This window comes from Talpa occidentalis, unplaced genomic scaffold, assembly GCF_014898055.3.
Source record: "Talpa occidentalis isolate TD23 unplaced genomic scaffold, MPIMG_talOcc4v2.1 talOcc4.10, whole genome shotgun sequence".
Taxonomy (NCBI): domain Eukaryota; kingdom Metazoa; phylum Chordata; class Mammalia; order Eulipotyphla; family Talpidae; genus Talpa; species Talpa occidentalis.
In genome coordinates, this window is record NW_023600993.1 from 19,943 (window position 1) to 159,443 (window position 139,501).

Sequence of the window (139,501 nt, forward strand, 5' to 3'; positions counted from 1 at the left end):
AAAGATCTACAAAGAGCTTACATGACTCAACAAAAACAAACAACCCAGGGCCTCCCCGGTGGCGCAGCGGTTGAGCGCTGGGTTACGAAGCTGCCCGCGGCCTCTGCGGCGCCGGTTCGATCCCCGGCTGCTCCCCGGCCACCAGAGGAGGGTCCCACATGGCGCGCAGACCTCTCCTGCCGCCCGCTGCTCCCCTCAGCAGTGTACTTCGGTCCTTCTGCCTGCTCTGCTCCCCGCTCTGGCTCTGGTGAATTCTCTCGCCCTCCCGCGCTTCTGACTGTACCCAGTGCATGTGTAAACAGAACAAACAAACAAAACAAAGAAAGAAATAAACATGCCTCTATAAAAAAAATATATATATATTTAAAAAAAAAAAAAACCAAACAACCCAGTCAAAAAAAATGCCAGAAGTGAAAAAGACACTTTGCCAAAGAAGAAATGCAAATGGCCAGCAGGCATAGAAAAGACGTTCAGCATCACTGATATCAGGGAAATGCAAATCAAAACTATAATGAGCTACAACCTCGGTCCACTGAGAAGCCTCCACATTAAAAAAGAAAAACTGGAAACAGCAAATGCTGGAGAAGCAGCAGAGAAAAAGGAGCCTCTGACACCACCAGTGGGCGCGCAAACTGGTCCAGCCACTATGGGCAGCTGTGTGGAGGGTCCACAGAACACTGAAAACGGGTCTACACATGATCCGGTGTTCCACTCCTAGGAATCTACCTAAGGGACAAAAACAAAAACAAAACAGGAAACCTGAACTCCAGTGTTTATTGCAGCACTATTTACATTAGCCATGACATGGAAACAACTCAAATGCCAGAAAATAGATGAATGGATCAAAACGTTGTGGTATAATTATACCACGGAATGTTACTCTGCAATCAAAAAAGACACATTCATGCCACTTGTGGTGATATGGATGGAGCTGGAAGGGATGATGCTAGCCACAATAAGGCAGGAGAAAGATAAACATCTGATGGTTTCCCTTACACGTGAAATATAGAGAAACAGAACAAAAGGTAAAGAAAAAGACAACCCTAGCAGGCTGACCAAGACCTGAGGCATTCAGCAGGGAGAGGGAGGGAGGGGGTGAACAGAGGGGAGGGAAAAGCACAACGTGATGGGTCATGGGTGCAATGATGGTGGGAGAACTAGGGGGACCACCCCTGAGGGGAGAAACCAATAACTAGACAGAAATGAACAACTATGTAAGAAAAGAACAAAAGGGCCTCCTGGTGGTGCAGGCGGCTGAGCGCAGCGCTGTGAAGCTGTCCGCAGCCTCTGCAGTGCTGGTTCCATCCCCACTGGCCACAGAGATGCTCACATGGCGCAGCAGACCTCTCCTGTCTCCCCCCCTGCTCCACTCAGCAGTGTATTTCAGTCAATCTACCTGCTCTGCTCCCCACTCTGTCTCAGGTGACTCCTCTCACCCTCCCGCGCATCTGGCCTGTACCCCAGTTCTTGTATAAATAAATAAATACATAAATAAATAAATAAATCTTTAAAAAAAAAAGAAAAGAAGAAAAAAAGAGATGGTCTTTAAGAAAAGGGAAGACCCTAAGAAAATATAAATAAATAAATGCTCCTAAAAGGGGTCTCATCCTGAACAATGTTGCAGGCACTGCCTACGCATCCCTTCCTCATCAGTTGTTCTAGATCTCCAGGAATTTTCTCTGGTAGGTGCAGCAGTTAAGCCTGCTGTGTGGGAATCATTAGAAAAAGGCTGTTTTTAACTGCAGTCTCTTACGAGTAGCAATCCTGTTTGGGATGAGAGCCATTCTAAAACTATGGAGTCATTCATGTTCAATATTAATGTCAGCATCTTCATGTGGGGGCAATGCAACGTGAAAGTTTTGTTCTGTCTTGTTTTAGGCCAAAGCTCCTTCCTTATGGAGGACACCCAGCACCCAAGGACCTGTTCTGAGGATGGGTGGGGGCGCCTACACGCCTTCCCTCCCCCTGGCCTCCAAGAGGGTTACAATTTACCCTCATTTTAAAACCTGCGGTTCAGGACAAAATACAAAGATTTGGGAGTCCAAATATATCTGGCCTTGTGCTTATTTTTTGATCTCAGAGAAGTCACAGATCCCTTTTGGGCCTCAGGGTCCACGACTACGGGGTAGGAATAGTATCTCTATAGCGTCATTAATGGAGATCACGTAACTAAAGCGATGAACTTGTTGCTCCAGCAGGTGCTCAATAAATGCTGATTCCTTTCTCCTTTGCAGAGAAATTCAACTTCTCTCCAAAGCGAGCATAACAGAGGGATTGGCAAGGAAGGAGGTAACATCAGTTTAACACATTAAAAGGCAAAGTGCAGCCTCCCCCTGCCCAGTGGCCTAGGGGTTAAATCTCAGTGCTGTCACCACAATGGTCTGAGTTCAAGCCTGGCTGGGGAGCTACCCACATGGTGCAGCAGACCTCTCCTGTCTCGCCTGATGCTCCCCCAGCAGTGTATCTCAGTAGATCTGCCTGTTCTACTCCCTACTCTGTCTCTGGTGAATCCTCTCACCCTCCCACACCCCTGGCCTGCACCCCAGTTCTTCTATGAAAAAATAAACAAAAACTTTTTTGAAAAAAGATAAAATGGAGTATCTCCAAAATGTCCAGTTCCCACATGAGTCACTGTGGTTTACACAATCCCTGAAATAGGAGGAATCCTCTCAGCACCATCTATAGAGAAAAGATCTCAAGAGCTTGGAAAAGGGCCCTTCAGCGTCTCACATACACCCCATGAAGAAACTTTCCACCCCGATGGGTGACGGTGCCCAGCTGTCACTGCTGTGGGGTTTCTCGGATGCAGAGAGGGCCACTGCTTTCAATACACTGAATCGGTTAATAATAACCCACATTAGAAAACCAAAGCCTTGTAGCCAGAGTGTGGCAGGCCGTGTGGCTCCTGGTCACTCAAGGCTCAGGAAAGCCTGGATTCTATTCAAGGGTTATTGTAAAGTCGCCTCAGGAGGCAGTTTCCAGAGTCAAACCCCCTTCAAGGCTCTGAATGGCCACATCACCTGCACGACAGGTAGTGACGCCTCGGCCCCCAGACGCGGGCCCAGGCCCAGCACGGCCGGCATCTCAGGCCCCGTGAGAAATGCGGAGCCCCAGGCGCCATGCAACCCCCGGGTCAGAACCTGCACCCCGGGAGACTGGGACTCGACTCTGCCGTCCTGCCTGCTAGACCTGGCGTGGGCGGGGGGGATGTTAGCCCCAGAAAAGTGTACAATACATCCCCCAAATTATATCCTAAGTCCACAGAAGTAAAACACACAGGTCGATGGAACAGAGCGGAGAGCCCAGAAAACCCACCCGGGGGGGGGGGTGATCGGTGCAGCTGGGAGGCGCCGGGAGCAAACACGGGGAATGCGCTTTCATTCAGGGGCGCTGGGCACCCACCGGGTCACACTCGGGAACGTCCTGACCCCCAAGTTCCTCCAGGACCCAAAGTGACCCGGCAGAGCTCTCCACAGCCAGCCAGCCCCGCCCTGGGCCCCCTGACTCACCGCTCTGACGGCAGCCACGGGCGGGAGACGTCCTCGCCCTCCACTCCCTCCGGGGCGGCTCCCGAAGAAACCGGGTTCCCGCAGGCAAGGACTTCACCCCGAGTCCGGAGAAGCAAGTGCCGAGGCGAGCCCGGCCGCTGGGGAGGCGGGAGCCAGTGTTGGGGTGGGAGGGGCTGCAGGGGAGGGGCGGGGCGGCAGGTGGGCGGGGCCAGCGGGGGGCGGGGACGGCAGGAGGGGGGCGGCGGGGGGGGTTCGGCGGGGGGGGGGATGGCAGGCGGGGGAGGGGGACGGCGGGGGGGGGCAGGGGCGGGGAGGTGGGCAGGGGCGGGGAGGGGGACGGCACGAGGCGTGGGCGGCAGGGGCGGGTGTAGGGGGCTCCAGGGCCGGGGCAGGCGGGAAGGCCCCGGGGCGCTCACGGGGGCGCCCCCGCCGTCCCGCCGCGGCTGAAGTGGAGAAAACCCAGCGGAAACGAGGCGAAGCGCCCCGTCTCTGAAGGTCTGTGACCCTGAAATTCCCGCAGCCATGAAAACAGCAGGTCGCGTCCTCGTGCATCAGAAACACGCGGAAACACTGACCCGCGGCAACAGGGGGCCCCCAAACCCGCTGCCCCCCACAGTGAGAGCAGGGGCGTCCCGCCCCGCCCCGCCCGCCCCGGCGCCGCCTCCTCAGGAGTCCCCGCGAGGCCGCACTTCCCCGCCTCGCCACCAGGCGGCGCGCGCTCCCCTCACGCCTGCGCGCTGCCCCCGGGGCTTCTCCTTCCTCGGCCCGCGGGCCCGCTCCGCCGGGGCGGGCGCTCCCGGCTTCCGTCTCTGCCACTTCCGCCCCCACCGCCGCTTCACGTCCGCGCGCAGGGGCGTGACGTCAACACGCAGGGGGCGGGGCGAAGTCGAGGAAGGAGAGGCTCGCGGGGGAAACCAGGGCCGCAGCAGCGGCGCGCGCCGCCTGGTGGCGCGGAGGGGCGGGGGCGGCGGGAGGCGCGGGGGGAGGGAGCCGCGGCCCAGGGGCGGGTCAGCCGGGCGAGGGGGGACGCAGCCGGGAGATTCGTGGGGGCCCGCGCAGAGGGGGAGCAGGAAGTGGGAGTGTGTGACGTCAGAGCCCTGAAGATGGGGAGACGGAATGACGTGGAGGCAGGAACCCGCTGAGACAGGGGTCCTTGCGCATTCGGGGCAGAGAACAAGTTGGCGTCGCCTTCCGCGTGGGCTCGGGATTTGGACTGTTAGAGTTTGGAATATTATATGTGTGCGTGCGTGCATGTAATAAAAGAAATAGTAATTCAGGGCCTCCCCAGTGGCGCAGCGGTTGAGCGCTGGGTTGCGAAGCTGCCCGCAGTCTCTGTGACGCCGGTTCGATCCCCGGCTGCTCCCCGGCCACCTGAGGAGGGTCCCGCATGGCGCGCAGACCTCTCCTGCCGCCCGCTGCTCCCCTCAGCAGTGTACTTCGGTCCTTCTGCCTGCTCTGCTCCCCGCTCTGGCTTTGGTGAATTCTCTCACCCTCCCGCGCTTCTGACTGTACCCAGTGCTTGTATGAATAAATAAATAAATCTTTAAAAAAAAAAAAAAAAAAAAAAAGAAATAGTAATTCAGTTTTTGAGAAGTGACCTAAGGAAAGGCTTTGAAGAGAAATACAAAGCTATATGTATAAAAATGCTAACCAGCACTTTCTTATACTAACAAATACTTGGAAACAATCTAAATCAAAACTCCAGGAGAGGGCCTCCCTGCTGGCGCAGGGCTTAAACACACGCTATCAAGCTATCACCAGCCGCTGCAGCACGAGTTCCAGCCCTAGCTGGCCAGGGAGAAGCCCACAGGGCGCCGCAGACCCCTCCTGCCTCGCCCGCTGCTCCCCTCAGCAAGGGATTTCAGTGGATCTGCCTGTTCTGCACCCCACTCTGTCTCTGGTGGGTCCTCTCACCACTCCCCACCTCTGGATTACACCCCATTTCTTTTTTTAAAAAATATTTATTCATACAAGGACTGGGGTACAGGCCAGAGGTGTGGGAGGTGAGAGGATTCACCAGAGAGAGTGAGGAGTGGAACAGGTGTACCCACTGAAACACTGCTGAGGGGAGCAGCGGGTGAGACAGGAGAGGTCTGCTCTGCCATGTGGTCAGCTCACTGGCCGGGGATCAAACTCGTGCTGCAGTGGCTGGGGACAGCTTCATAGGTTGCATCTTAACCCCTTGCGCCACCAGGGAGGCCCTATACCCCATTTCTTGTATGCATAAATAAATAAATCTTAAAAAAAAACTCCAGGAGATTGTCAATTGTATGACAACAAATGTTGCAGTTATGTACAATAATTTCTGCATAGTTTTTAATGACTTTAAAAATATCTATTTTATAATGTTAAATGAAGGAAGAAAGATAGTGTTGTAAAGACAGTGTTATTCCAGCATGGAGATAAAATATTAAAGAAATAATATACTGTGCATGTATAATAGAAGGGAGACATTACTTTGCATTAAGTGGAATACTATACAACAGTGAAAATACTGTGACTCTGGCTAAATCCAATATGTGGATCATCTTGCCTACATGTTGGGGAGTGAAAAAATCAAGATATAAAATGAATATAATATGACTGATTTAAATTTTAAATATCAGACAAAATCAAAATCATATGTTAAGTATATAGTTAGTGATACACACTTAGGTGATGAATTGTCATGAAGGGCAAGGGAAATACTTATAGTGACAGTCACATATTTGTGCTTACTCAGAGAGGAAGATTATGATAGTGTGGTGCGGCAGCCCCTGTCGCGAGCCAGCCGCAGCAGTCTGGGTGTCAGGGGTTCCTGAAGGATGGGAAGGCGTCGGCGCAATTGTAGAGAAAAATAGTAAGGGAAGGGGGAGAGGGAATGAGGAGACTCAGACACTTGATCAGGGTGCTGACATCATCCTACTGAGGGTCTCAGCAGTCCTTTATTTATACTAAGCAAATCGTGAGTACACAAGCATAAGGTAGGAAGATAACAATTATCACATATCCTTTTTCAGGAGCCGCCAAGGGTCTGTTTGCCTTCTGGCAGAGGTGTAACATTTATTATTCTTTGTCTTAAAGAAGGCACAGTTGCTAAACAAATGTTTTCAAAATAGTTATTTACTTTAAACAATCTAACAGTTATTTTATTACTAGCAAAAATTGTATGTGTCTACAATTAACATTTCTAAGTTTGCCATGGTGAACGATTAACTATGGGCTGAGGGAAACAAAGGGCAGGAAGTTACCTAGGGGAAGGGAGACAAAGGAATTTTTTCTAACTAACCTACAAAGTTTAGACCAACATATAACTAAGTAAAAAACAGAAGGTTTTTATTTAGAAGTCATCATCTATATTGTTCTAATATTGATTTGATATTTAAAGAACTAAGGGCCTGGAGGACGTTAATACCAGGCAGGCTGCACTGACTCTTCCCCAGCCCCCAGCTCTCAATTAAGGGGGGAATTTTCCTAATTTAACAAAAGGGTTTTGTGCCTACTACTCCCCTACTTATCTAGTCAGCCTAGTTTTTGTATCCAACTTTAAGATCAAGGGAAAATTTCTTTTTGTCTGTAAGATTGTTGATTGTTGTTTTAGGGATTTACAAATATTTCATCAGGGGCAGGGTTGGAGATGGTTACAGCTTTTGATTCTCAGAATGGTTAACATGTGACATAACAGTTGTAACATTGACTATTTCCAAGTGCATTATTTGTGCTGCCATGGTTATTAGCTCGACCAGTCATAAGATTGCTATTGACTTATTCTTGAATGCATACTCTAACAGCTACCATACCAATTGTCACCTCCAGGGAATCAGCCCTAAACAAACAGGAAGAATTTAGCAGGAGTTAGCTATGGCGCCTCCTGGCTCATCAGAAATTTTCTTACACTTGGAGAATGGATCGAGTCTGCCACCCAACTGCTATCTTTAAAGTAATGGAATTTCCTTCTCCAATTAGCTCTTGCCTCAAAGGACCACATCTCCATATTAAAGACTTGGCCAAGGGATGTTTACAGCCTTTTGTTCCCAAAAGTTTTTTCACTTGTTAATGTAAGGCCAAATGTTGACTGCCTTTTGGCAGAGAAAGACTAATTTTATAAAAAATGTAATAATTGTATTATGCAGTGCCATTTGCCATCAAATTGGTTATTCAGTAATTGATCAGTATTTGCAGTTTTACTTTTAAATGCATATTTTTAGCAATGGTAGAAACTAGCCATAAACAAATGAGGAGAATCTTGGAGTCAGCTAACGAGATTCCTGATTTTTCAGAAATCTGCCCCATGCCCAGACTTTTGTCAGACGACATGAGTAGCGCGGCTCCCATTAAGCCCCTGCCACTGAACGCCAGTGAACATACTGGAAAGAGGGAGGCTTTCACTCGGACACATAGTAAATCCGAGTGAATAAGACCCCCTTCCCCTGTGCGCTGGACTGGACAGTCAATGACGGGTAAGGTCGGGGGCAGACTAAAGAAGGCACTGGCCAGCCTCATGTCTGTGACTCCTGACGACCTAAGACAGGCACAGTCCCCGAGGGGCTTCATCATGAAAATCTTTGGCGTTCAATTCAGGCAAATGTCTAAATGGCTGTAAGCCCAATCTAGGCAATAAGCCCGCAGTAAAAAACCCCTCCTTTGCTTGTAAACAAGGCTGCTAAGAGCGTTGCCTACAAACAAGCCTGATGGAATTACCAACAAAGCAGTTTTAACCATTAACCAGTTAGTCATTGTTTCTGAATAAGAAGCAACTTAGCAACCTGTCTGTAATTATACTATTTTCTTACCTACCTGACTTTTTCTATGTATGTAAAAAATCAGTTTCAGGAAATGTGTTGTAACCACATATGCTTAGCAACTTGTAAATCATTAGCTAGAAAATTGTATTCTATGCCTAGGTAACAAGAAACATTGTTATGCTGGGAAAATAAATTTTGTGTGACCTAATGCCTTTTGAAAATGTATAAATATGTGTAATGATTTGAGTAAATTACATTCAGATCTTCACTCTTGAAGTGTGTCTGTCTGTCATTTATGTGCCGAATCCTTGACCATCCTGCACGAGTTTCACATCCCTGGGACGGCCTTGCCAGTCTACCGCTGCGCTGGTCCGCGGTAGTGTGGTCTTATGTTTCTTTACCCAGTTAATGGAGTTCATTTGGTAATTCTATAATTTCACGTTTATACTGTCTGCATTTGCACACAGGTGTTTCAACAGTGAGTCTTCCCTTAACCAAGGAATGGAAGCTCATCTCTTATATTACTCCCATTACCTCAATTTTCTGAGTGACTCTCAGCCACCAGTGCCATCCTGATTAATGTGCTATTTACCCAGTTGCACGCAACAGAGACAGCACCCAGAGCAAACCTGGAAACTATGTCCCCTTCTTCACTGACATCCAAACACGTGCCCCTGTCCTATGGGAATCTTGTGATCACCCCATAGGAATAGAGGATATTACCACGTATGACATAGACACCCACGAATAGGGATGCCACAGATACACTGAAAGAGACAGAGAGTCTGTTATTATCTTACTGGAATCAGGTTATATTCAAGTGTGTGATGGTTATAGATCGTTTCTGGTGATTTCTTTTTTCCTAAACACACTCTAAAAATATTATTTAAGAAAAGAGAGAGCTGTATTTTGGAGTTGATTTTGTTTAAAAATTGTTGTTTTATTTATCCTTTCTGCTGAGCTATAATTTATATAGTCTTTTTTAAAGATTTATTTTATTTATTTATGCTACAAGAACTTAGATGTAGGCCAGAGTTACAGGGGAAGATGAGACAGGGCAAGGTGAGAAGATTCACCAGAGACAGAGTGGGGAGCAGAACAGGCAGACTGACTGAAATACCTGCTGAGGGGAGCAGCGGGAGAGTCAGGAGAGGTCTGCAGCGCCATGTGGGTAGCTCCCTGGCCAGGGATTGAACTCATGCTGCAGTGGCTGCGGATAACTTCATAGTGCTGAGACTTAACCCCTGCGTCACTGGGGCGGGGGGGCCCTATAATTTGTAATCTTAAGAAATTTGAACATATATTAATGATTCTTTTTTCTTTTTCTGAAATTACACAAAGGAACAAACAAGTATATGTGTGGGGAATATTTGTATATACAGAGATACACAGGAACAAGGATTGATTCCAATTTCCACTTGCAAAGCCACTGTCTCCACTCAAAAGGGGAAGAGCCTACACTTTTTAAAAAAAACATTTATGTATTTATGCATAGAAGAACTGGGGTACAGGCCAGAGGTGTGGGAGTGAGAGGATGCTGCAGAGACAGAGTGGGAAGCAAAACAGGAAGGTTGACTGAAATGCACTGCTGAGGGGAGCAGCGGGGAGACAGGAGAGGTCTGCTGCGCCGGGTGGGTCACCTCCCTGGCTGGGGATTGAACTCGTGCTGTAGTAGCTGCGGATTGCTTCTTAGTGTTGACGCTTAAACCCTGTGCCCCCAGGGAAGCCCCGAGCATACATTTTTTAAATTGATTGGGAAATCAAAAAGTAATTTTTTCCAGATCTAGCCTGATGGTTTTGTCACACCTCCCAGGGTGTCAGTCCTCAGCCCTGATCAGAGGTAAGTGGGGAATTACTGATGTTGCTGGAGCCTCCACGTGTGCATGGGAACCAGGGATGAGGGTCACTTGGGCCATATTGGGACAAAGGGACAGCAGGGCCTGATCCGCAGGGAGGACACGCACCTGAGCTGGGGTGCCTGCCAGTCCATGGTATGTTAAGGTGCAAATCTACTCGGGAGAAAACATAGTTTATTTGCATCGAAGGCTCCTGTTTTCCCAAGTTCTGTGATCGACTGTCTGGCTCTTCAGTGAGTGCTTAGTGAGCAGCTGCTCCTGCTCGTTAGTTTTCACAATCCTGGGAATCCAGGCGCTCCAGCTTGCTGTCCAGTGTGTACCCCCACCCTGCTGCACAGAGCAGAGGCTCCCCCAAGGAAATCTAAAGCTACTCTCACCTGAGCGCCGCCCGCCCAACCCGAATCCGGCCCGATGCCCCGCGGGGCGTCCCAGGGAGTGCTCCCCAGTGAAGGTCATTCACTCTGACCTTCTCAGGCCTCGGCCTCTCCAGAACGGGGGAGGGGCTGTATTTCATGAAGAGAATATAAAGTTTACACACAGACGCGCATTTGCTATTTTTAAAAAAGCTCAGTGAAAACTCGGACGGGAATGAAAGACCACACGTGACACTGTGGATGGACCTGGAGACGCGGACACTGTCCACGCGCAGGGCAGCCGCCCGCGGAGAGGCGGACGGGGGCAGGGACAGGTCTCTCCCGGCGCCCCCCAGAGGAGCACCCCATCTCTTGCCTCTGACAAGTCTGCCTCCCGCACTCCAGGCGGAGAGAGAACGTTCCTGGGACGACACGGGATCCCCAGGGCGTCAGGACGGGGTCGGCCCGCGCCCGCTGCTCGCGGACTCTCGGCCCCGCCGCAGGGCCCCCGGGGACGGGCCAGAGACCCCGCGCGACCCGGCCTCGGGGTCCGGCCCGCCGTGTCCGCGACGGTCCGAGGAGTCCGGGGGGCCCGGGGCGCCCGATGTGGGGTCCCCGGGGTCCTGAGCAGCGACCGCAGCGGCTGCGGCGCACGGGGACGGTCTCGGGCGGAGCGTCCGCCGCCTGCGGCCGTCCCGGGGCCTCTCCGAGGCGGCCCCGCGCCCCGCGCCCGCAGGGTCCATCCCCTCCCGGTGCCCGCGCCGCACCCGCCCTCGCCGCGGCGCCCGAGCCCCAGCCCCGCCCTCCGTCCCGGGGCGGGCGCCGAGGGGCCCGGCCTCGGCGCGGGGTCCATGGGGCGCCCCTGCCGTCCTCGGGCCGCGTCCCTCGTGGGAACCTCCCTTCCCCGAGCGCCGGCCTGGAGCCCTGGCGGGGCGGGCGTGGCGGGCGGGGGCGGGGTCGTGGCGGGGGGCGCGGGGGGCGGGGGAGGGGGGGACGGCGGGCGGCGGGGCGGGGCGGGGCGGGGCGGGGCGGGGCGGGGCGGGGCGGGGTGCAGCGGGGCCGGCTTCGCGGGCCCGGCCGGGCGAGCTTCCCCGGGCAGCGCCCCGCGCAAGGACAGCGCCCCCGCCCGGCCTCGGCGCGCGGCCGGCCCGACGCCCCTCGCCCCCGCGGCCCCTCGGAGCAGCGCGCGCCCGCCCGCGGCCTCCCCGGCGCCCCGGGCCTCCCTCCCCCGCCCGGGCGGCGCGCAAGCCCCGGGGGGCGGCGTGGCCTCGGGCCGGGCGGAGCGAGCGGCCGGGGGTCCCCAGCCACGCGATCTCCACGGCGCCCGCGCCCCCCACCGCACCCCACGCCCAAGCGGCCGGGGCGGCCTCGGCCAGGCCCCCGGGACCCCGCCCTGGCTCTGCCCCGCGGGCCGGGACGCCCCCGCGTCTCCCACCCCGCGCCCCGCCCCGCGAGCCCGCGCCCCGCCGCCCCCGGCCGGAGGGTCGCCCCAGCCCCGGCGGCCCCGCGGGTTCCCGCCGCCTCGGGGGCGCGGCCTGCAGTGCGCGCGGCGGCCGCCAGGGGGAGCGCCGCGCCCGCAGACCCGCAGACCCGCCGCCTGGGGGCCGCCCGCGCCCGTGACGGCGGCTGCGGGGCCGGGGGCGCCGGGCGCGGGCGCGGGGGGCCGGGGTCGCGCTGGGCGTCGCGGGCCCCGCCGGCCTCCGGGGACCCTGCCCGTGGGGCTCCCCCTGCCCGCCGGCCGCCCGCACGGCCCCGCCCGGCCGTCGCCGCCGAGCCTCGAGCGGGACGGGACGGGACGGGGCAGCGCGGCCCCGCCCGCCGGGTCGCGGCCTGACAGGCCCGGCCGGGCCCCCGCACCGCCCGCGGCTCCCCGAACCCCGCGGCGCCCCAGGACCTCGGGGGCGGAAGCGCGTCTCCGAGCCCCGCCGCAGGCTTCCCGCAGCCCCCGCGCCTGGCAGCGTCCTCGGGAGCCGAGCGCCCGCCGGGGGACTGTCCAGGCCGAGGGGCCCCTGCCCGGCCGGCGGGGCGTGGACAGCGCAGCTGGGGGGCGGCCTCCACCTGGGCGGGGCACCGGGGGGAAACGGGGTCCGGGATCTGGGGTTCTAACGGCTCTTTAGTAGTTTCCCAGCTGCTGAGGCGTGAGAGCGACACGCGGAGCAAACGTGTAGATTCTTTCTTCCCCCGCGAGGACTGATAGAGCAAGGGCCTTCCTCTCTCAAGGAAATAACTAAAGAATTTACGACAGTATTTACCGTGACGGCATTCCGCGGCTGTGCTCTCAGGAGCAGCTGGCGCCCGGCAGGCCTCGCAGCCACAGGCGGGTGCAGGGGCCTGCGCGCAAGGAGGCCCGGCCTCGTCAAGATCCAGATCTGCTCCGGCCTCAGGCATCTCCTGGCCCGGGTTTGCTCTTCCACAGTGGCCTGTGCTGAGAGGGCCGGGGGCGGACACAGGCACGTCTGCTCCATGCGCGCCCCTGCCCCTGGGGTGCCGCGGTCGCAGACGCTACCAGGAGTCCAGCGTGGAGCTCCCCAAGACTGGCGCATGGAATCCGGGGTCCCCTCGCCCAGAGATGCCCTTGGAAATGCCCCACATGGGCCGGGCTTGGCATCGCAGGAAGGAGAAATCTGGGGAGAGACGGAACATCAAGGCAGCCGAGGAGGCCAAGCCCCGGGTGGCTTGTCTCAATAACCTAATTTTGACATTGCTGTTATTCAAAAATATTTTCATGATACATGATTTTGTAAAACAAAATAATAATAACAGAGAAAAATGATCTGTCTCCTGCTTCCAGAATTTGCCTTAGAGATTTCCTCCTGACTCCTTAATTTGTAAAACAATCATTTGAGAAGCAAAATTTAAGCCATTTCAGAACTGCAGACATACAAAGTCTTCATGAGAACATTTGACCTCATTTGTTTTACTAATTAACACAGAAGCCTCCCCTGAATGGCATGTTTCAGCCGACAGCACATTTTTAATCAAGGCATAACTGTGGAAACAGGTTTCCCAGAGAACTACAAGTGCCACCTCCAGCGGGGCGGCGGGCAGCCTGGGGCGGGCAGCCTGGGGCGGCCTGTCTTCTGAGGGTCTGAGGACCCTGGAGTCCCGGCTTCCAAGACAGCAGAAGCCCTTAAAGGCCAACTAAAGCACCCACACAGCCCAGACATCAGCCCTGAGGCTGGGAAGTCTGCAACTTTGTTTTTTTTTTTTTTTTTTAAATAGAGGCATGTTTTATTTATTTTATTTATTCATTTGTTTGTTTTTTTGTTTATACATGCACTGGGTACAGTCAGAAGCGCGGGAGGGTGAGAGAATTCACCAGAGCCAGAGCGGGGAGCAGAGCAGGCAGAAGGACCGAAGGACACTGCTGAGGGGAGCAGCGGGCGGCAGGAGAGGTCTGCGTGCAATGTGGGACCCTCCTCCGGTGGCTGGGGAGCAGCCGGGGATCGAACCGGCGCTGCAGAGGCTGCTGGCAGCTTCGCAACCCAGCGCTCAACCGCTGTGCCACCGGGGAGGCCCGGAAGTCTGCAACTTTGGATGAAAGCAAATAGGTTGTCTTTGTAGTATTTGTGAGTGGCCCCAAATCGCCCTCTTTCCTGTCTTCTCCATGACTTTGCTAATTAAAAGGAATCATCTACCAGAAGCATAAGCAACAAAAGAAAAATTAAATAAAGTGAACGTCATCAAAACTAAAATAACTATGGTTCAAAAGTCCTCAAGAAATTAAAAGACAATCCATAGCTAGGAGAAAATATTTGCAAATCACGTCTCTGACAAGGCACTGGTATCCAGAATATGCAAAGGATTATTAGAATTCAGCTGGAAGGACAAATAACCCAATAAATAGTTGGGCAAAATTTTTGACTTGATATTTCTCTGAAAGACATATAAATGTCCAGTAAGTACACGAAAGATGCTTAAATCAAAACCACAGTAAGTTACTACTCCACACCCACTAAGATGACTATAATAAAAAAGACCAGCAAGAATGTGGGAAGTTGACGCTCCTGTGCCCTGCTAGTGGGAATGAAAAATGATGCAGACACATTAAATATTCAAAAAGCCAGACATATGGTCAGCTGACGCTGAGGCAGAAGCCGTGATGCCTGAAACATGCACAGATAAAAATGGGTCTGTGAATTTATGTAGAAGCAATGAAACCCAAACTCCCGTCAAGTGGCGGGAGGGCAGACCGGGGGCAGCGTGGCTGCAAAGGGAGCACTATGCAGCCCTCCAAAGGGCCAAGTGCTGATGCTTGCTACAACAGGCTGAGCCTGAACATGTTCTGCTCTGTGAAGGGAGTCTGACACAACAGGCTGCAAATCCTATGATTCCAGCTGAGGAAATGCCCAGAACAGCAAACCCTCAGAGACAGGATGCAGACGGCTGGTGCCAAGGGCTGGTGGGGTTAGGCTCCCGTGATATCAGCATCGTTGGTCTCAAACACAGACAGGGTGTGCTTGGAGAAAAAACAACAGAAGAAATAGGCAGACTTTATGGTGAGCCTTGGACATCCCCTCCTCCTCGTTCTCTTTGTCTGTACAACCTCAGAAAGCTGCCCCCCCCCCCCATTCCAGACGAGAAGGAAACAGTGGGAGATGCTAAGTGTGTGGGTCCTGCACGGGCACGGAGTCTTTACTCCCTTCCCTCACCTCATTTAAACAAGCTCTGAATCTGAATATTTTTGCCCCTATCTTTCACCTGCCTCTGAGCTCCTGTCCTGCTCCAGGCTTTCCAGGCCCCTCGGTCCTTGGGTATGGACACCGCCCCCTCGATTCGGCCACCAAGCAGGACTGGGCAACGCGCGGGCGTCTGGCTGCCTTATGAGGCGAGTGCCCCGCACAGCGCTCTGGCCAGCAGCTTCATGGTCCTGATGATGCTCTAAGCCTTGCAGACAGCAGCACAAGCGCGAAGCTACTGGAGGAACCCAAGGACTCAGGAGTGAGTAGACACATGAACGAGGTCCACGAGAGTCTCCACACAGAGACGTTTCGACCAGGGCTGCAGATACTTTCAAGCGCCTCAGCCTGTCTCATGGATGAGCCATCAGAACAAGTAAACTGTCTTGGCATCTTTGAGTAGATTCAGGAAGGAAATTAATTTGCAGTCCACAGGGATTTTGCTTCTCATGCTCCCCAAACATGTCATGTCAAACAGTCAATAAGATGAATGTTCTCAACATGAGCATCCCCACGTCATCCTCCAGAGCGCAGGGGCCGTTTTCATTTCCTAAAGAGGTGGACAGTGAGGTCAGGGCAGCCCGGGACCTCCTCCAGACAGGCCAAAGTGAACCTTGGTCCAGCCAAGCCCCCACCCCCGCAACTCTAAGGGTCCAGACTCCACAGCACGAGGCAGTGAGGCGGTCACTGCCCCGAGCCCACCTCCGGTTGGAGGCACGAGACACTCTGTCCCTGCGCTGCCCATGAGGGCTGGCAAGGCCCAGCCCTCCCAGGAGACACAGGTGGGCACCAGAGAACCCACAGCCTAACCCCACAGTCTCACAAGGACAGGTGGCAAAAGTCTCTGTGAGCCCACACAGGACTGAAAACCTAAGCAGACACACTTTGAAGGAAGGAGATAGGTAAATTAGTGCTAGGACTTTATATTGATCCAGGAGATCTCAGAACTTAATCTCAGCACGTAGCTGCGGCTGTCCTCAGGGGAGTGGCCAGCACCGTGGCCTGCCGTACCCTGTAACCCCAAGAACGGGCCTGAGAAAAACCCAGCTGACACCTGCTATGGCTGCAGCAATGACATTTCAGGCTGCAAGGGAGGAACCTGCACTGTTCTTATCTTCCACCCGTCCCCCTCCCCCCAGGGGAGGGATCTCCCCACGGTGCACAGCAGTTCTCTGTGGCAAGCTCTGGCTGCAAATAAATACCCAGCAAGCGTCACACCAGCACCACGAGAGGGAGGCCGTGCGGGAAAATTACAAAGCCTTCACTTCCAGTGTCAGTCAATAAAGCCCCCTGGAGTCAAAGGCATTTTTCTCTCTGAAAGAAATAGAAAATGCGGCTGCCTAGCCGGGTGGAGCCTGCACTGCCCCAGGACACAGGCGGGGCTTTATTAATCCTGAGATTAATATCTGGTCACCTTGTAAAGAAGCAGCTGCCCTGGGCCTCTTGAGCAGACTTATTTGATCTTTAAGGAAAGAAATATTTTAAGTTATCAGCAAATATCTAAACCAACAAACAAAAATGCCCCAAGCCCAAAGCCCAGCCGTTCACGGACACCCTTACTGCCCTGCTCCTGCTCAGATCACACCAAAGTCAACAGTAACAGCCACCGCAGGAGAGCAGAGAGGGTGGCTCAGGGCAGGGGTGCCCCGCTGGCCCCCAGAGCCACCCTTCTCCGCACTGGGAGGCGGCTGTCAGGACACCCCCATTCCTGCCCAGGACACAGAGCTCCCAGCAGTGACAGACGCCCCAGCCACAGCTGCTGAGTAAAGGCGGGGGTGGGGGGAGCCAAGGGGAGGGGCACCAAAGGCCCCAACAGAAGAAAACACTCTCTGAAAGGAGCCTGCACCCCATTTACGCAGCGCTGTTCACCACAGACACGATATGGGAGCAGCCCACAGACACCAAACGACGGACAAACTGGGAAGCTACGGTCTGTCCACAGTGGAAAGTCACACGGCCACCCAAAGGGCCAGACTTGGCCACGTGGACGGAGCTGGGAGGGGCAGTGCTCAGTGAGTAAGTCAGAAGGAGAAAGAGAAATACTGGCTGGTCTTGCTCACATGCGGAGGGCAGAGAACACAGACAGAAGGGTGAGGAAAAGTCAAAACCAGCAGCTGACCAGAGACCTGAGGCCTCCCGTGACGGCGGGGCAGGCGGGGGCAGAGTGCAGGGACCGCCCACGGCTGGCATGTGGCAGGGGATCTGCGGGGACACACAACATAGGAGAAAATGAATGAATTAATAAAAAGAATGGCTGGAAGAGCAAACCGAGGCTGGGGAACTCCCTCTCCTCTGTGAGGACACGCCGCACTTTGTCCACCTGCTTGCCGAGAAACACACGCCTCGTTGCAGGAAATACTTTCCCATCTGGATAACTCGGTGTTCATGAAAACGGTGCATTTTCTCATCTCACTACACATTAAAAACATTATAGAAAATTTAACTGGGATTCCTGGGATCGATGTCCGTGGTGACAGGCCACGGCAGAGGCGCCGCCCAGAAGCCAGGGCCAGTGCCGCGCAGCTGCGGGGTGCTCTGGGCCAGCAGACAGGCGGCCCCCTCCCCTGCTGTGTGTCAGGGCCACTTATGAGGGCTTTCCTCATGATTCTTTTTCCTTTTTATCCCCCGGCAGCTCTTGGGCCACCAGGGCCCACCCAGGACACTCACTGGGAACAGAAAGGGGTCAGCCTGGATCTGCAAGGCCCACAGGACGTGAGGAGAGGGCACAGCTAGGCCTCATGTGGGGCGACAGCTTCAGGATGGGCCTGTGTTCCCAGAAGACCTAGCCATGGAGCACACTGGGGCCCTGGGGCTCCGAGAACGCCTTGGGCGGGGGCCGTACACAGGGCAGGAAGGGAGTCTGTGACCCCTGGCCAGGCCAGCCCAGCCATGCGACGCCGGCCTCCGCTCTGTCCCGAGCTCAGCGCTGACCCGGAAGCCCTAGAGGGCCACAGAGAGGATAAAGGAGGAAGGAGAGACTTGGAGCTGACTTGAGAGACTGCGTTCATGAAGGACAAGATGCTTCAGCAGAGCCAGCGCCTCTGCTTGGTGTCCCCTCGTCCCAGGGGAACAGGGTGACCTGGGTCGGTCGTCCCACGACAGAACCCACCGGTCAGCAGTGCACGCTGCAGCCGCCCAAGCATGAGTGTGTCCCCCGCCGTGGATGCGACCCTGTCACTACACTTTGTCCCAGAAGACGGAAACGGAAGGGTTGGGTGAGATCCTCACAAGGTCACCGTAAAAGTCCACGAGCAGAGGGCGCCCCTTTCCTCCAGCTGCCATCTGAGCCTGGAGGGACACCCGGGCCCAGCAGCGCTTCTCAATCATGTGTCCATGGCCACACTCATGGAGAACAAACGCTGGAAGCGCCAGGGCCCTGGTCATGTTGCCACTGTGCCAGCAGCTCGGACACCCCTTCCGGGCTCCCTTCCCACCAGAGAAACAACCTTGTCTCCTTAGTCTGTCCTGTCCCCACCCCCCTCCCCGGGGCTCGTGCTGAGACTCCCACACAGGGCTCCGTCCTCGGGTGACAGCAGAGGAGGAGCTACACCTCACACCCCAGGAGCACCCCTGCCACACGCGCCTTCCCTGGTCTCTGTGGCAAGTTGAAAGCAGTTACTTTGATAGAGACATGGGAGGGGCCAAAGTCTGCTTTAAAAATAACTACTAACAAATATCAAAACAAGTCAATTTACACATTTTAGGGGAAACTGACTTCCTATTATTGTCTCAATAGGATGCCAGACAAATGGCGCCAATAGAACAGAACATGATTGGATTTCAACAACTTTGAAAGTTTGTGGCCCTCCCACAGGAATCTGGGGAGTCTGGTCCTTTTGCTTCCCTCCCCTAAAGGGGCCTCAGACAAAATACTAAAGCTGAAGATGAAGGTGTGAAGGGGGTTCCCGGGACTTCCCTTGCCACACCCCCCCCCACCCGCCAACGCCCTGAGCTCCCCCCAGGCCCGGGAGCAGATGTCTGGGTAGAAAGAGCTCAGCAGTCAGCAAACAGGGCTTTCTCCCCCTGGGCTATCAAATCAAAAGGCGCTCAGGGTGTTGCCGGCTATTTGGAATTATTTATGTGTCTGTGAGAATAAAGAGTCTAGGGTGTGGGGCCCTCATGTCGATGATGAATGTGGATGGGCCAGGCTGCCTGTTAGCCGGCGTGGATGGTCACATCAGAGACGCAAGTACATTTCAGAAGCTAAAGAACACGATGTAGAAAATTGTCTGTGTTCGTGGTGCCATTTACCAAAGACTTCCGTAATGTTAGATTCACGTGTGTGCTCTTATGTTCAGAATTCACACTAAGCTAAAATGAAACATTATTCTCCTTTTAGAGAAAAAAAATCACAAATTGCTGCTAGCCCCTTAGGAGGGAGTATAAAGGGCTGGGTCCAGGCCTTCATCGCTTAGCAGCTCACAAGGGCATCAGACTCTCATCGTGGGCCCAATAAGGGAGAGGGAGGGGGGCAAAATTAACTGATTGACTTGAAAAATGCTGAGCAGCTTTTTCATGAATTTGTGTTATAAATACATATGCTTCTGAGTCTAAGCCTCACTCCAGCTTCCACCCAAAAGCACAAAGCGTGTTTCTGAAGCCAGTCTCAGTGCCCAGCATTCACGTCAGTCACCGTCAGCAGCCAGGAGCAGCAGCCAGAACAGTGACCGCAGGGAACAGGTGCCCCTGTGCCTCTGCCCGGGGCTGGGCAACTGTGCTGGCTGGGGTAGGGGGATGGGGGGGTAGAGCAAAGCCCGACGCCAACCTCTGTGCGCTCTCCCTCGCTGGTGACTCACACAGCACCCAGAACAGCAGCGTGAGCCATCGCGGGGACTCCAAACATGGCTCCTGGACAAACAAAGACATGGAGGGACCCAGGAGACACTTTGCCAGCACTCAGCACAGGTGGCATGGGCGTCTCGGCAGTCCCAGCCATGCTCTGGGGCAAGTTATCTATCGCCCATTGCTCTCCAGCTCCAGCTGTGGCACTGAGTGCTTCAGGCGCCAACCCTGCAAGTGGGTCAACTGCAGAGGAAAACTCTGGAATGCACATCCACCACTCAGTGCCGACTCTCTCACATGTTGCTGCTGTCCCCAAGGGACAGGAGCAGTATCTCAAGGTCTCCTGTTGTGACAGATGGGGGCGGCTAGTGGGTAAGGGTGCTGCTGAGCACTCTGTGTGGCTTGGGGTGGTCACCATCATAGCAGCACCCACCTGGAAGACACTGGTACTGGCTGGGAAACCCTGACTTAGCCCTGTGCCTGATCAGAGGAAAGATTCTGTGGTGCTTAATGCATTTAAGTGAGGGATGACCAGAATGGGCAAGGAAGAAGAAATTAGTCCATTTGCAAATTAACTGCTTGTTTCCTGAACGCGGTGCTGGTCAAATCCCAACAACCACATGTAACACAGCAATTGCTCAGCTCCGTGGGAATGGACCCACACTGAGGTCCATGCTGCAGTAACCCCATGGCCTTTTGTCAAGGCGATGAGAGCAACATGACTTCATTAGGAAAAGCAAAATAAGGATAAGGGGCATCCCAGAATGTGAAGAGACAAGGGAACAAAGAGCTTATTCAAAGAAATGATAGCTGAGGGCCTCCCCGGTAGCGCAGCGGTTGAGCGCTGGGTTGCGAAGCTGCCCGCAGCCTCTGCAGTGCTGGTTCGATCCCCGGCTGCTCCCCGGCCACCGGAGGAGGGTCCCACATGGCGCGCAGACCTCTCCTGCCGCCCGCTGCTCCCCTCAGCAGTGTACTTCGGACCTTCTGCCTGCTCTGCTCCCTGCTCTGGCTCCGGTGAGTTCTCTCGCTGTCCTGCGCTTCTGACTGTACCCAGTGCTTGTGTAAATAAATAAATAAATAAATCTTTAAGGAAAAAAAAAAAGAAAAAGAAATGGTATCTGAAACCTTCCCAAACCTGAGGATTAACTAAATGCACAAGTCCATGAAACTAACAGGACACCTGGTTATCTGAATTCAAGACCCAAACCAAGATATATAGGAGTGAATCTATCAAGGACAAAACAAAGAAACTTTGAAGTTAGCCAAGGACACAGAGGTCTCCCACTAGGCTTGCATCAGACTTCTCAGCAGAAGCTCTACAGACAAGGAGGGAGTAGGGTGATCCCTCAAAATAATTCAGTTAACTCAGTTACTGACAGTTAAGAGCACTCTAACTTGCAAGGCTCAGATATGAGGGAGAAATACAGGTTCTTTTCCAAAAAAAAAAAAAGATGAAGGGGTGAACAAGATTTCCCTTACTAGAAAAGTTGAAAGGAGATCTATCTAGGTTAAAAGAGAAAGAAATTAAACACAAAATTGAACTTGGCAATAAACAGAGCCAGAAGAGGACAGTGCAGCCACAAAGTCCCACACCTCAATAACCGTCCTGACTGAAAATGGACCGAATCCACAAATCACACCAGAGCATCAGGATGACTCAAGAGCAAAACCAACCCCGTATGCTCACAGAGACTCATTCAGGCTGTAAAGCCAAACACAGACTTCAAGGGGAGGGAAGTGTTACTTTTAGCCACCAGAAAATGTAAGGAGGCAGGAAATGCTATACTGCCATTCAACAGATATCCATCCCCAAACGGGCTTCTATGGTGTCACCCTAATGAGCCTGTGGACAGGACACAAGATGCCACACATGCCCAGTGAGTCCTGTCCATCCCTGCTGTCCATCCAGCGCTGCTCCCGAGGCCTCAGTGTGGAGGACGCCTCTGTGGGGCTTACCCTGAAAGCTGGCCCTGCACCTGACTGCAGCCAGCAGGACAGCTGGCCCTGGTCATGGCTCAAGGGGCTCTCCTGGCCCCACAAATGCACTGGTGGGCAGCTGTAGCCAAGCCCACCAAGCCGTGGAGCCCACATGCTCCTGGAGAGCGTTCAGCAGAGACAGACAGACAAGCCCAGATGCACCCCATCTCTGCCCATCCGGCCTCACCTCACCTCCGGGTCTGGGACTCGTCTCACACAAGGAATCCAAAATCACCCAGGGACCAGGGTGCGTCCCGGCTGGTCCCCAGGAGGCGGTAGGGCCGGCGCTGTGAACAAAAGCAGACTCTGCCCGACATGCCCATGATTTAGCGCCTGCGGGTGACTTTTATTCTGAATCTTAATTTACTGCCCACTGGTGACCCTTGTGTAAAAATCAGGACAGGGAGATTTGATGGCGCATGTGCTTTATGTTTTGTCTGCCAGCAGATTTATGGCTGGCCACGGGCCCGTCCGCGAGGGCCGCCACTTAATGGCCGGGTGTCGTCGCCGCACATCAGAGCCCCGGTGTCCCGGAGGGCGCGCGGGGCCATTAGAGGAATCATGCAAATGCGCCAGGATTGCTTCTCCTCCGAGGCCCAGGCTTCTCCCCTGGGCCTCCCATCCTGCATGCAGGTGCTCCGCTGCGCCCCAGAATTCAGGCCTGCATTCCCCTCATTTCTGGCGGCTCATTCCCCCGCACTGCTCCTCCATGAAGCTTCTCATTTCAAAGCTGCCACCTCCCTACCTGGGTCAGGTGCTCCTGCTAGACATAGCCTCTTCCCTCACACCCAAGTCCGTGGAATCGGTGCCCCGAGGGTCTCCCCTCTGCGCCCCTGAAAAAGGGGCCTCCAGCGCGCTACACATGGCTGGCTCAGCACAGCTCTCACAGGCGTCCAGGTGCCTGCTGAGCCCTGACTTGCAAGGTTTTAAAAAGGAGACGCGTGTTCCCAGGAACAAGGACAAATCTCATGCTCACAGGCCTCGGCGCCAGTGTGCCAAGCTTGCCGCCCTCCCAGACTGTGCGAGTGGGGTGCGGGGACAGGAGTGGGGGTGCTGGGGGTGGTGAGTGGGGGTGGGGGTCCTGGGGGCAGGGGATAGGGTGCTGGAGTGGTGAGCAGGGGTGGGGGTGCTGGGGGTGGGGGAGGGGGTGCTGGGGGCAGTGAGGGGGTGCTGGGGGCAGTGAGGGGGGTGCTGGGGTGGTGAGTGGGGGTAGGGGGGTGCTGAGATGGTGAGCAAGAAGGAGCTGGCTCAGGTCTCAGCCTCCTGGCCAGTGGTCCCAGGCAGGGAGCAGCTGGCGGCACCCTCTGTGGTCCTCCCACAGCTCCTTCTGCTCTTCAGACATCCCTCTTCCTTCAGCCCAGGCCTCTCACTCACTGCACCTCTCACCAAGTTTCTTCCATCTGCCTGAGGCTGACCGGCGTGGGGTCAGCGCCATCCTGCATCCTCGCTGCAGCAGAGCCCTGTCCCTCTCCCTCTAGACCAGTGGGCTGGATCCCAGACATTTGGGGATTTTCACTGAAGAGCTGCTCACATGCGCGTTCATTTATCAGATGTTCACCAACCACGCCAAGCACCTGCGGCGTCCTTTCCAGCCTCAGGACAGAGCAGGAAAGATCCTCTAGAGTGTCCGGGAAGGGGGAGGTGCCTGGGGGGCAAGCAGGTCTGTGGCCACCCTCATCTGTGGCCCCTGACACCAGAGTGGCGTCTGGGGGGCCAAGTGCCAGGCCGGGGCCGGGGCCAGGTTGGCCAGCAAGGGCAGCCCCATTTGTCTCCCTGCGCAGCCACCAGCACTTGGGCCTGGCCTGCTCTGGGAGTGACCCCCCAGCCCTGCTGAGCTTTGAGTGGCCGGACAGGAACAGCTCCAGGAGCAGCAGCGGCCCCTCCCACCAGCCCCAGGACTAACCTGCACTCAGGGGTTGACTTGAGGTGTGGCTACAACTTATCTACATGAAACCTCTCAAGAAATGACTCCTTGGTCCCCTCTGGGGACAAACCTTCAAACTGGAAAGAAAAGCCCCTTGTCTGGGATCAGGGTCGCTGACTACCGCCCACCTGAGTCTATTGCTTTCCTTCCTGTGCGGCTGGACGCTGGCCGCAGCCCATCTGCTTGTCCGCACGTGGGCTGGCAGGCCAGGGCCTGTGCATGAGCACGCAAAGGCGAAGGCCCGGTGGGCTGACTGCACATGTGGAGCTGCACATGCAGAGCCACACATGCAGAGCCACACACGCAGAGCACACGCAGAGCCGCATCCATAGACCCTCACACATGGAGCTGCAGCACGGCCAGCAGCTCCGCGTCAGGGGCCTACGGGCAGAGTGGACCAGATGCCTCCTGCTCGTCCCTGTCGCCTGCAGAGATATCCCCTGGCTTTTGTCTCCTCCTGACTTACTCCCTTGGCATCGCCCCTCCAGTTCAGCCTCCATGCTGCCAGGGGGCAACTGCATCTCTTCTCACCACTGAGCAGGGGCCACAACGTGCCAGCCACATCCAGACCTTGCCCTCCCCAGCACGCAGGCTGTTCCTGGGGCTCGGCTGTGTTCTGGTGCTCTGGGTGGGCAGCGCCGGTGCGTCCACCGTGCCTTGGGGCAGGCGCTGGGCGTGGGGCCTGGGGCCGCTCTGCGTCTGACACCCTGAGAAAGCCCTGGCCAATCCCATCCCCACCAGCAGGAGGGGAGCTTTTTCTCCACTGATGTGAGGAATATAAAGACACAGAACAAAGGAGTGGACGCGAGCTCACGCGGACTGAGGCTTGCAGAGGGAGCGGGCGGCTGGGCCGGGTCGGGCACTGCTGCTGCGGAGAGGGCCTGCACCTGCGCACAGACCGGCCTGATCCCAACAGGGACAACAGGATCCCACCGCACACTGCCGGCGTGGGAGGAAGGACGCCATGCAGGTGAGAGTAAGGCCGCTCGGCCCACCACCCAGCTCACCTTCTGGGCGCACACACAGGCGCCACGTGCACAAGTCCCTGCTCTTCAATTTGTGGAATCAAAACCCACGATTGGGTCGAAGGCAGGTGGAGGCGCGATCACCAGGCCCGCGAGCACCCACCTGAGGGTGCAGGCAGCCGGGGCCTCTCCTTGCTGCCCACCCTTGGGGCTCTGCCGAGAGAGTCCATTTGTATACAGATGAGATTACCCACAGGGGTGGGGCCTCCAGTCATTGAATCACTGGAAGATGGAGTGACACTAATTTCCCTGCTGATGTGGTCAGGAGGCCGGAGGGCACCCCGCGGCTGCCCAGGGCCGCCTGGCAGCTGTTTCCCAGCAGCTTGGCCTCATCTGACTGGGCCCCACGTCAGGCTGAGCAGATGGAGCCACACTTGGCCGAGGGCCGGCCCGGTCAGGAGGAGGGCGCTGGGCCCACGGGACTAGCACTAATCAGGGCCCGGGACAGTGATGGATGAGGCGTGCAGAGCGCAGGAGGCGTCAGAAAGGGGCCGGGCGCAGAGCCACAGAGTGGAACCACCTTGTGCCGCCCTCAACAGGCCCAGGAGGCCGAGGACCCGTTAACAGTAGTCTCTGGACCACAGAGTTACTCTCACCTCCCTGAGGACGGCACTGCCAACAGGGGCAGGCACTGGCCGCCATGTCCTGCATCCACACAGTGTCCACAGGCCCCACGGGCATGGCCCATCTCCCAGCCAGGCCCAGGCTGCCCGGTCACAGACTTTGGGATGAGAGCCCCAGGGAGATGCCAGTGTCCGGCCTCAGCTGTGAGTGTGGGCCCAGGAGCAGTGCTGAGTCAGTGCCAAGCCTGCCTGAAGACGCCTGCGGGCAGCCAGCGGAGTCATGGAAAAGCCAGAATCAGAGGATGCTGGTAGCTCACACGCTGGGGACAAGATCCACACACAAGGGTGTCACAGAGAGTCACGTCGGGTGCTGCACCTGCCCCTCCAGACCCTCGGTTCTAGGGACCGTCCCCCACCCAGAGACCCAGCTCAGGGCCAAGGAGGACGCCAGCAAGGGCCCAGCCTCCTGGGTGTGTCACAGTGAAGTCCTGGTTTGTCCGGCAGGGCGGTGCTGGGGCAGTCACTGCAGCATGTCCCTGCCTGTCCAGGCTGCCCTCTGCAGGGGAGGGGCCACCTCCTTCCTGGGCCCGCCCCCATCTGACGGCACCCCGCCCAGCCCCTCAGCTCCACCAGCCTAGGGGAGCCCCAGCCCTCTCCAAAACAACAGCAGTCAGCGCTGTTACTCTTGACCCTCTCCACAGTGTTTTATGCTGAAGATGTTGAGCAAAAGCAGTTTCTCACATTTCCATCTGTCAAACCAAGGACACATTTGCTCAGTCACTCAGGTGGGTCCAGGAGCCAGGCCCAGCCCGAGAGAAACGCCGCCTCAACTCCTTACTCTCTGGATCGTGCCTTACGTTTTCTTCAAAATCAACTCATGCTTTTCAGCCTGAGTGTATCTGTGTAGGAGGCATTTTCTCACTAGCCAAAGCAACACGCAGGTGTCAGCCGAGACCCTCAGCTGGGCGAGAGATGTTTTTGCACAACCAACATGCAGGCCTTCAATGTTCTCGCTGTGGCCTTGGCAATTCTGCTGAGTATCCTGCAGTTCAAGGATAATTATTCGAGATGCACAATTTTCTTGCCCTTTGCTTTACATAGAAATGTGGGCTCTGTGTCATTCTGTATGAACAGAAGAAAACATTGCAATGATATCAATTATGAGAAAGTTATTTATGCTTAAGGGAAAACACAACTTCAAAAAAACCCGGCTTGCTGTGACCCAAGCCCCGGCCTCCCAGCCCCGCTCTCTCCTGCACCACTTCTCTGCTCTCGGCCTCCTTCCCTACATGCAGCTGAAGCTGCTCTTGGCTTTTAAACTCCCTGGAGGACTCTGCCCCAGCCCTGCTGACGGTGCCCTTCACTCGAGGCCGACGTGACCGCCACCATGCTAATAGCTCTCCACGCAGACGGCCGCCTGCCTGATCCCACCACTCGCCAGGAACAATTAATTGAGATTAGCCTATAAACCATCCATATAAAGCAGGCCACTGTTGGTTACTGACACCTCCACGGCTCCGTGGCCCGCCCCCTGCTGTGAAGGACACCGGGCCCCTCAATCACCAGTCACATTCCCTGTCAGGCACACATTGGGCACCCAGCCCGCTCTCCTGGACCGGCACCGGCCAGGGAAGTCAGGGAGAAGTCCGCTCAGAAGGTCAAGGCGGTGGCCTCAGCGTGGCCACATACCACAGTTTGTCTGCACCCCAGTGCCTACAGGATGGGTCAGAGGACAGAGTGGGTGCCGGGCCTGTAATTCGGGGGGTGCATTTACTTATTAATGGCTTCACTCAGCACACCTCGCACTTCCTGCCCGGCAGGCACAGGGGCAGCGTTGAGCGCAGGGCAGTCTCTGCCCTTGGGGAGACGGTTTATCCAGGAGAGACACGGGCCTTCAGGTGGATGTAAGAGACAAGACTGGGTCAGGCTGTGGGCACCAGGCCCCACCTCTGGGCTCCTGGTCACCTGCCAGGAAGGCCTCACAGCTTGAACACATAGGTCTGCGGGCACCGGCCACAGGCCGATGGCAGGAGGGACCCTGAGCGGAGGCTGGAGTGGAGGGGCAGCAGCCCTGAGAACCACGCGGACAGGGAGCATTTAGGGTGTGGGTCTTGGGGCACAGCTGGCCTTCAATTAGACCAGCCCTCAGGGTGTGGGCCTTGGGGCTGGGGGGCGTCTGGCATGCACCGGGGCACAGACAGGGCACAACTTCATCTGGGCACATACAGCAGCAATGAGGGGTTTTTCTGAAGTCAGCCCTGCAACTGCGCGGGGCATGCTGCAGGGAGCAGGGCTCAGACCAAGCCACCTTGGCTGCGCCGGCGTCACAGGGCTCTCCAAACACTGACCCGTTCCGAGTTGTGGGGTGAGACCGGGCCTTGGCCTTCCTACTCCTGGGTGATTCTCAGGGCAACTGTGAGCATGACCCTCTGCCTGGGGGACATTCTAGAACAAGCCTGCACCATGCTCTCCAGGTGTGTCGGCACTACCTGGAGCGATCGATACCTGTACCCACCCACACCTCCTGTCAAGGTCTGTCTGAACCAGCCCTCCTGGATTCTGAAACCACAGTGTTTGAGGACCGCTGGTCTAGAAGACACCTCCTGCAGAGCCGAGCCTGGCCCCTGCACCTGCTCAGCCTTAGCCCCAGCCCCAGACCAGTCCCTGTGTCATTGGTGGCTGCCCAGACCCCAAGGGCACTGCTCTGTGCTGGGCACAGCAAAAGTAACTGCAACTACAGAATCTGGTGGGGTCAGGTTTCGCCCCGCCAGCTTGAAGAAAGGGGATGGGGAGGGCCAGTTGCAGCGTGAGCCGAGGCGGCTGGGGTGAAACCCGAGGCCTCGGGATGTAAAGAAAACCATGTCTGGCGTCTTCCACCAGAGGCTCGGCCTCTTGCCCAGGAGGGGTGGCCTCTCTGGAAGGCTGCTCTGCTGGCCTCTGCGGGGGACTGAGGGCGCAAACCCCGACAGGCTGGATGAAGGCCGGGTGCAGCCTGCGAGCGGGAGAGGAGGGATGGTGGGCAGGTCCCGGCAGCGCAGGGCCTCGGCGCTGGCCCTGCCGGGCTGACTGTGGACCTGACGCCCCACATCTGCTGCGGGGCAGCATCCACCCGCTGTCCAGGTGCTGCTTGTGCCCACGGGTGGGGCGGGGCGGTGGGGCAGCAGTTTGCAGGACCCGGGCCCCTCGGGGAGGCCACCAGCGGCTGCGGGGTTGGGGTGCGAGTGGCCGGCGGTGGCGGAGGTGGAATGCCCCGGCCCCCCTCAGACTCCCCAGGTGTTGCACCCGCTCAGGCCGGCGCAGCCCGAAGCTTGGGGCGGGGTGGGGGGGGCGGTTCTCCATGTTGCTTTGCAACTTTTCGGTAAACCTACAATGAAGTCACAAAAACATGTTTTTAAAACGGCAGACTGACTTCCGCGGGCTCAGGCGCGTGGGGCCCACGGCACCCCCACTGCAACCCCGGCCGGGAGCGCGGCTGCGCCTCCGGGACGCCCCCAGGCAGGCGGGGCGGGGCGGGCGCGGCTCCTGCCCCAGGGCCTCCCGCACCAGCCCCGGCGCCCAGTCCCCGCCTCCCCAGGGCCGCGGTGCTGGGGCTGGAGGGGCGGGGCCAGTCGGCCAGGAGCCCCCAGGCTCATGCGCGGCCCCCGGGCTCGCGCGATGGCCCCGCCCCCCGCGCCCTGCCGTGCGGTGGGTCCCCGCGGCCTCCCGGCAGCCGCGGGCGGGGCTCGGGCTGGGGGGGGGGGGCCGCGCTCGAGGGCAGCAGCAGGCGCGGGCGCAGAGGGCGCCCCTGGGAGCCGGCCACGTCCAGCGGGTCCTGCCCGCGCCGCGCCCGCGGACGGTCCCGAGCCAGCCAGACCCGCGCGCGGCGGCCGAGGGGGGTGCCGGGCCCTGCCCGGGGTGTGTCCACGTCGGTGTCCGACGCGCGGGGCCCGGAGCCGCGGTCAGTGGGTCGCCGCGAGCCCCCTTGGCCACCTCCCGCCCGCGGCCTTCCCGCCCGCCGCGCCCGGGACAGCGCGCGCCCCGCGGAGGCCCCGACGCGCTCCAGCCCCGGGACGCCGCGCGCAAGCCCCTGGGTGTGAGGGGTGCAGAGCCGGCGGCCCCCGGGCTGGGAGCCCCGAAGGTGCCGTCTCCCCAAAAAGAGACACGTGCTCTTGAGCCTCCTCCACCACTGGCTGTCCACAAATCCCCCCAGACGCCCTGACTAGCAACCTCTGCATTTGTCACCTTTCCTACAGTCACAAAGTCCCTCTTCTGTGAGCATTGAATGCATAAGGACAACTTCAGGGTATGACTCAGACTGCAAACTCCCTTTCACAAAACCTCAACAGCACAGGCAACAAACATCTCAAAAGTCCATTTAAAATTGTTAAGATTCAGCCACTGCTGTAAACTACAAGCACCAGCAACAGTAAGTGCCCAACACGAAAAATGGAAACCCTGTTTACTGGCTATAATCCTGGACTCCTGAAAAGGAAAGGAACAACATACTTTGATGCACAAAATAATCAATAATGAAAAATCGGGTGTAAAAGTTGAGTCCAACAGCCGTCCTGGCCAGCGCCCGGCACTGCTGGCATGGAGGTGACCCCTGAAGGGTGCAGCAGGAACAGTTACCTCAAAACCAGACCCAGCGTGGCGGGAGAGACAGAGGACACATCCCAATGTGCAGGCGGGCATCAAGAGGTCTGGCTCCAGACTGGCCACTTTACACACCTGGAAGCAGAGGGCACAACTGTGCGTGGGCACAACTGGGCATTGTCCAGCCCCCTCTCGGCCGGGTGGCGGCCACTGCAGCACCCACATGCAACCTCGGGCTCAGCGGACCTGTGGCGCTTGGCCTGGATGGCGCTCTGGAGAATTCAGCTATCGACGAAAATAAATTTATGTGCCCTTTCATGACAATCCACTTTAAAAGTCTTTGATTTTTTTCAAAGGAGGAGGGAAAAAAGGATGTTTAATTGGGGCCTCAATGTCCTAACGAGAAACATAAGCTTGAAATCATATCTCTGTTCCAATCCAGTGAAGCAGACATGCAATTTAAAAGAATTTGAAAGAATTAATCACAGCTGTGAGAATGCAGTCTACAGAGACTTTTACTTCAGCAAATATTAATGCAATTTACTCAGCTAATTCTACTTGTTTAGAAGGAAAATATCCATGTAGACTCACAACAGAAGATGAACACTGGCCTTTGTTCACAAACAACAACAACAAAAATAACACCAATAACTGCTCATGGAGCAAGTTCGGCCCGGGAGCCCCCGCCAAGCCCTGCTGGCTTCGCGTGACATTCAAGCACTGTTGTGAGTAGTCAGCTGTCGTCTCTCCCTTTTCTGTGCAGCTTTCAGTGCCTCTTTGATGACTCCGAATTAAAGAACCACCCAGACACCCAGAATAAAAGGAGTCTGGCATTCTGAGACCCAAAGCCCAGGGACACAGGGGAGACGCGGCGGCATCCCCAGGACCTGCTGGGCAGTCCTGGGCAGGCACAGTTCCAGTCTCTCTTATGCAAAACTGGATCCCAGAGCATCCCTGGGGTGACCAGTGGGAGCAGGACAAGGCAGAGGCCAAACCAAGCAGGGCTGGCCATGGCGGTCAGGTGCTGACCACTGCGCCACACTGGCTCTCACAGCGAGACGAAGGCAGGACTGTCAGAACTGCTGTTGCGGCTGCCCAATGGCCACACGCCTCCCTGGACTCGGTGGCCGCACTGCCGAGGCTGTGCTTTCCTGTGCCAAGCATGTTATATCGACCCTTATAAAATGCCCCTGCTCTAGGTTAAAATGGCCTATTGACTGTCACACATATTCGATAAACTGTTAGCAAATGTTCTGTTTTAATTAGATCTGTGCATCCTCTAAGTAAACACGTGACCTGTTGGGTAATCATGGAAGGAACAGCTATGGGCTACCCTTGGGATGAGGAGGTGGGGTGCAGAGAACCCAGAGGGCGTCCAGGTCCCAACCAAGTGACCAGGCTGTGCCCAGAAGGGGGAGGCGGAAGGGGAGATGGGGCGTGGAGGAGAGGGTGGGGGGGGAGATAGAGTGGGGTGAGATGAAGTGGGGGTGAGGTGGGGGAGGGGCGGGGTGGGGAGGTGGGGATGGGGAAAGAGATGGGGGTGGGGATATGAGGGGCAGCCCAGGCAGGCAGGTGAGCTGCGGGCATTTCCTTTAGCTGCCCACACCCCACAGTCGCCCGGAACAATCCTCCCGTGAGGCGGGAAGAAAACCCCTAAGGTCTCCACACGCCAGTGGCCTGCCCCCTGTGTCCGGTGGGCGCCTGGGCACCGGCCTGCGAGGCGGGCCTGGCTTTCAGCTGGCCACTGCACAATTAACTTTTCATTTGCTATGACTGCTTCTCTCTGCTCCCTGCGGGCCTGGGATCCAATAACATCCAGCCTGTGCCCGGGAAGCCAGGCAGAGAGACTGGCCAAATGCCGCTCGACTCTATATTACAGACCCAGGGACAGGGGCTTAATCAAGGTCCACAGCAATCCTCTGGGAAAAGGTTTCTTTTATTAACCATCCCTGCCGAATGAGGCAGCTCTAAACAAACCCTGACTGCCTGGGAATGGTGTGTGCCCAGAGTTCTTTTTCTTCTTAATCTGTTCTGCTCTTTGGTTACTTGGTCATTAGGAAAATCAGAAGTGTCTTGGACCCAAGAAATCCAATTTAAGTCAGCTCCTTCCGCATTGATAAATATGAACGGATGACATTTAGACACTTGCCTTGGGGACAGCGCCAAGTGGGAAACCCTCGTTCTGCACAAAGCATCACCTTCGGCATGCAGGGGCTGCCTGGGGACAGCACAACGGACGCAATGGGGTCCTGTGGGGTAGATGCCGGCTCCCTGCTCTGGAGCCATAAACCACCACTCAGTGTCACTGACGGCGTCACCCCCATTGCAAAAGAGGGAAAGGCAGAAACTGGTTGGAGGAACCCCGGACGCAGCAGCCAGCCGGAGTCTGGAGTTACGGGGAAAAGAGCCAGCAGAGCAGCATCGAGACGGCTGCACGGACCGTTCAAACTCAAGGAAAGTCAGAGCCCCACAAACCCACACTGCCTGCACCCCCGGGTACAGGCCAGAGCTGGGCGGCCATTAAGGACCCACCCCCCGGAAAGTGCAAGGGGGCATGAGTGGATGTGCTGCCTGCAGTTGCTTTTCTCAAGATGCGGAGAAAACCTGCAGCGTGAGCACCTGCCCCACCACGGTTAGCAGCGCCAGCCAGAAAACCCCGCCAACAACAGTTCACCACCAAGAACTGCCTGTGTCCCCAGGTCACATGCCCAGCAGGCCCGTCACCAAGGAGACCCGGCCACATATGTGACAAATGGCATTTTGCAAAGGTGGCCCCTCAGCCTCCCTCAGCATCCCCCAGGCATCTGTTCTGCGCCTCGGGGCCTCCACAGTGGGATGCAGCAGAAGGGAATGGGCACTGCCCGTCACAAAGGTGGCCTTGCTGACCTGGTGGCACTGAGGCCGGCAGCTGCAGGCTCACAGGGGCACAGGCAGGCAGCGCGAGGGGCCCCAGCACCCAGGCCCAGCGCGGATCTGTGGTTCAATCCAAGCGGCCCTGCCAATCCCTCTCCAGACCCCTGGCCCAAAAATCAAACACAAAATAAACAGTTACTTTAAGCTGCCTGTATACTGGGCCGTTTTCTAAGCATCACAGAAAATCAAGGCATCAACCTTCCACATTCCAGCTTCACCCAGAAAATGTGTTTTCCCCAAGCTGAAATTCTGAGTCATGCAACTTTTTGATGCTTCCTCAGAAACCCCCAGGCCACCAATGACCCCATGTCCAGAATTCCTTGTCAAAGAATTGGTAGGAAACATGCGTGATTTCCAAACCCCATTCTGCCACTTCCTCTGCCTTCGAGGTCGGTTCCATGGGCAGACACCAGTCCTGCCCGTGCCCCTGCGGCCCCCACCCCCTCACAACAGGGGCGCTCGCTCGTGAGTCCAGAACCAGCTCGTTTTCAAAGCAATTTCCAAAATAATCCTGGAGGCATTTGCCAGTTGTGGGCGAAAAACCAGCCCTACATCTCCGTGACCATGCCCACCTCGGTGTCCTCACTGGATGCCCGTGGACCAGCCACTCTGCCCACACAGTGAGTCAGCGCCAGGCCATGTCAGGCAGACGGCATGGTGCCCTAGGGTGGCGTGGTGCCAGGCTGAGGAATGGGGGTCAGGGTGCCCCACCCCCGTGGGGCGGACATCCGGCCACACTAGCTCTGTTCTCGTACCGCAGATCCAGCTCTGAAGCATCCAAGGGGCTGTCTCATGGGCCTGCCAGGGCCAGCGCCCCAGATTTTAAAATGTTAAGACCCAGGGCATCTGCTCGGCCAGTTTGAAAGGTGTCAGACACTGCCCAGGGCTCTGAGAGGCCATACCTGTGCCCAGAGTGAAGGCCCCCCAGGAGAGCTAGGGGAGCGGCTGGTGCCAAGAGGGGGCTGGTGGGGGTGGCTGGGGGTGGGCTGCGGCCACAGGGACTATGGGCAGAGGCCTCAGCCAGCTCCAGGTGCCTGGCCAGCGCTGGGGTGCAGCAGCGGGGGCTTCTGAGAGATGATCCGCATGTTTTTCTCCCTATGCCTGGCGTGCAGGTGACCTCTGGGGGTGGGAGTTAGACCCAGACTCCCTGAGCCCACTGCTGGATCGCCTGTCCTGGAGCCTCTGTTCTGTCCACGGGTGAGCCTGGAAGTGAGGGCTTGCGAGAAAGCCCTGGAGAGAGCTTGGCTCAACCAGAAGGGCCCCCCAACCCCTGCATTTGTGCTGCCCTTCCTGGGTACCCTGACTCCGCCTCAGGACCCCATCCTGAGAGCGCAGGAGGGCTGCCCTGGCTGTAGAGCTGTGGCTGGGCAGGGTTGGGGCTGGCAGTCCTTCAGGGACTGTGGAGTGAGGGGGGCTGGGCGCCCCAGACCCGACTGGTGGCCAGGCCGGGAGGAGGGGAGTGCTGGAAAGCTGCTGGGAGGTGAGGTCCTCTGCTGGGGAGGGTTCCAGAAACCTGAAGGCTCAGGCTGTGGCCAGCTGGCCCCGAGAAGCGGCTGCTGCGTCCTGCCGCCCAGGCCGCTGGTTTAGGCCCCAGGGTCTCCGGCAGGTGAAGGTCAGTGTTGGCAGAACCACCACAGAGGCGCGAGGAGACCCGTTACACTAGCGCAGGCGCACCCCAAGGGGCAGCGAAGTTTTATTTAAGGCGCACACTGGGGGGAACCGGCCCTGCCAGCTCTGTTCCCTGATGCAGCCTGGAGAGGGACGCGCAGGAGCCCTGGGGGGCGCGGGGAGCATGGGGGAGGGGGGCACGTGGGGGGCCTCCACGAGGAGCCAAATGCCACCCTGGAGCAGGCGGGTGGGCTCGGGCCCCCTCTGGGAGACCCCGGGCTTGTCTGGTAGTTAAGGGGTAACGGCTTCTTCCAGCCTTTGTTGATGTGTTGATGGTGGCGAGAAACGCCTTTCAGAGCCGGGGTGTGTTCACCAGCTTCGGGGGCTTAACGGGGTGGCGCCCCTGCAGCGCGGCTGCTCCCCCACCCGGGGCAGGGCCTGGCGGGGGCAGCGTCCCCGGGCGCGGCGCCCTTTCGGGGGTGCGGGCGGCACGGGGTCTTCCCGGGGGTGACACAGGGGCGCGCCAGGGGTGTGTGCGGCTCGCGTGCCCCGGCGACAGCGCCCGCCGCGCCCCCACACCAGGGCCAAGCCCCCACACCAGGGCCGCGCCCCCACACCAGGGCCGCGCCCCCACACCAGGGCCAAGCCCCCACACCAGGGCCGCGCCCCCACACCAGGGCCGCGCCCCCACACCAGGGCCGCGCCCCCACACCAGGGCCAAGCCCCCACACCAGGGCCGCGCCCCCACACCAGGGCCGCGCCCCCACACCAGGGCCGCGCCCCCACACCAGGGCCGCCACGGCTGCAGGCCTCGGGGCCTCTGCGCCCATCAAGCGAAACCGAAGCCCCGGCCCCAGGGCTCCCGGGGCGCCCCACGGCCAGCGCCCCCCCCCCCCCCGCCCCGCGCTGCCCACCTGCCGCCCCCGCCGGCCGCCCCGGGCAGCACGTGCGCGTCCACGGCCCGCGGCGCGGGGAGGCCCGAGGCTCGGGGACGCGGGAAACCGTCGCGCGCGGACAGTGTCTGAGGCCCGCGGTGCGCACCGGACCTCGCTTCGGCCCGTCCCGGGGCAGCGCCGGCCCCGCGCCGTCGTGGAGCAGGGGCGGGAAGCGGAGAACCGGAGAGTCTCGGCTCGAGACAGCTCGTGGCCAGGAGCAAAGAAGCCCGCCCGCTGCTGCTGCTGCCGCCGCCCGCCCGCCGAGGAGAACCAGCCAGGACCAGCCGGCGGGAGGGGCGCGTCCCCACCTGCAGCCAGACCCCGGCTGTCCACCCCCCACCCCCCGCCCCCCCCCCCCGCCCCACCCCCCACCGCACCCCCCGCCCCACCCCCGGCTCCCGGGGGGCAGGGCCTGCTGGGTCGGGGCTGCTCTTCCCTGTGGACCCCGAGGTTCCCCACCAGGAGCCGCGGAACGGGAGGGAAAAGGGAAACAAACGTTCACGGGGATGTTTCCCAGAGTAAAGCAGCAGGGCTTTCAAAACGTGGGCCACACGGGGGTCCTGGCCAGCAGAGACACCAGCCCGCACCAAAGTCCACTGAGCAGGTGTCTTGGAATAAAATCCCTAAATCTTCATTTCTCCAAGTTTTCCAAGTGATTCAAAAACCTTTGATTAGGAAACTGTTGAAAAGACGCCAGCGAGATGGGGCAGAAGGACGACCCTGGGCTCGCTTCCTCCACGTATTCGTGACTCAACTGCAGCGGTGCCACGTCAGCCACCCCTGAAAGAGCAACAGGTCACTGCTGCACGAGTCGGGGCGACCTGGCAGAGAGAGGTAGGAGCACTGACACTGAACCGCGTTCATGGGGGTGCGGGCAGGGTGGCTGCCCTGTGGAGCTCCCGCAGATGCTGGCTTGGGACACACACCCGCGCCAGGGGCTTCAGAGGCCCGGCTCTGAGCTGGAGAGGGGGTCCAGGCACACATGCAGAACAGAGGGTGCAGCGCTGGAGAACGAGGGAGCAGAGGTGCAGAGAGATCACTCCTGGCTTGAGTCTGGGCTCCCAATATAGAAAAGCTGAGCCAGAACCACCAGGGAGGAGCATGTTGAATCACTCTCCTCCCTTCACAGACATAGATATCATCTGTAGCCAGAGGGGATGATATTTGAAATACCAGCCTTCCCACAATTCAGGGCCCAAACCAACCAAGATAACTGTCCATTTTCACTAACCAGAGCTTAAGCACCTGGATATTTTTTGTTTGTTTTTAGATTTATTTATTTATTTATTTACACAAGCACTGGGTACAGTCAGAAGCGCGGGAGGGTGAGAGGATTCACCAGACCCAGAGCGGAGAACAGAACAGGCAGAAGGACCGAAGGACACTGCTGAGGGGAGCAGCGGGCGGCAGGAGAGGTCTGCGCGCCATGTGGGACCCTCCTCCGGTGGCCGGGGAGCAGCCGGGGATCGAACCAGCGCTGCAGAGGCTGTGGGCAGCTTCGCAACCCAGCGCTCAACCGCCGCGCCATTGGGGAGGCCCGCACCTGGATATTAACAAGAGGAAGGAACAAGCACCCCAGGGCAAAGCTTCATATTGGAAAGGCAAAGAGATCAACTTCAAGTCTGCGGCCCTGTCTCAACCGTAGCCCACTCTCAGGGCTGAATCTAGGGCCAAACACAGCCTAGACATTGAGGCTGGCACACAGTTGATAAGATGGCCTGTGGGAGGGGATCACTTGGGAGCCCCACCACACAGCTCCGGCACCCATGGCACTGTGGGCAGCTTGAACCCTGACACTCTCCAGAAGTGCCCCTTTTGTGCTCAGTTGCCCAAGTTCCCTTCTACCCATCACTCCTGGCTGGTACTGCCCTATCAGCTATCTGAGGGCCAATTCCTTTTACAACACATAAAAACTAAAACTGAAGAGCTAGAAGGACATATAAATACTGGAGCAAAAAATTCCAAGAGATTTCTCAAACCAACAGAACTGTGGGAAGTGACTGAAGAGGAGTTTAAGGTAATAGTTATAACAATCCTTGCTGAATTTTAAAAAAATGGATAATGTAAAAGAGGAAGCAATAAAGACTGAGAAAATATGAGACCATTACAACTAGGACTGCTAGGTCTAAAAAATACTATGACAAAATTAAAGACACTAGGGGACCCAACACCAGACTAATGCAAGCAGTGGAGAGAATTAATGAATTCAAAAACACAAAGGTGAAGAAACATAAATAGAACAACAAAGAGGGAAAAAATGAAAACAGTGTTAAGAGATCTTTGGGATAACCTAAAGAGAAATGACAGCTGTATTATGAGGTCCCAGAAGAGAAAAGAAAGAAAAGGTATAGAAAATTTAGTTAAAGAAATAATTGCTAAGAACCATCTCAACCTGCGAAACAAACCAGAAGTATCAGGTCTAAAGAGTTTCCAACAAGATAAAACCAGGGCCTCCCTGGTGGCACAGGCACTGTGAAGCTGTCCGCAGCCTCTGCAGTGCTGATCCCGGCCCATTGGGGAGAAACTCATATGGTGCAGCAGACCTCTCCTGTCTCACCCGCTGCTCCCCTCAGCAGTGTATTTCAGTCAGTCTGCCTGTTCTGTTCCCTGCTCTGTCTCTGGTGAATACTCTCAACCTCCTGCACATCTGGCCTGTACCCCAGTTCTTGTATAAATAAATAACTCTTAAAAAAAAAAAATAAAACCAGATGGACACACTATAAGGCACATCATAATAAAACTGTTGAAAACCAGTGACAAGAACAGAACATTAAAAGAGTAACCTAAAGGGAACACCAATTAGACTGCCAGTGGATTTTTCAGTAGCTACCTTACAGGCAAGAAGCTGATGGCAGAGATAAGATAATAATCAAAGACAAATATTTCCAGCCTAGGATCCTTTATCCTGCAAGACTAACATTCAAGACAGACCTTATGCTCATCTTGGTGAAATTATTTCTAAAAACCCAAGAAGAGGACATGTTCCCTACTCATTTTACAGTGCCCAAATTCCCTTAATTTCAAAACAAGATAAGAAAGCACAAAGAAAATTACAGACTAGTATCCCTGATGAACACTGATGCAAAAAACCTTCAACAAAATACTAGTAAACTGAAAGCAACAACGTATCGCAAGGATTATACATCATGAGTAGGTGGGATTTAGCCCAAGCATGCAAAGATGGTTTAATATTCATAAATCAATGTAGATATGTAAATCATGCTGATATAATGTAATATATCAATAAAAATAAAGATAAAAATCATATGGTAAAATCAATAGATGCAGAGAAAGCATTTGATAAGATTCAGCACTCAATTATGATACAAACTCCAAACAAAATGGGAATAGAAGAAATCTGCCTTGATAAAATAAAGGACATATATACCAAACCAACAGATAATATAATAATGATGAAAAACTGAAAACTTTCCCTTTAAGATCAAGAACAATGCCAGGATGCCCACTGTCCCCACTTTTGTTTACGTCAGTATTAGTGTCTATAGCTGGAGCATCAGACAACAGGAAAAAAAGGATCCCAAGTCTGAAAAGAAGAGAAACAGTCGTTATTCTCAGACAATATGATATTATTTATAGAAAACCCAAAAAACACCACTAAAAAGCCATTAGAAGCAATAAATGAACACAGCAAAATGATGGGTTATAAAATCACATACAAAAGCCTATTGCATTTCAAGAAAAGAAAAAAGAAATTCGGAATATAATTCTATTCACAATTGCTCCGAAAACAATCAGAGCTCTCAGAATTGACCCACCCAAGGAGGTGACGGGACTGGCACATGAAGAACTACAAGATGCTACTAGTGGGGTGAGTGGTGACATACGGGGACCGGAGACCATGCCAGCTCTTCAATGTGGAGACTCAACAGGTCCAACTGACCGTGTATCTAAAGCCATATGTAAATCTGAGGCAATCACCATCAAAATACCAACAATAATTTCCAAAGCTGCTCAACAAGAACGGTGACATTTATATAGAACCATAAAAGGGCATGGGTCGCAAAAGTAGTCTTGAGAAAAAAGAAGATGAAACAGAGGCCTTTCATCACCGGACTGTATGCTGCACTACGGAGCAAGCGTGATCCAAACAACACGGCATTAGTGTCAGAATAAAAATGGATGCAGCATCAACAAAGTAAAATGGGAAGTTGGGAAAGAAGCCCTTGTACCTATCACTGTGCAGTAAAGCAGACCCCATGGGGGGGGGGTCTCCTAACAAACCGTGGGGGGGTGCTGGGCAACTCGGGAAGAAGAGTGAAGCTGGACCCTCTCTACCTGCACATGCAAAAATTAATGCCGCAACCGATAGACTTAGATCTGAAAAGTAAAATATGTAGATGAAAACGCTGGCAATTTGTTCCATGGCCTCAGTGAGAAGGGAGTCTGGAGACTCAAACCGGCCCCCAGCCCAAGGGACAAAGAAGCAAAAATTGGCATTTGGGGCCACCTCAAAGTCAAAGGCCTTTACACAGCAAAGAAAACACAAGTAGATTCACAGCTCCACGTTTCATAATGGACAAGCAGCTACTACACAAGATGCACAGAAAAGTACAGAATCCAGCAACAGAAAAACAACTCAATTTAGTGAATGGCGGCGGATCTGAGCAGACAGTTCGGCCAGCAGCACATCCCGAGAGACGGCAGAGAGGAGACCTGGTCGCCGCTCCCCAGGGAGACCGGGGGTCAAGACACGGGGACGCCACCGCACACCTGGCCGGCACAGGCTTTAAAACACGCGCCAGCTCTGCGAGGGGAGACGGGGAGAGAAACCTCGGCGGCGGCGGGAGCCGGGCCGGCCCAGGCGCGCTGCAGACACCCGGGTTTGCCTCGGGGGAGGAGGCCGCAGAGACCTGGACCTCGGCAGCCCCACCCCAGGCGCCGAGCTCCTGCCTGGAGCCCTGCGGGCCCTGCGCAGCCAGGCCCTGGCCAGCCGCGCCCGCCCTGGCAGAGGCCGGTGGGGCCGCGGCCTGTCTCGGGGGAGCGGCCCTGGCCTGGGCCGCGGCCGGCCGCCCTTCCCAGCGAGGGGGAGGCTCGTGGGAGGCTCGCGGGGCTGCGGGCGCGGCAAGGGGGTGCGGGAGGGGGGCAGGGGCGCGCAGGGAGGCCCTGGGAAACTGAGACGCCCCGAGTTCACTGCGGATTCGCTGGGGGCCCCGGGTCACTGCCCAGCGCTCCCCGGGAGGCGGCCCGGCCAGCGCGGCGCATCTGCAGCCGCACGCCCAGCAGCCCGCCCGCAGCTGGGGCGCCCGCACCCCGTCTCCTCCTCAGCTCAGGGCCCAGCGGTTCAGGGTCTCCAGCGCGCAGAGCAACTGGCGCCTGAGCAGGTGCTTCTTCCCGGCACGAATTTGTATTTTGCTGCCGTCACAGTCCAAAATACACGGCGCAAAGCTCTGTAAAAACCAGTTACGCGCTGCGGTTGCTGGGGGAGCTGCGAGACTATCCCTTGGGCTGCTATTTGCAGTATTTACATTTTTTAAAACGAATTATCCTGTGAGATCTCAATTGTTCCTAATGGCGCACGCGATGTGCGCTTCCCATTCTCATACACGGGAGGTCTATTATCCATTTGTATAATTAAGACGCCGATGTTATATAGACCCATAAAAATCCTTCATTAAGCAGTAAAGAGCTTTTCATCAAAACCAATGTAGCTAGATATTTACTTAAAAATGAAAAACTAAATTAAAATAAAGAACTCCCCAGCCAAAAAAAAAGAAGCTTTGAGACAATTTAGGAGGTGGTCGCGGGCACCCTGAACAGCTTCAAGGCAGGCCACTGTTTTCACACCGAGTGTGGAAACCCCTCACCGGAATAGTCGCTGGCTATAAAGAAATGAAGTAATTAACCATAAGGAAATAATTCAGCAAGATGCCAGCGGCTTAATAACATTTAAGTATTTGCATTTAAGCATTATTGGCTTAAAATGATGTCATAATTGTTTAAGATTTGCAAAAGGTGCTAACAGGAGAACACCATACAGACGGACACAGGTGCTCGGCGGATGGGGTGGGCCGGGAGCGGGGACCCCGGGCAGGTCTCAGGCTGGTCAGCACATGAGCCTCTGCCAGGCAGTGGGCACCCCCCAGCCCAGCGTGAGGCTCGCGGCTTCTGGGCCTGGCCACGGGGACCTGACGCCCCGAGATGGAGAAGCCGCCCCGCGCCCTCGGGGGAGCCCCTGGGAGCGCCAGGCTGAGGCAGTGGAACTGAGGAGCTGTGCTGAGACAGTCCGGCCCTGGGCTGGGAGGTGCTGGCTTCGACTGGACATCCCAAGGCTGGCCTCTGGGGTCCCGCGGGTGCTCCCAGCATTTGTGCTCCCGCCTCACTCTGGCTGCTCCTTGCAGGCTCACGAGAGAAAGCCCAGGGGACACCTACGAGAACCGGTGCCAGTGAAGCCCCCACGCGCTGGCCTGGTCCGGTCGGGAGCAGCCGCTTCATTTCTGCAGAACCCGTACCAGCCCCTCACCAGGGCGGCCTGCATGGAGCTCTGGGGCACCCCAGGCTGTGGGTCCCGCGAGGGTGGGAAGGCTGGGGGCTCCTGGGGGGGCAGGGAGGAGGAGACCCTGGAGGGTTCCTGTTCAAGTCACCCGTGTCTGAAACTGTGTCTTAAGAAAAACAAATGTTTTCATGATTAACTTATAAATAGATATTTATAAACAAAGAAAAACAACTTCATTTCCACCGAGATTTCCCAAACATGAGAGGCAATTAACACCCCTGAGTTTGTTGCAAGCCGGATCCAGGGGTTCATTCCAGAGCGGGGGTGCCCCTGAGTGAGGGGTCCCAGGACACGCCCTGCCCCCACGCCGCTCTCCAGACGGGCGCCCTCGGGGAGCAGGTCCAGCGGCCACGTGGTGCCCTCGAGGGCCGAGCCCACGTCACCCACGTTCTCGCACCTTCACGGCACAAATGGCCCCCAAGCCAGGAGCCAGGAACCCGCCGTGGAGGAAATGCTGGGGGATCCCGGGCCGCCTGCCCCCGCACAGCCACACGCGTGTTTGCCACCAACTGGCAAACTTGGAAACTTCAAAGGGAAGGGAGGGCCTGGACACACTTGCCCCGGCCTGGCGGGCGCCCCTCAGACTGGGGGGTTCCCCGCCGGTGCCTCTGGCTTCTGGGCGATCCCCTGCCACAGCCTTTCAAGTCCCCGCAGACAGGGTCTGCGGCTGTTTTGCTGCAAATATTTGCTCGTTGGTGTGGTCTGGGTCCCAGCCCTTTCAGACGCTGCTCAGCTCCAGCAGCACGGACCTGCCGCAGGAGGCTCCTGAGGGGGGCCGGGGGGGCTTCCCTGGCAGAGCCTAGGCCTTTGGGGGCTCCCAGGCCCTCGGTGTCTGCTCCACAGGGCACCTAGGGAGATGAAAACTCCGCAACCGCCTCCCCTTGTGCCGCCGGCTGGTGCTGAGGCTGTGCCTTCGGGGCCAGCAACCAGGGGCTCCCCTCCTTTCCACCTGGCCGGCGCCTCCCACGAAGGTGCACACCCCTCAAGTTCCTAGGTTAAGACTCAACCCCAGTGTGTGGCATGGGGTGCTGTTTGCAAGAGATCTTGTATGTATAAATAAATAAATCTTTAAAAAAAAGCGCAAGAAGCGTGAGACACTCTGCCACCGGCCCAGCCTCGCCTGCGCCCCCGGCTGCAAACCAGAGTGGGGGGGGGCAGCGGGCTCGCGGGGTCTGTCTGGTAAGGAGGGTGGGAACCAACGAGCAGCTCACTGGTCTTTAGACACAGCTGTTCTGATAAATTCTGATATTTTTCCTATCAAAATTTCAAGAATAAGTTAAAAGGTAAATCCCCTAAGACTTTAAATGGTGGCTTGATGGAGAGGAATAAACAATATCACATGTATCTGTTGAGAAGATCAATGGAGATCTAATTTGAGAAAGAAAAGAATCATTTATAGAGCAGGAATGACTACTTAACTTCCTTTGATCTCAGAAATCATTAAATAGTAAAATTACCACGGCGTTTTATGAGCCCCATAAAATGGAGAAGGCAGAGGGAGCCGACAAGCGGCCCTGGGGAGCCCGCAGGCCCTGGGTACTGGCACTGCCGGGTTCTGAGCCAAGCCTGGGCGGGCGGGTCCAGGCCCTGGGTGGGCAGGCAGGGGTTTTGCAGCCTGCACACAGGGAGAGCCCCGCTTTGCCCCCACCGCCGAGGTGCGGCCACAAGCAGCCCCTGCAGTGACTGGGGTTCCCAAGCGCACGTCCATCAGGTCTGTTGGGGATGAGCTGAACCCATGTGCAGACCCATGAGGCCGGGCAGGCCGGGGCAGCAGGTCTCAGTCTGCGGCGGAGGAAGCGGGTGTGAGCGCTCAGTCGGGCCCGACTTGCCTCAGTTTACCTGCAGGCACGTGAGCTGCCTGAAGGCCACAGTGGAAGCTTCAGGGTCTCCAGGCTCTGACCCTGCAGAGAGGGGAGCCGTGGGTCACCAGCCGCTCTGGACAGCAGGGCAGGGCCCCCCCCCAAGCCCCAGGACGCTGTCCTGCCGGCCCTGGGCTCCCAGGTCAGCGGCGCCGCGCTGGGCAGGGGCCAGGTAGGAACTGCCGCATGAAATGGCGGGAAGGTAGGAAGAAAGCTCAACTGTTTTTAGCTGAACTTAGGAACCACAGAAAGGGAAGCTTCTATGTTTTAGCGACGTATAATTTCTAGGGTTATTTTACTTCATTGATACCTGAAAGAAAAGAAAATTTGCCAAGAAGAAGGTTTACTGGAGTGAGACTGCTTGTGCAGGGGGTGGGGAGGGAGTCTCTCATGCTCTGGCCTGGGCAGGTGCCAACGCCAGAAAGACAGGGGGTCAGTGTGAGGACGGCGGCCACCAGTACCTCCCACGCTCCCTCTCACCTCTCCCCAGCCTGCCCACCGCCGCCCACCCACAGCCTCCTCCTGGGCCCACCCCAAAAATACTTTTCTCAGAAGTGTCATTCTGCTATTGCGCGGTTCCTTCATCGCAGAAAGGGGGCCAGAGGTGGGTGTCGGGAGGGCTCTGAGGGTCCCTCTCTTTCTCTGGACCGTCCTCAGCCCAAAGTGGCCGCTGGACTCCTGCGCTCACACCCACCTTCTGCCGGCAAAGCGGAGGCCACAGAACCACAGCTCCTGGGACCCACACAGCCAGCCCCCGCCAGGGGACCCACTTCAAGGCGGCTGGGCAGCGGTTCTCACTGCAGGGCTTGGTGCTCCCCATCCAAGTCCTGGGGAGCAGGGAGGGCCATGCCCAGCAGCCTCGCCCACCGGCTGTGGCCGGTGTCACAGGTGTGAGGACAAGCAGCCTCAAGGCCTGGCGCCGTCCGTCAGAGCTGAGACGTGGCACGAGGGACATTTCCTTCAACTGCCTGTTCAGCTGATAAAGGCAGACATTCTGTGAATCAAATCAATAGCTTTTTTCAAAGTCTCACCCTTACTTGCCCCTCGCACTCCACAGGAGCCACGTGCTCGCCACGGAGTGCACAACGGCCTGGGGCAAGGAGTGCTGGGTGGGCGGGGCGGGGGGGGCACAGCCCACTGGCCTGGCACTCCCGAGACATGCGAGACGTGGCTGCACCGCCCGCTCCGCAGTCATCCAACCCCACACAGCAACACAGGCTGCCAGGCCCAGGAGAGCCGGGGGTCCAGGAGCACCAGGTGGGGCCGAGCCTGGCCAGGCGGGGCACCCTCTGCAGTGGCTACCGGACACTGGCCAGGCCTGCAGAAGATGCTGCACTGGCCCAGAGGTACCACGGGGTTCATCTGAAAAGTCCTTCAAATCAGCTCCTGTGACCGCCCACCCCACGACAGTCTCACAAGGTTTTCAAGTCTGTTCTGAAGCGCGAGTCCCAGTGGGGCCTCAGCTCAGCGCACAGCCAGCTGAGCACAGCCAGCCGAGCATGGGGCCAGGGCAGGCACGGGCGGCCCTGAGTGGAGGGCGCCAGCCTCAGAGGGGAGCCTCATCAGATCTCACAGCGACACGGGGAGACTCGATTCTGACAGCAATATGGGGAGACTTGATTCCTGAGGTGCTCAGGGACATAAATTAAAAGCAGGGCCCTCAAGCCACATTTAGTTTGGGCTTTTTTCCCCTTAATTACAAAATAAACTAAGCAAAGGTCTCTGCTCCCCAGGGGCCCGCCCCTGCCCCAGATCGATAGCCCCTGGGTCAGACTGGGCCAGCCACTCCTGCAGGCGAGGGTGGGCCAAAGCCAGGCCCTCCCAGTGGGGCAGAGACCTTGGAGGGCTGGGGGCAGCTGCACAGGGACGCCCTGCTCACAGCTCCGCCAGAGGGGGATGATGAGTCAGAGATGGCCTAAGGGCCAGGTCCACAGAGGCCAGCAGGAGGAAATGACAGTTGATCTGTTTTGGAAAGAGCCCCCCAGGGGCGCAGAGCAGAGAGCGAGTCACAGGCCAGCCCCCTTGGGGCAGCTGATGGGCCAGAGGCTCCTGCGGAGCACCAGCCATGAGGGCCGTGTGCTCACTGGGGCACTCCTGAGTGTGTGCGTGGATCAGCCCTCCGTGTGCACATGGTGTGCCCCCTGTAGTGTGCCCTGCGCGTGCCCGCGGTGGTGCAAAGGGCAGGCGTGGGGCTGGATGGGGCGTGTGTGGCAGCGGCGGCGGGGCTCCCACTGGCTCCCTGGGGGAAGGCGTCAGGCTCTGGGGTGAGGCCAGTCCGTTGGGCACAAGGACGCAGCCCAAAGGTGGCAGCTGGCTGCGCGGGCTTCGCACCAGTCCCTGCAGACATTCACAAACCCGGTCAACTGCCAGAGGCCCAGCTCTGCGGAGCCTTGGCCACCTGGGCCCTCCCCACCCCGCCTGACCCCCAGAAACCACCAGTCAGACCTTCCGCCGCCGGGTGCTCAGCAGGGCGGGGCCTCATGGCTTCATCTTGCGGAAAAGCAAAGCGTTGGGCCCACAGCTGCCCCGTGGGCACAGCCCAGGGGTCCAGGGCAATAGCAGCACCAGCAGGAGCTGCATCTCCCCCACTGCTGTGTCCAGTGGGTGCTTCAGGCGCCCACCACCCTGGCCCTGGCCCTCGGCTCGAGCCCTGCAGCCCCCAAGGGCACCATGTCTACCCCGCCCTGTGGCTGTCCGTTGGTGTGTGTGTGGGGGGGGGGGCTAGGGACTCCAACCTCCTAAGTTCCTGCAACAAATGCATGGGTTTCAGGATGACAAAGCTGGGTTTTGCACACTATTGCAAATGTGCGATGGAAAGCGAAAGCGCCCACCCGCTGCACTGGCCTGGTGGTCGTCATGTTAGGGGGAAGTGATGTCCTGAGTTAATCTCATACAGGCTTTGTGGACGCCACCCCCACGCCAGACTAAAGCCATCAAGACTCTGGGAAAGACAAATCCCATCACCACCAAGGGAGGGTGGCTGGGACCTGAGGGTGGAGTTGGGCAGCCAGGTTGGATATAAAAACCAAACACGTGGGCCTTGGGGTCTCTCTGGCTCGCGATCACTCGCCTCCTGGCTTCACAGCTCCTGGCTGGCGGCCAACTCTGAGAGCGCCATTTTGGGATTCCTGATCGGCGGATCGGGTAGGACTCATTTAAAACTTTGTCTCCCACTTTTCTCCCAGAGCTGTACATTTCCTCATTTCCCCTTCCCTTGTAAATAAACCTTTTATTAACCTTTCACGTGTGCCTGCAGTAGAGCATTGATTAAGTCCTTTTAAGCGCGCGGGTGAGGACCCACAGTCAGGCACCCCGTTTTGTATCGGGGTTGCTCTACAACAGTCAGCCCCTGGACGGCAAGCCCTGAAGCTGAACCTGGTGCTGACTGACCCCCACGACACACACACTCTCTCGGCCCTTGGTGTCAGCCAAGCTCGCAGCTGCTGCACAGAGGCCGCCTCGGCCAGGGGTCCCAGCCACAGCCCCGCACCATTGCTGGGCCGGCTCAGAGGCGTCTCCTCCCCACCGGTACCAGGAACCCCCGACCCTGGCCAACCCCACGCCTAGCCAGGGCTCCAGGGAGCCCAGTTCCTCACTCAGGGAGCGGTGGCCCCGCATGCACTCACGCCCCGGTGGGTGCCACGGGCCCATTGGCCTGAGTGCTTGCGCCGTGCCCGTTCCCCGCCAGCTGGGCCATAGCCCCCAAACCCTGCCCCCGTCAACCCCCCCCCAGTCCAGGAGGGCTGGGCGCCATCTTACCTGAGCCCATGCCTGGAGGCCACTGTGGGATCTTGGGAGGCAGCGCAGCCGAGAGGCCCGAGAAGACTCCAGCTGCTGCAGCTCACGGGGGCTTCTGACCCGAGTCGGCGGCCTGCTCGGGTGGGGGTCTCCAGCCGTGCACCCCACCGCAGGTGCCAGCCCACTCCCCAGGACCTCCGGGGCTCCACTGCCGGGCGCTGCCGCCCCTGGGCTTGCCTGGTGCCCTGGGTGGGCGGTTGGAGGGCCCGCAGCTCCCAGGCCTGTGCCCATCAGGAGCCGCGGCCGCCAGGCCTGGGCAGAGCACACAAGGCGGCTGAGGGGCACTGCGGGGTGCAGTTGACCTTGCGGTGTCCGGGCCAGGGGCGGGAGTGTGGCATCCTGGGAGGGGCAGGCCATGGGGGAGGGGAGGGGGCCCTCTTCTCAGGCAAGCCAAAACAGACCACCTGGAGAAAGGCCCCAGGGGAGGCAAGCTGTTTGAAACTCTTTCTCTTAAGTCTTTGTGTGGGGGTAAAATTCAGATAAAGACACAACTGTAAAGGCTTTTTAAATGCTTCTGTCAAAGGGCTGATTCTCCAGGTTTTCAGCCACCTCCGGTAAGCCCTGCCGGTTCCCATTAAAGGCGACCCCAGGCCCACGCCCAGTCTCCCCGCTGCCCACAGTGCAATCCCCACCAGGATCACTGGCAAGGAGACCCCAGAGTATGCATGTCCAGCCCCATGCAGTGAATGACAACAGGGAATTCTTGGAATTCCAACATTTTACACTGCTTTTTTCAGTCTTCTAGATTTAATTCCATCATATCTCCTGATTGAAAACCCCATCTGATCCAGAGGATTTTCCCCCAAGTTTTCTTCTTAGACTTCAAGCTATGTCCATGCAAAGCCCCTTTCATGTCAGCATTTTAATTGAACACTAAAAAAATAATAGTTCACGGAATACAAGATTTAGTGTAGCGCATAAAAAATAAAATGACAATAATAAAAAATATCTATCTCACTCACATAAATTACGATAAAGCCCTAAAAATTCAACCTCTGAATATCACATATTCTGCAGTTGATTTTCCATTTTCACCCCAAAACGCAATAAATCACCAGGTATTAGCATGCAGCGGCACACCGGGCACCCACCAGGCATAATCCTCCCGTGCAACATCCCGGCCGTTTCTTATCATATTTGTCTTTCCAAATCTTTATTAACTCCACCAAAAGAGCTTATTGAAGGCCTCCCTTCCTTTGACCTCGGGGGCTTTCAGCTGGTAAAAACAAAGCAAATTAGAGCCCCAGTGCTCACATATATACGGGAATCAATAGTTTTAATTTTCACATTGAAGCCCACAATTTTCAACTGATGGCCTCAGCAGGTTTTAATGGACACAAACAATTTACTTTTACTGTTTTAATTGTTTTTAGTCAATCACTTTTTATTGCCGCTCTACATCTGACTAAACAAATTAATCGAGCTATATTCATAAATGATGACTTGGTAAAATGGCCGGTTGTGTATATTTTACTGTTTGAGTCTCAATTACAGGCGGCATTAGGAAGTAGCTGGCCCGAAAGGTAGGCCTGGCCGCGGAGGCGGGAGATGGAGCAGGGTTATGGGGGGAGGCTGTGAGTGGCCCTCTGAGGGGCAGCAGTTGGAGCTGCAGGTCCTGCCCAGAATAGGGGTGCCTCCTGCTTGTCCCAGGGGGAGCCCTGGGGCAGGTAGCCCCCAGCTGCAGCTCAGACACATGCCCTGGGTGTGCACAGCCGGTTTCTTTGGGCGAATAAGACCTTTATGGAGGCCTGTGGGGCCTAAGGCCAGGTCCCACCTCTTTACTGAGCACTGTGGGTGCCTTGCTGCCGAGCAGGCAGGAGGCCCTTCTCGCCGGAGAAGACCCAATACTGCGCGACTTGTCCTGGTTTAAAGATGACGTCCCTAAATGTGGTCTGCAAGAACTAATAAAGACCTAGTTCCGTGGCCCCCACAGCAAAGCGGCATTTGAACGCCCATGTCTGCGCTGAGGTAGGCCAGTGTCACCAGTGGAGCTCACTGCCCAGCTGCCCCCAGCCTCCAGGACAGGTGTGGCCAAGCGCCTGCTGGTGAGACACATGACCTCCTGGACCCACCTGGGCACCGCTGACCATCATGGGCAGGGTTTCCACACTCAGTGCCACGCCCACCCCACAGGCTAGGTCCAGAGGGCCCATCACAGCAGCGCCCAGGGCTGACCGCCCTTGAGTCGGTGGGCACCCAAGATCACAGAGAAGCTGAGGCTGGAAACAGGACTCGACTGCCCACAGCTGGCACTCAGCAAGGGGCCCTGTGGCCCCCACCCAGAGGATATGCCCAGATAGCCCTCCAGCCACAGCCTCTACCTCAGACTCGCCTGCTGTAAGGGAGGCCTCCTCTGCCCAGGTCCCGCTCTTCCTGCAGATCAGAACCTGGAGACACAGTCTGTCATCTTATTTGGTCACGTGGTCCAGCAGTCAAGCCCCATGAAGCTGGACTTGGCCAAAGGCAAAGATTATTCCTTTGACTTGGGAGATGCCACCCTGAAGGAGGCAAAGCCTGGACGCTAGCCTGACTGCCCAGCTGTCCCAGCTGCCGCCCCCAGCCCCACGCTGGTGGAGGGACAGGTCAGTCCTGACAAGTAACTGGACTGACCAGCCGGGCTCCAGGCCAGTGATGGATGTGGCAGGACGTTAGAGTCAGCTGTGGGCCTGGGATCACAGGCCCACTCTGGTGGTGCAGAACCGCTGGGTGGCGGCTTCACCCCAGATCAAGGCCTTTTCGGCGGAGCCGGTGGAGTGGGCTATCCCAGGCTCTGCCCCTCCCAGCCCTGCGACCACATGCCTCCGGCGTCCGCCCCCTGCCTGGCCTGCCCAGCCTTGCGTGGGTGACCCCCAGGTGGTTGTGAGACCCAACTGTCCACAAAAGCATTTGTTGCATGAATCAATCAGCAAGAGGCAGCTGCTACCGTGGCCATGCACACCAGTGTCGTCCTGACACCCTGCAGGCTTATGCAGAGAACAAAATAGTAATAAAGCAGCAGCCCCACACCAGGCCCTGCCCTCCGACTCCTCAGACGCGCTGCCCCGGGGCCTGGGTGCGGGGCCAGTCCTGCTTCAGCAGAGGCAGCCGCGGTCCTGAGAAGAGCCCCGAGCCCTGTGTGGCTCCCTGCGCAGGCAGCTCCCAGGTGGCGCCCCTCAGGGCCTGTCCAGGACACACAGCCTATCCTGAGCCACTAGTCCACGGATGAGACAGACAGACAGACAGGCAGACCCGAATGCCCGCCCTGGCGCCAGGGCCAAGGGTATGTGGCTGGGTTCTGGGCATGAGTCGAACCCGCGAGCTAAAAAAAAGGGGCAAGGCCAGAAAGCCATCAAACTGGAGACCCGTTCGCTCGTCCCGCTTCCGGGAGCCACACCCAGCCACATGGATGGCAGCGCCCTGGGTGCCCCTGCGTCTTGCCTCCGCCGGCCACTGCCCCACTAGCGGCCACTCCATGGAAGCAGCGGCCCACGGGGCTCCTGGTCACAGACCTGTGCTGGCTTCGCCGCTCGGCCATGTTGCCAGCAAGTGCGCTGTAGCCTCACCTCAGGCCACCAGCAGGTCATCGCTTGCCAATCCATACCCGCCAGTGCTCTGGCCAGTGTTTGTGGGTCTGCTACTCCTAGGCAGCCTATTCAGCGGCCATTTTGCCACCTCATCAAGTAGAGAAGAAGAACCTGGAGAGCAGACTCACAATCCCTAATCTTCTACACCCTTCCCCTTTCTTTAATCTCCGGCCCCTTAATCGCCTTTTCCTCCTCCCCCTTACAACCAATCAGGTGTGTCAATAAAAGCGCCAGGATCTTGCTCTTCAGTAGCATCCTGCATTATGCAGCCTGCTCCAGGACTCCCTTTTCTTTATCAGTGTGGTGTTGCCTGACCAACAAGTGCTGACCCGAGTACCTGGGCCCCACCCACGCCTCCCGGCTCTCCACTCAGGTCTAAGAGAGGAAAGTCTGACTGGGCACGTCTCCTTGGGCCTGCAAACTCACCTTCCCCATGAGAGACGCTGGTGCAGGGCTGGCGGGAGCCTCGCCTGCAAGCAGGTCCTCTGTCAGCGCCAACGCCTGTCACAGATGGGGACCACCCGCAAGCCTCGGGCCAACACCTTCCTCTCGCCGGGCCTGGGGTGATGGGGGCCTTGGGGGTGAAGGGTGGGGGGGTGGGGGATGGGGAGACATGGGGGACTTGGGAGGGCCTGGGGGGTTTATGTGGGGCTGTGGGGCCCCACGTGCCCAGCATCTCTGTGTCAGCGCTTTCTGATGGTAATGGCTATAAGCCACGGACACCATTTACTAGTTACCACATAGATTCCTTTGTAATTATAATTGTGCCTTTTACATAACCCAACATGCATAAAATTATCCCAAAAAGTTTAAAATACTTCAAAAATATGAAGTCGTTGAAATCCAGTATCTCTGAACATCTGAACTCAGATAAGCCGCCACGTGAGGCTCACTGGCCGGCAGCGGAGGCTGCTGTGTGGATGCACCACGTGGCCGCTGTGGACTGTTTCCTCCCTGCTCCAAATGCCCTGTCCCAGGAGTGGGAAGCGGCCTGCGCTGGGCTGGAGCGGCCGCGGGAGCCCTGAGGGCCGGAGCAGCGAGTGACAGGAAGACGCGCAGTCCTCAGCATTAACATAGCAAGCAGCTCGGGGTTGCCAGACGCAGCCTCCGGAAAGCTTGAGATGGGGCCCACAGAGCGTCCGGCTGACCACTCAGCACTCGGGGTCTGCACCTCTGGAGGGGCTGCAAGTGGACGCTGGAGGCATGAGAACCCTCCACACCATGTGTGATGTACTTACATGCATGTGAATTTTCTGTGGAGAAAATCCAGTTTCCTGGATGGGCCCAAGAGCCGAGGCTTGTGAGAGCGGGCGGGGCGTCCCCAGGAGGGGACGGCGCTGGGGACAAGGCTGTGGCCGTTGCCTGCCCAGGACCCACCTGCTGGCACTGGGCCCTGGGGTGCAAGGAGAGTGCGACAGGCTCGTTCAGGAGCTCCCACCCAGACGTGCAGGGTCCCGGGGACAGGTCAGGTGATGCCTCCTGGCCAGCTGTGCAGCCCGCCCAGTGATGGGGCAAGGCTGTGGGGCGGGTGTGTGGGCGCCAGTCCCGGCCGGCCCACCACACGCCTCCCCTCTGTCCCCTGCTCACTGCAAAGTGATCTGAGACTTGGGAACCTGTTACATAGCAAAACAGGCCTGAGCACACCCAAAGGACAGCGACAGGACAGGCTGGTGGGCTGAAGGGTCTGACGCAGGACCTGAGTTTACTTCTTCCCCATTCTTCCAAGGTGGCGCAGGCAGAGGAGGAGGGCCTGACCGGGGTCCTCGCAGCCGGAAAAGCCACGTCAGGGAGAGGAGCTGCCGGCTGCCCGGGGGACTCACGTCCCTGACGGGGCTTGTCCTGAGACAACGTGGAAGACAGGCTGGGCTGCTCCGGCACTGGAGCCTCCCTGGGAGCCAAGGAGCCACTTCTATTAAAGTTGAACCTGGGGTGTGGGAGACAGCACTCCTTTTGCAAAGACTTCTCTGGGGGGCCTGACTCGCATGGCAGCAGACACAGTTATCTCTGCAAAGCCCGGTTCTGCAAGAGGCAATGAACAGGCGTCTCGGGAGACAGCAGTCAGCGATCCGGGGTCTTACTTTGGCTGCCGTTCAGAGCAGGCAGGACTACTAGCTACTCGCAGGGTTTTGGCCCCAGATGAGGAGTTTGGGTTGGAGCTGGCCTTTGGGTGCCTTCCTGTCTGAGGCCCAGTGCTGCCAGCTCAGCCTGCATCCGTCAGCCCCGGGCACAGCTGTGCGGTCAGGCCCTGACGCCCCTGCTCCTGCCTGGTCTTGTCCGTGGGCATCACAGCTGGAACAGGCACAGACACGGTGACCAGGGAGGATTTTGTAGCAAATTCATTAGGGCCCTGGGAGCTGCTGAGTGGGGAGTGCGGGTGACTTGGGCACCTTGGAGAACCCTGTGGGGCCGGGGGCACTGCCGGGCTGCTGGGAGGTGGCGCCATGGCTCAGGCAGGCAGGGCGGGGGGGGGCGGGCGGGGGGGCGGGGGGGGCTGCCTCCCACAGGACAGACCTGGCTGCCCGTCTCTGCGTTCCAGGCTGAAAGGAGGTGTTGGCTGGCTTGGAAGGTCCAGGCTCTTTCGATGAAGGGAAAACACTGGAGGGCTTTTACTTTCTAGGCACTGCTGCAAAACAAGACTCACCTTAAAATATAGCACATAGAAAATAATTTATTTTAACTTCACTTTACTTAACATTTCCAGTAAGTTATGATCTTGTGAACTTGCCTGTGGAAACCTGCCCTTCAAATCTGCGAGCCAAGGTTGGCTGTGAGCACTCAGCTCCCAGCCACCCCCGCACACGCAGAGCCCAGCGTGGGCACCCTGCAGACACGCTCCAAGCCCACAGAGCTGCCAGGCCTGGCCCGTTGGCCCTCACACTTGTTGAACCAGAAAAGCACTTAAAGGTGCACCCCGACTCTTGCTGGCGGGTTAGTGTCAAGCACACACGCTGGTGGTTTGCCCTGAACACTCCGGGGAGACACACCCAGCAAAGCGACACCAAACAGGGCCGCGCAAAATACACACTGGCAGCTGAACGTGATTCGGCAGAAAAAAAGCATGTTTAATTTTTTATACGAATATAGTTTAAGCAAATTGCTCTGTGAAAGTGTGCTGCATAAAAGATCTTGTTGAAATTTAAACACTATGTAAAAGGAAACACGTAAAAAAGTACCATTTGAACAAGGCTGTCCCAGACGGGCCCGGGTTCCGACGGCGCGGACGCCAGGCCGGGCGCCCAGGCCGGGGTGCCCCGGCCCGCAGCTCGCGGCGCCGCCCGGGGCAGCGTCATACCGTGGTCACCGACAGGAAGGAATTGCACACGCGGGCGCCGTCGGGCGACTTGGTGCCGTGGGTCAGGAGCTCCTGGATCGTCATCCAGTTGTCGAGGATCTTCTTGTTCCGCCGCTTCATCATCTTCTTGTGGCTCAGCTCCAGGATGCTCGGCTCGCGGCGCTCCTCGGCGCCCGGCTCGCGCGCGCCGTCCGGCCGGCTCTGCTGCAGGCCCTCGCGCCGGCGCCGCTGCTCCCGGGCGCGCAGCGCGTGCTGCCGGCGCTCCTCGCGGGTCCAGTAGCGGCCCATCTTCAGCTCGCTGGCCGCGTCGTCGTCGGTGGTCACGCCGCCCCGCTCCTCCCGGATGCGCAGCGCGCGCTCCCGCAGCAGGCGGTCGCGCACCGGCCGCTTGGTGATGTAGCGCGAGCCGTCGCTGCGCACCTTCACCTTCCACTCGGCGCGGGGCTCGGCCGCGGCCAGGTCCTTGCAGGCGCCGGCCAGGCTCAGCTGGCTGTGCGCGAACTCCACGGCCGACTTCTGCTGGATGAGCTGCATGTAGCTCCGGTAGTGCCGCGCGTGCGCCGGGATGTGCGCGAGCTTGTAGGGCGAGCGCGCGGCGGGCCCGGCGGGCCGCGGGCCGGGCGGGGGGCTCGCGCTGCCGCCGCTGAGGGGCCGCTCCGGGCCCTCGGGGGCGGGCTGGGGTCCAGCTCCGTGGGCGACGGGCTGTAGCCCGCGGCCCCCGACTCGGGGTCCTCGGTGATGGCGAGCAGCGCCTGCGGGCCCGGCGCGTCGGGGTCGGCGGGCGCCGCGGCCCTGCGCAGGGAGCCGTCGGGGGAGGTCTCCAGGGCCAGCGGGGTGCTGCGGCAGCTCTCGCCCGTGTTGTAGGCGCTCGAGCTGTCCTTGTCCGACCTCTCGGGCAGCTCGGTGATGTCGGCCAGCGCGGGCCGGCGCGCCTCGGCGCCGGGTTGCAGGCGCGGGGCGCGCCGGGGGGCAGCCCCAGGCGTCGCGGCCCTGCGCCCGGTGCGCGCGCACGATGCTCAGGCACTCCAGCTCGATGCTGCGCAGCTCGGCGTTGAGCAGCTCCAGCTCGCGGTCCACGCTCTCGGGGTCGCTCTTCCCGGCGTCGGGGGGGCTGCCGGGGCGGGAGGGGCCGCAGGGCCCGAGCGGCGTCCGCAGCTCCAAGAGCGCGCGGAAGCGCTCGCACTCCTCGGCCGCGATGCCCAGGTCGTCGGGGTCCGCGCAGTCCGCGGAGACGAAGGACTCGTTGCTGCAGGGCAGGTCGCCGCTGCCCAGCGCGTCCGGGCTGCCCGTGAGCCGCGCGGCGGCCGGCGCGTCCTCGCCGTGGTTCTCGGGCTCCGAGCTCTCGTCGTTGCGCGTGCTCTCGTCCGTGCGCCCCACGCCGCTGTCCTTCTCCAGCTGGGCGGACAGGACGGTGGCCGTGTCTGTGGTGCCCCCGTCCTCCTCCTGCTTCTTCTACGGCAGAAAACAGGGGCAGAGGTCAGGGGGGTGAGGTCAGGGGGCAGCCACTGCCCTGGTCCCCAGCAGGAGGGCGCAGGAGGGCAGCGTGGGAGCCTGGCAGGCGGCAGGTCTGGGTCCCTGGACCCGCCCCGCTGGGTTCTCCTGGCCGTGGTCTCAGCTGGGACCTTGTGTCTGCGCCCACCTAGCTCCCGGGGGCCTGTGGGGCAGGAAGCCCGCAGGCCGTGTCCTGGGCGGTGGGCGGCCATGGCTCTCGAGGGGCGGCATGGGGAGGGTTTTACTGCGCGGCTGCTGGCAAGTGTCCCCAAGCACTCCTCTGGGGCGGTCCAGGCAGCACAGCCTGCAGCGACGCTGGCAGCCCCAGGAGGGAGACCGTCCCCAGTCCAGCTCCGGTGCAGAGATAGGTGCCTGGTTTCTGCTGGGTGGGCTGCAGTCCCGGGGTCCGGCACGGGCGTGGCCCCTCACCTGCTGGCACCCACCCGCCGTGCAGCGCATGGCCTCGCGGTGCTGCTGCTCCAGCATGTCCATGTGCAGGGCATCCAGGAAGTCGTTCCGGTCATCATCCATCCAGCTTTCGTCCAGCTGTGGAGAGGCAGCAGCTGACATGCCTTAGGAGGGCACAGGGGAGGTGCTGCCCCCTCCTCGGGGCCTGTGTGCCCCCTGCAGGTGGGCGGGCCGAGCCCTTCCAGCCACCTATGCTGGCCAAGGAGCCTCCTTGTGGGGCCTCCTCAACCCCACAGAGAAGCCACTGCCAGAGCGAAAGCATCTTTCTGACCACAGGCCAGGGGGCGGCTGACCCACTGCTGGCGGGCACGGCCTCTCATGCGCCTGGCTCACCCACCCTGCCCACAGGATGGCCTGCAGCAGGGGCTGAGCCTGACTCTGCTGCTCTTGCATGATGTCCTCCTGCCTCACTGCACACCCTGGGCCAGGCAGGGCCAGGCAGGACTCCATTTGCTGCACAGCAGAATTAAGCAGCAGCCCCCAGAGGCAGCGGCCCCCAGAGTGAAGCATATTCATGCTTTGGCCCTTTAGGTGAGGTCACCAAGTGAGGTGACCACTGCGTCCCTGTGGGCACAGGATGCCACCCTCTGTGGTGGTTGCCCCGACACACTGTTCCTAAAGTGTTCTGCACTCGGGGCCAGGCTGGGAGCCGGGCCGCCTGTCCACAGAGGAGGGCGATAGGCCGGGCCCCTGGCTGGGCTGCCTGCTGCCTTGTGTTGGCCTGCATCCCTCCATTTCCTGGGGCGGCATACGACCAGCCCCTCAAGCATGACACCAGGGCGGTCACCAGGCCCTTGAGGGTACCAGACCAGCCACCCCTCGAGTGAGACCACCTGCTCAGGGGTGCAGGGCCCCCCTTGGTGCAGGGTGCCACAGCCCCGCCCACAGGAGATGCTCACCTGGAGCTCCGGCCTTGCGATCAGCAGGGAGACGTTCTTGTTCTCCTCACTTGAGAGCAGAGCCACGGCCTCCTCACGGTTCCGCACCTCTATCCCATTGATCTTAAGAGACAAAGGGGGCAGTGGAGTGGCTGTCCAAAGCTGGACGCCGGCCATCTGCTGTCCAGGCACCCTCTGCCACTGCGCGCCGCGGGCCAGAGTTGGGGGAGACAGCCGTGTCCACAGTGCTTGCTGCCTGCACACAGTGTCCCGGGGAGGTCTCCAAAACTCTGACATGGACTCAGGGGTCACCTGACACGGATTCAGGGAATGGGGTGCACCGAGAGCAGAGAAGACTAGGGCGTTGGGGTGCTGCAAGGTGACTCAGGCGTGGGAAGATAACCCCTGCCCTTTGTGACAATGTGGGTAGAAGGGGCCGGTGCCGAGGGAGGTGGCAGAAGAGGAGAGTGTCACTTCGCTCAGGATGAAGGAGGGACGGGCTGCCCCCTGGCCTCAGCTGGACAGATGTCCAGCCCTCCCCCCAAGGGGAGGCTCCCTGGGCCCTCTGGCTAGGGCTTCCTGGAGACACACGGGCCATCCCTCTCAGTGGGAGGGGGTGTGCCCAGCCCTCCCTGGCCCAGGAGCCAGCAGGCAGCAAAGCAGCCAGTCTCCACCCTGCACTGGAGTCTGAAGGGCCAGGCCCCAGGGAGGCTCCCACCATAGCATGCACCCCAAAGGCCTAGTGCTGGGGCTTGGGCAGGAGGGGTGGTGGGTCTGGGGGCTGTGGTACAAGTAGTGGGTGAAAACCCAGGTGGTGCCTGGGGCAGCCGGACACGCCGGGGGCTGGGACGGGGCAGCTAAGCCTCCCAGTGTGATGAGCCTGGACTCTGGTTGCTGAGAGATGACAGAAACCATCTCATTTAAATAATGGGACAATCTTGGATGACGTCATGCACACAGTCAGCCCTTTGCAGCCACCCCCAGCTGGAAACCCGCTCAGAGCCCCTCCCATTGTAAGGATAAACTCAAAATCTTGGTTCAAAGTCAGTCCTCCGGAGGATTATGACACCCACCTGTCTGGTTCACAAGCAGCAGATTTGGGCCTGATGCTGCCACAGGGGGCTAGAGAAGAATCCCCTGGCCCCCAAAACCCCAGCCCCCAGGCAGCCCCCCACTGCCCACCCCCAGGCCCCACCCCCCAGCCAAGCTCCCTACCGCCTGCCCCCAAGCCCTGCCTGGAGCAGAGGCAAAGCCCCAGCCGAGACCTGCCCCTCCAGACCCGCCCCTCCAGCCTCGGGCCGCCCCCCTCCCCAGCCCTCAGCGCCTGCTCCAGCTGCCTGTTGCTGGGTGCCGGGCACCTACCTGGATGATGCGGTCCCCTTCCTGGATGCGCCCATCCTTGGCTGCAATGCTGTTGGGGTCAATCTGAAACACACAGCAGTTGGGGCGGTGACCGCGCCCGCAGAGGCCAGGGCTCCCGCAGGGAAGGCTGCAGCGGGCCTGACGTCCAGGCCAGGGCAGCGCCGTGCTGCTCGCCAGGAGGAGTGGCCGTGACCAGCTGGTCAGGAAAGGGCTTCATCTGAGTGACCACAGAGCCTGTGGCCACAGTGGGAGAAGCATGATGGAGGCGGTGCGGGCATGACGGGAGGCAGGGCCTAGACTGCCACAGGGACAGGCCTTGGTCCAGCAGGCGGGCACGGCCAGGCACCATGGAGGCAGCTGTGGCGCTTGAGGAGGCCACTGCCACAGGGTGGGGGGAGGGGGCGCTGGCGTTGAGGAGTGAGGGCCCCACTGGGCAGCATCAGGGTGGGGGGGAGAGGGCCTGCCCGCCCCAGGGCCTGCACAGCCTCACCGATGGCCCCGGTGACTGCCTAAGTGAGGCCTCAGGGTGGCGCTGCCCGGGGGCGTCCTCCGGGGGCCAGCGGGCGTATACCTCGCTCACGTAGATGCCCAGGTCCTCCTCCTCGTCTGTGCGGTAGCACACGGTGAGCCCCAGCTTGTCGCGGCTGCTCCTCCTGCAGAGGTCCACCTCCTGCCAAAACAGCGGCCATGGGCAGGCGGCGGGCGGCCCTAGCCTCACCCACCCGCGCCACACGAGGAGGATCGATGCGCCGGGCGTCTCGCCCTTCCAGTCGATAGAAAGTCATTTTGAAAATAGTTATTTTATTGATCCCCCAAAGAAAAATGACCCGCGTTTCACTTGGCGTCAAGCTTCTGGGCCAGGGCTTTTAAAAAGCTCTCCGTTGCCGGCTGCGCTGCCAGACTGCCCCTCGCCCCAGCGGGCTGCCGCGCCAGAACAGGCGCTGGCTGGCACACTGGGTCCCCCACGCCGTGGGGCGGGCGCACCGAGCACCCCTACCCTGGAGAGGAGGCGGGGCGGTGCTCAGGCCATCATCCAGAAGTGGGCTCCGGGCCTCCGCCGCTATGAGACAGGGAGCCAGGCAGACAAGGTGGCCCCGGCAGGGGGTGCTGCTGGCCCGGGCGCCCTCACAGCAGCAGCTGGGCCTGTGGCTTTTCCAGGGCACCTGGTCGCCACCAGCTGGGTTGGGGGAGGGCCGACCCAACCACCCAGGGGAAGGCTCAGACCCTTCCCCAGTCTTCTCTGTGGAAGGCGGGCGCCCGTCACCCCACACAAGGCAGGGGACAGCAGGGGCAAAGGTCCTGTCGCTGGCCAGGAGGAGGCAGTGGGGGCCTAGCTGAGGAGCCTGGAGCAACTGCCCCGGGGGAAGGACGCAGCTGGTGCGGGCCCTGGCAGGGTTCCACAGCTCCCCAGGGATTGTGACCCCATCCACCCCACCTCTTGGTGCAGGCTCTGCTGGAGGTGTGTGAGGTGGGCGGGCACCCTGTCTGCGGTGGGCGGCAGGGTTCATGCCCGCGTTGGCTCCTCTCATGGACAACCGTCCTGACCCTGTTCCCACAGCCGGCGGGTGTCCACATGGGGTCCCAGAGACCGGGGTCTGGTGGAGTTGGATGGACTCGAGAAGTCAACTAGGCAGTCGGGGCACAGATCTAAGGGTCCCCTTAACTGCAACTTCTTTCCAAACACTCTGGAGAACCGGCATCCATGGCCGCGCCAGGCTCGCCCTTAGGTTCCATCTGCCAGCAAAGGAAACACCCGTCCGGTGCATCGGCACAGCGCGAGTCCAGGCCTCAGGGCTGCCCACAGAGCCGCCCGCCCCCGAGGCCGAAGCCGCTCACAGAGACTGGAGAGGTGCAGGGAGTTGCTTCTAACGGACCCAGAAATGGCAACGCAAGGCCAGCTTCCCCAGTGACCGGCCTGCGAGGGGCCCCTTTCCTTGGGACTCTCTCCCTGACCACTCGAGTGAGCTTGAGGGTCATGATGAAGGACTTGCAGGGAGTGGGCAGGCAGTAGCGCGTGGGCTGCTCGCGGAACTGACGTGCAGGTGTGGGTGCGGGCGCAGTGGGAGGGAGCCTGGGCTGGCCTCTGGAGCCGCACTGGCCAGCCTGTGCCCGCCTGGGGCCTGACGCGGCAGGACTGAGTGAGACCACGGCAGGGACATGGAGCGTGCAGGGAAGGTGGCGCTGGCCGTGTAGAATGGCCAGAGGTCACACTGAGGTGGACGGGCAGCTCAAGAGTCCAGGCAGAGAATGACCCCAGGAGGGGCCCGTGACCCCAGCTGCCGACTACCGTGGGACCCCAGAACCGGGCAGCAGTTTGGTCCACAGGAGCCCTGCCCCTGGCCCCTCCGGCGGCCGGGTTCTCTCGTTCTCCCTGGCGCAGAGCAGGGCCTCACCCGAGCCCAGCATCACCTGTTTGCGGTGGCCGAGGTAAGATTTCGAAGACTGTTAATGGCCCTGGAAGGGAGAATGGACCCGCCCTCGGGCTGGCCGCTGCCCGCCTGGCATCAGTGGCCCGCGGCCTAGATGAGCCCTGGATAGAAGCACCTGAGCCGGCGTTTCGGGTGACACCAGAATGGTCTGCTCGAGGGGACTGAGGGCCCCGCCCCCCACAAGCCAGCGTCTGCGCGTTAGTCCAGGCTCCGAGCCCAGGCCCGGGGCGGCCCCAGGGGACTGGCTCCTGCCCGCCGAGTGGAGTCTCGGGAACGGGACTGCTGGCCGGCGCTTCAGACAGGGTGGCCTCACCCAGGGAGGGCAGGGTCCTGGGGAGGGTGTGCCCTGGCTTCGAGACAGGGGTCCACCCGGCCCCTCCCCTGCACGGCCCCTCCCCGGCGCTGGCACGGGGGATGTCTGGCTGCCCACTCTGGGCACCTGGTGGATTCTTTAAACTCAAAGCGTTTTCACAATATGGGGACTGGACCAAAACTTGGCCATTTGGGGTGCCCTAAAGACAGGACGTCTGCTCCCCTGTGAATGCGTCCGCACTCTCCAGCACCCCACGCTTTCCTCCCGTGACAACGCCCATGAGCCCGTCACTTTCACAAGGTGCAGATGCTGACTAAGCGGCCCTCTGGTGAGCGCAGACTGGTACGGGCCCTGACCCAAGGCTAGCCTCCTCCAGGCACTGACCGAGGCGGGGTGGCCAGGAGCGCCCACAGCAGCACTGGCTTCAGGACCGTCAAGGATGCTGGACCCAAGGGAGGGAGCAGGGGACAGCCTGGTCCTCCTGAAAACAGGACGCCAAGGAAACTGGTCTGGGCTGGATCTGCGAGCCTTCTGGACACCTGAACGGCCTTCAAAGACTGAGGGGCAAATCCAGACTCCACCGGACACCTCACCCAGCCTCACTCCGGAAGCACGGAGGACCAGGCTCAACCCCCGCTCCAGCCCTGGTGACCCTGCGCAGGGCCTCAGGCCAGAGGCTGGGTGGACACAGCCCAGGCCATGCTCTGCAACCAGACACAGCAGGTGGACGGCCACAGGGGCCTGAGCCACCCACGCGTGGCAGGGAGACTCACTCCCGGCCGGGCGTCCCTGCAGGGCCCACCCCATGCCCAACCAGGCAGAAGTGCCCCCCCCCGCCCCAAATGGCAGCCTGCAGGGGGCAGAGCATGCCCTGGTGGGAGCCTGGGACCACAGCCAAGATGCCCCCTGGTTTCTGGGGAGACGGCCAGCTGGTGTGTCAGGAGGCCCCAGCAGGGGTGCGGAGCAGGAAGGTGCGGCCGGTAACCCCACAGAACCCGGCTCTGTCCACACGGGGGTGTCGCCACTTATGAGGGTGCCCAGGGGTGTGGGGCCCGGGCAGGGCCAGAGGAGAAAGGCCATGAGCACCATCTGGCCTCCAAGGAGCAGCAGAGGCGGACCAGGAGGGAAGGGCTCGCCGGAGGCCGGGGTGGGCACCACTAGAGTGCTTCAGCCCCACGGGAGCAAACAGAGCAGCTGGACCTCAAAGGAGAGGCCCCACCCCGAGGGCCCACGCGCCCACACCTCCAGCTCTAGCTCTTCCCGGTCCATGTCCTGGGGGAGGCCGCCCAGGTAGTCACCGGCGTCGTAGAACTCGTGGACGGGCGGCCTGCGGAGAGAAGGGCCTGTGAGGGCCAAGGGCTGCTGCCGGTGCCCTCCCCCCCCCCCCCCGCTGCTCAGTGACCCCCAGGGCCACCTTCTCTCTGGTCCGGGGCAGCTCCAGGCATGGCCCCCCGAGATAGCCTGAGGGCCATTGGCCGGGTCCGAGGGGCGGCCAGCTCAGGTCATTCTGACTCTGATGGCTGTCTGGCTGCCCCTCGGGGATAAGTCCCGTCATGTCAACTAGACCCAGGAGGAAACGGTGCCTCCAGGAAGCCCACAGCACCCAGGGGCAGCGCTGGCTCCAGCCTGGGAGAGGTCGGAGAGGCTGAACCAGGCCTGGCCCTGTGTCCAGGGTCCCGAGAAAGGCCTGGAGGAGGGGACTGACCTGTCTTCCCTCAGCTGCGGTGAAGTGGGGTGCTCCACGGCTCCTGTGGACAGGCCAGTCTGGCCAGTGAGGTCAAGCCCACTGCCCTGAGCGTCCCTCCCCTGTCCGCACACCCTGCTCTGCCCTCACTCCCTCCTCTGCTGGGTGTCCCCTCTACACCCTGTCAGTTGCTGCAAACCCACGAAGCCCAGCCTGGGCCTGAGCCCTGTCCCGGGTCACCAGCCAACCACAGGGTCAGTGCAGGGCACACCCGAGTCTGGGACCTGACAGAGGTCACGGGGTGCCCTGCAGTGGGAGCACAGAGGCTTGCCAGGTGAAGGCTACTGAAGTCAGGCAGTGACTGAGTGGGCTGCCACCCGGGAGGCCCAGCAGTGGCTGATGCTGACCGCCGGGGAGGTGGACACTTGCCGATCAGTCACACAGGAAGGCTCTTGCTGCACCCTTCACCCCTCTCGGAGAAGCTCCTGCCTGTCACTCTCCTGACGTTTTAGCCTCTGAACACATGGCCGCTGACAGGGGCCCCTGACAGGAGCTACGGGCCAGGCCACAGCTGCCCACATGTCCCGTGAGGCCTTGGCGGCCCTGCCCCACCTGGAAGTGCGGCCCCTCGCCCAGGTGGGACACAGGGGGCGGCCGGAGGCCTCCCGGGGTAGGGGGCCGGGGCCGTGTCTCGGGCACCACCATATCCCTCTGCTCCCCACAAGCCTCGCGCTGCCATTTAGGGTGATCAAGTTTCATTCGGAAACGACCTCTGCAACACTCGTAAGTAATCTTGTTCTTAGAGCATAATCTGAACAGCCCTGCCTGGCTCCTCGGACAGTGACCGATGGGGGCTCCGGGCAGGGCTCCCGTGGCCTCCCAGAGGATGTGGCACCCGCGAGGCCCCGGGCCCGGCTGCCGGGCACAACTTACTCCTCGGGCAGCAGGAAGGCGCCCAGGCTGGGTGGCGGGGTGGGCACCTTGCTGAGCGCCAGGATGTGCTGGAAGGTGATGTCGGTCTGGGTGGCGGCGTCCACCAGTGGTTCGGCGGCGGCCGGGAAGGGCCTGGGCCGGGGGCCCCTGCGCAGCACCTGCACCACGATGGGCTCCTGGGCCGTGCGGAAGGCCTCCACTGCCTGCTCGTGGGTGGCGCGGGACAGGTCTCTGCCGTTGACCTGCAGGGGACACACGGAGCCCAGGTCAGCGGAGCGACGGTGGGGAGGACAGGGCCGGGGCAGAGTCGCCTGCCATACTGGGCGCTGGGCCGGGCTGCAGCCGCCCCCAGCAGGAGCCCTGGTGGCCCCACCATAGCCCGCTCCTCGGGCTGCTCAGCCCCCAGGGCCGAGGGGCAACCTCAGCCACCGCCCTGCTGGGCGACGACAGTGACTCAGAGTCTCAACGCTTGTGGTCCTGGTCGGTGAGGGGCCAAACTCCGTGGGTGAAGTGGCGGGCATGGGGGCCTGAGCCACGGCCTGGCCCTGCCAGCCTCACTGCTGCGGCTCCCAATGCCTGCTGGCTTGGGGACACCCACCACAGCCCGAGGAGCCCACCCCTCCCGCCTCGGGGGCCGCAGCGCCCAGCACACCCAGGGCCACCAGGGCTGCTCAGCACGGCGCCTCGGGGGGCACGAGAGCTGGGGCTCTGCAGCTCCGGGAGGCGAGGTGGCCGGGGCCACGTCCACCTTCACCTTGTCCTGCCTCCTGACCCCATGTCCCGGGGCTCTGGTGACGTGCACAGACTGTGTGACCATCATCAAGCTGAGAGACCCTCGACCTCACTCCCACGCGGGAGGCTTCTTCGGGGCTGCAGGATGGCAGCTCGGCGGCCTGAAACGGCAGAACACCCGTCCGCCCACGCAGCCTGCATCTTCCCAGGGCGGTGCTGGCTGGCTCAGGGTTGCCGCACCTCGGAGCCAGCAGGCCCGGCTCTGCCTGGAGCGCCGGCCTCTGGCCAGCCCCTCGGCCTGGGCTTGTCCCTCTGCCTCTCCCGGGCCGTCATCCCGGGCCAGGATGAGAACCACAGGCTGGAGCCTTGTGAAAACTGTGGGGCACTTCACTCGAAGGGGGTGCGGGGGCCGGCCAGCGGGTCTCCCAGGCCCGGGGCGCAGGGCCTGTCCCCTCGAGTGCCTCTGTGGCGCCCAGGATGGCGGGCCCTAGGAGGCACGTCCTGCAGCGCCTGGCCCGATGACACCATTGTCATCAACTCGCCCAATTGAGCAGATTGCTCTTAAACAGTTTACGCGGCTCTAAAACCAAGTAAATGGGGGTGTTTTGGGAGAAGAGCTGCTGATTGCAGACTTTATTATAAATTAAACGCTCAAATAATTCACCTACAGCTCTGGCAGCCCCTGGGGCTGAGGTGCCCTCATGGAGGAAACCTAACCAGGGTTCGGGGCAGACCCCTCCGCGCCGGACCCACAGCGTCCAGCCGGGGCTGCGCTCTTAGCACAAGGTGACGGAGTGGGGCTGGAGGGCTCCCCATGGGGGCACGGGCGCCCACCCCGGCCCGTCCTCAGCCTCCCCACTGCCCGCTGTGCTTGCCAAGGCCATGGTGAGACGATCCCTCTCGCCGAGGCCACTCGAGGGTATTTCTTGGGAAACCAGGACACAGAACGTGGACCCTGGGGAGGACCGAGGGGCGCTGCAGGCGGTGCTGTATCGGGGAGGCTGGGTCCGGCCAAGCGGCCAGCTGGCTGTCACAGGCGGTGGGCCCAGCAGGGAGGCCTCTCACACACTAGCAAGAAATGGCGCTGGCTGGACTGTCCTCGGGACCTCCTGTGCGGAGCCTGGGCAGCCGCTGAGGCTCCCTGCAACCCAACGCTGTGTACAATGAGGACAGCAGGTGCCTGTCACCCGAGCAGCAGGAAATAAAACGATGCGCCCCCAGCTTCACAGGCACCGAAGGACTCAGAATGCGGCCACTTTGTGATAATTGCTTCTTGCTCTTTGGGTGATTGAATTCCAGGGAATAAGGACGGGAGGAAAATGACACGCGCCAGCTGCGTGCGACCCGGGCGTGTGGGGGCGCGTGGGGGCACATGGAGGCATGTGGGCCTGCCGGAGCGTGCTGGTGACAGAAACCACACAAACACACAGATGATGTGGGAGCAGAACCCGCCGGACCCAGCATGGGGGCAGGAGAGTGGCAGAGGGGGTGCAGGGCTGCCGTGCAGGGTGGGCTGGGGGCCCTTTTCAGAGCGCGCCCCAACACCGCGCCCCCAGCTGTGGCAGCCTGGCAGAGCCGTCCCCAGCCCTGCATGGAGGACACATTGCAGCTCCGGCTCGAACCTGCTGACGGGGGGATGTCGCACCGCAGGGCGGGTTGCATGGACACTTGGGCCACGGGAGGTGGCCACTGAGAAACCGCAGAGGACAAGGTGCCGGCACGCGGCTACCCAGGCTAAGGGGGACAACTTCAGGAGGCAGGGAGGAGCTGTTGGGGCGTCCGTGGCATTTCCTGGGGTGATCCATTAGGCATGGGCAAATTTGCTAGAAAAATGCGGGGTGGGGGGGAACTCCTCTGGGAAGGAGTTAACGAAGCAAAGAAAACACTTGATACTGCAATTAGAATATGGGGGAGAGAGGGGGGCCTTGATCTGTTAAAGCAGAAACAAAAACATCACGAATGTTTGGGGAGAGAAGTTACGGGAAGGGGGGCCGTGGGGTCTTCAGGACATGTGCAGCCGGGGACGCTGGTGGGTGCAGGGGCGACACTGCCCCGTGTTTGTCCAGCTGTAACTGGGCTCTGCGTAGGACGGGAAACACACGCCTTGCAGGGCCTGGCCTAGCGCTGCCATCCTGGCTGGAGAGGACACGGCCCCAGCGGTCAGCTGGGGAGGGACCCTGGGCGGGGCTCGCCAGGAGGGGGGCCGCTGGGACAGCCCTCTGGAGGCCAGCCGCTGGCGCCAGCACACCCCCCCAGCGGGAGGGCTCCCCAGGCCAGGGCACTCCGCCACCCCAGCCCGTCCAGGCTTATCTGAGCGGCACCCCACGCGTGGCCACGACAGGCCCTGCACACCAGCCCGACACCCCTCGAGCTGGTTCTTGCCGGTGCCCCCTGCTCCCTGCTGGGCGGCCAGCTTGCACACGGGCCCGAGGGCCCGCGGGGTCCTGCCAGCCGAGGGCGCCCATACATGTCATGGGTGGTTCAGGATGACATTTTCCATTATTGCCACGGGCGACAGCGCGAGCTTTCTCGCCTCCGCCCGCAGCTCGCAAGTGCCCGACTGGGGCGGGTGCCGTCCCCACAGTCTCCCGCTGGAGTCTGAGTCCGGCCAGAACCATCTCCCTGCGCCTAATCCATTTAGCAAAGACTGGAAAACTGCGAAAGGGTCCCCAGGGGCCGAGAAGAGCGGGGAGAAGGGCTGATTCTGGAGGGTAGCTCCTGCCTGCCCAGGCCTGGGGCCTCCTCCAGGCACCCTGACCACGGCCTTGTCCTGCGCTTCCCAGGGGCTGGGCTGGCCCCTGTCACCCTGCCAACAGGGCAGCCCTCCCACCCCTGCGGATGCCCCCCACTGCTCCCCTCTGCCATGCCTCCTTCCCCCCAGACTCCTCCCCTCTGCAGATGCCTCCGACCCCCAGACCCCTCCACCCAGCACACCCCCAGACTCCTCGCCCCCGCAGATGTACCCCCTCGTCCCCCTACAGATACCTCCCCCCTCACCCCTGCAGACACCTCCTCTCCCATACTCCTCACCCCTGCAGACATGTCCCCCCACCTCTCCCCTCTGCAGACACCTCTCCCCCACTCCTCATCCCTGCAGAGGTGGCCTCCTTCCCCCCACAACCAGGTAACCAGCTCAGCAGGATCCAGCCGCAGCCCTGTGCTAGAAGGCTGTCCCCAGTTGCCCCAGGGACACGCACTCTCCTGAGGTGATTAATTTACCCGGGCAGGAGAGGGTACCCCGATACTCGTGAAGACTTTCCCTGCCCACAGCCCTGCCTTTGCTCAATGCCTTTGCTCTCAGTCTTCCAAGGCACGGGTAAGGGAGTTCAGGGCTGGGCAACTGCGAGGAGTGCGGCGGGTCCAGCCGTCCCAGCCCGGCACACCACTCTCACCAGCGCACAGGGAGCTGCTGGGATGCGCTGCCCTGGAGCCTGTCAGGGGGGTCCTCCTGCACCCCTGCACCCGCCATCCCAGGCGCCCCGCTACGCCTCTCACCCAGGCCACTGCGCGTGTTGCTGTTGTTTTTCTAATGTGATTAAAGGCACAATAAGGGATGTGTGCAAGAAGGGAAGCCATTGTTCTGTGTCATTAGGCTCACAGCAGCCCCGAGAAAGGCAGGCAGCCTGCCAGGGGCTCTAATGAGGAGCCTCTGGAATTGTCTCTGGATGAGCAAAGGGCGGGCGTGAGTCACGGTGTTTGATCCTCTTTGTGCTGCTGTTACCAGGCCTGACACTGGCTCTCACAGCTGTGAGGTAGGGGCACCTTCGTCTCTGCCCTAATAAGGCGGGAGCGCAGCGCCTAGTCCCTGCCAGGGACGCCTGGATTCCTTTACGCCATGGCTCCGGACTCCCAGAAAACAGGGGAAGGGGGATTGACTTGGTTGGCCCAAGGGTAATGGGTTTGAAAGTAGTTTGAGTTTCCTGAAAATAAATCTGCATGCTACCTGAACTGCTGACGCAGCGTATTCCGGATGGAGGCCATTTGTCAGCAATTTCCTAGATGACGTGTCGGCCAGAAACATTCCCACGTAAACTCACCAAGTGAAACCCACCAGCCAGCTCTCGGCTCCCTCCTCTGGGGCCAGTGGGGCGCCCCAGGTAAGGCAGAGGAGTGAGGCACAGCCTAGAGGGCGTGGGGCATGCAGGGCGTCACAGCTGCCTTTCAACCACGGAATGGATTTTATCTGCAGCTTGAAATGGGACTGTCCGGCCTGTGTCACCTCTGGCGGGGAGCAGGGCCCATCACGCACAGGCCAGCTGGCAGATCTAGGGTCCCACTGGGGCGTGCGGCGGGACCCTGGCCAGTGCGGTCCTCACGGCAGACAGGCCGCCACCACCAGCTTGGCCTCCTGGGGCGCCCGCGCTTTCCAGGTGGAGCGCGCCCTCTGGTGGCCCGCCGGGCAGGACGCCGGCTGAGCGCCGCAGGTGCGGGGTAACAGGGGCTGGGGCTGGGGACCACAGGAGCGCAGGGCTCGCAGCAGCCCCGGCGACTGCACCTCTCAGCGGGATCCTGCCTTCTGATCCCTGAAATCTGAGCCTAGCACAAGCCAGCCTCTACCCAGAGCAGCACCAGAAGGTCCAGGCTCAGGAGAAAACTCCAACGCTCAAAGGGAAGACACTCAACTCTTCATCAAGCTGCAGCCTGGTCAGCTGTCAACATGACGTGTCACCTGTGCAGGCAGTGCCTGCAAGGAGCCACTTGCTCTTGGAGTTCTCAACATTTCCAGAGAGGCACAGAATTGGGTGTGCGGAACTCAGCTGTAGCCGTGTCTGTGTGCAGCAGCAGAAGGAAGGAGCCCTGCACCTAGGAGGTGTGTGCCCCAGGGAGGAGTGTGCCCTCAGGGAGGAGCATGCCCTGGGAGGTGTGTGCCCCAGGGAGGAGTATACACTGGAGGAGTGTGCCCCTGGGAGGAGCGTGCCCCCAGGGAGGAGAGTGCCCCTGGGAGGAGTGTGCCCCAGGGAGGAGCGTGCCCCCAGGGAGGAGTGTGCCCTGGAGGAGTGTGCCCCAGGGAAGAGTGTGCCCCTGAGAGGAGTGTGCCCCAGGGAGCAGCATGTCCCCAGGGAGGGGTGTGCCCCAGGGAAGAGTATGCCCCAGGGAGGAGCGTGCCCTGGAGGAGTGTGACCCAGAGGACCCTCTGTGCCCCAAGGGCACTGTGCCCCTGCAGTCTGCCCAGCTTGCTCAGCCCCCACATGCTTAGGCTGGGACCCCAGAGTGCCACCTCCGCCCAGCGGCCGGGGCTGGAGAGCAGTGTGACGTGCAGCTGGGAACACCCATCTGCTCGTGTTCTGGCGGGACCTTGTGCCTGGTCCCCCGAGGAGGCTCGGCCAGAGCCACATGGAGAAGCTGGCAGGAACACCCCGCTCCCCGACGCCACTTTGTGGGTGCCCGCCCTGCCTGTGCCCAGTACCTGGCAAACTTCATAGAGTAGTCTGTACTGCTCCTCTCGCTTCTGCAGGCTGCACAGGCTGCAGCCCATGGCGGGCACCCGCTGGGAGGATCTGTCCTGCGGCCCGAGGCAGTCAGGGGCGAGAGTGGAAGTGGCTGCGTCCCGGGGCTCAGGTGCCCGCTGCCAGCTCCACGGGCCACAGGCAGGCGTGGCTGCTGCTCCGCCAGCCCGTGCGGCTCGCTCTGGGCTCGGCAGCTGCGGCCGCCTGTATATAGTGCTGCTCATGCATATTAATCAGCCTCGGCGGCTGTGCACACAGACGCTGATACAGAGGCTGCGATGCCAACTATGACAGTTGAAATTTCTCTAATTAACAAGCAAGTGCTCCGGTGGCAGGAATAATAAAAGACACTAACGATTTCGCAAGCCATTTTTTGGCAGTTACAAATAAACAGGACTGCATTTTTAACAAGGGCTCTTGGGATAATCCCGACACACTGAAGCTAAGTAGAAATTCATTTTTAAATATATCATAAAATTCCCGATGATAGGAAATGTCTTTAGGCAGCAAACAATGAGGGCATGTAAACAGGTGTACAGCCGGGACGGGTTTTGAAAAACGTTGGTCTAATGTTTATCCCTTTAGTAAGTTGCAGGGAAAACCCTCCATGTGGGAATAACACAGAGGTTAAGTCCCAATCCTGCCGGGGTGTACGGGAGTCATCCCCGCTGCCTGAGGACCCAGGTGACCCACGCTCCGGCTCAGTCCCCAGGAGGCAGTGACCGGGCGGCCGGGACTGCCCAGGCGGTCCTGCCCGCGGGAGCACAGGCCGGGTGCGCGGCGCAGAAGGGACCCGTCTCTCCTCCACCAGGGCCTAAGCGTGTCCCACGCTCCCTAACAGGTTTTGTTCTGGAAACAGGGGTCCCGTCGGCGGAGGAGCGCACAGGTGCCTCTTTCACAGCCAGGCTGATGCTAGACCTCGTTACCTCCCGGCCGCGTTTTACAGGCGGACGCCCACGCCCGGCAGGAGCCGTCACAGGGTGAAGAATAATGCTCCTTTCTCTGGGCTCCCAGACATCCGCACCCCCGCCAACCGGCCCGCAGCCCCACCCGGCCGCGGCCAGCACACGCCTCAGGCCTGTTCCTGACACAGGCCTGGCCTGGCTTGGGGGGGGGCACCGGTGGCCACCCAGGTCAGCCGCGCACCTGGCCGGGCAAGGGCTGCAGTGCCGCCGGACACCGGCTGTGGTCAGGAAGGCCCCGGGACCTGGGAGCACAGCCCTAGAGCCTGGTTCCTGGCCACGAGGTGGGAGAGGGGGGCAGGGAGTGCTGCGCAAGGACGTGAGCGCGGGTGGCTCCGCCCTCTGGGCGCGTGCAGGGTCCTGCAGCCCCCGCCCCTCCCAGGCCAGTCTGCCTCTCCTGCTCCCGACCCTGAGCTCTGTCCTGCCTGCAGCCTGGGGGCGCCGTCTGCTCCCTCCTGCAGAGAACTGGCCTCTGCTGACCTACGCTGACTGCCCGCCACGCCACCGGGCTGTCGCCACAGAGTCCCCGGGTCACACTCAGCCTCACAGCAGGGCCAGATGCACACACCCCCGCCAGGTGGCCTGTCCTGCCCCCCACTGCCCGCACCCACGCAGCCGCATGTCCACACGGACCCCACAGACCCCGCCGGCCCCTCCCTGCCCCGTCCGATGCTCCCAGGTGTCACCCACCCAGGAGGGCGGGACGGCCCCGCAGCACAGGACGAAGGGCTGGGGCAAAGGAGTTGCCCCCGGCGCTCACACGCACACACGTGAGGCCGGACGGGGGGTCACCACACCAGCGCTGCTGGTTCTGCATTCTCTCCGTGCTTGTCCTGCCCCACCCCCAACACGCGGATGGTCCCCTGCAGCCACCGGTCAGAGCCGCTGTTTGCTACCGCCTGGCGCTGCGCTGTCTGAGGGCAGGGCTCTCACACTCGGGGCACAGGGGCCTCACATGCAGAAATCACAGAGACCTTTTGTGTGGCCGAGCACCCCCCCCAAGCCCCGCCACGCCCCGCCCTGATCCTGTCCACACCCCAGAGACCCTGCATCTGGGTGCCCCCACCCCCGGCGCCATGCCCCCAGCCCACAGGCCACCACGTCCACGGAGCGCGGCGAGGCTTAGTGCAAGTCTTGTGCTCTCAGCCCAGCACCGCCCACCCTAGAGATGTGCAGAAGGCGCAGCTGGCCGGGCACCCAGGTCACTAGGTTGGCACCATGGCTGGTTAGGGCTTTGCCGGCAGCAGTGACTGGGAGAAGGGTGTCCTGGCCAGCCCCACAGCCCCAGGACCACCATGACCGGAGTGGCTTCTGGGAGGCCCGCATGCTCCCTGATGCCGGAGGCTAAATCCGCAGAGGCGGAGAGACCAGGAGGCGCAGGTGGGGGTGAGCTCACCCAGGAGGGGGTGTGGGAACCAGCGCCCGCACAGGCGGGGCCAGGCTGGAGGGGCCGGATCCTGTCTCCAGGGTCTGATCCACACTCATCACTGTGCCAGCTCCCTGCGACCAGACCAGGGCCTGCCCGGACACCCCAGCTCAAGGGACAGCGCCCCACCCACGCCCCGCCCCCATTGGGGCTCCTTGCTCCGGCTGAGCCAGTGTGGCCCAGGGAGGCCCAGCACCGGCCCAGCCTGGCCCGCTGCACTCTCCAAGGAGGTTCAGAGAGTGGGAGCTTCCGTGCAGGACTGACTCTGGCTACTGGACAAGCAGTGTGGGAGGCAGGACACTGAAACAAGCCGGTCCAGATGCCCGCAGCCCCGAGGTGTGATGCCCAACCTCCGCCCGCCTCCTGGACGTGGTCAGCAGCCAAAGAGGTGCCGGCTCTGGGCCCTTCGCGGGGCCCCACCTCACCCACGGCCCCTCTGCAAGCGGCGCCCCCAGCTGCCCACCTCACAGCTGCCAGGCCCTGGGCTGTGCCTGCGCTGTGCCTGGGGCTGGCTCTGGCCTCCCCTCCAGGAACCCGGCGAGGGCGCCCCAGGGCCCATGTTTGCTCATGACTGCCTGGTGGCTTCTCTGGAAGGCAGCTGAGCTGAAAGGGGGGGGCACAGGGTCTGGGGTCACTGCAGCCTGGAGGGCACCCGGTCCTGGCCCTGGGCTGTGGGCAGATGCCTGACCCAGGACCACTGCGGAGATACCTGCTGGGTGGAGGCCTGGCCCTGGACCGGCGAAGTGCACTCTGAGCGGAGGGGGAGGCACTGGGGGTGGGGGGAGAGGAGGCGGGGTATGGGGGTGTACATGTGTGGCAGGAGCGCATGGGAGCAGGGGTTGTGGGGGTGGGGTGGGAGCATGGGGGTGTAGGAGAGGGTATGGAGGGGTGTGGGGTATGGAGGAGAGTGGGGGATGTGGGGGGCAGGACAGGCATAGGAGCAGAGGGGCGTGGGGTGTTGGGGGTATGGGGCCGGGGAGGGGTCACTAAAGGTCTCAGGACATGGCAGACAGAGACTCCTTAGAGTAAGAGGAAAGCACTGCCTGAGGCTCCCCTCACTCCAGGTGGGGCCTGCACCTGCCAGTCCCAGGAGACCAGCCGGAGGCTGAGCACTCTAGGAAGGTAAGAATAGGGGACTCGCTGGAGCTGCCAGGGGACTGGGTCAGACCTGCTAGGTCAGTGTCTCCTTTAAATGTGACTCTGGAAGCCCCTGGTGCAGAGAGGCTCACCGGGCACAAAGCTGGGGTCACGGGTGCCCCTGGCTTCCGGGCAGGGAGGTTGAGCGGATTTGAAGGGTCCCTGAAGGGACGGGCAAGTCTGTTGATGTGTGCCTGGTGCTGGTATGGCGGGACCCCACACCTTCCGGGTGACCTGCCCGCAGGGCAAGCAGGTGTGCTGGTGACATCAGCGAGCAGGCAAGTCAGGCGTGTCTGAAACCACAACGTGCTTTATGGCGTGGACAAGGTGCCTGCCCGCCCTTCCCAGCACAGGTGTCCATGACCACGGGTCCATCCACCCTGCTCAGGTGAGCGCCGGTCGTCCACCCCCCCAGGTGAGCACCATCCCGTCCACCCCCTGCACAGATGTCCATGAGCACAGGGTTCTGGTACCTTCCTGTGTCCATCTGCTATGACCTGCCCTGGTGGGTAGTAGGCAACGGCAGGAAGAGGACCAAACGCAGAGCTGGGTGGATGGGAGGAGCCCCTTAGGCCGCGGGGCCAGTCACAGTGGAGCCCAGCCCACTGCACGCCCTCGTCTGCTCAGCCGTGTGCACAGCAGGCGAGCAACACTCTGTCCCTGGAGTTCACGGACTGGTCAAGTTAACGCGGAACGTCTGAGTGGGGTTGTGAGCCCTTTAATATAATTTGTTAGAAAGCAAAAATAAGTAAATCAGATTATGCCAAATTAAACGCTTCTGCACAGCCAAAGAAACTCATTAAAACAAAAAGACATCCTACCCGCACACGCCCTCCAGCGAGAGCTGATGTGAGGTCTACACGGAACTCCCTCTCGGCAACCAGGAACAAGGACCCGGTCAGAAGACGGCAGAAGCGCTAGTGGGGCTTCTCCAGAGACACGCAGCCGCCAGCAGGCTAGGACACCCGCCACCCGGTAGCCAGGGAGAGGCCGGTGCCACCCGCAGGGAGAGGCCCTTGCGCCTGAGCGCGCGGCGGGTCAGAGGCCAGAAGCAGCAGGGGTGGGCGTGGGGGTGTCCGTGTGGGGGAAGGTAGACCGACCCCGGGGGGACACAGAGTGGGGTCCTCACAGTGTTAACGAGAGATCGTCCCATGACCCGGGCCCTGTCAGAGAAGGCCAGGGCACCCGCGAGGGGCCGCCCGCCCCCGCCCCGCGCCCCTGCAGCAGCGGAGGCCTGGCCTGCGCACACATGGCGCGTGCCCAGCTGCCCTCCCTCAGGGGCACACGGATGGTCTCAGGGGACCCCAGGGGGGCTAGCGGGGAGGAGAAAGCTGGCGTGCCTCACTCCCCTGGGGTGCAGAGGACAAAGCAGGGGGCTCAGGAAACCCGGCCAGTGACCGTGAGCCGCGGCCGCAGGCCTGGGGCGGGCAGGACGTGGGGCTGTGCTGCAGGCTGGGCGCCCGCGCGGTGGGGGTGCCTTGGGGACACACATGGAGAGAGGCGAGCCTGCACCCCGAGTCGTGGCGTGTCGCCAAACACGACCTCAGTGAACGCGATTCAAGTAACAAAGTAAAATGATTTGTCGGTACCTTAACTGGGGGGAAACAAAGGCAGGGTCGGTCCTAATCCGTTGTGCCGAAAACTGAACGTTTGCAGCCCGAGCCCTGTCCCCTCCTGCCCGGCCTCCCGGGGCCCCCGGGCGGGCGGGCGGACAGCGGGGCCCGCAGGGGCCGGGGGCGGGGCCAGCCGGGAAGTGGGGGCGGGGCCAAGGGGCCAGGGGCGGGGCCAGCGGGTGGAGGCGGGCTGGGGCGGGGCCAATGGGCCCGGAAGGGGCGGGGGCAACGGGGTGGGGGCAGGGCCGGGCTGGGACCCGGCGGGAGGGTGGAGGCGGGGCCCGGGGCGGGGCTAGGTGAGGTGGGGCGGGGCTGGGGCGGGGCCGGGTGGGTGGGGGCGGGGCCATGGGCGGGGCCATGGGCGGTGCAGGTGGGTGGAGGCGGGGCAGGGGCGGGGGTGGGCCTGGAGGGCGCCCACCTGGGGGTGCGAGAGACTCGCGCCTGCCCCTTCCTGGAGCGCTGCCCCGGCCCTGCACCCCATCAGCCAGGCAGGAGCCGCCCGACAGACAGCAGAGGACGCCCAACCGCGGCGTGAGACCCGCGCTTTCCAACGCGGAGCTTCCAAGCCCTGCATCCCCTGGGAAAACCACTCGCGGCGGTGGGGGCGGCCAGCAGCGGGGCCATCCTCCCAGCACGCTGCCCCTTGGCGCCGTCCAGCGAGCCCTGACCCTCCGCCCCACTCCACCAGGACCCCCGATCCAGCCTCTCGCCAGGGGCCAGGGCCTCCCCTCGGCCGCCCCCAGCAACCCCAGGGGGGCTCTGGCAGGAGTGGCCCCTCTCTGGCTCTGGGTCAGGGAGGAGGGTGGCTCCGCACCTGCACCGGGCCCTCTGGGGACGCGCCCACGCCTGGCTCCCTGTCCGCAGTCACCAGATGCGGGCACAGGTCGGGGGGGCGGTGGGCGCAGCCTCAGCCTGGCGCTGGGAGTCCAGCAGCCCCGTCCCCGCCCGCACGCAAGCTGGCCAGGGCGGCCTCCCGGCCTCTGCGCCGTTTCTCACGCCCCCCTGAGCCGCTGGAGAGGAAAGCCTGGTCTTTGAGAGCTGGGGGAGGACTCCGACGATCCAAGCTCAAGATGTGCTCATCTCACGGGGGACTGACAAGGAACCCACCCGTGCAAAGGAAAACGCAGGGGCGACCACGGCCCAGTCACCTGCTAATTAACTGTGACCCTTTGAACAGCCAAGCCGCAGGACAGGGCGCTGGGCTCAGATTCAGGGCCCAGCTGCTGCAGTTAGGCAGGAGGGAGAGGCGGAAAACCGCCTGGCAGGCCTCCCTCCCTGGAGAGCGAGTCTCCAGCCCCAGCGCACTGGACACCCCCCACCCCCAGTCATGGCAGGAGGGAGTGGGGCCCTGGCAGTGGCGATTCTGCCTCCTTCTCCTGCACCAGTGCCCCCCCTCACCACAGGCCTCCTGTGAAATCAGCCGAGGACACGAGTCGAGCTTTCACCTCAGAGAGACAACTGAACAGGTGGTTTGGTCCGAGCGAGTGAGAGCTGACCCGCAGAGGCCGGCGGGCAGCCAGACTGCGGTCCTGCCACAAGGGGCAGGGGCGCTCATCCAGGGGGTGGATGTCCAGGGGTAGACAGCCAAGGGGCAAAGGTCCAGAGGGCAGATGTCTGGGGGGTAGATGTCTGGGAGGTACAGGTCCGGGCGCTGAGGCCCTGGGGGTGCCAGGGCTGCTCTCCCACATCTCTTTTTACAGAAGAAGCAGTTGATTTAAGAGACAAAACCCAGTCGGATGCCCCAAGAGGTGACCTGAGGACGTCCAGGCCTCAACCCACTGTGCTCAGCTTCACTAATTAAACAGCTTCAGAGAAGAAACTGCCCAGCACGCCTCCGGGGTGGGGGTGCTGACATCCACCTGCCTACTCTGAGCCCCTGTGACCCACCTGGGCTGAGGGCTGGAGCCGCCCAGAGCTGTCCCCAGGGCCGTCCCACGAGCCCATCCCCTCCCTGGCTGGCTGCAGGCACTGGCACCCCGACCCAGGGGCGACGCTCAGGCAACACGCCAGCGGTCAGCACCCCAGGGACCTCTCTACGGGGGCCACGAGGGGCAGACCCCATAGCCAGGGCGTCGGGGGTGTCAAGGAGTCACAGCTCACTCCCTTTTCTGGGGGGTGGGAGACACAGAGTCACAGCCTGCTCCTGAGGCACCCCCAAGCCAGCCTATGGCCCAGCTGTCAGGCAGACAGGCTCCCTGGGGTTTCTGTTTATCCACCATCCAGACACAGAGGGTGTGGCGCCCCGAGGCTGGGGGTACCTGGCGAAGTGCCTGCAGAGACCTGGGCCAGCACTGGCCCCTCCCCCAGGGAGCCAGCAGAATCACCCTCCTTGGGAAATCCCGCTGGGGTGGCCTGGGCGCTTTCTAGCTCTTCAATCAGGACAAAAAGCCAACACCCTCCAAATTCACAGGTGTCCCTCTACCTGGAGCTTGGGCCGTGGGGGCTGTGGCTGCCATCCAGCCCAGCGCAGGCCAGGCAGAGGGGCTGGAAGAGCCTCTGCCCCGCGTGGCCTAAAAGGCCAGGCACACCCCCTGCTGGGCTGCACGCCCTGGGCGGGGAGCCGACTTCAAGCACCGAAACTGGCCCAGATCCACAGGTAATGAAGTAATTGAGGGTGTCTTAACGGGCAAGCGCAGTAAAAGGTAATTGCTCTCAAATTTTTACTGCTAATGAGTGACTGGCACACTCAATGTTTGTGCTCCTGGGTCGGGGGAGGGGACCCGAACACCAAGGCCGGTCCCCCCCAGGTCACAGGTCTGAGTGTCTGCGGGCGGCCCTGGACCAGCAGGTGCCTCCGGTGGAGGCCAGTCATGCCCAGCGGGGCCCCCGGGGAGGGACCCACAGGACGGACATGGCCAATGGGGTGGGTGTCAGGCACCGAGCTGCAGCCTGTCTGCCCCGGTGTCCAGCCAAAACCCTGTCCTTCCCTGTGTGGCCTGCGGTGAGTGGAGGCTCCTCTGACCACGACCAGCTTGCTGGCCACATCCCACCCAGCGCGCCATCAGGTCCCCGGCCTGGGCCCCAGACACTGGCCTCTCGGCATGCACAGCCAGAACACAGACAGAAAGACCCCTCTGCTCGCGCTGCAGGTGCCCAGGACCCTGGAAGGCCCGGCCCCTGGGGACGGAAGGGAGCCTCCCCCCTCCTTCACCCATAAACATGCGTTCTGGGGCTGACGACCCAACACAGTCACAGCCACCATGATGGGCCCTGCAGGGCTTAGGGGACGGGAGCAACACCGTTCTCCCTGCCCCACTCTCCAGAGCACAAGAAGCAGGAGCATGTGGACTCCGCGGCAGCCGTGCCGGGGACGGGGTCTCTGCTCCCATGGCAGGGCTGAGCCCGCCAGCCGGGCTGCAGCCACGAATGGGCCCCAGCCCTTCTCCCTCTGCAGGGGCTTCAAGTTCTGCCATGGGCTCAGCTCCTGCCTGTGGACCTCAAAGCCCTGCTTCCCCCAGGGACCAGGGGCACAGGAGCAGCTTTCGCGGCCAGCACTGGCGTCCACAGGCAGTACTCATGCGCAGGGCACGGCCCCTTAGTGCCTCGGCCAGCATCTAGTCCCCACCCTGGGACAGCAGCAAGGGGGTGAAGGGGGCTACCCAGTGCGGGGCAGCCTGGTGGGAGTTGGGGAGCGGCAGCCGCACCTGCAGGCAGGTTCCTGGGTGCCACAGTCCACAGGCCCTGGCCAGGTCCCCAGAAACCTGCCAACGTGGCAGAAGCAGGCCGACTGCAGACAGTGCAGGTGGCAGGAGCCCACCTCCCCGAGACAGCTGTGCCCGCTCTAGGAGACTCTCACTGACAGGCCGCAGGATCCTCCTCATGTCCAGGGGCTCAGCGCCAATGGCGCATTTGTGGAGCCGACCACCTGGATGTCACAGTGAGCTCAAAGAGGCTCCTAACTTCCCCAAGGGAGCCCACTCCCACACGTGCAACTCTGGAGACCTCTGGGGCCGTGGGTCCCCCTGGGGGGTCCCCAAGGCGGCGGGTCCCCCAGGGCAGCGGGTCCCCAAGGGCGGCGGGTCCCCAGGTCAGCGGGTCCCCGGGGCTGGTTCAGGCCAGCTCCTACAGGTGCCCGAGGAGGGCCAGGGCGGACCAACGCAAACACCACGGAAAACCTCTCTAGTGCTTTAAATCAACAAAGTGGCCTCCACCGAGCGAAGAACAGATCTCGGACACTGCACGGCCCGGGAGCCAGCGCCTGTGCGTGGGGCAGGCATGGAGCGCAGCTGAGGCTCCATCTCACAGGCGGCGCCTCGACGGCTGCTCCCAGAGCAGCAGTGCGCCCGGCCAGACGCTGTGCCCCTCGCGGCCAAGGGGCTCCTGGCTCCACCCCGGCGGGTGTGTGGCGCTGGCAGAGAACCCCAGCACCTTCCCCAGGCCTCATGGGCAGGAGCCACGGCGGGAGGAGCAGGGGTGGCCGGCGATGCATATCCCCCCAAGCCTGGGGTGGTGACCCCTCCACGTTGGATGCCCCCGTGCACCCCTGGACAAGGTCCGGGGGGAGCAGCCGTGCTCTGGGCTGACCCCAGGCGGCCCCTCCCACCACTTTGCTGGGGTATCGCAGGAGCAGCGCCCGCACCTGCAGCCACGGGGAGGGGTGGATGCGGCACTGCCAGAGGCTCCCCCAGCCCCCACCCCGGAACCCACCCTGGGCCCACCCTGGCTGCTCTCCGGTGATTGTGTGGGTCTGAGGGCCCCACGGGCAGTCAGGCCGGGGCACCTCCCGCTCCCAACTGTTGGTCTGGGGGAGTCTTTTCTCCTGGTATCTGAACACTCATTCGGGGTGCTGCCCTAGGAGCTGAAGGCTTTGGAACTGGGAATGGCTGTTCTGTGCTGGACGGAGAATCACGTGGGCCTGCACTGCCCACTCTGGGACCAATGTGCTGTGCAGAGGGGAGGCCGCCTGGACCCCAGGGTAAGCTGGAGCCTGAGTCCTGAGCGCAGGGCCCCTGAGCCCTCCTGGCCTGATGCTCGCCGCCTGCCGCCCAGAGCTGCTACCTGCAGAGACCAGGAGACGCCTCCTTGTCCTTCAGGGTCCCCCTTTGGGGTCTTGGCCTCAGAGCAAACGTCTTTCTAAAAAGGACCGCCCTGCTCGGCAGCAAGGAAGGGGTTTGTACAACAGCCCAAATGAAGCCAGCCAGACCAGGCCAGAAAGAATTCAAGGAGACTGGGGGGGGCTGCACCGGGCACCCGCTGGTTCCGTGCCGAGATGCCATTCCTCGCCGCAGCATCTCCGTCCCAATAAAATTAGGAGCTGGTGCAGGGCCCTAATTCCCCCAGAGGATCTGCTTACAATGTTTACCAGCTCCACTGCCACGGGGATTTATGGCTGTGTCCTGACAGCTACGCCGAGCCCCGCGGGGGCAGAACAGATTCTTTATCTTTCGCTTGAAACACATGCACGTCAGTGAACCTGCCCTTGGCTGGACGGAGCTGCACGTGCAGGGGACTGTAGGGGCTTTCGAGCAGGTCTCCCAACGGAAGACCAATGAGAGCAGCACAGAAAACTTTGGTGCCCGAGGCCAGACACCGCGGCCCCTGCGCTGAGTGTTGGGTGGACAGGAGAGGCCGAGGGGGGACACGGCTCTGCCCGCATCAGCCACACGCCTCCTCTCTGCGATGGCCAGGATGAGCGCCTCTGTCCCCGAGCAGAGGTCAGGGATGGACGCGGGATGGCTGGCGGGTGGACGGGCACCTGGGCCAAGGGAGGCGCCCGCTGGGAGGGAGGAGAAAACCGAGGACAGGCCACGCCAGACGCACTCCTGGCCTGAGGGAAACGCAGACTGAAGCTCCGAACAAGCCGGCGCCCTCTGGAGACGACGGGCTCAGGCACAGCCTGGCCTCTGGAGCCCAGAGGCCGAGGTCCTCCAGCAGTGACCAGTGGGCGGCTGAGGTCACGCCGGTGGCTCTTAGCTGAAGAAATAATAAAAACATTCATCCGCCGGGTTGGCCTGGAAAGAAGCACGGTCATGGCTAGGGCCAGCGTGCTGGGGCTGGCGGGCAGGGAGTAGACACCCACAGTCTCGCGCCTCAAGCGGGCAGACCCGGGCCTGCAGGGCTGGCCATGGACACTGCACGCGCGGGCTTGGGGTGTCCCTGGGGACGCCCACCAACAGCAAGAGAGACAAGCAGAAATAAATGGGACAACGTCCCGGAGAAAGGGCTACCGTGGGCACGAGGCCCAGCCGGGAGGGACGGGGACACAGACACCCCCAGGGCTGGGGCCCAGGCCTGCAGAGAGCCGACAGCAGGAACAAGGACCCGGTCAGAACATGGCAGAAGCACTAGCGGGGCTTCTCTAGAGACACGCAGTTGCCAGCAGGCCAGGGACACCCGCCACCCAGTGGCCAGGGAGAGGCAGGTCCCACCCGCAGGGAGAGGCCTCGCACCTGAGGGCATGGCCGGTCAGAGGCCAGAAGCACCAGGGGCGGCCAGGCGGCCGTGTTGGGGGAGGGTCTCCATTCCCCTGTGGAAACTCTGGTTTATTGGAATCGAAGACTAGCTCCACCCCGTGATCCAGCAGCCCCACTCGCAGGCGTGTCACTGGGCCCCTCATCCGCCTCTCCTGCCCATGTCCCAGCCAAGGGGCTGGCTCTGCCCTAAGGTTTACGGTGCTCACACACCTGGATTCCCACCGCTCTGTAAAAGTCACCCCATAGAGAACGGATGGCGTGGCGGCTACCACAGGTCCTGGCCACGGAATCGCCCGAGACCCCGGGCTAGGATTCAGCCGAGACATGGGGGTGAGCAGGTTTTGGGGGGAACAGCCCAGCCCTTCTTGGAATTCCACGAGGGACTTCGCAAGTCCACCTGCTGTCATTGGGACCCTGGTGGGGAACAAGCCACACACTGACATCCGGCTCTGGTCAGCAGGCTGTGTGGACGCAGCACGGCTGCCTCTCCAGGAGCCCGTCACCCAGGCTCCCTCTCAGTCAGGCCGTCGGGCGGGCACAGGCCGGTCATCCTGCAGGTCCTGAGGGTTCGCCGTGCCGTCTGTCAGGGCTGGAGGGCCGGAGCAGACATCTGCTCAGAGCGATCTGGGCCTCCCGGGCCGTGGGGTCCATGCTGGCCGCTTGGTCGGGCGCAGGGGCTTCTTTTAACTGACTAACCTCAGTGTCAGCCTTGAGCCTTTGTGACGTGTTTGTGCCCTGGGCCTGAGCCTCTGATGGCTGCTCCCTGGCCTTGACACACAGCCGCTACGGGGCGCGTCACCCGCGAGACGAGGCCCCCATGCCTCGGTCACAGCCGGGCCGGGCCATCCATCACCCGGCCAGCACCCGCTCCGCCTGCCCTCGCCCCCAGCCCGCAGTGGGGAAGCCACTAATCGATTTAGGAATGATTAGGTCGGAACGCGTAACACTTGCCATTATTAAACCTTCAATCTTCATTACGGCGACCTAATGATTCCACAACGGCCAAGAAAAGCAAATGCGGTAGCTGGTGCCCTGGACAGCAGAGCGCCCAGAACGTGGTCGAGCACCGAGCCCAGTGCGTGTGAGCACTGATGACCGACTGCGTGGGCAGCCGCTTGCTTGCCGCGAGAGTCTCCGCTGAGACGTGGCTCGCAACACGGACAGGGCTGTGGGGGCTGCGGCAGGGACGGGATCTCCACCTGTGGACATGGTCATGGGTGACCATCACCGGCGCCTGCGGAGGACCTGCCCCTTCAGGAAGGGGACACCACCTCCTTGTCTGCCTGCTGTGATGGGAGACCAGGCCGGGCGTGCGCTCTGGCCCATGTGGGGTCCCCTGGCCTAAGCAGGGGTGTCCTCTCTGGACAGCAAGGCTGAGACCCTGTCTCGTCATCTACGACCCGCCCCTCAGGTACCCACTCGCTGCCGCTGGGCGAAGGGCCCTGGTGGCCTGCGTCGTCTTCCCTGTCCCAGACAGGGCTGCGGTGGACGCCAGGGAGGAGCCTCCAGCCCCTGAGCCCGCGGTGGCCTCACAGGAGCTTGGGCAGAGGCGGTGTGTGGAGCAGGCACTGGAGGGGGCTGCAGCCGGCCTGCGGGTCACCGGCGGGCAGGGCCACTGATTCCCTCAGTCGGCCAGGGCTGTGTCTCTTTGCTTTTCTGGAACTGTGGGGGCTTGAAGGAAGCTGCGGGCGGGACAGGAGCCGCAGTGGGGCTCTGGCCCACTCACCCCGTCTCCTCCCACCTGAGAACTGCGGTGTCGGCGCCGGGTCCACTCCTCGCTGACTGCTCATCACAAGACCGGGCAACCCATCAGAGTGCAGTCCCCGGCACTTACCGACAGACGCACAAGATGCACCTGAGAGCACAAAACTGATCTGTATGGCGAACTGCACTTTCAGAACACGGTGTCTGACACAGGTGCCCAGGTGTGCAGCTGTGCAGGGACCCAGGTACGCAGATGCAGCCCCCGTGGATGTAGCCCACCGGGACGCGGCCCCCGTGGATGCAGCCCCCGGGATGCGGCCTCCCCAAGACGCAGCCCCCGGGACACGGGCCAGGCTCAGTGTGGGCACGGCTGGCAGAGGACACGGTGGCCTTGGAGCTCACCTCGGCTATTTGCTTTCTTCAAGGAAGCGTCTGATTAACTCAAACACACTGGGAGGACACTCCACTCGTGTCTCTGCTATTCACAACCAGGAGAGAGGCCCCTGGAGCGGCCTCAGGCAGGGCCCGCAGGCTGGGTGCCTGCCCCTGGCCCCAGGTACCACGCCTGAGAGCCTCCCCGCTGGCTGTTTCAGAGCATGCACCTGCCAGCCGGGCGAGTGGCGACCCTGCAGGGTTTCAGCAGCTCCGCTCGGCAAGTCCCGCTGGGGAATCAGAAACCTTGTCACCCCTGGAACTCTCAGGTCACCATTTACCCTCAGAAGGACTCTGCGTGGATTCAGGGACCCCACAGGGCACGCCCCACAGCTGCCCCGCCCCCCTGGGGGCTCCCTCAGCCTCCCGATCACCCTGACCTTCCCGTGTCAACTCTGTGGCTCCCTCCGCGGGTCCCTCCGGGCGCCGTCCTCTGCACTCCCAGGTCCCACTCCCTCCACAGACTCGTTCCTGCTGCTCCTTCCCAGGGTCCTCGGGATCGACCCCCAGAGATGGCCAACCTCCACACCACCACCGGCGCTGCCCGGGCCTGTCCCTGCTGCCTGCAGGCCCGCACCACAGCGAGCAGCTCTCCCTTCTCCCGTGCCCCCACTGTGCCCTCATGTGTTCCCCCCACCGTGCTCTACCATGCTCCCCCTCACCGTGCTCCCCCTGGGGCACAAAGAGGGTGCGCAGTGTTGGAAGAGGACACCCTGTCTGCAGCCGCATGGAATCCCCTGAGGCTGAATGTCCAGCCCCACATCTGGGGGGACCCCACAGGCTAGACTTCGAGAGGAATGCCAGGGTATCCCCACCACAGGCCCTTGGGCTGCGCTGTGAGGCAGGCATCTTGGCTCAGGAGGCCTAGGATCAACCACAAAACCACTTGTGTGAGGTAATTAAGATGTTTTCAATCAAAATTATAACTTGGCTGCAGCCAAAATGACAGGTTTTTACAGAAGAGTCCACTTCTATGGGGTGTCCAACGTCTAAGCACGTGCAGCTGGCCAGGCGGGTCTGAGCAGGAAGCGGGGGGCTGGTTTCCTACAAGTTATTTCCTCCAAGGTCTCCGATCTGTCTACTTCTCTGTGTGCAGCCCCCAGGACAGAACCCCCGACACACACCCGTCTTCACGTACGCACCCCAACTGTGCTGGGGCCCCTGGAAAAGGTCTGACAGAAAAAAACTTTAAATGTGAGGAGAGAGCGACCCAGCCCCGTGCGTGCAGGGCCAGGATCACACCCCCTGGGGCGGGGATGGGGACTGGAAAGACAAGCCGCAGGGTCCGGGCTTGTGTGCCCACGGGGGCGCCGGATGCCTGGTGGGTTCCTGGCAGAGGTACCAGGGGTGAGGGAGGGTCCAAGCGCCACCTTCTGGCCAGGCAGTGCCAAAGCACTCACCTCCCCCTGGACACTCAGAGGGTGTGTGAATAATAAAGAAAAAGTTCTTCCCGTCCGCAGGACAGGGCAGGGCGCAGGGAGGCCCCGCACTGTCACGGAAAGGCACAGCACACGCCTGCTGTGGGGGGCGTCCCAATATTTTCCTGATTTCAACTTTAAAACGTTACCGTTATAAACAAAAAATGTCATCACAAAGAAGTTTGGCAACTCAGTGTCTGCCGCTCTTTAGAGAGAAACTAAAGTTTTAAGCAGCTGTTTCCTTTATAGGTTAAATTGACATTTATTTTAATGGTTCCTTCAAAATGTCTTTCCCAGGGCTTCTTTTACAAGCAAGCTGTAAGTGACCCATCGTGCAGCTGGAAGAGCCCCCCGAGGTCATAAATCTGACGTCAGCCCCTCTCACTGGGGCGCATGCCCGAGTTCTGACACCCACACAGTCACTTTCTATTTTAAACCTCCAGGCACTATGACCTCATGTTTCAAGCACAGCTTCAGAAGAGGCGCAGGGCATCAGTCACCCTCCCGCGTCCACGATCTCCCCTCCCCGGGGCTCCCGCCTGGGGCTCAGCTTCCCCTGACACCTGCAGCTTCCACTCCCTGGGTCTGGGCTTCTGACTCTGGGGGGCACTGGCCGCGCCGCACCGGCACAGCCCTAGGGTTCGCCAGGCCCCGCCTCGGTGCTCAGTGTCCCGCAGCTGGGCCGGGGATTGGGGCAGGAGACGGAGGCAGCAGGCCCAGCCAGCCCCAGCCCACACACACACGCTGGCCACAGCGCCGTCCTGGACACGCGGCACCGGCCCAGGGGGCAGCGATGCTGACTGAGATGCCCCTGGGCACGGCCACACGGGCCTGATGAGGGGCTCGGTCACACATCTGCGGCAGGCCTATCCGCCTGTCCGCCTGCCTATCCGCCCGTCTGTCCGCCTGTCTGCCCACCCATCCGCCTGTCTGTCTTCCGCTTGCCTATCTGTCTGTCTGCCCATTGGCCTGCGGGTGCGCCTGCCTGCCCTCCTGTCCGCCCTCCCGCCTGTCCGCCTATCTGACCCCCTGCCCTCCTGTCCGCCCACCCACCCGCCTGTCCGCCAGTCCACCTGTCTGTCCGCCTGTCCGCCTGTCCGCCTGCCCTTCTGTCTGACCCCCTGCCCTCCTGTCTGCCTGCCAGTCCACCTGCCTGCCCTCCTGACTGCCTGCCCACCCGTCCGCCTGCCTTCCTGTCCGCTGCCTGTCTGTCCGCCTGCCCGTCCACCTGCCCGCCTGCCTGTGCTGTGGGGCTGCCGCGCAGAAGCCGGCCACCCGCCAAGCACATCTCAAGCCGTCGCAACACCACAGGCACCGACAGGGGTTAGCTGAGCTGATACCGTCACTAGTCGCATGCCCCGAACCCCAGGGCTTCAGGGTGGGCGCGGCAGGGGCCTCTGCAAAGTCTGCCGGCAGCGTGGCCCCTCAGAGCCCTTTTATTTTTTCTAAAGATTTATTTATTTATTTATACAAGCACTGGGTACAGTCAGAAGCGCAGGAGGGTGAGAGAATTCACCAGAGCCAGAGGGGAAATAGAACAGGCAGAAGGACCAAAGTACACGCACCTGGAGGCCGGGGATCGAACCGGCGCTGCAGAGGCTGCGGGCAGCTTCGCAACCCAGGGCTCAACTGCTGCGCCACCGGGGAGGCCCCGCCCCTCAGAGCCCTTTTATGGAAGGCTGCACTTCCCGGATCATGGAACAGCCAATCAGGTGTGAGCTCTGAGCTGATTGGTGCCAAATGGCCCAATCAGCCACAGGATTGAAAAATGGTCCAATCAGACTTGTGGGCGGGGCCCCTGAAACAGGGTATAAGCCGGGGGCCGAGGAGCGCGCGCTGGACGGCTCGGCGTGTCTTCGCCGCCTGGAGGAGCCCCGGGCGCGGCCTCCCCCGAGCTGCTGGCGCTTAGGGCTGGGCGCCCCCGCAGCGGCCCGCGCTGGCCGGGCTCCGCGACCCGGGTGCCCGCGCCCCCGGGGAGGCGGCCCGCGAGCCCCTCGCCGCCCGCCCGGACCCCGCCTCCGCGGCTGGGGCGCGAGGCCGCGACGGGCGTCCCGTGGGGCCGTCCCGGGGCGCGCTCCGCCTGGCCCCGCCGCGGGGCGCCGTCCTGGTCCTGCGCGGGCGGCTCTGGTGCTGGCCTCGGGGCGCCTCGGCGGCTCTGGGGGGCGGCCGTGCCGCGCCCCTCCCGCCCCGCGCGCGCCTCAGCGGCGCCGCAGGAAGAGCCCGCGCCTCGGCCGGGAGGAGACCCGCGCCGGCCCGCGGGGCCTGCGGTGCGGACGGGCGGGGGCAGGCCGGCAGGCCCGAGGGTGTCCGCCCGGGAGCCCCCGCCCCGGGCCGCGCGCGGCCTGCGCCGACGGGGCGCCCCGCCCCGCCCCGCCCCGGCCCCGCGGCCTCGCCGGACCCGCTGGCTCCGCCCCGCGGCCCTGCGGCGGGCGCGAGGCTGGGGGTGCCGGGGTGCCGGGTCACGACGCGGACACGGTGCGGCCGCGGCCTCGACGACGCCCGCGCGGACGGGACGCGCAGCGGGACCCCGCTCACGGCCGGGCGCGGGGGCCCCCGGAGGGCCGAGGCACGAGCTCCGCGGCGGCCCTGGCGGCCCTGAGGGACCCCGGCCTCCGGCCAAGCGCCGCCCCGCCCGCCAGCACTGCGGGAGCGTCGCGGGTCTCTCCCGCCCCCCGCAGAGGCTGGGGCCGCCCAAGGGTGGGGCTGGCCTTGGAGGGCGGCGCACGGGCCCCGCTGTGCCCGTCCGCGGGGTTCCGGGGCCGCCCGCCCGTGTGCGCGGCCGGGCTCCCGCCCCCACGCCGGAAGGCGGGCCGTCCCCAGAGGCCCAGCACCGCAGAGGCCGGCGCCCCGCCCGGCGCGCACGCGGAAGCTCCCGGCTGGCGCTGGGGGGCCCGAGAGGCGGAGCCCGCGGGACGAGGCGTCCCAGCCGGAGGTGGGTGCCGGCGCCCGCCGGGCCAAAGGCGGGTGGGGCCGCGGCGGCCCTTCCTCCCGGGCCCCAGGCCCCCAGCTGGGCCGCGGTGGGGACCGAGGACCACGAGCTCCGGGGCCGCGGTTTCCCTGAAACCAGCCAAGAAACACTGGCTCTTGGGGGCTGCTGGGGACCACGAAGAATGGCCAGCGTGGCGTGTCCCTGAGCTCCTGGAAGTCACCTGGGTGTTCCAAGGGAGGCCGTGAGGGGCAGCCCCCCCCGAGGGCCCTCCTGGCTCGGGGTGCTCTCCCTGCCCGGGGCGCCCTCCAGCCCAAGGCCTCCGTGCGCACCTGCGGGCTCACCCACCAAAGCCCTGGACTCAAGAGGCCTCAGCCTCCCCCACAGCCCTCCTGAAGCTCCTGCAGGGTGGGGCCGGGAAGAGGCCCGCCCGCACCAGTGGACAGGGTTCCTGGGGAGCCACGGCAGGCCCCAGGCACAGCTCTGCAGGAAGCCCCTGAAGGAAGGGGCAGTTTGCATTTTACATGTCAGAAAGTCAGGAGTCTGGGTCAAAGCAATCCTCCCAAGGAGGAGGCCGGGCGTGGGCTGAGTTGCTGCGGGCGGGCGGGCGGGCGGGCTGCAGGCCGCCAGGACACAGCGCAGGGCGGGGCGCCAGCTCAGGCCACAGGCCGGCCCAGCACAGACAACGGCCCTCTGTTGGGGAGAGTGGAGCCTCAGCTGCCGTGTGCGTCCTGCGGCTGAAGCGGGACCATTCTCCCCCTGGGCCACAGAAGAAGGGCGCTCTGTTCCCAGGCCCCGGGCGGCGAGCACATGGTCAGGAGGGTCCGGCAGGGACAGAACGGGCACTTTTCTTCTGGGGCAGCACAGGGCGCCGCCCGAGGCCTGGGCACCGGAAGGGGGCGGCCAGCTGCACCACCGGGGGCAGAGCCGGCGCCCAGCCCAGGCCAAGGCCAGCAGGCGCCTCCCGGGGCAGGCAGGCCAGGCCTCTCGGGTCCTCGGCAATTCTGACAGCATTCCACCCAGAGCCGGGAGGAAGCGGGACCCCACGCCCCAGTACAGGACAGCCTGTGGGGGATGGGGCGTCTATTTGAGCAGGAAGAGGCAGGTCGGGGTGCAGCCCTCGTGGGCTGGAGCCGTGTTCTAGTCCACCTCTCATTCCAGGCCACACACCCCCTCAGAGGTGCCTGATCCCAACCTCCCCACACCTCTGCAAGTTGAGACGCACGTCATCATCACCCACCTCCCGCCGCTGGAGGAAATCAGAGGTCAGGCCCGAGTGTGGTCTGCGCAGGTGCACGTGGCGCCCGCCCACCATGAGCCTGGGCCAGGGGACAGGCCCAGGGTCCCCCGTGGTGTCCCAGGGTGCAGAGACGCCTGGCCGCGCCTCAGCCTGGAGCCTGTTCTCAATGCTGAGCCTGCCCGGCCGGGGCCATCTGGGGGCGGGTGGCCTGCAGGCTGCTTGGGCCCACGCCACCTTTTTCTGTGACAACCCAGGAAACCGCTGGAGAGGCCCGACAGGGGGTGTTGTGGGCACCTGTGGGTGCCGCACCAGCCCCACCTGGACCCAGCTAGAAAGGTTGGTCCAAGAGTCCCACCCGGGGTGCCCTGGTCCCGCTGCTCCCCCCACCTCTGCCATCAGCAGTACCTTGCTGAAGTGATGAGGGCTGTGGTGTCCCTCGAGCTCCAGTGTGGAGGCCGGCAGAGCAAGCCAGCTGGGAGTGGAGGGGGCCGCCGCCTCTCCCAAGAGGTTGTTCTGGCACACAGGGCCCTGCTCATGGTCAGCTGGCAGGAGGCGGCCACAACCAGTAAGCCTGTCTCATCTCCAGGGAGGCCACTGGGCAGCACCATCTTCATGGTTAAGCTTGTCAGACACAGGTCCAGGCCTGTGTAGCAGCTGCTGCTGCGCATCCAGCTGGACGTCACCTTTATGGGAGGATCCACCTTGGGACATACCTGCTGCCCCACACCGAGGCTGCCACAGGTTCACACTCCCTCCCCTTCCAGTTCCCTCAGAGATGGTGTGGCCATGAGCGCAGCAGACGCCAGGCAGACATGCGGCCCCTCTGGCCGGCCAGCTGCCCTGGCCTTGGGCTCAGGGCAGGGGGCGCTTTGCTTGCCAGGTGTGAAATCTAAGCATTCTCCATCCCAATTCTGCTACAATTCTTTGAAAATGCAGACAGGAGACCCACACATGGCCCTGGAGTGGGGAAGGGGTGTCCCGCGGCCTGGGACACCTCCTCCGCAGTGCCCGGGCGGGTTGTGCTGCTGAGGACACGTTCTCGGCTGGCGGATCCCAGCTGGACTGGAGCGTCCGGCGGAAGCAACACACACCAGACTTTTAGATTTACCCTTGCCAGGAATGAACACAAAACCTTTTAGATTATTTTCCAAAGTTACGGCATCACCCGCTCTCAATTCAGGCTTCCTTTGGTGGCCTCAGTCTTGGCAAGGTGGACACTGCCATGCATGGTGGGGCAGCAGAGCAGCCCAAGAGGGCCAGGGAGGCTCAGCGTTCTATGGCCTTGAAGCGGCAGGCGAGCGAGCCCTGTGCCACCTGCCACACCATCACAGCACCACACCGGCCCCGGCCCTGGCCTTCAAGGATGGTGAGACCTGGGCCAGAGGATCCAGCGGGATCACCGAAGGCTGAGCTGCTGGGCAGTGGCTGACCTGGTGGCCCCACGTGTCCAGACCACTGTGATGTCTATGCCCCTATGTCCCCTGACCTCTGCTCCTGGGGGAAGCGGCCTCCACTGGAGCTCGGGGTCAGGCCCGCCAAGAGGACACGCACATGCCATATCCCTCTCGAGTCTCTGGTGCCAGGCCGGCTGCTCACCTCAGCGCTGGTGTTCTCGTGGGTCCCAGGCTTCACTCGCACATGGGGACACAGCGCAGGGGAGTGACCACCCTGCCCCACCCCAGCTGCGTCTCACCACGCAGTTTCTCATGTATCTTCACTCCCTCACCTGGGTCACGACTGACCTAAACTCAGGTCGCAACCTCACTAACTCCCCATGACCCTATGAAACGAGTATATTTCCTTCCCTGGGGAAAACAAGGACCACGAAGAGCAGGTGCGTGCAGCGTCCATGCCCATGCATATCCCAGAGGACAGCTCACTCCTGCCCACTCGATTCTGTGGAACGTGACAGCCTTCAGGCACGCAGTGTGGACACACGGTCTGTCATTTACAAATGCTGCACATGTCACCATGACTGGCACTTGGCCAGTCGTGAAGGCGCTCGATAAACTGGGGTCAGGGCAGCTCCTCTTTGGGTTCCAGGCAAACACTCCCCCCTAAAGGGCCGCTGGGTGCTGCCGTCCCTGACCCTGACCGCTGCAGCTGGACGACCAGGGGTCCAGCCCAGTGATCTAAAGGGCAAAACTATCATGAAAAACAATAGGCTGAGAGAGACTCCAAAGAGGGGCAGTGTGGTGACAATGAAGGTTAGTAAAAAAGATAATTAACATTATTTGCCAATTAGTTTGTTTATTTCTCGTGACTGTGGGAAGTACTGACAATTATAACTGCTCCCCCAGTCCACCCTCCAGCACCTGGGCTTGCAGGCCCGGGAAGGCAACAGGAAGCAGGGCCCCGCGCTGTGCTGGGGTGAGAGGCCTGCACACGGGTGGCCACGATGGGTGGGGGCCGTGGGGACCTGTGAGGCTCTCAGTTGGGTGCAGGCTCTGGCCAGGCCCCAAATACCTCACACACAGCCCTGGACCCAAGCAGCTGTCACCCCACCAGGACATTCCATGCCCCAGTTTACAGTTGTCTGGGAGTGAGCCTCACGGGCGTATCACAGGGATATTCTCCGTGAATGCCCTGGGACCAAGTCCCACACAGTCAAGAACACCGTGTGCTTTCTCTTCCTTCTGATTTTCTTAACCATGGTACAGAGCACCCATTCCCCGCCCAGAGGGCATTCAGGCCAGGGAGGAAGGGGGCGTGGGGATGTCCATCCACCACCACGACTGGGCTTGCCTGCTGGCTCAGGGCTCTAGTAAGTTCTCAGGATCGTGGTTTCCACAGGCACACAGTGCGGGGCCATCACCCCAGGCCCAAGCCCGAGGCCTGGTGCCAGGTAGGGCCCCCAGCCTGGCTGCGGAGCCGCTCTAGTCAGCAGCACGGCCGAGCAGCTGCAGGGACGCCGCACTCGTCTCTCGGGCTCCTCAGGGGCCGGAGTGCAGCCAAGTGCTGGAGTTTCTGAATCTGAGCCAGTAATTCCTTCTCTCCTCTGGGGGAGGATGTGACCACAGTCGGGGCGTCTGCAAGGAGGGTGCATGGCTGGGGCTCTATCCAGGAACCAGCCCTGCCCTGCGCTGAGGACACGGGAGCCTGGCAGGCCTGCCTGGAAGGACACCTTTGTCCCGCCCTCTGAGCCGCTGTGGTCGTCCAGACGCGGAGCCAGACCCGACCCACAGCCCACAGAGAGCCCTGATCTGCAGGATTCCTGCACCAGGATGTTTAGAAACTCCTCAGTTCTGTTAAGTAATTAACATTTCCCCGCTGACATTTTCTAAAAACGACTGCTCTCCCTGGCAGGCCCTTCCCCTCTGAAGAACAAGGGCGGCTTCAGGCTGCCTGGACCCCTGCCCAGCCCCCCCAGGAGCTCTCCCCAGCCCACCCAGCCCCACCACAGGAGCTCCCCCCAGCCCACCCAGACCCCACCGAGGAGCTCTCCCCAGCCCACCCCACAAGAGCTTTCCCCGCCCCCAGGCCCCCACCCAGGAGCCCTCCGCCCCAAGCCCCCCACCAAGGAGCGTTCCCCAGCCCACCCAGCACCCCCACAGGAGCTCCCCTGCACCCCTCAGGCCCTCCCCCAGCCGCTCCACTCCCCCAGGACACCAGGGCCTGGGCGCAATTCCACGGCAGAGCCAGGCAGCAGCTGCTTTCACAGAACAACACAGTACTCTTTATAACTTCCCCACTTCCGGAAAACACAAAGCGCCATATAAAGACAACAGCTGCTTCAAGTTAAAGAATCCGCATTATCTCTGCTTGGAGCACAGTCGGTCAGGCGAGGGAGCTGCCCCTGACAAGCTCTCAGCTTATGGCTGGAATCCTCTGTTCTGTGGCGGAGAGTGAGTGCTTGCCCTTCACTCCTAATCCAGGCAAAAAATGACATTTTAAACCCAAAGCTTCATAGTAACTACTACGTAGTCAGACGACTGTACCAAACAGAAGCACAGATCTGGATGCATCTGGCACGTTGGGCCAGCCTCTCTGCTGTTCGCGTCGAGTCACCACTGGGCATCTCTTCCGGCCTCTAGGGACCGGCATTTCTGAAGACACTTAACGCGGGAGCCCACGTCATCACGACACAAGAACCTGCTCACTCTCTCTGACCGTGAGTCCAGGATGCGGGAGATCCTCGGGTCACTGGGCGTGACACACGAGGAGCAAAGGGAAAGAACTCACAGTCGATGACAAAATCTCGCATTTCCTCTGCACAGTAGCAGCAGCGCCTCGGAACGCGAGAGGCTGCTGAGCGGGCGGGCGGCTCTGGCCCTGCGGCTCTGCGCATCCCCGGAGGTGACAACACTTTACTTTAAAAACAAGTTCCTGGCTGTGACGTTTTTCTTTAGGGCTGAAGAAATGGATACCCGAACGCTGCTGAAAAAGGCCCGTGTGAGACACCGGGCCCTTTCCAGGCCCCGAGGGCGACGCTCGGCCCTGGGGCAGGGCTGCCCAGACGCGGCTGAGGGCCGAGCAGGTGGTGGAACGAAGTGAAGCGGGAGGCGGGGTGGGACCCCAGGGGGGGACCCCAGGGGGGGGCGCCAGGGGGGGACGCCGGGGGGGACGCCGGAGGGGACGCGGGGGGGGGGGACGCCGGGGTGGGACCCCAGGGTGGGACCCCGGGGGGACGCCAGGGGGGGGACGCCAGGGGGGGACGCCGGGGGGGGGGATGCCAGGGGGGGACGCCAGGGGGGGACGCGGGGGGGGACGTAAGGGGGGGACGCCGGGGGGGGACGCCAAGGGGGAACCCCTGGGGGGGATCCCAGGGGGGACGCCAGGCGGCGGGAGTGGCCGCCCCCCTGCCCGGCTCTGGGAACTCAGCCCCGAAGCCCCGCGGGCTGAGAGCAGGCCGGGGACGCGGCAGCCGCACCCGCGCACGGGGCCTGCGGGCCGAGCCGAGCCAAGGGCCGGGGCCGGGGCCAGGCCGCCTCCTGCGCCTCGCCCCGCGCTGCCAGGGCCTCAGGCTCTGGGGCGCCCGGGGTTCACGTTACAAAGAGGGGAGCAAGGCGCTCCCGCGGCCCGCAGTGTCCGTGGGGGCCCCGCTGGGCGCCAGGTCGCCGCGGGGCCTCCGGAGGCCGCCCGGGGCCCCCAGTGCCCGCGGCTCCTCGACACTCGCCGGAGACAGCGCCTCCAGGGGCGGCCCAGGGCCGCTGGCGCAGCGTCCACAGGGCCGGAGGCCGGGCCTGGCCGAGTCTCGGGCCTCCCTCCCTCCCCCCCTCCCCGAGGGCGGCTGCCCGCCCCTCCACCGCGCCCTCGGGCCAGGCAGCGAGGCCGCCCTCTCAGCGCCCGACCGGGCTTATATTCCCTCAGGTGCCCCGCCCACAGGTCTGATTGGGCCGTTTTTCAATCCTGTGGCTGATTGGGCCATTTAGCACCAATCAGCTCATAGCTCGCCCCTGATTGGCCTAGTCCATGACCAGGAAGTACACAGCTGCATTAAGGGCTCCGAGCACCACCTGCCGCAGCCGACAAGGGGCGGGCGCTGGTCCGAGGAGCCGCCACGCGGGCCCGTGGGGGAAGGGGGGGCGGGGGAGCCCGAAGGGGCAGGGAGAGTCCGTGGGGGGCGGGGGAGCCCGTGGGGCGCGGGGGGGGCGGGGAGCCCTCGGGGGAGCGGGGGGGGGTGGGGGAGCCCGTGGGGGGCAGGGGAGCCCGTGGGGCGCGGGGCGGGCGGGGGAGCCCTCGGGGGAGCGGGGTGGGTGGGGGAGCCCGTGGGGGGCGGGGAAGCCCGTGGGGCGCGGGGGGGGGGCGGGGGAGCCCTCGGGGGAGCCCGTGGGGGGCGGGGGAGCCCGAAGGGGCAGGGAGAGTCCGTGGGGCGCGGGGGAGCCCGCGGGGGGTGGGGGGAGCCCAAGGGGGGGCGGGGGAGCCCGCGGGGGGCGGGGGAGCCCGTGGGCGCGGGGAGAGACCGGCGGGCTGGAGCCGAGGCCCAGGGCTCGCACAGCCGGCGGCCTGGGGAAGGGAGGGGGTGGCCGTCTGCGCCACAACCGGCGCCCCGAAGTGACCCGCCCCCGGGGACGCGGCGCGGACAGCCCCGCGCGCCACCGGCCCGGCACCCGCGCCCCGGTCCCGCGAGCTCCGGCCGGGCCTGCGGGGCGGCTCGGGGTGCCCCGGGCGGCGGGAGGCCCCACCCGCGAGCGAGCGCCGGGCCGGGAGCCGCGGCCCAGCACCCGGCCGGCCCGCCCCGCCCCGCAGGCGCGGGCTCCGGGCGAGGGGCGCGGGCCTGGCCCTCCGCGCCGGGACGCCCAGAGCCGGCCTCGCGGGCCAGGCTGAGGCGGCGCCTCGGGCCCTGCACGCAGCCGCGCACTTGCCGGACCGGGCCAATCAGGTGCGAGCTGTGAGCTGATTGGTGCTAAGTGGCCCAATCGGCCACAGGGTTGAGAAATGGCCCAATCAGACCTGTGGGCGGGGCCCCTGAAGAGGATATAAGCCAGGGTCGCACCAGGACCCGGGCGGGCGGGGACCCCGGGCCGCCTGGGGCTGGGGCTGCGGGGAAGCGGCGCCCAGCGGCCGCCCGGGAGGGGGCGCAGCCCGGCCCCTGCAGGTGGCCTCGGCCCGTGTCCGGCGCCTGGGCGGCGCCCCGAGGCCGGGCTGGGGCTCAACAGGCCCCCTGCCGCCCGCCCGGCGCCCCCGCGGCCGCGTTCCTGGGCGTCTGTGGCGCCGCCTCCGGGGCCGGGGCCGGGGCCGGGGCCGGGGCCGGGGCGGGCGAGGCGGCCTCCGCGCGGCCACCGCCCCGGTCTCGGGCAGCTGCGCCCGCGGCGGGCCCGGCCTGCTGAGCCCCGCGTGGGCCTCTGGCCGCGGGGCCTCCTGGCGGCCCTGGCCCCGGTGCCCGGGCAGCGGGCGGCCCCTCCTGCCCCACCCGGCCTCAGGCCCGCACGGCCCCGCCCCCGGCCCCCCAGCCTGGAGCCCCGGGGCCCCTGAGGGCGGCTGCGGAGGCTGCCTCGCGGCCGCCACCCCAGCGGGCCAGGGCCGGCCCCCGGCGGGAGCAGACCTGCGCCCCGGCAGCGGCCTCCCTGCAGCCGGGGCCGGGGCTGCGCACGGGCGGCGGCCTCGGGGCGCTCGGCCGCGCGTGGGCGGCGGGGAGGGCGTCCTCCTGGGCTGCGCTCCCTCCGGGGTGGGGCACAGCCCTGGACAGGGCGGGGAGACGCTCCCCCCAGCACCCCACGCTCTGGCCCTCAAGGCAGCTCAGGTTGGGGCGCCTCGGGACTCGGGGGGATGCTCATGGGGGCCTGTGAGCGACACCCTCCGGGCGGGCGGGCGGCCGAGGTGCTGCTGGACACGGGCCCTGCAGGCAGAGCTCGCTCCCCGGGCCCCGGCAGGGACTGACCAGAGCCCGGGAGGGGGAGCTGCGCTGCCTCGCCTTCTCCAGAGGCTGTTCCACGAGGCACGTCTGCCTGGCCAGGCCTCCCGACCGCGGACGCCCCCCAGGAGTGACCTCAGGTGCGCGAGGCCCCTGCCCTGCCCTGCGCCTGGGTGGGGAGTGGATCTCTCAGCCTCTCCATCCCGTGGCCTGGGAAACACAGGCTTCCATTGTCTTCTGGCAGATGTTAGGAGAAACAGGCCAGGAAACGCCCCTCAGGACTGTCCCAACCCCGAGGGTGACGGTGACGTGGCCGCCAGCGTGCCCTCAGTTTGGGGAGGCGCTCCCCTGTTTTCAGTTCTCAGCTTCTTCCCCGGCGCAGCATTCAGGTGGCAGCACCGTGGCCTAAATATCCACCATGAAAGGAACACAAATGTCCTTCCTGGACAGGCCACACTCTGTGCCCTCCCGCCCCAGGGAGTCTCGGGGGAAGCCACGGGCCCCCCAGCACCCCTCAGAGAGACCCCCAGCCCCCCCCTTATCAAGGGTCGTCACCCCAGCTTAGCCTCAAAGGGGCATTTCCTGGCCCGGGCGGGAGAACACCAGGGCAGGAGCGCAGCTGGGCTCTCCCAGGGAAGCTGAGGCAGCACAGGAGTGGGGTGCCTCCTGGGCCCGCGGGGCGCTGGGGACCAAACCTCTGACAGGCAGGACCGGAGTCAGGCTGCCCAGACCGGCAGCCACGACAGCCATGGGGGCGGGGGGGGGGGAATGGGACCAGCGCTGGCGGAAAGACGCACCCCGTGGGCCCAGCGGCTGTCACACCTGAGCTGCTGCCCTTCCGTTCATTGCATTTATCTTTTTCTTAAAAAGGCAAGACGGGGCGTCCCGCGGCTTCCCTTCCTAGGCCTGCGCGCTCCCCGACTTCCACACAGCGCCCCGCCTCCCAGTACTGGAGTCTATTTTAAGCGAGAGGCTATTCCTGCACCCACAGCCGCAGGCCCAGCTGTCATGCTGCTGGCAGGGCATCCACTGTCCTCCGCGACACCCGCCCCCCTTCCCGGCACCTCTGATGTCAGATGCCTGCAGGTCACCCCAGGGCGATCATGTGGCTTGGAATTCTATATCCAGGTCTGGCAACTCCAGCCCCACCCCAGCATGTCCTGGGACAGGCAGACACAGGGCCCGATGGCCCGTCAGCCACCCATGGGTCCCCTCCCCCAGGAAGCCACAGACAGCACAGTGCTGAGTGGGGGCTGATGCGGGGAGCACGGGGCAGGTCCATGGACGCTGAGGGACCGTGATAGACAGGATGCAAGTCCTCCGTGCCCCTCTCGCCGTCACTGCAGCCAGGGCACAGGGTCCATGGGCCAGGGTGCCCCTCAGCCTGGGCCAGCGCAGACACCATGTGTGCTCAGGAGAGCGCAGGGCGGATGCAGGGCTGCCACACCTGTGCCCCGGAGGGGACAGCACTGTGCTGGGTGACCCACAGTGAGTGCTGCTGCCCAGAGTGGGGGAAGAGGGTCCCCAAAGCCCTCACTGGCCCCAGCCTCTTCTGCTCTCTGCTCCCAAGAGGAGGGCAGGTCCTCAGCAAGCCAGGGAGGTGCCTGCCTGCTGCAGCTCAGCCTGCCCAGGCTGCTACTGTCCTGTCCCCCCGCACAGCACTGAGTGAGGGTACCTGAACACAACGGCCCCCGCAGAGAAAAGCCAGTTTCTAACCAAACAGGGTGCCTGAGAGCACACTGAACAGGGGGGCTGGTGTCCCTCCCTGCCCAGGGGCAGCAGGACTGAACTAATTGCCTCAGAGGGTGAGGGAGGGAGCTGAGGGGAGTAGATGGGGCTGAGGGGAACAGAGGGAGTTGAGGGGAGCTGAGGGAAGTGAGGGGGCTGAGGGGGGCTGAGGGGAGGGGAGGGAGTTGAGGGGAGTCTAGGGAGGTTAGGGGAATGGAGGGGCTGGGGGAGCTGAGGAGAGTGAGGGGAGCAGAGGGAGCTGAGGGAGTGGAGGGGCCCTTCACACCTGTGACCTGAGCCTGTCACAGGCATCATGCTAGATCCCCCTGAATACGCTGACGGGAGTGAAAGCAGCAATCACATTTCACTTCTTGAATCCACATTTTTTAATTTTGAAAGTTCAATTAGAACTGGGGTCGATTATAACAAAAAGCCGCAAATAACCCACTGACGGCCTTTGATGTTATCATTATGGCAAAAACAAAAACAAAAAAACCCATATGGATTCAACTTCCAAACAAACTGAGGAGAAAGAATATCATTTCAGTCCAGTCCTGTCCTCTTCTCTGAGGCAGGACGTCCTGCTGAATCTAGTCACTTTAGCAGATGAGAGTCTGCATTTCACCTATAATCAAGCAAATTGACCCAAGCTTACCTATGAACGGGTGTCAAGGAAATTCGGTCAGCACCTGCCTAGGGCTGCTCCCGTTCCCCCCAAGTGTAAACAAGGGTCTTTACACATGAATGACCATCAAAACAGCTCAAGGCCCCATCCCATTTGTCTGGGGATTCCAACAAGCAACTCCAAAAAGGCGAAATCTCCCAGGTTACTACTGTGAGGAGGACACGAGGTTGTGTGTCCAGATGCACGCTCAAGAGACACACACCAGACAAGTTCTTTCACTCCACAAAATCTACACCGTGAGCTGTCACATCACAGGGAAGGGCTGCGGCTATTAACATTCAAGTGTGCTTGGACCTTGGTCAGGAGGCAGGCCCCGGGCTGCAGTCACGCTCCTGTGACACCTTCCGTAACTCAGGGCAGCCTCCACCCCGTCTGAGAGGTCCCCTCTTTTGCGCCACAAACCAAAGGCTGACGGGGAGCGGGGCCTCCAGGCACCTGGGGCTGACAAGGAGGTGGAATGACAGATTACACACTCCACCTAGCTGGTCACCATTATCATCAATGGTGATGAAGAAAGGAGTTCTATATCTGATATTTAAACTTATCTTTCAATCCAAAGAAAATAAAGATGCTGCTCCATTCATGGTATTAGGAGGTTCACATTCTCAATAGAAATGTTAACACTTGCCCGAGTCCCTCTCCTACGAGCCCATGGTCACCAACCATTCCACCCACAAGCTCACGTTAGCATTACCCAGCCGGCTCGTAGCAGCCTACCAGCTCCTGATATTTCGGAGAACCAGGCAAAGCACAGAAATCCAAGTGCAACCCTGTTTTCCTTGAACGCTTCCACTCCACCTGAGCTCACCTTTAGAACAAGAATGAAAACAGCCTGATCAGACGCCCGTCAGGGCCAGCGCAGGTCCCAGTGAGCAAACTGCTGATGCTGTCTGTCAGGACACTACTGTGGGGGCTTCTAGCTCCCCTTTATACTTAATTCTATTTTCCAATTTTCCCACAGTGGTGTTTCTGTTAATCTTAAGACATAAGATGTCATCCTAAAAAGACATAACCTGAACAACTAGTGTTCCTAAGGAAAGAGGTCAATGAAATACAAACTCCTCACAGCTAGAAGAAACCCCACTTGTCCCCCTGCGCCAACACCAATGAGGAGCCAGAAACTGTTTTGCACCTAAAGCAGCTGTGGATCGGGCAGCTGCCAGGCTGTTAGATACCAGCCACCCCGCAAGGCTGTGAGCTCAGACTCCTGGGTCACCAATCAGTGTGATGTCAGGAGGGAAGGCACTCCTCCACCCAGCTTCCAATGTCACAGGTTTGAAGGTGTGGCTGCTGACACAGCAGGGGAGCTGTGCACTCAGGTTGCCCCCAGGGCCAAAGCTGAGCATTCAGAGAGCAGGGGCTGGCCAGGTTCACTCAGAATTCAAGGTCTGGGCCAGGGGACCCTCTCCATGGACAGCAAATCTCACACACCGTCTCCCTGCAGCGGGGACACGTGTGACTCCACACCCTGACCCCCAGGGGCAGGCCTGTGATATCTCCCTCCCCCTTAGACTAAGAACACACACCACGAAGAATTCAACACGCCACTCTGTCGCCCTCATGATTTTGAAAGTAAACAGTTAATCACATTTTGGAAGTGCTTTGAATGTTTCCGGCTAGTGAACCCTTAAACCAGCGTGGCTGGGGGCCTCTCCTGTGGTGCAGCGTTTGAGCGCTGGGTTGCGAGCTACCCGCAGCCTCTGCAGCGCCGGTTCGATCCCCAGCTCCTGGGTGAGGGTCCCGCATGGCGCGCAGACCTCTCCTGCCGCCCGCTGCTCCCCTCAGCAGTGTACTTCGGTCCTTCTGCCTGCTCTGCTCCCTGCTCTGGCTCTGGTGAATTCTCTCACCCTCCCGCGCTTCTGACTATATCCAGTGCTTGTATAAGTAAATAAATAAATCTTAAAAAAAAAAACAAAACAAAAAACCAGCGTGGCTGGGTCGGTCCCTCTGAGGCTCCAGGGAGAGGCCCCACCAGCCTCTGACCAGGCCCATCCGCACCACGCAGCTCCACTCAGTGTCTCCAAACACGGAGGACAAAATGCACATTTTTGCTCCCTTTTAAAATGGGCTGGACTGTCTCTCCTGGGAGATTGGGAGATGGGGGAGAGGCTAAAACCCATTGCTTAGGCCTTCGTCCTGAACCCAGAGCAGAGGGTCAGACTCCAGGCCACAAAGGCTCCAAGGCAGGAGGGCAGGCAGTGGGGTGGTCTGGGCACCTACTGGTGGAGGCCCAGGGCTCCGAGGCAGAGGGAGGGGCCTGGTTCACACACCTCACTGGGACTGAGCTTGCAGCGTCCCCCCAAGCAGGTCCCAGTGAGAGGGGCAGGGCCAGCCAGCGCCCACCGCCCTGCCCGAGGAGACCCACAGACCAGCAAGCACCAGGCCTGCTTGAGCCGCCACCGCCAGACCCTGCTAAGCCTGAGTTCCCCAAACGAAGTCGACCTGCTGCTCCGACGGGTCCCAGCACTGCCCACAAGGCCGAGTTTGCATGCACTTCACAGTCATCATCTGAATCAGACATCCCAGCATATTCCCAGGTTCAATCAAAATGCAGCTGTCTCCTCCTGTCTTACAGCAACAGGCGAAAAGGCAAAAACAATTTTAAAATTCCAAATATAGATGGTTGTTAGACCCCGACTCGGAGGCAAGTATCCAGATGTGCTGAGAGGCCTTGACCTCAGACGGATCATCTGTTGTCGGGGCTTGGCCTCCTGTCCTCAGGAAGTCACCAAAGAGCTCGTTTTTTACCCAGTGTTTACTCAAAAATTTCAATGGGGACATCAGCCACTTCTGATTTAGTCTTTTCCTGTTTTATTCACTTATCCTGATTTCTTCTGTCTTCTGATTTTATTTATTTTATTTTTTTAAAGATTTATTTTTGTACAAGAGCTGGGGTACAGGCCAGAGGCGCGGGAGGGTGAGAGGATTCACCAGAGACAGAGCGGGGAGCAGAACAGGTGGATCCACTGAAACACACCGCTGAGGGGAGCAGCGGGGAGACAGGAGAGGTCTGCTGCGCCATGTGGGAATCTCTCTGGCCGGCCGGGAATTGAACCCGCGCTGCAGAGGCTGCGGACAGCTTCACAGCGCTGTGCTCCAACCCGCTGTGCCACCAGGAAGGCCCCGTCTTCTGATTTTAAAAGGCTTCGTGGATGATGTCGTGAAATCCTCCTGTGGTCCCAGAACACCCACAGAGGCGCAGCGGTGCCCTCCCAGCCAGGATCCCGCCAGCCCAGGTCCCGGCAGCCACCACCTCCTACCCCGCCCAAGGCCAGGCGCTTCCTCTAAACACTTGGCCTCGGCTTCGGGGCAGCTGAACTCAAAAGCAGCTCCCAACTCATCACCCTGCGTCCTCACCACTTCCTGGACTACGAAAATACTTCCACGAATAATTCCAGAGTACAGAAATGTGACGTCAAACATGTGAAGTCCCCCGAAATCCCAGCCCTAAAATATCTATAATAACCAAAACGTTTACTACGCAGACTGTTCTCCTACGCAAAGTCCACAGTGTGTAAACACCTCCATGCATCACCACTCACATTCCACTCTCCTCTGCTCGCCGGCGCTGGCGAGAGAGCACAGACGGCCACTACGAGGTGGCTGTGGGAGCCGCCTGACAGCAAAAGCCAGGGAGCGTAACTCCGTGACTCGCACGGCGGGTGCGGGGCAGCCTCTGCGCTGGCCAGAGGCCTCAGCGCGTGCTGGAGCCGTGGGGAGGGGGCGGGGCAGTCTGAGTTTGGGGAGAAGGTCCTGGAGGCACGGGCGGGGTGCTGGGCAGCGTCCTCTAGAGAACACCTGAATGGTTAGCGCGGGAGGCTTGCTGTGTGTACCTCCCGCCAGCTGGAATGGCGACACTCGCTGGTGAGCACGGAAAGAGCTTCTGTGCAGGAGCTGGTGCCACTACTGCTCCCGGCGGGCCCTGGGCCACCATCACTGTCACCACCGCCTGCCTCCACGCGCCCCAGGACACGGGCTCACGTGACACCACCTGTGAGTTTCATACAGGAGAGCATGGCAGGCGTCTCCAAACACCCCATGAGACGTGGGGGCCGGGGGGCTCTGCTGGGGGGTGGCTTTGCTGGGGGCTCTGACTGGGGGCCTCTGATGGGGGGGCTCTGTCAGGGTGGGGAGGCAGAGCTGCAACACCCAATGATAAACAGCTGGACGGGACATGCTCCGGGGCCCGAATCTGTCCGAGCCGGGCCTGCCGGTCTCCACACTGGGGTGCGGTCAGTGTCTGACTGTCCCGAGGGGGCCACTTCCCTGAAGCTGCACCAACACTCAGAGGCTGAGCACCCTCTGCCAAGAGGAAACCCGGCCACGCGGCTTCTCCTCGTGAAGCTTCAGAGCAAAGAAATGCCCGCTCCACAGTCATGGCTGCGTCCCCGAATCTCAGCAGTGGAAGCAGGGCTTCTCTTTCCGAACCACAGCTCAGAAAACCTCTCCCTGTCAACGGGACGGCGAGTGCGCAGGGCTCGGGAAGCCCTGCCAGCGGCGGAGACGGAGACGGCGGAGCAGCAGCCCCCAAAGCCCTCGGGGAGGCCCGACCAGAGTCCCCTGCAAACTGAAGGGCACATTAGCCGCATCCTCAGCGTGGGGCACACCCCCAGCATGACCTTACCACGTGGTGTCTCTGGCGGCGCGGGGGAGGGCCTCTGAGTCATGGCTGGACAGGGCGGCGAGGCAGATGGCTGAGCACAGCCCCGGCGCTGCGGCAGCTCCCGAGCAACCGCGCCCACTCGTGCCCAGCAGTGGGCAGCCAGCAGCGGCCGGCCAGGGCTTTCCTCACGTTGCCGCTAACCACCCTGCGGGTGTCCACGCCAGGAGGGGCACCCGGCCTGCCCACCCAGCCCCTCGCAGCGTCTAGGACACCTGCAGTGCTGTCCCGGGGCGACCGGTCTCCAGTGCCCGAGCTGAGGGGCAAAGAACTGCACACCAGAGCAGCAGGGTGAGGGGCACAGCGGGCAGCGGTGAGCCCTGGGCTGGCCTCACGGACACAGAGGCCCCACGGAACAACCGAGGCAGGATGCAGTTTGGCCCTGGGGGAACTGCCCCTGTCTGGCTCCCTCAGGCCCCTCCAGGCAGCCCAGGCGACCCTGCACCTACCTCCACGATGCGGTCGTGGATCTGCAGGCCCCCATCCTTGGCCGCCGGCCCGCCGTCGGCTACGCGGGAAACGAAAATGCCTTCACTGGACGGTCCATCTTGGTTGTCCTTCGGGTTAAAACAACATGGTGTGAAGGCGAGGCCTTGACGAGGCCCAGGAGACAGGAACAGGCCCTGGTGTCCAGGCCCCTCCAAGGCCCGGCCCCTTACTCCAGGCTGCCTGCACGGTCAGCACCCCACACCTGCTCGCTGTCCAGCCTGCTGTGGACACCAGCCCTTGGGCCGGCCGGGTTCTGAGTCCCCGTCCCAGGCTCAGGCGGGAAATGCTGGGTTGGGGCAGGGATGGGATCAGCAGGGCAGGAGGCGCCTCCGACCTCTGCCCGCCACGGCCACCCCAGTCCCTCACCGCTCAGCGCCCAGCTCCTTGGCACCAGGCCCCCTGCCTGCCCCTAGGCGGGCGCTCCTGGAGCCCAAGACCAGACCAGCACGCCCCACACCCCAGCTCAGATTCAGCCCGTCCTCAGGCCCCCCATGCAGCCCAGCGGCCAGTGTCTCCCTGGACTGAGCTGTCTCCCCAGCACCAGTCGCTTGTTTCCGAAACCACGGCTTTGCCGAGAGCACGGGGAGCTTAGGGTGACCCTCTCGTCGCCACCCGAGCCCCGGACGCAGGGGCCTCTTGGACCAGCTCTGCCTCCTCCAGCCCCGCAACCGTCCGGGTACCCGCAGGCAAGCGGCCCCGGCTGACCCCACCCCGTGGGAGCCTGGCCCGACTGCATGGCCCAGGGGCGGTGCTGCCTAGGGATCCAGCATCTCTCCGCCCTCAGAACTCGGCTCCCGAGGTGCCCTGAGTGCCCCGACGCCTGCCTCCCAGGAACCAGCTGCCTGTGGTGCCGTGAACTGGACCCAGGCCTGTCAGGGCTGGGCCACCCTCTGCCAGCCCCTGGCGCCCACCCCCACACTGTCCCCTTGCTGCCCCCCTCGATCTGCTACTGTATCCACTCACTATGTGCCGAAGTCCCCACCGCGGGGCCCCGTGGCCTCTGCGCCACCCCAGCCGCGGACAACAGCCAACACCTGCTTGTTAACAGTGAGTGTGAGTTTCCCTTTCAGGCTAACAAGTGAGAACATGGTCGGCAGAGCGGGGACCCCGGAGGCCGGCAGGCTGGACACTCCCCAGCAGCCGTGGGCAGTACCGCTGATCGAGGGCCGGCCCCGACCAGGACTCACCCGGCAGATGCAGCCCCACACTGGGCAGCCCAGACCCAAGGGCTCTGGATAACACCAGCCCCACCTGGACCCAGCTATGCTGGGGAGGGGACGCCTCGGGCCACTTACCACGCAGGGCCGGCCACCGATGATGTTGAAGCCCAGGGCACCGGCGTCGCGGTGCAGCACCAGCGTCAGGCTCCGGGCGTCCTCGCCCTGCGGACGAAGGAGCGGAGGCTTCATTCGCTGGATGGGCGGTGGGGAGGCCCCTCCCTATGGGCCGTGCCGCCCACCCAACACAGCTGACTGCCAGGGGCCCTCCTCTTGGGGAAGATGACCTGGAGCGCTGGGCCAGGCCCCTGGGAGCAGGCGGTGGGCATCCAGGCCCGGCGAGCACTTTCCTCCATGACCTGGGTCCCGAGGGCCTGCCTGGGCGGCCTGGCCCATGGCCTCATCCTCACGCACCTGGTCCTGCCCTGTGGGCCCCCCGGGAGGCTGCCCTGCCCGTGGCCACCTCTGGGAGGCCTGGGGGATGATGGCCACGAAAAATCAAAGGCAGAAAACCAGACTCCACTCCAGGGGTGACTCAGGGATCCTCCGGGGGGAGACAGTGGACCCAACCCTCAGGCGTGTGCAGCGCAGGCCCCGCCTGGCAGGTACCACCACTCCACTCACGGGGCCTCCTGCAAGAGCTCCCGTGTCCACACCAGCAGGCCACTGTGTCCCTGGGAGGCAGCCCCGGGAGAGGGTTAGCAGCGGGGCGGACACCGCAGGGTGGTCGCCTAGAGGCCGCACGGGGTGCCTGACCTGCTGAGACAGGTCCGCAGCTCATCCATGACCCAGCACCGCCCTCCTCCCCAGGCCGCTGGACGTGTGTGGGCACTGTGGCTGCGCTGCCCATAGGGACAGCCCACGGTGGGCTCCGTCCACACACAGCGCAGCCACCTCGTGACCGGCACGTCACCGGCAGAGGCTGCCACCGCCCCACCCTCCCCCGCCTTCGGAGGCAGCACGGCCCCGGCCTGGGCTCCGCACAGCCACGTGGGGCCAGAGGGACGAGAGTCTCCCGCTCCTGGAGCAAATTCCCTAACGCGGGGGCCTCAGGACACTTCTCACGCATGCATGTCCCGGGGCCGCTGTCAGCGGCGGGCAGGGTGGGCCTTCATATGAACCCACCCACAGGGTGTGTCCAGCCACGCCAGTCCAGTCCATAGCAGAGCAGGGCCCAGTGTTGGGGACAGAGCCCTGGAGATGCAAACACAGTCCCAGGGACAAGCACGCGCCGCCCTTGCTCCTTGGCCATGGGGGCCACAGAGGAGCCTGAATGGCCATGACCACAGGAGAGTCAGCGGCTTCCTGGGCCCACGACCTTGACCCGGGCGGGACTGGGCAGTCTTCCAGCCCAGGGGCAGTTCCTGGACCCTCCAGGAGCTGGCTGGGGGGGAGGACTGGCAGCCGAGCCAGGGCCCCGGGCCCAGCGGGTCAATGTGCGGCCTCCGGTCCCTCAGTGTACCATGCAGGGGAGGGCAGGCCGGGGGAGGCATGGGCCCAGCAGGGATGGGGTCTGAGGAGGCGCCGCTCTGCCTCGGGTCAGAGCAGGGACACCTGTGACGTCCCACGGGCCAAGGCCGTCTCCAGCAGGAGGGGCGGGGCTGCAGCTGGACCTCACAGCCACGGGGCCAGCCCCCACGGGCAAGAACTAGGCTGAGGGTGGTGCCTCTTGCCTCCCTGGAGAGCACCGCGGAGCAGGCACGGCGGCAAGAGTGGGGCCTGGGTCCAGCCTGCACCCGCAGTTCAGGGCTGTGCCCAGAGGCCCCCGCAACCATGGGCAGCGCTGTCTGCAGACACCTGACGGGGCGCAGGCGTGGGGCAGGGGCGGAGGGTGGGCACCAGCTCTCTGGGCAGGAGCCGGGCAGGCGGGCGAGATGGGCTGACCCTGAACTCCAGGGAGGGAGGGACACAGCAACAGTGCAGCCGGGCCTTGCGGGCTGCTCCTGAGTGAAGTGTCCCCAGCCCAGCAGCTGCCTGGGGCTGGGAGTGAGCCTGGGCCTGGCCGCGCGGCAGCCCCTCTGGTCGGTGGACCTCAGGCCCGTGCTACGGCCCCGGGAAGGGCACGGTCCTGCTCAGCTGTCACTTCCAGATTGGACGCCCGGCTCTGGGACAACTTGGGCGGCACCACCTGGGCGGGCCTGGGGGACTGGTCGGAGGCTCGGGGCTGCTCTGTGCCTGAGCTGGTAACAGAGACGTAAACAGGACTGACCACCAGCCAGTGCTGGCCCGAGAGTGTCCAAGGGCAGAAATCCTCTGCTGCCGAAGCACCGGCGGCCAGCGAAACGTGCAGGCAGCCGGAGGGGCGGCCAGGCCAGGCTGGGGCTGACAGCTGCCCTCTGCCCTGGCCCGGAGGGTCAGCTTGAGGAAAGGCCGGTCCCAGGTAGAGGCCCAGGGCCCGTGGCCAGAGCAGCGCCTCCTGCCCGGGGCTGGCATCTGGGCAGGGGCCCAACCGAGGAGTGGGGGCGTCCGATGGGCCCCAGGGCCCGGAACTGTCTCTCTCTGCCAGAAAGTGGCATCGTGTCCCGAGCTCCATCTTCCCTCTCACCAGCAACCCACAAAAGTGTCAGTTTTGCCTCAAGCCTCGTGTCTGAGTCCAAGAGTTGCCCAGACAGGAGAGCGGGGAGCGGCGCAGGAGAGCGGCGAAGGCAGGCAGGGACGAGGAGCCGAGCCCTGCGGCAGTGGCAGTGGCTGGAACACAAATGAGGTCCCTGCGGGCCGGCGGGGTCCAGGCGGCACCACTGGGACAACCGGGAGTGGCGTCCGGAGCCGGCGCTGCCCAAAGCCCAGCCCAGCTCAGCGCGGCCCAGCGTGGCCCAGCGCTGCATCGGGGGGCTCGGGCGCCCCCGGCTCTGGAGGCCCGGGCTGGTCAGGGTGAGCCTGGAGCTGTAAATATTTGCCCTTCGCCCCGAGCCGCCAGCTGCTGCGGCTGCAGCTGACAGGCCCTGGTGGGGGCGGGAGCAGGCGGGAGGCAGGAAGGGAGCGCAGACAAGGCCAGGGCCTGCACCACAGAGGGCCGACAGCCGGCTGGCCGTCCCAGGCAGGCGCCCCACGCAGGAAAGCTGGGGTGCTCGCCGGAACCCCACACGCCTGAGCAGCCTGGAGCTGCTCAGGTGGCCACGTGGGGGAGGGTTCTCAGCTCTGCAGGGCAGCAGCCAGGGATGCCACTGAGCCCCAGGGTGCTGGGCACCCCACAGCGCCGGCCCAGGTTGGTGTGTCCCAGGCCGGAGTGAGGTGCCAGAGTTCAGCTCTGGCTGAGGCGTCTGACGTGGGGCCTCAGGCTCCAGGCCTCTCTGGGCCTGCGCGCCGCCCCACACACACACTGACAGGCGGGCAGGGCCCGTGGGTGCATAGGTCCCCAGGGTCTGAACACTGACCAGGTGCGAGGGCCCTCCCGGCCTCCCCCGGAGTCAGAAATCCTGAGGGCAGGGTCCACGCGGCCCAGGACGGGGAGAGAGAGCTCTGGAGGCTCTGACACTCCTCTGGCCCCGAGGCCGCCCTGGAATCGTCTCCACACTCGCAGGCAGTTACTGTCCTCCCTGGAGCCCAGGGGACGGCCCTGCAGCACCGGAGGCTGCCCAGCCCAGCCCGGGCCGCAGGCTCAGCAGACGCTTGAGCGGCTCCTCGGGGCGGGCAGCCAGCTAGTCGGCAGCAGAGCCCACGACCGGCTCCAGAGGCCTCCCCCCGGCACCCTCCTTAACTCTATCCCGGCTGTGGGCTCCTTCCGGTCTCTGGGGTTCCCGGGCACGTGTGGCTGTAACTGGCCCCGCGTGTCCTGTGCAGGGTGGACGTTTTCCGGCCTGAACCCCGCAGAAGCGACTCCCTCAAGGGCGCCTGTTGCTCCAGCGGTGGCGCCCTGAACACCGTCCCAGCCAGAGGGACACTTCACCCGCCCCCTGGGCTGCTGGGGTGGCCTCGCCAGCACCCCCAGAGCTCCGACACGCAGGCTAGTGGCTGCTGGCGAGGGACGGAGGGTGCGCCGCCGCCGGCCGGGGTGGCCCGGGGTGCCGAGGCCGGGGTGCCGGGGGCCGGGGTGCCGGGGGCTGGGGTGCCCGAGGCTGGGGGTGACCGGGTGCCGGGGGCCGGGGTGCCCGAGGCCGGGGGTGCCCGGGGCCGGGGTGCCGGGGGCCGGGGTGCCCGGGGTGCCCGGGCGGGGACCGCGCCTACCTTGCCTGCGGGGGGCGCGGCCACGCAGCGGCTGAGCGAGTCCAGGCGCGCGCTGTACTCCGTGAACTTCTTCTGGTAGCGCAGCGCGGTCATCTGCAGCTCCAGCTGCGCGGCGGCCAGCTGCGCCACCAGCGACTTCTCGCGCTTGCCCGCGCGCAGCGCCTCCTTCTTGCACGCCCTGTGCAGCGCGGCCAGGCGGGCCTGCAGCGCGGCGTTGTGCGCCCGCAGGGCCCGCGCGCAGCAGTGGCCGCCCGCGCGCCGCTCGCCGAGCGTCAGGGGCAGCCCGCAGCCGTCCGGGCAGCGGCCCGCGGGCCGCGCGTCGCAGTTGTCCCGCACGTGCGCCTCCAGGTCGCGCCGCAGCAGCGCCTGCCCGCAGCCGGCGTGGGGGCAGCGCGCGGGCGCGAAGCCGCAGCGCTCCAGGTGCGCGGGCAGCTGCTGCAGCTTGACCACCCGGCCGCAGCCGCGCGCCGCGTGCGCGCACTTGATGTCCAGCTTGAGGATGAGGCGCTTGAGCGGCAGGACGTGGTTGAGCTCCTTGGCCGACAGGCGGCCGCGGCAGCGCGCGGGGCAGCAGCCCTCCTGCACCACCCAGGGCAGCACGCAGCCGGCGCAGAAGACGTGGCCGCACGGCGTGGTCAGCGGGTCCTCCAGCACCTTGTGGCACAGCGCGCACTTGAGGTCCGGGTCCACGTCGCCCTCGAAGCGGTCCAGCTCGAAGCCCATGGTGCGGCCGGCCCGTCCCGGGCGCCGGCGGCCGCCCCGCTCCGGCGCTGGACTGGCCCGCCGCGCCGACTTCCTCGGAGGCCGGGCACCGACGCCTGCGCCGTATTTGCGCGAGTGCGCGCGCCCCGGCCCGGCCCCGGCCCGCGCCCCGGCCCGCGCCCCCGCGCCCCGCCCGGCCCGGCCCGCGGCGGGAGGGGGCCCCGGCGCCGCGCCCCGCGCCGCCCCCGCCCGCCCCGGCGGGCCGCGCCGCCCCCGCCCGCGCCGGCGGGGGGCGGCGAAAGCGCCCGGGCCGCGCTCCGCGCACTTACGGCCCAAGTTGGTTACTTCACTCCGGCGAGTGGGGGCCGCGGGGCGCCCTGCGCGGCGGAGCCGCCCCGACCCCGCGCGCGCCGGCCGGGCCGCGGGGGCGGAGGGTCTGCGGGGCGCGCGCCGGCTCCGGCCCGCCCTGCTCGGCGGGGCCGCGGGGCTCGGGCCCGGAGCGCGGCCGGCTGGGGACGCAGGCCCGGCCTCGCTTTGTTCCGTCTCCCCCCTGCGCCTCCGCTGCTTTTCCAGGGGGAAACCGAGGCCGGAGGCGCACGGAGCAGAAATCAAGGCCTCCCCGGGGCCCGGGGGCAGGGCTGGGATGTGGACCCGATGCGCACCCGCCCGCGCCCTCCTCCGAGCTGCCCGGAGGGGCCGGAGATGCCTCTGCGGGCCGGGCGGCCCCTCTCCTGCCGCCGGCGCCCCGCTGGGCTTCCAGCCCCTCCAGGCCGGCCTGGGCGCTTCTGGGGCCCCCGCTCTGGGGTTCCTGGGCTCGGCCGCGGCTTGGGTGACTTTGCTCCCGAGCTGTAGCTCCGCGAAAAGTCAGGCGCGGATGTGGCTGTGGAATTCGCTGGATCCGCTGCCAGTTTCTGAAGAGCGACGTGGAAAGTGCATTCCATCCAGTGTGGCCTGCCCGGCTGGCCCGGCGGCGGGGTGGCTCTCCTGCTGCCCTGCCGGCTTCCCGGGGCCTCAGGGCTTAACTGGGGGGCTGCTGAGCCTTGGAGGGGCTGGCTGGGAGCCAACCGTCCAAGGTCCCAGCCCTCCCCCCTGCGCTGTGGTCAGCCACCTGGGGCCGGGCCCCGGGCGGGGCTGGCCAGGGAGGCTCGCTTGTGTGCTCGAGCTGGAGACCTCCTCAGTCTCCGCCTGGCTGCTAGCGGGGCCAGGGGCCAGCGGCCTGGGTGCACAAGAGGTGCGGTGCCTCCAGGCTCATCTCACTGCTGGCCCAGACGCAGGGCTGCAGGCAGAGGCTGCGCTGGAGCTGGCTGCCCCAGCGGGTCCGAGGTCTCTGAGGTGGATGGGCCTCCAGACAGAGGGACGCGTCCCTGCCGCTCCTCACAGTTAATTTTAGGACCAAATTCTTGAGGCTCCCAGAATATCAGAGCCTCAGGAGGTGCTGCCAGTCCGAGGCCCAACTGACAGACGAGGGCCCTGGGAGCTGGAAACTGGGAGCAGCAGCCTCAGTGCGGTGGCTCAGACCCCTGGTTCCTCCTGGCTCATCCAGCGGGCGGAGGGGTGCAGAGCAGCCCCTCCTCTTACAGCCGACCCCCACCCCCACCCCCATGACAGCCAGTGTCCGGGGCCAAGCGTGGCTCAGGAACTGCACATCGGCCACCGGAGCTGAGGGAGGGCCCAGCGGCAGCACGTCAGGGGTGCTGGACGGGAACCTGGAGGTGTTCCAGGGGCCGCAGCCTGTCCAGACAGGGGGACAGACACCAGCTCGCCTGGACAGCCTGCATGTGTGGAAACCATGAGCAGTTAGGGGGTCCTCTCTGCGGGTCACTCGCTCAGGAGACGCCCCCTGCTCCCTCCATCCTCTGTCTGGAGACCGCTGAGTTGGCTGGGACTCCGTCCCCAAGGCAGCAGGGCCAGGAGCTGGTGCCCGCCTCTTGGACGGTGGGGCCAGGGCTGCAGTGCCCTGGTGGGCAAACAGCAATGCCGAGGGCCAGCACCCCTAGGGGCTCCAGCCTGCGCTGCCTCCCTCCTCATCCTGCAGATGCATGGCTGCCTCCTCTCTACCTCGCCAGGCCGCAGCCGTCCTCGCCCGGGTGGGACCGTCTGTGGCTTCAGAATTAGACCAAAAAGTTCACGCTTGTACCTTCTTTCCAGGCGGCTGCCGAGGCTTACCTAGCCATGCCGCGCGAGCTGCAGCACCATGCAATTAGATTAATAAGCATCTTCTCTTTTTGACAGATGGAGGAACCCCAGGGAATGACAGGTGTGCCTGCGGGTGGCTGAGCAGGCGGCGCGATGCACAGCCATGGGCCGGGGTCCCATGCCGGCCCGGGTCAGCAGGATGGCTTCTGGCCCTGAGACTGGGCTGGGCAGAGGCCTGGAGCCTGGAGCATGCACCGGCTCTCTGGGCGCACGCATGCACGGGCGGCTCAGCTGGGTGCAGCCGGACCGCCAAGCGACCTCGGGACATGGCGCGGAATGCGCTTCTCAAGTAAACAAATGCACAGCCGCGGCCGAGGCCGACTCGGGGCCTGGGGCACGTTCCTGCCTCTGCCTCTGGCCCCGAGCTGACCTCAGCGGTCACTGCAGCTGCAGAACGGCCCAAGGGTGGCCTTCCTGGCGCCTCCTGGCAGCCCTGCAGTGCCCTCTGACCACTCAGCGGGGCTCTCGGAGCCGGGAGTGGGTCTGGGCCCTGGGGTGCAACATGTCCTGCCTGACCTCACCTCGGTCCTGTGGGCACACAGGCCTCAGCAGGGAGCGCCAGCTTGGAGCCTGGTGGGGCGGCCCAGCAGACACCCTCGCCACCCACGTGTCATGAGTCCCAGGATGGGAGACACTGGGAAACGCCATGCAGGCCCCGCAGACCAAGACCTGGACGTGCTCCTGGGGCAGTGGCCTTGCCCCAGGAAAGCACATGCAGGCTTAGTCTCTGAAGTTGAATCTGGACGGGGACGCCTGGCCCGGGTTGGGCAGCTGTCTGAGCCAGTGCCCGGGACCTGCCGAGGGCCCTGAGCGGGCAGGCTCCACGCCACCCATGGGCACTTGGGCCGGCGCTGGGCCCTCGGCCCCATGGTCCTCGGGGTGGCGGGGGGGCTAAGCAGGGGTGGGGGCTGGTCCTGTGCAGGGCCCCGTCACAGGAGGGCGACCCCACCATGCCAGCCACGGCAGTGCGGGGAACCTGGTGGCTTCGGGAGGTGCATCCCTGGTGTGGACCCGCAAGAGTCCCAGCACGCGCCCTCACACCAATAGGACATTTTAATTTGGAAAATTTGAGTTTTCAGTGCTGAGGCCCCTTCCCAGATCCCTCCTGCCCCGCTGCCCAAGCTGGGGCCAGAAACTCAGCGAATTCCATTTTTCTCCCGGCAACCTCGCCAGGACGCTCGTTTGCTCTGTAAAATTGGGGTGTGATGACCCTGCTTGCCTAACACGCGGTGTAATTGCTAATTAGCTGACTCTGCCTGCAGACAGACGGCCGCAGCCTGTGCACCCCGGCTGGGGAAGGGCGGCGGTGGCTCAGGCCTCCAGCGGGCGAGGGCTCGGCCTGGCCCCTGGGCTGCCCCCGGACGCCCGAGCCCCTGCTGCACTGCGAGCGCCCTTTGTGTCTTGAAGGACAGAGGAGGCTCGGCCAGCACCGTCTGTCTGTCTCCCTGCCCTTCCCTGTTCTCACTGCTACAGCAGCAGAAGGGCTTCCCGGTGGGCGGGGAAGAGTTTCCTGAGAAGCCGCCTGCCTGGCACCCTGACCTCGGAGCCGCCTCCTGGGGCGTGGTTTCGGGGCCCAGCCCAGCGGGCCCTCAGTGTGAAAGGCGAAGGCAGGGACAGTTGGAGGAGGGCATGCTGCTTCGGGAGGGCCATGCATGAGGACACAGTCGCTGTCAGTCAGCGGTCAGCATGGGGCGCAGGGCCACCCACCGAGGCCCTGGCTGCTTGCCACGGCCACAGCCCGCGGGCCTGGCCAGCCCTCCCTGTGGGCACTGCGCAGCTGGCCAGGGCCCTGGGACTCTGGGGCCAGCACTCGCCTCTCCACACGGCAGAGCGCGCCCCAGAAGCGGAGCCCAGGAGATGAAAGGCCCAGGGCCGAGGCTGGGACCACTGTGGGAACCTGCACCTAACTTGTAATTTACCTGCGGTTGTGTTGTGCGACGGCAGGTGGAGATAAGGCGGCGGCCGAGCTCGGGCCTGTTTCTCTTCAGAGCCCGCGTTCCTGGTGGGAGAGGGGCGGGCCGGCTTCCCTGCCACTGGAGGCTGCTGGTCGGTCCCCATGGCAGTGACCACCGGCCAGCTTAGGCCCCCACATCCAGCCTGGGTGGAGCCTCAGGCCGCACAAGCCCTGGGCCAGGCCCCCTGCCCACTCTGTGTGGCATTGTGGACACGTGGGAGCTGGACACATGTGTGGACAGCATATCTGGCGGTCAGCCGGGCCCTGTTCTCACAGAGAAAACGTCCCCTGCGGCTCCGGGGGGTGCACTGGGCAGCAGCCATGAGCCGAGGGTGGTCGGGCTGCCTCCCATGACCCTCTTCCTTCTCAGGGTGGACTCCTGCTGCGCGGCTCTGACTGTGCGGCCACTTGGGCCCCAGAGACAAGGCCGAGGACCTGGTGTCAGTGACAGTGGATGGCATGAGGTGGGGGTGTCACTGGTTGCCCTAGCTCCAGCACTCCCGGAGCCTCCCCCGTCGCTCTGCCCCACCCTGGGCAGTGGTTTGCCAGCCGGGCCCGGGGCCCCAAGGCCTGACCCCGCCGTGCATCCTCTCGTTCCCGAGTCAGGAGAGAGGGTCCCGCGTCTCACAGCGGGTCCCAGGTGGATGTGCCCAGCAGCCAGCTTGGGGCTGGTCCTGGAAGCCACTTTGGGAGGGGGAGAGATGGTTCTGCGCTGCCAGCCGGGTCCGAGGCAGAACTGGGCGACTTGCCTGGGAAGGTCCAGGCGGGTTTCCTGGCTATGCCCTGACCAGCGCCTGGATCTCGGCACCAGTGGGAGGCCTGGCTGTCTTCGGGCCGGTGTCCCGCTGGGGCCCGCAGCCTGGGGTGTGTGGGAGGCCCCAGTGGGGCAGATGCTGGCCCAGCCATCGCCCTGGGGCTTGCTCCTGCGGTGCCAGCCTGTCTCACGGCTCAGCCCCCCTCCTGCCTGCCCACTGGGTGTGTGAACCCCACCCCAGGTCTGTGGCACTTGGCTGAGAGTCCCCCACTCAGGAGACGCCCCAGAAAGGACAATGGACAGTCATGGCTCAGGGAGAGGGTCAGTGACCAGGGCCAACGGGCGGCCGGGGCATGTGGGCCACCGGATGGAACTGTAACAGGGGGGTCCCCAGGAAAGGGGGAGGTTCCAGGTTCCCTGCCCCACCCAAGGGAGGGTGGAGCTGAGCAGGAAGAGGAGAAGCAGAAGAAGAGACTGAGGAAAGAAGCAGGATGGAGCCAGGAGACCCGGAGGAGGCGCGTGGAGCCTAGAGACACGTGAAGAAACTGCGCTTGTCTTTTGGTCGTGGACGGGGTGACACAGATGTGGGTGAGACCCGTGGGGAGGTGACCATGGCAGCTTTTATCTTGATGTTGATTTTGCTCTTTTCCTTCCGGGCTTGTCTGGTTGTTTGTGACCCTTTTCTGTGGGTCCCCACTGGAAGATGCTTTAGACTTGTGGCAGGCTTTGGGGCCTTGCTCTGGGCCGATCCCATATGGATGGAGTTTTACCCACGAGGGGATGGGTAACTTTGGGTGCTTCATTTAGAAACTAGACTCTTTGCCTTTCCTGTATTGTTTCCTAGTTTATTAAAGTTCCTTCCCATTAAAGTCTCCTATGTTTTGTGTTGATGCGGCGGATGGCAGAACCCATTTAGAATAGACAATAGGCAGGTTTGCGGGGTTTGGGCTGCCCCTCTCCCTGTCCTATAACAGAACCTTCTTGGTGTGTACGACGCGGAGTGTGACGCTGCTTCTCTGTCTCTGAAGGCAGCTTGGTCTGCAGGGAGCTCCCCAGCCCCACCCCCACCCCCATTCATGCCTCGGCTACTCCAGAGCCCTCCCTGCATCATCCTGCTGGTTCCAGCCCTCCCAAGTGCAAGCCCCGCTCCCGCATCTGCCAATGGCCGCTCTCCCTGCCCACCTCCGCCTCAGTTCCCTGGGCCTCCCCCATGCCCCAGCAGAGGCGGCACAGCCGGCTGGTGCCCTTCTTTCTTGCATCCAGTCCCCGGTCCACAAGGGCCCAGCAGGAGGATATGGGTGACCTCTCTGAACCCTGGACAGTAGGACACAAGGGCGGTCATGCACACACCCACGCCGTGTCCAGCCCCCCCCCCGCCACTGTGAGCCTATGTCCTACTCGATGCCCAGCAGGATCTGGCCCATGCCCCACAGACCCATCCTGTCCACTCTGTGTAGCCACAGAGCTGGCCAGCTGCGGCAGCTGTTACGGGGCCGGCTGGTCCTCAAGGAGGTGAGCGGAGACCCCAGCCCCCACACGCTGCCCAGTGGTCCCACCCATGTGGGGGCAGCCCTGCTTTTAAAGACTAAGAACACGTCCCCACTGCCCGAGAAGGGGGGCTCTGTACCCGGCAAGGATGTGGCTCCTGAGCCTCCTCCCAGCAGGCAGTGGTGTCCGCCCTGCCCAGAGCAGCTGTGCTGTCCCGGCCCTGCTGCCCTGCCTGCTCATCCTTCCTCTCCAGGCAGGGAACACCCCACCCCCTCAGCACCTTCCACCTGGACGGTCCCTCTCTGAGTCTACTTTCTGGCCCCGCACATCAGAGGCACTGTGAGTGCAGCCTCCTGCCGTGCCTCAGCCCAGTAGCTGCTGGTGTGGGGTGACGCTGTGTCTGCAGACACACCCCCGCGATGGCTCTGGACCTTGGGCAGCCCCACCAGTGACTGCTTGGGCACTCCAGCAGGGCGGTGGCTGAGCATGCGTCCTGGAGCCACAAGCCCTTGAACAGGACAGGGGAGTGCAGCTGGGCAGTGCCCTGGCCCCGCAGCAGTGGGCGCTCCTGCCTCTGCCGCCCCGCGCGGGTTCTCCCCAGAAGCAGAGCTTATGAGGGTGTGCAGGCAGGTGACTGCACAGGAAAGCTGGGTGGAGCAGGCACTTGAGACAGCGAAGACAGCAGGTCTGACGAGGAGGCAGGTCCTGCATCTTCCTGAGGGAGATCCATCCGCAGGGAGCAGCCCCTGCAGGCAAGTACCCTCCAGGAGCTCCATGCAGGCACTGAGATCACTGCAGCCAGGAACAGGCCCCCGTGCTGGCTGCTCAGGCCCGGCACACATGAGGTAGGGAGAAAGGGAGGGCATGCAGGCTCTGTGCACCAGTGTGGCCTGTTCTGGCCGCAGGCCCCCTGCTGGGTGTGCCCTGAGGGTAGGGTGGGTTTGACCCCCCTCCCTCCATGCAGCTGTCCTCTCCTGTGTCTCAGCAAAGGGTCGCTAGGAGAGGTGCTGGTCGCGTAGGAGCCATGAAGACACGTGTATCTGAGGGCAGGGGCTAAACAAAGGACAGGGCTCAGTGGTTTTACGGCCGCGAGGTTTCGGTTTTCCACAGGCCGACCCTCAGAAGACACGGCTGGGTGGGCAGAGCGCCGCGGGGAGGCAGCCGGCTTTTGCAGTCAAATTCCCAGGCAAGAGGAGAGCGGCCAGGGCTGGTAAATGCTGCACACCTGCCTCCCTGGCGGGCAGTGGCCAGAGGGGTGGACACTCGGGACCAGATTGGGCTCTGCTTCTCGCTCTCAGGCTCTGGGTCTCGTGTCTGTGCAGTGAGGCCCCCGCGTGGCCAGCCATGAGCCCGCCTGAGCTGCACTTGTCCCTTCGTACAGGGACAGCAGAGAGGCAACGCCCTCCCCCGCAAGACAGGCACAGCCTCACCTGGAGAGTGGACACCCGCAGGGTCCCTCGTCCACACTGACGGTGCCAGACACAGGGGCTCACCCAGGCCACGGAGTCCTGGGGATGGGGGGTCCGGCCATCGGGGCCACAGTCGGGTGACGGATGGTGTGGTCCCAAGTTATTATGTCCGTGAACAGGACCAGGTCAGAGGTCTGCTGAGGTTTATCCAGGTCACCTGCAGGGCTGCTGGAGGGACAGGCACCCTCAGGAGCGGCATTGCCAGGTGTGGGAAAGGCGGGGTTAAGGTGGGGGGGACAGCCCCTGCCCCGGGCCGGCCATCCTGGTGGTCACTCCCTGTCCCGACTGTGGCCAAGGGCGAGCGCGTGACGTGTCAAGGTGCTGGGCCCCGAGAGGGGCAGCACAGCCTGTGCAGGGAGGAGGCCTGATCCTGCCAGGCACCTTGGTTACTCGTTTATTTGGCCTTTGAAAATGCTTGAAAGAAGAATTTCATGGCTGCTCCCGATGGGCAAGTCCCATAATTAACTTGGGGCTCGAATGACCCACTGCTCGTCCTTTAATCTAACAGACACCTTGGGACCGGTACCCGCTGGTCAGCGGGCACCTGGGGGTGGGCCCAGGGCTCTGTCCCTCCACTGACCCTCGGAGGGAGGACCCCAGTAACAGGCTATGGGGCCCACGTGCCCGCCGGCCAGTGATGGCCGGGACAGGGCCGGGAAGTCCAGGCTCGTGGCATGGGAGGCAGGTCCCGGCCCCACGTGGAAGGGAAGATGGGCCTGAGCGTGCCCTCAGGGGCCGAAGCGCAGCCCCCGCCTCACGCGCACAGCCTGGGGTCCGTGTCCTGTGGACACGCAGGATGGGGCCTGAGCCCAGCTCGGCCAGCAGCCCCGGCTGTGTGTCTCCAGCACTGACCACCGGGCTCAGGGAGACCGGGCCAGCAGGCAAGTGCGTTTGTTTTACTTTGTGTATTCCATTGGTCTTAGAATCTGCTTTAAAAAATACACAAATATTTTCCTTGGAAATGCAGCTACTTCCTGGTTTATGAAGGAAAAAATAAATGAAAGCTCTGTTTGTTTTGCTGGACCAGATGTGGGCTGGGACGCCGTGGGCTGCAGCAGAAAGGAACCCGCACTCGGGCCGGCCTCACCAGCTCTGACGGTGCACCCCGGGACCCGCCCCAGGGGCCCTGCCCCCACACCCCCGAACCCCAGACCACCCCCGAACCTCCACACCCCCAGACCCCCACCCCGGGGCCCCCCAACACTCCTGACATCAGGACCCCAGCCCCCCATACCCCCACCCCCCACGTCAGGCTTGCAGCTGCCCCCCCACCTCCCTTCTGGCTTCGCGTCTACCATTCAGTCACTTCCCGGGGCTTGGAGGGCTGACTGCACCAGGTCAATATTCCTGCTCTCCCACCTACTCCCACATTCAATGTTTTTTCTTCCCTTTCACCTCCTCTGACCCTCAGGCAAAGCAGGGTCGGGTCTAACTGGAGGGCTGCTCCACCCCATCGTCCTTTCATTTTCTGGTTGTTTATAAACACAAAAGCTTGTGTTAAAGTGTTTACAGGCGCAGACTGTGTAAACAATCATTGCCGAGTCAGAGAACAATCACAGCGCCAGTGGGCTGCTGAGACATTGAAAAACATTTGACTTTTCTCCTGGAAAAAAGGGGTGAAGAAGCACGGACGCCCCTTCAGCCCCCATACACCGCGAATCAGCTCTCACCTGAGCCTGCCCGCCGCTCCCCGCTTCCCCGGGCAGGGTTAGGGTTAGGGTTAGAGTTTTAAGACAACAAAGGAGAAAGGCCTTGAGAGAGGCATCGTTTTTAAAAAGACTTGAGAGCAGCGACCAGAAGCCCGAGAGCAGAGCTGCTCTGGTAAATGTCGAAGCCCCAGCGCAGGCGTGGCAGCAAACCCCCACTGTCCACCCTGGTGGACAGTCACAACACAGAGTGTGACTGGGGGGGTGGAGTCTTTGTTTTCATACCATCTGTTGAGTTCTAAATTCGCGTGATTTGACCTTTGATAAGGGCTGTGTTTATCGACTGACTTAGAAAACTCTGGAGCCATCCTGCTGGCCTGGGCTCAGGGAGATTGGGGTGCTGACGGCCGCACACTCACAAAGCCAGAAGCACAACACAGCGGTGAGCGCTTGCCCATCTGCTGGGGACATCCCTGGGCCCTACTCTGTGACATCCCCAGGCCCAGAGGGGCTGGAAGGCCAGGCCAGCGCCACACCCAGAGGGCAGCATGGGCCCTGGTCCTGCTCAGCGCACCTGGGGACACGGTGCCAGACACAGAATGGCCTTTTGGCTCCTTCAGGTTCAGCTGGGTCTGGGCTGTCCCCTCCCTGTGCCTACTCTGGCCTCAGCCCTTGCCTCCTGCCCTTCAGCCCCACAGCCCTCACCCAGTCCCAGCTCCCCCTAGTCGACTGTGGCCTCGGTCAGGGTGCGGGGCCTGTGCCCTCGGTGCCGTTGCTGCTTCGCGGTGCCTGGTCTCCTTGCACACCTGTCTCCACACGTAGCCAAGAATGAGCAGGCTGGACAGCTTGAAGGGGCTCCCTGGTGAAGAGGTGACTGGGTGCCACATCCCCAAATTGCTTCCACCTTCTTCCCCTTCTCGTGTCCTGGAAGGAAGGGCTCAGGCCTTGAGCTAGGAGCACTGTCAGGGCTGAGCAGGGAGCACAATTGGGGCGCAGGGGAACACTGTCAGGAGAGCACCGTCGGGGCTGAGCAGCCAAGCACCCACCACAAGCATTCAGGGCTCCAGGCCCAGGCCTAGCCCACCTGCCCTGCCTCCAGCCAGGGGCCTTGCTGAACCAGTTTCCAGATCCAGTTCCGCAGGGCGGGAGCCGGGACAGCCCACGCTCACTGCTCTTGTTTAAATTACAGAACCTGCACGGCAGTGGGAACAGCTGGGCCAGTGTTTCCGCAGGGACGCCGGATGGGGGACTGGGGACACGGGCGCAGGCCTGGGCGGGACGCCCTGGCAGGAGCAGCCTAGTCTGGAGCAGTCTGGTGGGCGGCTCTGTCTGCAGACACCCGAGGACCTGCCCCGCGCCCCCCCCTCCCCCCGAAGCCACCCTGCTGGCTCCGGGCAGTTGTAGACGCCCCATCCCGCCCGCAACCACTGTCCAGCCCCAGTGCCCAGCTCGCTATCAGCAGATAAGTCACAGGAGGCGCGGGGGGACGCGGCCTGCCTTCGCGGATCTGGAAACTTGGAGTTGTAGCAAAAAAAAAAAAAGACAAAAAGAGAAGAGTTTGCAGGTTTGATGCGGCAAGTTTATTGGCTCTCTCAGACCCCAGGGAGCCGGCTGAGGCCCATCTGAAAACAGTTAAGTGCTATTCTAGGAGAGCCGCATGTGAGGGCCCGATCGGGGACGCTGGATGGAAAATTCTGCAATTACTGTGTTCATATTTCATGGTGAGACAGATTCAAGAGCAGCGCGGTCGGAGGGCGCCCGGGCTTGGGCAGCCCGGCGTGGGGAGGGCCCAGCTCATGCAGGCCCAGCTCATGGGGCGCCCGGCGCGACCCGGCCATGGCGGGGCTCGGCCGGGCCAGTCTGCAGCTGCCCTGGAGGCCTGGAGCTGTGTGTCTTGCGTCCTGTGCACTCAGCCCCCCTTTGACGCTGGAAACCAGTCAGCTCTTCTGAAAATATACACGACGTGAAACCACAGGCCGAGTTTCCAATCTGTTGTAAACATTCTCACAGCAAGAGCAAAAATAGCCACTTTGATGCACGGCCTGCCAGCCCCGCTCTTGGGGCAGCCAGGAGGAGCCGAGCGCTGGGAGGAGAAACAGACGGAGACAAGGGGGACAGCCTAGGGCGCGGGGACTCGGGCAGGGCTGGGTCAGCGCCGCCCCTTTCAGGCCAACCTTGCCAGCGACCACGACACCCTTGGGACCAGCGTGCGCGGGAGCTGGAGCCGCGTCCCCAGCTGCCGGGTGCACGGGCCCTTCCTTGGCTGCTGGGCCCAGCCGCCCCTCAGGGCTATGGTGGACAGAAGTGTGGCCCCAGTGCGTCCTGCATGGGGACACTGAGGCTGTGCCCAGCGGGCAGAGCCTTTGTTTGCACGTGGAAGTGGGCATGCCCAGGAGACAGGCCTGCTGGCGGGGCCGCGGTGGGGGGCACCCTAGCCTGCTGGTGTCTCTGGGTGCGGGTCTCTCCTTCGCCACGAGGGCGCAGCATGAGGCCATGGCTCCCGCAGTCGGGGTTAACTGGGCCCCCAGACCTTCCCACTAGGGACCCCCCGCTCTCCCTGCCCCCAGGGCTTGGACAGCTCACACCCCCAATGGGCTTTGCCCTGAACCCACAGGTCTGAGCGGGCGTCCCCTCTGCTGCCCGCAAGCCAGTGGCTCCAGGCCCTCACGGGCCAGTCCAGGCACCCGTGGTCACCTGCGGCTCTGGGCAGGCACCTTCTCACCCCATGCCCTCACTGGAGGGGGGGGCAGCTGTGCTCCTGGTGTGCTGGGTGGGCGTGGGGATGGGAGAGGGGCACGGAGCAGGTGCCCGGCCCGGGGGTCCCGCAGGCAGGGGTGCAGGGTCTCGGCCTGCTCTCCAGGTGCTGTCTCCCTTTGGGTGTCAAATGCCACTTCCTGGGGGCACCTCCAGAGCCCCAGAACAGGACTCCCGTCCTGGGCTGTCCTCTGTGGCGCCGGGTCTGTTACCTGCTGCTGTCTACCCCCGGCCAGGTACGCTTGGCACATGCATGTTTGCCAGGAACAACCAGCATGGTCCGGGAGGGCCGAGGGTGAATGCTGGCCCGGTCACTGACGGAGCCCCGAGGGTATGTGCTGGGCATTGAGGCCAAGAAGCCCCGTCCCTGCCCTCCCAGAGCCAGGCACGGTGGGGCCCCAGTCCCTGGTCAGTTGTGGAGGGAGCGGTGGAGGCATGGCCCTGGCTGGCTCCTAAGCAGGGGAAGGCAGGCCCTGGGGACCAGTGGACGCTGGCTAGTGGGCAGGGTCCAGCCCTCGGGGCCTACTCGTTGGCCATGTTACCCTCCAGTCTAAGGTCAGCAGGAAGCGCCAGAGGCTTCTCTACTTCTCCCTGGAAGACTCACTGGGCGCCTCCCGGCAGCCTCTCCTCCAGCAGGACGTTGGCCAGCCCACTCCAGGTCAGTGCTCTCCAGGCCTCCCTCTCTGGAGCCCCTTCCACGCTCTGTGCGGTGACCGCTGCAGCCAGCAGCTCCTCCAAGCAGTGCCCACCAGGCAGGTGGGGAAACGGAGGCCTGAGGACACGTCCCCAAGCCTGCTCCGGCGGCCTGCTCTCTCCCCCCTGTCCCTTTCAGACTCAGAACTGAGCTGTGTGGGAAGGGACCCCAGCAGCACGTCCATCCCTGAGGCAGCTCCAGACTGCAGGCCCTGCAGGGCCAGGGCCTGATACCAGGGCAGGGGAGACTCACTGACCACAACTCAAAGTCAAGATGAGCTGGCACCCGCAGGCCAACACTGTGTGGTGCAGGCGGGCCTGGAGCCCCGGGGTAAGGCCTCTGCGATTTAAGTCACACGGAACCCTGGATGCTTTCGAGGACAGCGGCAATGCGCGGTTAAAGTAACCAGGCCATGAGGGGACCAACAGCACCAGGGAGAAGTCAGGGACACCCAGGCCATTCAGGCGCTGGACGCCGGCTCTGAGGTCACAGCACCACCCTCCAGGGTCTGCCTGCAAGTCCCCAGGTCCTGCCTAAGGGACCAGGCCCGGTGCTCATGGCAGAGGCCCTGATGCCTGATCCAGGACCCCTTGTTTCCACACGTAGTGGGCAGCGCTGGACATCCCCCCACAACAGATGTTCCTGACTGGGGTCAGCGCAGAACTCGCTCCCTGGCCTCCGTCCACTTTGGCCCCCATTTCAGAGAAAACAGAACTCCAGGAGGGGACACCAGCCAGGAATTCATTGTTTCACAGAACAGAATGTCCCAGGCGGCCAGGCCACAGGCTTGGCCGGACAGAAGTGGGCCGGGCCTCTGCCTTGCTGCCCATCCCTGGGAAGCTGGGCAGGTGGTCCTCATCCAGGCCACGCCCTCACCTCGGGGTACCCCCGTCACACCAGGGTGCCCCTCCGTCCTTGCGGCATTTGCACACCATACTCTTCTTGCTGCTGCTCTACCACCCTGGGAATGGCAGGCTCCAGAGGGTGCTGAGAACCCCAGGGTGCCAGGAGGCTGGCATGAGGACCCCACAGGGCTGGGTGTCTGGGGGACCTCAGATCCCTGGCAACAGAAGATCCCTGGCAACAGAAGCAGGGCATCTCCTCTATGCACACAGCCCTGCCGCCTGACCTCTGGAAGGGCACTGCCCCTGGCTCCCTGCCTCCCAGGACTGGGGGTTTCCTGGGGTCCACCCTCTCCCTACAGCTGCCCCCCGCACCCATCAGGCTGCACTGGTGAGAGGAGGAAGACCTTGGGTCCCTCCTGGAGGCCTGCCAGAGCCCCACACCAGGGGACGGAGGTGCACGCGGGTGTCATAGAGGCTGGGTCCACGGACTCCACTGGGCGTGAGGAGCCCAGGGCGACGGGGCCAGTGCAACCACGAGGATGGCAACCCTCCCTGGACATCGCACAGCCTTCCCGCAACATCTCCCTGTGCAGAACTGCTCTCTCTGCAGAGGCTGGCGTGGGCGGCCTCTCAGGGCTGTGTGGTATGTAAGGGCTGGGCCCTCTGGCGGGCGGGTGGGTGTGCGGGCGTGTGAGTAGATCTGGGCGGTTTGGGCACCTCACTGAGCTGGGAGGTCTTGGTGGTCCCCTGGAGAGCCTGGGGCATTGCTGGAGACGCCCATATCCTCCCAGTCCTACCCCAAGCCTGCAGAAGCCACCTGCTCCCCTGGGCCTGCTTCGGCTCCCCGTGCACCCCTACTCAGTGCCCAGTGCCCACTGGTGCCTCCAGGGACAGGAAATCCTGGGGTCAGCTCTAGGGCTGTCCTGCCAGTTTCACACAGATGACACGTGGGATGCAATTGGGTTTCCAGATTAGTGTCTACCAATTATAACTTGCTTTAGCAATAACAGAATTGACACAGTGGGTAATAGTAACATTTTTCTCACTAACCAAATTTGTGAATGTTTTTGAATGTCACCTTAAGGGGCGGTTCAGCTGCTATCAGACACTTGCTTTTTATTACTGCTGAGAAGAACAAAAATAATTCCACTATATGTTAAGAATCTTCAAAAATTTCTATCATGTTGGGCGTTGTATTTAGACGGTCCACTCTGAGGTTATGTCAAAGAGCTCTCAAGCACCTGTGTTCAACTAGCAGGTTTTCTTTTTCTCAGAGAGTTATAGGTTCAAAAACCTGGAGAGCAGGTTGTGGGCAGGCTGCAGGAGAGGGGGCTACACATCTGAGAAGGAGGGCCATTAGAACACAGGGCACTGGTACAGGCAGGGCCTCGGCCACGGTTACAGGTGGGCGGCGGGCACAGTTACAGGCGAGGCTGTGGGCACGGCGCAAGCGAGGCAACAGACCATGGGGTGTGCACACGCGTGCAGATGAGGGTTTGCACACAGGCAGGTTCTGGAAGCAGAAAGACCCTGGTGGCTCAGCCAGCCAGGCTGCCACTCAAGGCTCTCAGGCGCCTCAGGGGAGGCCTGGCTGGGGGTGGGGGGTGGGTGGCAGCCAAAAGCAAAGGAGAAGCAGGTCCTGTGCAGAACCTGGGGAGGAAACTGGCCAGAAACTTCCCAGGGAGTCCGGACAGCAGGTGAGGGCAGGGGTGGAGGCAGAGGCCTTGCTCCTCCCCTCTGGGCTCCCTCTCTCTCTTTCTGCTCCCCGCTTGCTTCCCTCCTCCGCGTCCCTCCCTCTGCTCGGCTCCCCTCCCTCCCCTGCCCCCCCCTTCCTCTTTAGTTTCTGCAGCCACTGGAAAGTCTCCCTCCTCCAGGCCGGGGTGAGAGCTGCTGCCTGCGGCTGGGGCTGCGGGAAGGCCTTGGCGGGTCATGCGCTTCTCTCCCGGCTGTCTGCGTGTGCTGGGAGCACATTCTGATGGCCGGGCTATTCGTGGAATAAAGCGTTTTGGATGAAAAAACAAACAAGTGAACTTGGTAGCGACTGGAAGAGGCCGAGGAGCCCAGGAGGGAGCAGCGCCCGAGTCCGCTGCGCTCCCGGGCCCGCGGCGCCCGAGGCCAGTCCCCAAGGCCAGTGCTGCGGGCCCAGGGGCGCCGGCCGGGCGCCCCCCTCCACCTCCGGGGGCTTCAAGGGGCGGCCCTGTGGGGGCCAGGAGCACTGCAGCTGGGGCTCAGCGCGGCCCACGGCCCGTCTCCGGTTCCAACGCGCGTTCGCGTCCGCGCGGCACCGGGCTGCTCTGGACACGGGAGGCGGGCGCCCCGGCCCCCCACCCCCGGGCCGAGCGTGCACCCCAGCAGTGGCTCGCAGCGGCCTCTCCTGCCCCTCTGCTCCCAAGCTCAGGTCCAACGCGCGGCTCCGTGGGGGGGGGCAGTGCTGGGGGACCAAGGGCGCCTGGGGCAGCCAAGGCGCTCGCACCTGCGGGGGGGGGGCCTGGGTGTGGGGGCGGGGCCTGGGTATGGGGCGGGGCCTGGGTGAGGGCATGGAGCCATGGAGCGTGGGTGTGGGGGCGGAGCCTGGGGGTGGAGGTGGAGCCTGGGTGTTGGGGGTGGAGCCCGGGTGGGGGCGGGGCCCGGGTGGAGGCGGGGCCTGGGTGTTGGGGGTGGAGCCCGGGTGGGGGGCGGGGCCCGGGTGGGGGCGGAGCCTGGGGTGGGGCGGAGCCTGGGGTGGAGGTGGAGCCTGGGTGTTGGGGGTGGAGCCCGGGTGGGGGCGGGGCCCGGGGTGGGCGGGGCCCGGCGGGGAGGAAGCCGGCCCCGCTCTCTCCAGGTCAGGCTCAGGGGGCTGAGGCGCCTGCCGCCCCCGATGGCGGCCCGCGTGGTCCGGCCCGGAAACCCCAGGCAGCCGCCGCCCTGCTCCACGGCTCTTCACGCGAGCGTCGCCGGCACGCGCGGGAGCGGGCCACGCGGGGAGGACGCCCTTCAGGAGCCGCCGCAGCCGTGTCCACAGCCGGGAGCGGGGAGGCCGCCCGGGGGCTCGGAGGGGTGCCCCCCCCCCCCCGGCTGAGGCGCGCCGCTGCTCCCCGGGGAGGGGAGGGCTGGGTGCCAGGTCCAGGGGCGCCGCGGGGTCCCCCGTCCTGGACAGCGGGTGGGTCGCAGGGAGGCCGGGGATGGGGCGCCGGGGACCGGGACAGGCCGCCCCGGGGCCCTTTCTGCCGGGAGCGCCCTCCCGCGGGCCGGGGTGCCGCAGGGGCTGGGGACAAGCCTCCCCTTGACTCCGCTGGGCCCGGGAGGCGCGGCCCGGGCGGGTGGGGAGTGTGGGCCCCAGCAGGGCTTCTGTCCCCTCCTCTCCCCCAGAGCCTCTCCTGGTTCTGGCCACGACGAGCCCGTGGGTGACACCGGCCGGAGGACCCTTCGTGGACGGGCCAGAAGCCTCCAGCAGCCCTTCAGCCTGGAGGTGGGGCCCAGCGGGCAGCTGCGGGCGGCGAGTGGGCATCGCCGAAGGCAGCCTCGGGTCACGCGGCCTCCTCCTTGCACAGCGACCAGGGCGCGCCGACAACTGGATTTATTCTCTTACTTCATTCCCATCAATCAATTTAAGCACAAAGAGCTACACGGCCAGTGGGCAGCACACTGGACAGCTGGGCGTGGCCCATGCCCTCCTGGGGCCAAGGCACCAGCTCGCACCCCTGGGCGCCTGGGATACCACCCAGGGCACCTCGAGTGTGCACCAGGCCAGCCAGACCTCACCGGCCTCGGAATCTCATCTTTATGCACAAAACAGCGCCCGGGGCAAAGGAAGGGGCTCAGTGAGCTGCAGCCACCCCAAGTCTCCCGCTTCCGCAGACGCCACACGGGTGCTGTGGTCACACAGGCAGGACGCAGCATTTCAAGGGTCTCCACGCACAGGCGCCTGCCGGAGGGGCTAAGGGAGGAGGGGAGTGGGGGAGGGGGAGGGGAGGCTGCAGCAGCCCCGCCTTCCCCCATTGTCTCTAAAGGTTGGAGTCCGTTGTGGGGCAGCCACTCAGGTGCCCTGACTCAGGCCCCGGCCGTCTGTGCGGTCACTTCCAGTCTGACCAGAGCAGACGCGGGGACGATGCTGCCCTCTCCTGGCAGTGCCAGCTCAGGGCTCAGGGTCTTTCTGGCTCTCAAGCCCAGATGCCCTGGGTGATCACTGTCCTCTGTTCTTCCAATTAGCACTTACCTTACAAATTAAAAACAGTTCCGAAATTATTCTAAATTTGCAGAAAAATTGTCATGCTTCAAAATGTCCTCTCTTTTTTTGCAAGTAAATAGAACCATGTGGCGCTTCCAACTCCCCGTTAGCTGAAACAATCGGATAATCTTTTCCTGGCTTTCCCCTGACTCTCACTCTCTCCTGACCAGGAGGCACCAGACCGGACCCCAGCGGTCTGGTCAGCCGGGATCAAGTCTGTCTAGGGCCGGTCATGACTGCTCCTGAAGACCCGTGCTCGGGCCAGACTTTGGGGCCGGCGGCGGGGAGGGAGACGGCCCACCTCAGCAGTCTAGGGAGCTCAGCGGGCGTCACCTGGGGTTACCCCACTCCTGGCCATCTTGGTCAGCGCGGCGCCCAAAGGCAGTGGGACAGGAGCTGCCCTTCTAGGAGGGGCTCGAAGGAGGCATCCGGGCTGCCCATGGAGGGAACCTCCCCATGGACCCAGGCAGTGGGGAGCGACTCGTGGGGTAAATAAGTGGGGACGGCAGCCTTGGAGCTGCTTCTCTGGGCCTCACCCACGGGAGTGACTCCATTGCACATAGGTGTTGCTTCACCTCTCAGGCAAGTCATTTGTTCAGCCAGCGTGCATCCATTTACCCAAAGCAGGGTAAATGCAGGCGTGGGAGGAGGGCTGGGAGCAGGTCCCAGGAGCCGGGCACCCTCTGACTGTGGAGTCCAGCTCGGGGCCTGCTACCCACCAGCCTCGGTGATGTCATGCACGGTTGTAGTACTGCGTCTGCGTTTAAACCTTTCATTTGAAGTGTCCACTTAGAGAAAGTGTCTAACCCATGAAGGCTTAAAAATTCAGGCAGGGATCACGGGCTTCACACGGGCTTCATGCCCTGGGGGCCCAGAAGTTCCCCTCCAGCCTGGCCCTTCCTTCTGCCCCCATAGTAACCACCACCCACCACTGTGACCCCCGGCGCCATGTTCACTGCACATGATTTGGGACTTAGTCTGCAGTGAATAACACCAGGCCCAGGTGCACCCCTCCTGCCCGCTGCCCGCCTTCCCAGTGGTACCTGCATCTGTCCCCTGGACAGGTGAGCGCACTTGCTTATTCTCCCTCCACTGCGGTAGGAGGCAGGGCCTCAGGTGTGCATGTGCACAGGCAGGAGCCCACTGGGCTCACCAGCCCTGGGGCAGTCACCCGCCTCCTCTCTAGGAGAGGAGGCTCCCAGTTGTAGGGTGTGCTGGTGGACAGAGCGCGGCCTCCCCTTGGCCAGGGCTTAGGGTGAAGGTCTTGGAGTCCAGCACTGCCTCTCGGGACTCTCTCGCCACGCTGCAGATGCACCTGGCGATGGCGGGCTGCTTCTCCTCAGGAAGGGCCCCCTGGGCAGCTTCCACGTGCGGGCTGGCCCCTGCTGGTTCTGGGGTGCTGTTTGGTGGACATCAACCCAGGGGATACCTGGTATCCCTACACTCACAAGGCTCCTGGTTCTGGGGTTGCTTAGTTCCTAGTAATCACCGGCATGGGGACACTCAGACGGGGCAGAGCAGGGCCGTGGGCAGCAGTGAGGACACTGGGGCACAGTGGGGCACAGAAGAGGCAGTGGTGGGGGCACTGCATTCTCTGTGGGTTGCCTGCTGAGGTCCCCAAAGACAGGAGGCGCCTCTGTCTGGAGGACCCTGGAAATACTTCCGGCACAGGGTTTCCAAGTCCAGCCTGAGGGCCACGCGTGGACCTCTGTGTCTGCTCTTTTCACAAGCTCATTTATTGGAGATTTTTCCACCTTAATTTCAAGATTTTATAATCGAAGAGGACGATGGTAACCTGAGGAACCGCCCCCACCCTCAACACAGCCACTTCTACACCAGAAACAGCAGCGATCCCGGCTTTGGGTTTGTGGGTCCCTGGGATGGGTTTGTGGGTTTGTGGGTCCCTGGGATGCTGAGGGCTCGGTGGGCTGAATCAGAGACACCATGCAGAAACTGGAGCAGGCGACAGGCTGTAGCCAACAGCCCCACTGCGCCCCACTGTGCCCCAGCCCAGCGATGTGGCCCACACAGCCCCCTGTGCCCCAGGGTCAGTGTCTTGGCCGCACCCGGGCCCCAGGCAGGGCAGACTCTGTGGGGAGCAGGCGGGGGCTCAGGCCAGGGCTGGGGCGCAGAGCCAATGCACCTCCCAGCCAGACAGTGGGACCCCACGCCCGCCCGCCAGGAAGGGCTCCTCTTCTGGGCGCACAGAACCCCGTGGGAAGACAATGACCCACCTTGCAGCTAAGCCATGTTGGGGCGGGAGGAGGAGTGAGGAGGGAGGAGGTGGGAAGAGGAGAGGGGGAGGGGAGGTGGGGAGAGGAGGGGCAGGGACAGGGGCAGGCCCTGGAAGGGGGTGTTGGGAAAAGTACCAACTGGAACAGGGGAGGAAGCAGGGTCAGGCAGTGGGGCTGAGGGGGAACAATCGATATTAATTTTAAAATGTTTTTAAGAGTTCCTGCTATGGAAAAATTCAAATGTGCAAATGAAGACAAACGCCAGGCGGGCTCAGCACTGGCCAGGCCAGTGGGCACTCATCAGGGCCCGTGTCCTGCCTGCGGCTGGCTGCGCTGCAAGAAATCCTTTCCGGTAATTCTGTTTGCTCCTAGGCACAGCAGCACCCTCCGGGGTGCACCCTCGGGGAGTATCCTCTGGGGAGCACCCTCTGGGGAACACCTTTGGGGAGCATCCTCTGGGGAGCATCCTCAGCACAGGCTCGGGGGGCAAGGGGCCTGGGGAAGAGTCAGAGCACTGCCCAGCAAGGCAACCGTGTGTTACTAAAACAGGGTGCAGGGTGGGGGCTCGGCTCGGCTTTCTCCTTCAGTCCTTCCACTTTCTTTATTTTGCAGGCAAGGAAACAGGCCACGGAGCCCCAAACACGCAGCCTGCCGGCAACCAAGCAGGCGGAAGACGGCCGGCGCGCGGAAGGGAGGACAGCGGCGGGGGCTGAAGACAGCACGGGTGCAGTCTGCGTTCATACCCAGAAGCGAAAGTGAACGGAGCTGCAAACCGTGTTTTCATGGCAGTCAAAACAGAGTGAGCTGGAACGACTCCTCCCACAAACACAGGGGACAGCGTTGGCGCCCACAGTGCTTGGTCTGGAAAGGCCGTGGCGTGTGGAGCCGGCGGCCCTCGCGGAGAGCTGCCCGCGGCTGCGGCGCCCACCCTGCGAGGAGGCCCGCCGAGTGCGGCCCCTGCGCCCGTCGCACCCTCCCTACCCAGCTCCACTTGCAGAGATGCCAGCCAGCCAGCCGAGGCGTCCTTGACACAGGCTGAGAATTCAAGATAAAAAACAGCTGGGCGGCCTATTTTCATACAAAAGGAAACGACTTTGAACTAACAGACAATGTCGTTTAAACCCAAACAGATGTGGTCTTAATCTTGGGTCCCTGGGTAGCTTTCCCCAACGTCTGCGGGCGCCGGTGGAATGGCTTTCAGATGTAGGCGCGCGTGGGTTCCATGGCGCCGTGCACGGACAGGTCCACGCGAGCAGGGCCAGGGGTGCCCCTAGGGCCCAAGTCGCTCCTTTGTTGCACCCACAAAGCCCTGAGGGGCAGGAAGGACAGGCAGAGGGCGCTCTGCACCGCTGGTCCCAGAAAAACTGCCATCTCCTGCGCTGGGGTCCGCACGGCCTCAGGCCTACACTGAGCTCCTTCAAGATGAGCCCCTCCACCCCCAACCATGGGGCCCCGGCCCTCGCATACCCCAGCCGCAGGTGCGAGGGGCCGGATCCACGCCTGAGAAGCCCCGGCACAGCGAGCATTTTAGGCGGGAAAAAGACCGTCCTGGCGAGAAGCCTCTTGAAACAGCCTCAAACCCGCCTTCAACTCGCCAGGCCTTTTCCATCGTGACCCAGGCGGAAGCGGAAATGTCCATGAGTTTTGTGGAAATTGTATAGTGTTCACCCTTCTGCCCCTCCGCCCACACAAGTGAGGGTGAGGGGGTGTCCGGGAGGCACTTGGGGGGGATGGGGGGTGTGGGGGAACAGGGTCGAGAACTGGGGGCCAGGGCGCCACAGAACAGCGCTGCCTGGAGCCTTCCAGGAACTGCCCGCTTAGCTCTGCAAACTCAGGGGGAGGCCGGTACGTGAGCCCATGGGCAGGGATATGCGATGCTCGCCCACGTTGGCAGACTCTGGAAAGAGCCCTGAGCGGTGTGGATGTGTGTGCACACATGCACGTGTGTGTGCAAAGGTGAGTCCATGCTGCACATGCACTAGTACTTGGCTGTATGGGTGTGTTACACAAGAGCATGCAAGTGTGCACGGTGTATCATCTGCTGTGTGTGCACGTGTGTGAAGGATGTACATGAGCGTGCACCTGTGATGTGTCTGTGAGTATGCATGCATGTGTGTGCACACGTGCAGGTGTGAGGGCTGTGCATGAACGTGCACACGTGTGGTGCGTCTGTGTGCTGAGTGTGTGTGCGTGGCACCTGGGAGCACACCAGGAGCCAAGCGAGGGGGCACCACGAGGGCCTGTGCACCACGGGGGCCTGGCCGGCCCAGCGGAAGCCCTGTGGAGGGGTATGCGGCGGCTCTGGGGAGACTCTGGCCTGGGAGCACTGGGCATGGCCCCCACAGACCTGCTGGGAAGTGCAGTGCAGGGCCTGGAGCCAGACCCTAGGCTGACACCCTGGGGTCTGTGAACTCGCAGCTCTGTCTCCGCAGGAGCCCAAGGCTTTGACCTTTGTGCAGCTCAGCCTGACTCGCAGGCGCGGACCCGACGCAGGCACTGCTGCCTCCCACCAGGCTGGCAGGCAAGGCAGCCCACCAGGAATGGCGGCTGCTGCCAGGGGGCGTGGGCGGCTGCCCGCGAGGCAGTGAGTCAGAATTCCAGAGGCTTCTGGAAACCCAGCGGGTCCCAGGCAGGGGCCAGTGCAGGGCAGGAGGAGGGCGGGAGGGCACCGGGGCAGCCTGGGTGCTGAGCCAGGAGGGAGAATCGAGTGGCTGTGCCCCTGCAGGGTGGGGCCTGGAGTGGGAACGGGGCAGGGGGGAGAGGGGACCAGCCTGCCTGTGACAGGGGAGGGGCGGGGAAGGGAGGAAGGAGCGGGGAAGAGCCCTGTGCCAGCTCGGTCCGTTCTGCCATGTGGAAACAGAGCAGGCTAGCTGCGAGCGCCGAGGCCCCTGGCCCAGCCCCAGGCCTCCGGTTCACCTGCGCGTTGCTCACGGGCAGGGCCCCTGCCAGGGCAGGTGAGGCCTCCCTTCCACCCACGTCTGTCCCCTTCAACTGTGGTGACGTGCGGGCATCCCCGAGCTCCCGCCGAGACCCGCAGTCCCCACGAGAGGCAGGCTCGCTCCAGACGGACGCTGCTGTGTCTTGCGGGGCTGTGGGCCACACAGGCCCTGCCACAGGTCAGCGCACCTGCCCTGCCCTGCTGGACACATCCTGCTGGTCGCATCTGGACACAGTGGCCCAGAACAAGACCCAACGTCGTTTACAAGTCCAGGTGCTCGGTGTCTGGACTCGGCTCCCGGTCCCAGGCTCAGGTGTCCCAGGCTCAGGTGTCCCGGGCTCAGGTGTCCTGGGCTCAGGTGTCCCGGGCACCGGTGTCCGGGCTCCGGGGTCATGGGCGGGCGGGGCAGAGAGGGAAGCACAGGGAAGGTGCGTGCAGGTGAGACAAGCGATGAAGAACGCTGTGATCTCGGACTCTTTAGGCAGTGATGGGACCTTCCCAGGCGGTGAATTCAGGTGGCAAAGGGAGAGGTGGAGTCTGCAGTCACCACCACGTGGAACAGCAGCCACAGGGGCTGTCGGCTTGTGGGGCTTCAAAGGGGGCGACGCCCGCCCACACACAGGGCCCTCCCGGGGCCCTTCTTTGCAGGTCCGTGATGCTCAGGCCAGTAGCAGCGGCTGGGGCTTCGGTCCTCAGCCTCCACGGCCTTGCAGCTGCCCAGACAGTGAGGTTTCCGCGAGGGTCTTTGGGGTTAACCCCGGTGGCCCCCCATGCAGGAGAAGGGCACTTCCCAGCTGGCCAGCAGAAGCAGCTTTCTGCGGCCACACTGCAGCTGGAGGCTATACCTAGACAGGTACCCCGCGCAGTCCCCAAGGCACAGCTGTGGCTGCAACTACAGCTGTGGATTTAGAGTCAGGGAGCCCTGACCCGCTCCCCTGAGGTCAAGTGCAGCCTCCCCAGGAGCGGGCGTTGCAGGGGAAGCGCTAGGCACTCCCTCCCGAGGACAGGGGACTGGCCATGTTGACCATGACTAGTTCTGCTGGGAGGGATCCTCCCTGTTCCCCCCCACCCTTCCTGCCCCGTGGGACCCACACAGCCCCTGCCCTCCCCTGACGGGCTCTGACCACAGACCTCCGCGCCCCGGAAAGCAGGTCTCTGGACCAAAGCCGATCTGTGAAGCTGGTTAGGCGAGAAGCTGGGTGAGCTGTCGGGAGAGTCACGGAAACGAAATTAAATGCACAGGATGAGCTGCAGGACCCTGCTCAGACAGCCCGGCCCAGAGGAGCCCTGTGGATCCCAGCCCCGCTGGGATAGCTGTCAGGAAGCAGCCGCCAGGCATGGGGACCTGCGGGCGAGACACAGGCCCCGTCCGAGCAGGGGTGCACAGGCCAGACTGCAGGGGTGCGTGGGCCTGAGCTCAGGTCCTCTTAGCTCCTGGTTGAGGATCACACATGGGGCGCTCTGCCCACACCCCTTCCAGCAGCGTGGCCACAGGGATTTCCCTTGTGACGTCATGTGTCTCGGCTCTGTCCTGTCCACCGGGAAGGGACCTGGGTGCTCGCGCGTGGGGGCCAGCCAGTAGCCGCTGATAGAACAGGAGGCGACGGCCCGGGGAGGAGGCTCTAGTCCATTTGCTCCCAGCGGGCGGCCAAGGGCCCACCGGGGGCTGGTCCCCGTGGTGAGGCCTCCTTCCCTTGGTGGAAACAAGCCCCCGGTTTGGGGTGTCTGCCCTCGCTGTGCAGGTGGTGTTGGAGAGAGCCCTGTCCCAAGCAGACTCAGAGCCAGCGCGGGTGGGATGCCCACCTTAAAGGGCATCAGGGCATGCCCTCTGCAGAGACAGGCTCCTGCCCCAGACCTTACACAGCTGGGGGCTGGGCCTTGCGACAAGGGTGGGCTCCGGGCCCCAGGGCATGTAACCAGGCAGGGGAACCCTGCATGTCCCCTCCCGGATGGCTGGCTCTCCCACGAGAACGCTGTTGGCAGCAGGCACGCCAGCTGGCATGGACAGGAGGAAGTGGATGTCTGTGTCCCCTTCCCAGCCCTGGCTGTGCCTTGGGCATGCCCTGGCCCCCGCAGCTGCAGACAAGTTGGCCTGAATCCACAATAACCTCCCTCCTTTGGTAGCAGAGCACTTTAAGGGGTGCCTTAAAGTGCATGTTTTACTTTTATTTTTTAAGATTTACTTATTTATTTATGCATACAAGAACTGGGGTGCAGACCAGAGGTGCAGGGGGTGAGAGGATTCACCAGAGACAGAGTGGGGAGCAGAACAGGCGGATCCACTGAAATACACTGTGAGGGGAGCAGCGGGGAGACAGGAGAGGTCTGCTGCGCCATGGAGGTCAGCTCCCTGGTGGGGGATAGAACTCATGCTGCAGTGGCTGGTGGCTGCGGATAGCTTCATAGTGCAGACGCTTAACCCCTTGCACCACTAGGGAGGCCCCAAGGCGCATGCTTTAAAGTGAAAGCGACTTGTTGATGATTCTCCAGGGTTAGGACAAGGACGCCTAGGAGGGCTCAAGTTCAAGAGCAGCAGCTGGTGGCCATGTCTCCGCCCCCACTGGGGCCCTGCAGGGCAGGGTGTCAGGTGCGCCTGCTACCAGCCTGAGGCCCCAGCGTCAACGTCAACGGGCACTTGGCATTTCAACCCACACTCTCCAGACAGCGCAGCTGGTAGGAATACGAAATTTGGCAAAAGGTGAACAGAAATAAGGCAAGCATTTTTTAATTAAAAGTTTAAGAGCATCCAGTGAACATCCCCAAAGCTGTAAATAGATGAGAAAATCTACTAAACAATTTCCAGGCACTCAGAGAAGCCGAAAGGAAAGCAGAAGGTGCGGCATGGGGGCCAGGCCAATCCCAGGGCCAGACAGAAAGCCCGAGATGGGAGAGGCTGACCGGAGCGGGCAAGATGCGGAAGGAGTAGAGGGCAGGCTGTGAGCTGCCTCTACAACCGTCACTTTAGGGACAAGCCGTGGAATCCGTGGCAGCCCGTGCAGCCATGAGGGAAGCACAGAGGAGCCGTCCGGTCCCCGCTGGCCGCTGCCACGGCGCTAATGACTCGTTACGCACTTAACATAAACTGAAGACATCCCACGTGAGGATGCTCACATAGCAGCTGTCTGCAGTCAGGCTGGGCTGGGCGAGGGCCAGTGGCTCGGGTTCAGATACTGCCACATGGACAGGAGACACCTTGTCCACAGGGTTTTGACTCTGGCTGTGGATTTCAAACCTCTTCGGAGCTTTTTGTAAAAGTAGATGTTCCAGGTCCTCTGGATAGACCGTGATTTAACTGGCCGTGAGGAGGCCACACGGGTAGTGTCTAGCCCAGAATAGCCAGGTTGCAAAGTAAAATGTTACAGGGACCAGAGACAAATGCACACGAGTTAGGGGCCTGGCGTGAGGCAAGAGGGCCTGGTGGGGACTGTGGCGAAGAGGAGAGTGGACGCCCGTCTAGACAGCTGGCTGCTCAGGTAGGTGCTCCAGCCAGAAACGCTGCCCTGGCAGTGAGTAGAGAGCAGACATCTCGGTGTTTTGGAGAAGACTCTCCATGTTTTCAAACACAGTGATGCAGATCTGTGACCAGCTCCGTGCAGCCTTAAATCCAGCCCAGCTGGTTTGCCTCTCCAATGAGAACGTGAGCACAGAGGCCAGGGCCCAGGGTGACCTCATGGCTGGCGAGCTGAGGCTGCATGCCGTCTGACCGGCCCTGCTGCGCAGTGCGGGTGTGAGAACACTGGCTCCGGGCCTCAGGCCAGCGCCCGGCCAGGCGGAGAACACCTTTCACGGGCCTCGCTGGAACCAGGGACTGGGGTTGGGGGGAGGGGCCGAGGTGGACACACGGTCAGGGGCCACGCTGGAGCCGAGTTCCTGGACAGCACAGCTCCACTCGCCTCCCACTGCCCAAGGAATCTTCCCACGGGATTCCTGGGGAGGGCGGCCGGCGCCCAGGCCCAGCACACAGCCACACTTCCCACACGGCTGCGCCGGCTGGCCACTCGGCCGGCTGCTCTAGGCATGAGGTCAGCCCCCAGGGAAGACGCCAGCGCCGGCCCGGCGCCCTGGGGGCCGCAGCCTTGCGGGGTCCAGCACAGACGCCTCTCCAGGGCCTGGAAGAAAGTGCTGGCTGGCTCTGGGCCTCGCTGGACCCTGTCCACTGTTGCCAGGCAGACGTCCAGCAGGCCCGGAGGACAAGCCCGGCCCGCAGCCGGAAAGCATGGGAAGAAGGCGGCAGAGCCGACGGCCTGCTGCAGGCTGCGGCCCCTGCGGGGGACCCCCTCGGCCCCCCATCAGAGCGTGCGAATTTGTAGGCGAGGCTGGTGCTGGGGACAGAGTGTCCACGCCGCCCGCCCGCCCAGGCGGCAGGCGGCCCTGCTCACCCCGCAATCCCCGGTACTGCTGTGGGTTCTGAGCCCCGTCTGGGCTTCCAAATGGTTTCATTTCTCCAGAAACACAGCTCGGCCACAGCCAAGCGCTAGGAGGCGGGAAGAAAGCGCGGGCTCCTCTCTGCGAGCAGCCCTCGGGTCTGGAGGGCCCCCCCCCCAGTCCGCACGTCTGCGCCGCCCGCTCCCAGGGCCCGAACTCGGGGCGCCCGCGGGGAGGGGCTGCGGGCCGGTCCAGCCGCTCGGCCCCTCCCCCCCCCGCCCCGGGCGCCCCACTGGGCGGGAGCCGGGCCAACCTGCGACTGGACTGGCGGCGCCGACCCCCGGGCCCCCGTCCACCCGCGGACGGGCCCCGCTCCGGGTCTGGCGCGGCCGCGGGCACGAGCCGCTGCCCCGTCCGGGCCGGTGCTGAGGGCGCCCCGGACCGCGCGGGCCCCTCGCCGCCCCGCCGGAAGCACAGAGAGCGCGAGCGCGCTGAGGCGGTCCGGTTCCGTCCGGTTCCGTCCGGTTTTGTCCGGTTCCATCGCCGCAACAGGGCTCTGGGCCGGGGCTGAGCTGGGGACCCGCCCCCCGGAGGGCCCGGGGCGCAGCGGGAGGAGGCGCCTTCCCTGGAGAGGCGCCTGTGGGACTCGGGGGGCGGCAGGGGTGGGGGGGCCACAAAGGGTTGGGAAGAGGCGCGCGGACCCCCTGCCACGCCCCGGACGTGCAAGGAGGCCCCAACCCGCGAGGACGCCGCCCTCCCGGCCCCGGGCCCCCCGCGGGCGACGCCCACCCCCACCGGGCCTTCGCCGTCCTGGGTCCTGGGCGGGCCGGGGGCGCGGGGCGGCCGCGGCCTGGAGCCGCCACTGGAGGGCGCGCCGCGCCCCGGCCCGCGCCTCTGCCCGAGAGCCGGGCCAGGGGAGGAGCCTGGCGCGCCCGCCCGCCCCCAAGGCAGACACCCCAGCCCGAACCCCACCCCGCCCCCGCCGCGCCGGACCCACCCCTGTCCCTGCCCGGAGTAAAGGCTTCCCCTCCCTGCCCCCAGCAGGTCCATAAACCCCCAGCAGCCCTGCAGCCCCGCAGCCCTACAGCTCTGCAGCCCTACAGCCCTGCAGCCCTACAGCTCTACAGCCCTGCAGCCCTGCAGCCCTGCAGCCCTGCAGCCCTACAGCCCTGCAGCCCTGCAGTCCTGCAGCCCTGCAGCCCTATAGCCCTGCAGCCCTGCAGCCCTGCAGCCCTGCAGCCCTGCAGCCCTGCAGCCCTACAGCCCTACAGCCCTACAGCCCTGCAGCCCTGCAGCCCTGCAGCCCTGCAGCCCTGCAGCCCTGCAGCCCTGCAGCCCTACAGCCCTACAGCCCTGCAGCCCTCCTTCCCTTCCTTTCTTCCTGCGAGGTCCAATCTGTAGCCAAGGCAAAGGGAAGCCACCCAGTCCACTCCTGCAGTGATAACCGCTTCAGCGCCCAGGCCAGACCTGGACACCCCTGGGCCTTGCCCGCGTCTGCCCTGGGGCCTCCTGTGCTTTCTGCACGTTATGGCTGGGCCCTGGGGGACTCCTGAACTTTGGG

General features: G+C 62.5%; 1 protein-coding gene across 1 annotated transcript; it reads right to left on the minus strand.

The window, feature by feature from the left end:
• Positions 1–54,422: 54,422 nt before the first annotated feature.
• Positions 54,423–110,441, minus strand: LOC119254859 (E3 ubiquitin-protein ligase PDZRN3-like). Its single transcript, XM_037521913.1, is given in 12 exon segments — positions 54,423–55,117; positions 55,120–55,409; positions 55,411–55,901; positions 56,370–56,486; positions 57,308–57,409; positions 58,649–58,711; positions 59,220–59,318; positions 62,633–62,717; positions 64,008–64,249; positions 104,274–104,381; positions 105,609–105,695; positions 109,695–110,441. Coding segments are annotated over 12 exon segments (3,081 nt in total). The 5' UTR covers positions 110,418–110,441; the 3' UTR covers positions 54,423–54,443.
• Positions 110,442–139,501: the final 29,060 nt, after the last annotated feature.